This window comes from Eublepharis macularius, chromosome 2 (assembly GCF_028583425.1).
Source record: "Eublepharis macularius isolate TG4126 chromosome 2, MPM_Emac_v1.0, whole genome shotgun sequence".
Lineage (NCBI taxonomy): Eukaryota > Metazoa > Chordata > Lepidosauria > Squamata > Eublepharidae > Eublepharis > Eublepharis macularius.
The window spans coordinates 210,773,701-210,917,879 of NC_072791.1; the positions used below are offsets into that span (position 1 = coordinate 210,773,701).

Here is a 144,179-nt window from a genome sequence, read left to right on the forward strand (position 1 = left end):
CTAACAAAATTAGTGTCAGGGTATGAGGTTTTGTGAGCCACAGCTCACTTCTTCAGATACAGGTAGAATGTGAGTCTATCTTTCCTTATATCTTCGAGAGCGGAGTGATTACAGAAGACGAATGATAATAGCCGGTGAATGGCAATGGCAGGCATGATTGAATAGGGTAGCGTATGCAGAGGGGTAGTGGATGTGGAGAAAACAGCATTTGTAATAATCCAGAAAACCTTTGTCTTGATTCAGTCCAGGTGGATGCATTGTCTTCAGCTTCGATATCAGTTGCAATTCAGTAGTCTCTCTGAATTGCAGCTGGTTTCTAGTGGATGGTTTCTAGTAGATTCCAATTGGTTTCTAGTGAATGCTAGGATATGATTTTCTTTCTTTCTGGGCACTGTTAATAGAAAGGACCAGTGGGGACCTGTGAGAATCATGGCTGGGGGAGGGGGTCCCACCCTTGTCCCTGATCATGGCCCCCTCCAATCAGCTCAGCAACTCAGACTTGGAACCCTCCGGAAGAGCTTGAAGAGTCAAAGCCATTGACTCGGGTAAACTGGCGGGACCAGGGACATTGTACAAGTACTGGCTGACGATATGCCACAGTCTTCCTAGTTGGGAGTTTGCCTCGTTGCCTGCCAATCACTAGCGATCAGTGGGAGGTGGCAAAACTCTTGGCGATTGCTCGACATTGGTAGGCAACCCAGGAAGGTAGCACTGGGCAAGCTCCTGGCAGGACACAATGACGTCATTTCCCGAAGTCCCGTCATTGTGTCGGCCATGGGCATGCTCCTGCGCTTCACTGTGCCCAACTAGTTCACTTCCTGGAAGTGATGTCATTGTGCTTGCTGGGAGCACACGTGCACGAGAAGATGCCTCCTGGTAAGTCCTGGGTCCCCCACCTCCCACCAGGAAGGTATAGGGACCTGGGAACCCTAACGCGGCAGTAGCATTAGAGCCACCCCGCTGGAGACTACAAGGGAATCCTCACCACCAGACCCTCGGGTAGCCAACTTGCTTCTGTAGTGTTGGGTTTGTAGCAAGTGTTTCCATTTCAGTCATGAAAGAGTTAAACTATTTATGTTACTTAGTTAGTAAACTTATTTGCATGTAACCACTTAGGCCTCGAATTTGGATAGCTGCCATAGAAATGGGAGTCTCTAAGCATGATGAAGTAGAATTAGGATTTTCTATTGGGCAACCTCAGGGTTGCCAGCTCCAAGTTAGGAAATTCCTGGAGATCTGGGGGGTGAAACCTGGAGAAAGTGGGGTTTGGGGAGGGAAAGGACCTTGGCATAGCATAATTCCACAGAGACCACCCCCAAAAGTAGCCATTTTCTCCAGGTGAACTGATCTCTGTGGCCTGGAGACCAGTTGTAATTCCGGGAGATCTCCAGCCACTACCTGGAGGCTGGCAACCCTAGGCAACCTGTTTATTGGGGGGAGGGGCAATTAAGTGATGCTACATACTGAAGTTTTATTGCTCTTTCTCCCACTTGCTTTCTCAGTCGCTTTCTTAGTCTCTCTCACTCACTTTTCTAGCAAGATGTAGTCAGTTTAGCGATTTATCTTTCTCCAATGTAATCCTTTTTTTTTATTCTTTAGTATTCTTACAGAGCTACACTGGAGTGTGTGTCTGTTCTCATTCACTCCAATGCACAATCTTTGCATTAACTCTGCTAATTTCCAGCATGTAGCCTCTATTCCTCATTTGCGAGAATGACGGTGGCAGAAAGCCTGGGGCCAAGGTGACCCAAAGGAAGCCAAATGCCTGACTGGCTATGTGAAATACCACTGCAGAGCAGTGCAGTGAGAGAGAGCCTTCTTTTCAGGATCCTAGCCAAAGCACAGGGCAACCTCAGAACTTCGGGCCAAGCTACAAGTGACGAATGACACTTGAACGGCAAGTGTATTTCTCCCTGTTCACTTGCCCTCCACTTAATCCACTTGCCATTCAAGTGTCATTCGTCACTTGTAGCTTAGCCCTTCAACACCTGCCAGCAAATGCAGCTGAGCCAGCCTATTTAGGCTGAGACTTGAGGAGGCTCCCTTGCTGGATCAACCAGTCTACTAGGCGTAAGCCCTGAGCGCCAGCCTATACTCCCAAGTCTCCAGGACCTAATCTAGGGGGAGACCTTACCAGGCCTACTGCAGAGTGCAGGGCACCCTCCCGGTCCAGTTGTCTACAGCTTCATCACAGCAGCTGTCCCCCCCTTCCCCCCACCTGGCCACCTGCATCTTTGGCACAGTGGTGGTGGTTCCCTGCAGCCCAGCATCTACTTTGGCACTCCCTCCCCAGCTTGCCTGCCTCCCACCCTCTGCACCCCAGCTTGTCTGCCACCTCCTCCTCAGTTCTGCTGGTTGTCCCAGCCACAGTTCTGTCACTGGGCTGCCTGGAGATGGCTGCATTGTCTGCTCAAGTTTGCAGAAGTCTCTGTTTTCTGGCAGTGAGGCCCCCATCCATGGATTTATGTATCTACAGATGAGGCCATGCTTGGCTGTTAGATTATATGATGCTGCATTGCTATCAACCTTCTTATGCTCTTGTTGATGGTATCCTAATATTTTTCTAGAAGACATTACAGTAAGAGACCTTAGGATTGTAAAGATAGAAATGAACATCATAAGGGCCAAATCACAAAGAAGGAGTTTAATCTTTATTGGGATATTTGTTAGTTAATGTAGCAAAGTTGCGCAGTCAGAAAAGCGTGGAATCACTTATGGTGAAATATTCTTCAAGCCAGGATATTGCAATAGATAAAACTTATTTTTATTAAATCTGATGCATATTCACTTGCATTTTTGTAGCAGAAGAAAAACAGAAACCTCATCTAAATAACACTGCCCCCTGTTACAAGTGGCCAGCTAATCCAGATGTGTGTGTATGGGGGGGAGTATGAGAGCATGGGTGTGTCTCCGGCATACTTGCACAGGAGACCTTGGCAAAAGCATCTTGCCTCTTTGCAAGACTATGAAGAGAGAGAGTGCAAAGGCACAGAAAAGAGGAGTCAGATAGAAATTTCTAGTTCAGACAAAGAGAGGCATTGCACATACACAAAGTCTTGTTCTACTGGAAAAGAAACAAAAATGGTGCCTTCAAGTGTCCAGGCATACTGAATCACCTCTATTTTAACAGCCTTCTAAAGAAACATGGCCATGTCCACTCCAAACGTAACGAAGGATTCTTACATCAGGTTGGAAAGAAACAATAGTTTTAAGCAAACTGAAGGTGCCAATATGACCTCTAAGACTGACTCAAAAATGCTCTTGTATATATACCATTCGTGTACCAACTCCTGGCTGTGAAATTATGTAATCTTCTCTTAGGATTCTCCCCCCAAACTCCTCAACTGTAGGATTCTTTTCCCTGGAGATTCAGCAACACTGAGCCTCTGCATGTCTGGTAGTTCTAAGTGGCTTTAATTCAGACTGAATTTTGCTGGCTGAGGATAAGTTAGGATAAATAACGTATTAATAACCTACCTATGTCTTTGAGTGGGGCAGGTGATATTTCCTGGGACTAGTTTTTGTTTCAATTGATTTCAAATAATTACAAAGGACGTAAACTCTGTAATGAGTATACTGTCTCTGGAGTACCTTTTTAAGTACTTAGAATATGGAGGCTTCCCCCCCACCCCCAATACTGATCTGCCACCTTATTCTCTAAGATTTATAGATCTACGTTTCAGTTTAAGCTGTTGTACGGCTCCTGCTAACGACCTCCAATCACACTGGATACATGAGAAGGAGAATGGCATTCTTAACCAATGTGCCACTCAACTCGATTGCTAAATAAGGACTCAGGGTGTTGTGGTCATGTAAAGAAGGCTAATAAATCCGCATGGGAATAGAGGTGTGCTAAGAAATTAAGGATAACATCTGCGGTTATGTTCTGTAGACACAATAAAAGGTATAAAGCATTTCAAAGTGTTTCATACATTTATTTTGATATTTGGATAATGGATAAGTGGATATTTACAGTAACGTGACATGTGCATTTTTCTGTGTCCTGATTCGGACAGGAGCTAAACATTGAATGGAAATACACATTATGAATTACCTGGGGATGCTCAAATGCAGGATTTTATGTGCGGTCCCCAATTCACATGCAGGCTGTTCTCGCTCAGCGTACGTGAATACCGCTTTCACGGGAGCTCCTTTTGTGTTACTGCATCTGCAAGCGATTCCGGAGGGCAAAGTGCCAATTCTGCTGTTTTTGCTGTGGGAACAAGTACTGTAGGCTCCTTTGCCTAGCCAAGTAGCATTTCTTTAAGGTGTTAGAAAGTGTCAAGATCAGGATTTCAATGAATGGATGTGGGAAGTGGGAGAAACTGGGATACTTTTAGCAGTTGAGGAGGAACTGATATCGAACGTGTGAATGTACTCAAGGAGAACAAACTGCTTGTGTGAGCATGGGAAATTGGAGGGGGGAAATGAGGTTCACTTGAACATCCATAGGTACTTGGTAATGTGTATTTCCACCCATTCACTCCCCTTCCTCCTTTTCTCTGAGAACAAAGAGGAGCAAAGACTAATGTGCCCTGGTTTCCTCTTCTCCAGAAGTAGTGTGGGGCCATGGCTCAGGGGTAGAACATTGGCTTGGCATGCAGGAAGTTCCTGGATTGATCCCCAACAACATCAGTTAAAAGAATCAGATTATAGGTGATGTCAGTCTATGGAAAGCAGGATACTCTGGTTTCATCTCCCACCCCTTGCAGCAAGAAATCAAAGGTCTCTTGAGTCAAAGGTTCTTTATTGAGAGCTTATATATTCAGAAAATACAAGTGTCCATAGATTATCCAAAGGCTAAGGCAAGCTTCTGGCTGTACATAGATGTCTTGTTGAGAATGACATGTTAGGGGCTTGCTACAGTATATCAAACCCTCTAAACTAGCCCCCACCCTCAGTGTCTACCCAGCTGGTACAGAAGGTGGGAAAGTGAAAGGAGCTGTCCCAAGGCCGCTGTGGTGAGCCATCTCAGATAAGGCTGTCTCGGGAACCAAGCTGCTCCTGCTAACACACACAGAGGAAATATTACTGGAAAAGTACAGCAAGCAAAGACAATATGGAAGGACTGTGGGCAGCAGACATGACACTTGATGTCAAGATTGTTACCTGAGAGCCAATCTGAGCAGACAATTCTGACCTTGATGGACCAATGATGTGATTCACTATAAGGCAGCTTCATGTCTTCCTGTAAAAGTGATCATCCGCTAGGTAAGAGAGAATGCCAACATAACCTCAACTTTTTCAGCCTCACACCTGATTGCTGGCCATTTCCACACAGCTTACCTTGTTCCAGAAAACAGCGAAATCTCGTGCAAAATCTCGCGAGAAGACGCTGTTATTGTGTCTTCTCATGCAATAACAGCATCTTCTCGCAAGATTTTGTGAGAGATTTCGCTGTTTTCCAGAACAAGGTAAGCCATGCGGAAACGGCCACTGTTGCTCTCAGTAAACTCTCACAATTCACTTTGCATAATGGAATCTCTTGAAAATCTGGGGTTTTCTATCTCTGGTGAAGACAAATGCAAATCCAAAAGAGATTGTGAGCACACAGTGTTAAGTGCAACAGCAGTATATCTACTATTCAACACTGTAATATGTAAAGGAAGATCACTCGGGATGTACACACGCTTTTCCAATTGGGGTGTGTGTGTGTGTGAGAACAAAGTATGTCATGTTTGAATACATAATTGCTGAAACAGATTGTAGGATAAGTAGAAATGGTTTTTGTACTAAAAGTTATGTTAATTATATTAAGAGATAAGTTATATTAAGATATAAGTTGAAATATTGTAGTAATAATGAAACGAGTCTTTCCTTTTTGATCATTATTTTTTATTACTGAATGTTGAGAAGGAGGAGGTATGCATTAAGTATGTGTAGTTTAGAGGGATAATATATAGTAATCAGATTTAATAAAGGTTGTAATCTCCATTGCTATATCAACAAACATTGAAAAAGACTTAGTTTTTGTGCACTCTATTCTAACAACTCTTGTAGCGAACAGTTGTAAAATCTTCTTGACCTTATTATTTCCTCCTCTCTCCTTTTTTCTTTCTGTATCCTTTCTTATTTTGATAAAATAAAAAAAAACAAAGTATGTCCATTATTGCCATTACTTGTTTTCGTTATCAAATTTGTTATTTTGATTGTTTTCAATGGAAATCATCTTTTGGGTTGTAACATTTCCAACCTTGCAAACAGAATGAAATTCTCAGAGATTCTCCCCCTTACCCAAGGGATCCTCCCTGTCTAAATAGCAGAGAGGGTGCCCATTTTATAGACAGTTAAAATCCTTGCTTGCAGACACAGACATCTGGAAACCCAATAAGAATAAAAGTCACATGTCATTAAAAGGATTCTCATCTGTGGGACCACTTTTTCATGTCTAAGCAGGGTGGCGGTGTCTACTTTTTACCAAAAATGGAGGATGTCGGTGAGGGGACTAAATCCCGGCTCTTCCATACTTAAGTTAACACAGTGAGGTCTGCTGCTTGAAACATTTTTCGATGAATCAGGCTCCAGTACTGAAAGCTAGGAGAAAAATTCTGAAAGAAATGAAGCTCAGAGGAAAGAATGAAATTGGCAACCGTTCCCCTCAATTATGTGGTCAATTTTTGTTTAAAAAATAGACCACCCACTTTCTTGACATGAATGGGAGGTCGCCAGTCATCATTAACAGCTGCTGGGTGGGGGTTATGGGAAGGGAAAGGGTTAATCACCCCCTCCCCCAGGTTGCTCGCCTTGGCTGCCTTTAAGATCTATTAAAGACATCAAGGGATCTCTGATCCATGCTCATCACTGATCTTATGTTTTATCTGCTTAGACACTAGTTTGTCCATCTCTTCCTTGTATTACAGACTGCAGAATACACACACATTAAGACTACAAAGCAAATGCTGCCTATCTCTCTGGCATTTCTCTCCCTGCCTGCATGTGCCCGCAAAGTATCTGTTTCTGTGCCTATCAGGTGCAGCCCAAGACAGAACAGACCTGCAAGCAAACAAGAGTTTATATAAAATCATATCAAAGTCCTCCCCCTCCCAAACCAGCAACTAGTATAAATGTCACTTTGTAAAGACACAGCTCTTCGGTTGCAAGATCTGTTTGTAACGGTGGTGGTTGGTAAATGCCCCTTTCATGTACATATCTACTGAAACACCTTCCCTTTACTCTCAGTCTCTCTCTCTGACTTTCCTGAACCTAAGCCAGACAGCCACAGGTCATCATAATACCAGTTCCAAATGCTTTTGAATATTTCAACTGTCAGTTCAGATTAGTTGTAACAATATAGAAGAACTGGGTGTTTTCAGTTCAGGATATGATAAGTCAATTTTTGAAATTCAATGATAGAGGCTTTTGGGGAAGCTGGATAAAAGAACCCTTCAAAAGCGTCCATAGAATTCCAGCATTCCCTGGAATGGACCAGAAGCAAGGGCACCCCAAGATAAAGGGTGGGTTTATTTATAATCTAGACTGCCACTCATATTCTGGACACTTGCCGTTATTCTAGATAATTTGGAAACAATTTTTTTAAAAAAACCAAAATATGAATGGGTTCTTAAGCTCTCTGGAAATATATAGCATCTGGGTGTGCATTCCTATTCAGAAACCATTCCCTCTTCAAGTGCTGAACTACAGCTCACTGAAATATTAAATCAAGCTAATTGTTTGTTAAACATTCCAGGAAGGAGAAAAGGAAAGCAAACCGTGAGGCACTGAAGCTACACGAATTCTAATTGTCTAAAGAATTACCAAAGGATTTTATTTTTAAATATACATGTATTATGCTGGAATTAGCATCTTGCAGAGTGCTTAATCTTCACATTTTGCTCTACCGAGTGAAAAGTCTCCCCAAGGCCTGCCAGCTAAACTCTTTTCCCTGTGAAGTGTTGTGCATGAAAAACATTTTATATGCATTGTGTGTCGACTGCAGATCTCTCCACAAAAAAATTGGGAACAGGTCTAGGGGAAGTTGCTGTCAATAATTTCTTAGTTACCTTTGAGTGATTGCTTTGCATTTGTGAGTCCCGCTGCTGTCGTTATCAATAAGCTAGAGCTGATTTGAGGAGGCTTTTGATGGAAATTAGGAAAGTTTTTGAAAAGAAAAACAACAATGCTGAGTTGTTAAATTAAGCAACAAAATCTTCCTGGGAATTTACAAGCGTGAGATTGATATTGTGCTTCTTCACAACAAAAGTTTTAGATATCAGCAGGGCTTTTTTCAGGGGGAATGCAGTGGAATGGAGTTCTGGAACCTCTTGAAAATGGTCACATGGTCGGTGACCCCGCCCCCTGATCTCCAGACAGAGGGGAGTTTAGATTGCCCTCCGCGCCGCTCAGCGACGCGGAGAGCAATCTAAACTCCCCTCTGTCTGGAAATCAGGGGGTGGGGCCACCAGCCATGTGACCATTTTCTCTGAGGGCAGCCCACTGAGTTCCACAACCTCTTTTCCCAGAAAAAAAGCCCTGGATATCAGGTTACATTTCTTTTGCAATTCTGCATATAAGCTGGCATCCAATGGTGCATTTGGGTCTCGAATGCCACGATTTTTCTTCAAAAGTCCGAAAATCATCTCATTCATGTTTAAAAACATGGAGTAATGCCTTTATGAAAATCTGTTTTTGAAAAAACTCATTACAGTTGTTGAGTTTGTAATATATACATTTTCAATTTACTCAGCTTCATATACTTTTTCTCTGAGTGCGAGATCTTGCTTTAAAGTGAAATGTGGTTATCCTAACCAGATTCACTCAGAATCCTTCTCATCTACTCACTCGGGCTTTCCTCCCGGAAAGGTGGTCTTCGCACTGTCCATTGCTGAATTTGGACTTCTTGATTGTACTCCGAGTTCCAGTCAACAACTGCAGCTTTGGGAAGCTATGTGTCTTTTGGCAACGCCTCTTGAGAGAGCCTATGGTGCTGGAGATATCTAGAAGGAATAATTTACATTCCTCTGCACAGATTGCCTGGAGACGCTAATATTGCTTTGAGACAGAATTAGAAAACCTTGAGGGAGAGGGCAATGAGGCACAACTGCAAAGTCAGCCACCCGCTATAAGTGGTACGGCAGTTGGCGTTCTTCCTTTCAGCAAGTGGACACAACCACACACACGTCACACAAAACCCCACATCTCAGACGGATAACACAGAAAAACAATTGCTCTCTTCTTGCTCCCTATGTTCTGTTTTATATCCTCTGGTCTCAAAAAACCCCGTTTTCTTTGTCTCTTCCTCGCCGATTATCTTCCCTGCCCTTTCTCCTACAATCTACTTTCCCTGACTCTTCATAATTAGCAATCTGACCTAAGTGGAGAAGAGTCCGCTTCTGTAAGCACTCTACTTACTTTTTCTCACCCCTTTAGCGATGGTCCTTTTGGGAGGATATGTTTCTCTCGCCTTACGTATGACACGAAAGTCAGCATGTGATGAAAATTTTAAATGACCGCAATAATACTGTTTGACTTCACTGGGCATTCTTTTCATTGCTGCCTCACAATTCGATGATAGATTAGCTTCATGCTTTATTGACCTTTTTGACGGGTTGTAAACAACTTTTAACTATGGAAAGGTGGGCAGAGAATTTTAATTCAAGAAATAAAATGGGGAGAAATGCAACAACCACATGGAACTATAGCTATGAATGTCCCTCGCCTACAGACCGTAAGTGTGTACTCTTTGTTATTGTGGTTCTTAGGCTGGTTTATCAACTGGCCCCAAACAAAAACTTTGGCTCTTTGGCTTTGTTACCTTGCTTGGAATTTATAGGCGAAGCTTTTCACAGCATGCAGAAGTGCATTTTTGCCTCCTGTCAAAGACACAGGAGCAAGAGAGAGGAAAAACTTGGCAAGCCTACCCGTGGGACAGTTCATTTCCCCAGAGGAGTCACATCGTGGTTCTATTGGCAAGGCTTTATGAAAAAAAGTATGCTGCTCCTTATCCTTCATCCAAGGTAGTTTATATAATCAAACCAATACAAACTGAACACATGCCACCCATGGTGTCCACTGACACCTTTCCTGGCACCCACCAGGTGTTTTAATTCTGATATCCTTTCAATCAATGTAATTGAAATTTTAATAATATGTTTTTACAAAGTACAGTTCCTTTCCCACCCATGCAAAGAGACTTGCAGAAAGCTCAATATTCAGGAATCTGAGTGGTACCTAGATGCTGAACACAAAAGGAGTCAGCAGCTACAGAGAATCAGAATCCTCCATTGTCTCTGCTCTCCGTTCCAAGCACACTTCATCCAGTCTTTCTGTCCAGAACAAGAAGGAAATCAGCGCTGGAACGGTGGTCATATTGTAATATTGATTATGTCAAAGGCGGACGAGAAATGTTGTGGATATACATCTGCCAACGTTCACTTAGGTCAAACATGAAATGGAGCTGTTAGGAAAACAGTCGCTCTCTTTTTCCCCCCGGCCAAAAGTGGAATAAATGCCAGCTCCCTTAACACCAATCAAGATTTCTCCTACAGGCCGACACACATGCCAGCGTCTAAATTTGCAGCTGTTCACCTTATTAGCTTTGCATAGTGAACTATTCAGTGTGAAATTTTCAATGGCGTCAAGTTTCGTTTAGGGATTAGAAATAGTGGTTAGTGAGTCTGATGAGGAATGGGAAGACCTGGGTTCAAATCCCCACAGAGGGCCAAGCTACACATGACGAATGACACTTGAACGGCAAGTGGATTGAGTGGAGGGCAAGTGAACAGGGAGAAATACACTTGCCGTTCAAGTGTCATTTGTCATGTGTAGCTTGGCCCTCAGACATGAAGTTTCCCTTGGACCAATTCTTTTTTTCTCAGCATAACCTTCTTCACAGGGTGGTTTTGAGGTCGAAATAGAGTGTGCTTCTCTGAGGGCCTTGGAGGAAGACCAGGATAAACCATGTGATCGATAAAATACCTTTAGCGCAAATCTCCACAAAATGTTATATTTTCCTACATTTATATTCTGCTTTTCTTCTGTCATGGAGCTCAAGTCAAAAGGTTTCCCATAAAAGTAACGTAAATTACTTTTAGTGCAGATATACTCAAAGAGAGCTAAAGGTAAGGGGGGAAACCCAGGGTGGTGTTATTTTTAAACATTCACTGTTTGGCCTGCATCAGTACGGACAGCCTGTATCATACTCCTCTAAAGACATATTAAAAATATTACCTGGAAGCAGTTGTGGAAGAGCTTGACCCTCAGGGAGGCTGAAAATAACCGCAAAGCCACAGATGTGTGCACCAGTCCGAGTAATTTTCTTTTACATGTAAGCAGTAAAAAAAAAGACCTATGGGAATGCAAGTGTGCACAAGTAATTTTTCTTAAGAGTTCAATTTGGTGAACACAGTTCTTTAAAGAATAAAGATGCCCAGAGTCTCTCTACACAAGGTATCTTACACGGGAACGCTCAAGTGTAAGATCTTACACTTGTTCTCCCGTTGTGGCTTCACATGAACTGCTAGGGAGACAAAGTACACTTGAATATAAGACCACACAGAAAGTAAGGGCCAAGCTACACATGACGAATGACACTTGAACGGCAAGTGGATTGAGTGGAGGGCAAGTGAACAGAGAGAAATACACTTGCCATTCAAGTGTCATTCGTCATGTGTAGCTTGGCCCTAAGTCGCTTGCGTATCCCCGTGTAAAATATTTTGTGTAGAGAGAGACTCTTAGACATCAAAGGAAGTAAATACCTTTGGAAGGCTTGCTAAAACACAACCTCATGGTGCATTTCCTACTACCTGCTCAGGCAGGTTGCAGAGCAATTGAAGATAAAGCTCCCCTTTCAGAAGAGTATAGTGTTTCTCAGACTGGGGCCTAGGGATCCCTGCACGGTCTTTAATGGTACTCCAAGGACTCTGGAAGTCCTTTGCAAAGACAGACAGTGAGCTTCTTTCATGCTGATCCAAGAATAGGTTTCCCCCTCTTTTCAAAGTTTAGGAGCCCACAGAGCTGCTGTCCATGCAGTCACTGGTTTCTGAGAGCTCAAACCTTGGGAGGTATACATTGGTTAGCTGGCACCAAGGCAGTACAGTCCTACTGCTAGTGTTGCCAGCTCCCAAGCGGCAAAATTCCTGGAGATTTGGCTGGTGGAGCCTGGGAAGAGTGGGATTTAGAGAGGGGAGGGACCTCAGCCAGATATAACGCTACAGACTCCACCTTCCAAGGTAGCAATTTTATCTAGGAAAATTGATCTCTGTCATTGGAATTGTATTTCCGGGGAATCTCCGGAATGGCACAAACACCTGTCATTGTTCTGGATGATGCTAAACGTAACCCATGTCCACATTTGATAATGGAAATTTGATTTATTGGATAACTTAACATAATTTATCTTATTTACATGATATATTTTGCAGGATCGTAGTTACAAAACTGCCAGTTTTAACTAAGATTCTTCATAATTATGAAAGGCAGATTTGCACAGTGTCAGCACAGCAATAATAGAACAGGATCATCCCTTCCCAGCTCGACCCTTCATAATGAGCAGATCTTCACACTATTCCCCATGCCACAGATTTCCCCGCAGACCGAGAGGGATGCTGCTCAGAGCCCGTACACTTTGGTCTTGCTCCTCAGCCCCTTCGCAGCAGTTTGATCTGCAACAATTAGCAGGCGATGATGTTGACTCCCTGCTATTAAATGCTTCATGCTGATTTCAGCATAAGAAGACTCTGTTAAAGGGGAAGGAGCAGGCCCTTGTTTCAGGCTAACTCCTGTTCCTGACAAGAGCCAAGCCTGGGCTGTTTCCACACTACTCACCTTCATCCGGAATGCTGCAGAACATCACGAAAAAACCGCAGAAGATAGCATCTTCTTGCACATGTTTTGCTTGCCTTGCGTGAGAAGATGCTATCTTCCGCTTTTTTTTCATGACGTTCCGCAGCGTTCCGGATGAAGGTGAGTAGTGTGGAAATGGCCCTGGTTGTCCCCACCCAAGATAGGCGTCAACTAGCTTAGCATAATTCCTGAAAGGTCTCTTATTTTTCTCATTTAGATCTGAAGTTTACATAGTTGCGTTTCACCTTTTACTTCCTGCCTGTCGTGGCCCCATGACACTGTTGTTTCTTTTTCTCATAAATGCTACATAAATGTGTCTCCATAGTGGAGATCCACTCATGACATCCAAAGAAGTTTACAAAAACCTACGTGGGAATAAAGATGTGTTTTGCTGCAATGGATGAATATGGCTGTCTCCGTAGAAGTAAACTGGGTCAGTGGATCTGGCCACTCTCTGTCAAACCGATACAGAATCATACAGTTTCTTTTGATACACTCTCGGCGCTTATTGGAAAATAAATAAAACCAATAGAACAAAGACAACACCGGTCTCAAGTGCTCATCCCATTCAAAATAACCTGAACCTGGCATAGCTTCCCCTGGAACATCCCACTGTTCAGGGAAGTGGAGGAAACCTCGTAGCAGCAGAGAGTGAACTACGACAGAGCTCCAAATAGTCCCATAATTTCAACTGCTGAGAAAATGCTGCTCTGCTTGCAGGAATTACTGCCAGTCATATTCCTGTGCCATGTTTTCCAGTGGGTGGTGGGTAGGGTTGCCAGTCCTGTGCCAGAAAATGCCAGGATATTTTGGGGGTAGTGCCTGGGGAGGGTGGAGTTTCAGGAGATGTGACATCATATCTTCCATGACACTCTAGGAATTTCCTCCAATGTCTACAGTAGAGGCTTTGGGAAATTCGTAGAGCATCATGGAAAATGTGATGTCCTTACAGGTGATACTCTAGGAATCCCTCCAATCTCTATGGTCTTTACCCATAGAGATTGGGAAAATTCCTAGAGTGTCACCATTGATGCTATTCCCCCTATTTTTTCTCCTGCTCCTGAGGGCACAGGATTAAGTGTGGGGACAGGGAATTGCCTGGTGTCAGGAGTCAAGTGGCAAACCTAGTGGTGGGTGTCATTCGTGATGTCTTCATGCATGGTGAACAGCACACAGATTGGGTACAATGCCATACGCAAATGGCACAAACCACCTGTCATTGTTCTAGATTATACTAAACGTAGCCCACATCCATATTTGATAATGGAAATTTGATTTATTGGATCACTTAACATAATTTATCTTATTTGCATGATATATTTTGCAGGATCGTAGTTACAAAACTGCCAGTTTTAACTAATACTCTTCATCATTATGAACAGCAGATTTGCACAATAACATTACAGCAACAATAGAACAGGATTATCTCTTCCCAGCTTGACCCCCATTATCAGATAACAGCCTCAGGCTGTAAGACAATGGCCTGCGATAGCTCATCAGGGACAGCCATTTCACACGCTGAACATATCAAGTGCTAATTGCCACAATGATCTCCAGGGAGAGAAACTTAACTGCTGCAATCCAAACACCAGCAGTAACATAATATTTATTAGGATCAGTTAAAGGTCACACAGGAGTGAGCTAGTCATTTTTCCAGTTTGGTAGATTGCTCCCTCAGGCTGGAATAAGGGGGAGAAAATGTAAGGGGCATGGTGGAAGCCCTGTTCAGTCTTAAGATTGTGACTGTGGATGCTCTTTGCAAACCAACCGCATTCAATTGTGCCCCCTGCAAGCGAATTCGTTGGAGCAACAAAGCAACAGAACTGGTTAGAAGAACAAGCTCGGGCTTCAAGTGAGAAACTCTTTTCCAGCACTGGTAGCTCACCATTGTCAATCTATTTGGTAGGAGATGGATACTGTAGGAAAAATTTGAAATGTGGCTGATTTAAAAAACCCACAAAAATATTCCTCCGAAATATGAAAGAAGTCGTGAAGAACTGATGAGCATGATTCGAGTTCTGTAGCACCTTAAAAACCATCAAGATTTCCAGAGTATAAGCTTTCATGAGTCAAAAATTCCTTCGTTGGCTACCCATCTGAAACTATGAAGATTTGATGTTAGCAAAGAAGGGCTAAACTAGCTGTAACCCCAGAAGCCCTACGAATGGCTACCCAGCAACTTCTTTAGCTGCGAGGGTTTCAAAAGTGGATTTGGGCCCCCATATGGGTGTGTGTCGAGCCCCATGGTGCAGAGTGGTAAGCTGCAGTACTGTAGCCCAAGCTCCGCTCAGGATCTGAGTTCGATTCTGGCGAAAGGTGGTTTCAAATAGCCAGCTCGATGTTGACTCAGCCTTCCATCCTTCCAAAGCCGGTAAAATGAGTACCCAGTTTCCTGGGCGTAAAGTGTAGATGACTGGGGAAGGCAATGGCAAATCACCCCGTAACAAAAGGCTGCCAAGAAAACACTGTGATTTGATGTCCCCACATGGGTCAGTAATGACTCGGTGTTTGCACAGGGGACGACCTTTACCTTTATGGGTGTGTGGCTAGCTCTTTCCCCCTACAAACCCACGAAGGCTTACTTCCCTTCCTCCCCCTAAAGGCTTCAAGGTGCTCTGCTTTGTATAGTTTCCCCCATGTAACAGATGAAAACTGCAAGAAGGCAATTCAAGTTGTGAAAATGGTGCAGAGGGGAATTATATCAATCAAGCCCCCATGCAGCTGCACTTTCAAGATTAAAAAGTAAGTCTGTGTGGAGACCCACAGCTTAGGAGAAGCCTTAGGATATCCCTCACCCCCAGGCCTGAGCAGACTGTCATATTACCTAGCCCCTGCCCTGACTGTACCCCGAAAGGTACAGTATTTTATCTGTTGCTTTTATGATTGATTTTAAGTTGTATTTTAATCAATGTTGTACCCTGCCCTGAGCCCACTTCCGGGGCGGGCGGGTTAAAAATTAATTAATTAATTAAATAAGATACCCACTACATTTTTCCAGACATGTATGTGAATTGCTAGATGGACTGATTGATTTCTCCTTTGATATTCTGTCACTGGAGGAAGGGAACTTACAGCAACAAATCTACTAATAATCTGAAGCTGCAGCACCAATATCAAACAAGTTAGCAAGTCATCCCTACAGCTTTTGGAAATGTTTTTGCCAGGTTTCTGAAAGCCACTAAAACTAAACCACCAGAAACAGCAAATTCCACGTAATAACAATAACAACATTCAATTTACATACCACCTTTAAGGACAACTTAACGCCCACACAGAATGGTTTACGAAGTGTGCTATTATTATCCCCACAACAATCACCCTGTGAGGTGGGTGGGGTTGAGAGAGCTCCGAGAAGCTGTGACTGACCCAAAATCACCCAGCTGGCTTCAAGCGGAGGAGAGGGGAATCCAACCCGGCTCTCCAGATTAGAGTCCTACTGCTCTTAACCACTACTCCAAACTGGCTCTCACACCAAACTGCCGAAAGGTCCCTGCTCCCCTTATGCTGGCTAACAGTACACTTACCAGCTGGGCCATTCAGAACACGGCATTGTCTGCTGACCTGGACTCACAATACAGGACAAAGGCATGAATACGGACCCATATATCTCAATTGTTTTGGCTTTTAACATCAGCATTTTGAATCAGGCTAGGAAATTACCCAGGAATCAGTGGAACCACTTTAGAAACTGTGCATTGTGATCCTAAGTCCCAGCACTCAGCAGCTGTTAATGCTTCCAAACACACTTCCCAAGGCTGCCTCATGCCAAGGTATCCCAATGGGAAGTCATCAGAGCATGTACGGCTAGGCCAGCTAGGACTCCTGGTATAGCTACAGACCACCCAGACTTGAACCCTGTTCCCCACTGCCACTCAACAGGGGGGGGGGGAATTGGGGGGAGAGGAATTTGATGGTGAGCAAAACTGGAAGTGACATCACCATATTGTGGCAATGTTCTCGTATTTATTCACTCAAAAGTTATCCATAGAGTTTTGGTTGAATCCTAGAACATTTTCCCCGATACAATGAAGTTGCTTTCAGTTTCATGCCGGAAGTGACAGCATGCATTGATGTGATGCCGAATCCCTTCACCCACCAGGGTGCCAGCATCAGTTGTCAACCCTACGTATAGCACTGGCGTAACTACAGCCAGTGCAGCTACCCCCTGCTCTCTGTTTTTCAGAACGTTTCCGTTTTCTAGTACTTGTGTCCATTTTGTTTTGTTTTCTGGCATTCCTTTAAAAAAAAAAATCATTGTGCATGAACACACACTCAAGTGCTTTATCGCCCTCCCTCCCCAATGTAGAAGTCCCAAAGGCATGACTGGAGGATACAAGAAGGACCTTGGTAAGCTCTGCCAGGCTGAAATGGGTTGGCAGCTGGATGCCATGAACAATGGTGTGAGCTTTGTGATAGAAGGATGGGGAGAAATGAACCCAAAGAAACAAACAGGAGATAAATGTCTTTGCAAAGAAGAGAGGCTGATTGACTCCAATATACACAGATGAAGATTAAGGGGCACCCCACCTGATCTAGTGCACAGTCCACCACAAGTTATTCTTTTCCAACTGTTAAATCATTATTATTATTATTTATTACATTCCTAACTCGCCCTTCCCACAAGCGGGCTCAGGGCGGGGTACAGCAGCCACAAAAATATAATACAAATATTAAAACAATTGATAAAACATGCAGTTAAAAAGTATTGCTAACAAGCATCATCCACTCTCTTTGAAGCACAGGAGACACTGGCAAATAATATGATATCTTATGATATCATATTACATGCCTTCTTACGACATGTACTTTAAAAAAAAATAGCAATGATATTGATTTTCATATGTAGGCTAGTAATGATGTCTGTTACTATTTTTAGCAGTTATATGTACCGGCAGTATTATAGCAAAGAGAAGCTTTTAAATGATTTTTTTTTAAAAAAAATCTCTATTATCTCTGCAAAATATTGAACACCAAATGAAGATTTTATTGTGTTGTCTCTTGTACTTATCAATTTGTATAACTCTTTCTCAACGGGTGAATGGTTGGTCCTTTCAGACAGTGACAAATTCATTTTTCTGCTTTCTTCCAGTTTCTTTAAAACAGATTTTTAAAATATTTGATAACTGGGTAAGTTTTAAAGATTATCTTGAGTCTCTATGGATAACCATTTTCCTGGACACCTGCACCTGATGTGGAAAAATCCCATCTTACTGCTTTGGATGACAATACAGGCAACCAAACTATTGTGAGAAGCACCAGATCTATTCCTAAACCATTTTTAACACATCCACTGGATTTAGCGGTTCAGTACAGCATTCTTATAAAGGGAACCGGGGTGGAGTAAAACAGATTTTTTTTATAAAGGAAGCAAGATCATAGTTGGTGTATGGAAAAATGTTTGTCCCCCTCCCATACTGCCTTGTTTATTGGATGTATTATACTTTTATTTCACTGTTTTTCTCATTGTATGATTCGACTTTCTTGCATAGTTTGTTCCATATTATATTGTCTTTATTACAATGTCTTCTAATTCTGTAATACACTGTGACGCCCTGACTTGGATGACTTGAAGTGATTCCGCACACGTTGGATAATGCACTTCCAATCCTCTTTATAGATCATTTGGAATGGATTTTTTTGTGTGCGGAACAAAAAATCCACCTCAAGCGATTGATAAAGTGCATTGAAAGTGCATTATCCAACGTGTGCGGAATCAGCCCCAGTCTAGCCCAATCTCCTCAGATCTCGGAAGCTAAGCAAGATTGACCCTGGTTAATACTTGGATGGGAGACCACCGAGGAACTCCAAGGTCACTATGCAAAGGCTGACAATGGCACACCACCTCTGTTCTTCACTTGCCTTGGAAACCCTACAGGGTCACCATAAGTTGGCTGCAACTTGACAGCACTTTCCTCCAATGCATCTTGTGTCTCAGCAAGAAAGGCTATGATGAAGTCCAAGCAATCGTCGCCTGTCACCCTGTTTGGAAGCGAAGAGGGAAAGCTGGAAGTGAAGAAAGATGAATAAGAGACTGAAGGCTGCAATTAAATTTGAGATGATAAAGACAAATGCTGCCCTTCCCTGACAGATAGCTAATTTGCTTTTATAAACTGGGGGGGAGTCTCCAGTTTCCCTTGGGAAAATAATCTAGGTGTCTTGCTGTCTGTCTTCTTTGTAAATCAGGCTTAGTAGGTCAGCCCACAATACAGTAAACTGGATTAAAGGAAGAGCTTTTTAGTTTTCAGATTGTGCTTTACTGTAGATTCCATCTTCGTTTAGAACAGATGGAAGAATCTTGGACTAGGGAACAAGAGAGAGAGACTTGGTGGCGAAAGCTGGGTGGGCTTATCCATATACGTCTGTTTTTATTTTTAAACACTCCACACTCTCTCTTTGCTGGATCAACACTTTCTTCTTGCAAAGGAAGGAAATAGAGGAGGAGAAAAGGAGGGAGGTGGGGGACAAGATGTGGAGGAAAGTGGGGGGAGAGGGGAAGGACTGGGTGGACGGAAAGTGGTGATCACTTCTCCACCCAGAAAGCCCGGGTGGAAAAAAAAAAAAAGAAATTCCATCTGGAAATGTAATCCCCTCCATAACGACACACAGGCATGGAAAGCAAGATTTACAACTCCACCAGAAGTGTAATTCTCTCCAGAAAAGAGTGTCTGTCAATTCTGCCTTGAATGACACAGAAGGACCCAAACCCAGCTTTGTCATCCCGCCTCCCCCCTTCCTCCTTAACCATTACAAAAATGCACAGGAGGCTTTTTAAAAAAAGGGCACTGAAGTCCCCTTGAATGACGACGCTCGGGCCCCTGATATTCCATTTATAGCCTGGCTGAGAATGACATCCCCCTTGACCGGCAAACTGTCCAATCCAGCTGCATGTGTCAAGATTGTATTAGGCACTAAGTGAAATATATATAATGCCCTTATGGTGTTTAAGACGCTGGGTCCACCTCCAAGGCATCGGGCCGTGTCGTCTTGAGCACTCACTGCTCCTCAGCCAGGAATCTCTGATCAAGGTTTTTTGGGGGGACCTTTTAACTTTAAACATTTAACATGGCACCAAAGAAGGACGTTAAGAAAGCTGCACCCGCAGCAGCGGCACCAGCGCCAGCCCCGGCACCAGCCCCAGAACCAGCAAAACCCAAAGAACCAGCAATTGATCTCTCCAGCATCAAGGTAAACAGATGAACTTATGCAGTCACTGAAAAAAAAAACCCTTCCCTCAAGCTGGAAAGCACAGCAAGGTTTCGTTATTCAAGCGTGGAAGACTGTTTTCGGCTGAGCTTCTTTTTGGCTTGAGGACATTCCTGAAACTAAGCTAGAAATGAATTGGCATGAATCTTCAGAAATGCTGAAAGCTTCCAATTTGAACAGGCACAGCCAAATGCTTTAAAAAACAATAGCCAATCCTTGCCGTTACCAAAAGTTTCCATGAAAACTAATCTTGCTCCTAACCTATTTCAATTTCGCCTGGCCCTCACAATTAAGTCTGTATATGATCAGATATTGAGATAAAATACTTTACAATGCTATACTTTTTAAAAAAAGAATTAACCCACGAGTCTTTCTAAAGCACAGTTTTATAAGGATCATTTTGCAAATTTAATTCTGAATTTATTATACGTATGTTTGTAAGCAGCAAATTATCCAGTCCTTTTGGACATATTGCTATGCTTATTGTCTAAGCAAGAAAAAAGTATCAATGCTTTCTGCCTTCCTCTGTACTTTAAAATTAGAGCAAACTTGCATGATTACTAGATGAAAAGAGAAAAAGAGGAACATTTCAGTGACTGCAATCTTTCATCTTTGTGGCTCATGACTTGCAAGTTGTTAAATAGCTAACTTCTTCACTAATAATAAAGAACCTTGAGTGTTTTCCCTTTTGACTTTCCAAAAGTAAACTGTGCCATGCATGGAATGAATTATTGTTGAGCATTTTGCCCTAAGCCCAGTTTGCAAAGAAGGCATCTGTCCACTGTCAGAGGGTGAAGGAAAGACGAAGCCGGAGAGATTTCCCAAGCGTCCGTCTCTAACTAGTATGTCTTTCCCCACCTACCTAGCAGTATGATATATCATCAGAGTACCAATTTAGGATACCCTACCTAAGAAATCCAACCTAATATGGAGAACCAAACAGTAAGAAATATTGTAAGGGTAGCAAGAATTCTGATCGTTCCTCATCTGAACCACAAGATCCAGATAAGGAATTCTCCTCAGTTTAATTGGGTGTGTGTAGTTCAAATCCATCCGCTACTAATTTTGTCACTGCAAGCTGGTTTTCACTAAAAGGTTGTGTGATGTATTTAAATTTGTAAACCGAGGAACGGCAGGAGGCAGAGTAAAATCTAATGGGGGGATAGATTTGTGCCCATCTGAACAAGAGCCGCATCTGAGGGGACAAATAAAAAGGGAAGGGTTTTTAAAAAGAAAAATGTTCGGAAAGGAATGCAGCTAAGACGACATCCCCAAGGAGGTTGTATCTGTGGTGAAGCAATTAGATGAGGTGGGGCAGTTCATGAAGAAGAATTCAGGCTGCTAAAATAATTTGTGCTAGCTAGATGGCGGCATGGGTCCAATTCATTAAGAGAAAACAGAATTTTCAACTCTAGTGGCTCAAGCTAATTTATCCTCACATAAACATAGCAAGTGGTATATACATCACCTGAAAAATGGAAAGTCGTGGTTTCAACCATAGCAGCAACCTTGCATGACCCTCTTTAGACTTTCTTAACCTAAGACTGGCACACTAGAGACTTGCGGAGATCTACTGCGACAGAACCCAGGACACCATAATCTGTAGAAAGCCAGCGTGGCATAGTGGTTAGAGTGCTGGACTAGGATCTTGGAGACCCAGGTTTGAATCTCCGCTCTGTCATGGAAGCTTGCTGGGTGTCCTTGGGCTAATCACTCCCTCTCAGCCTAACCTACCTCACAGGGACCAATTCCACATGGCTTACCTGAAGCCGGAACGTTGCGGGACGTTGCGGAACATGCCAGCAAAAACGCGAAAGATCGAGTTTTCTCGCGCAAAACTCGCCAGGGTTGTTGTGAGGATAAAATGGAGAACTGTGAGTGTCCCCATAAAAGGGAGAAAGGTGGGGTATAAATAAAGCAAATACATAAGATATCCAGTTAAACTTTCAGAGAGAGAAAGAAAAGAAATGTTTTCTTTTTAATGTGACTGGGGTATGCTAGGAGAGACTCATCAAATTATTTAAAAAATAAATTTCATAATATGCTGCAGTGCCTAACAATACCTAAGCATTTATAAAGTGCTTCAGGAGTATTCAAAGTGCTTCACTGGCACATTCTCAGCAAAATAAAACAAAAACCAAGTGGCACCTTAGAGACTAATGTTATGTATTTCAGTATGAGCTTTATTAGATCATAGCCCGCTTTGTCAGAAGATGCGACAAAGCAGACTGTAATGCGTGAAAGCTCATATTGAAATCAATGTTGCTAGTCTTTAAGAAGCCATTAGATTTTTGTTTTATTTTGATATGGCACACCCTGATGCCACTTTTAAGGGTGCTATCCTATGCACACTTACTTTAGAGTAAGCCTCATTGAATAAAGTGGGATTCGCTCATGCATAGGACTGCATTGTGAAGCAAAGGAAAGGATATGTGTAAACGGTCTTCAATCAAACAAGGCTAAAGAAATTACTTTGCATTACTGATTGTAGTTCTATCCAAACCTGGAGACAAAACGGTTAACTCCTACATTATCACCCTCTACAACATTCCTCTGAGTTTCTTTCACTCAGACATTACTTATATGGCCCTGTTCTCTCACATCTAAGACTACTTTACCTCACAATACCCCAGTGAGGTAGATGGGTATTCTTATCCTGGTAAGTGAGGCTCAACTTGGCCAAGGTCACCTACAGAGAAGGTTGCCGTTCTAAGGATTAAAGCGAAGAATCTCGTGTCCAAGTCCAAGAACCCTCTCAATGAATAAAATGCCAGGCACTGCAGTCATTCGCATTTCTGAGGACACTTTTGTAAGTAAGACGTTCAGCTTAGATTCTAAATATGAGGAGCCACGTTATGGAGACCATTCCACTGGTGCCAAAAGGAACTGGCTTTAGGGCACCCAGAATACGTCTTAAGTGAGTGACAACATTTTTTGTCTCTCGCTGTTTTGGGCTCAGTAATAGGATCTTTAGTCAGCAGAGACTGGGAAGATCTTTACTTGAGATCCAAGGAAGAAACAAAGATGGTAAAAATGAACTAGTTGGCCATGAAGTTAGTTCCAGATGGGCAGCCATGTTGACCTGCAGGAGGACCTTAAAGACCACCACAGAGTTCCCCAGGTATAAGCTTTTGAGAGTCCAAGCTCCCTTTGTCAGATGCGTACAGTACCCCGTCATCAGACAACGGTGGCCCATCTTGCCATAGTCTGCAGGTTTCCTTAGTGGGGGCTTTCCATCCTCATGTTATTCAGTTCAGAAAAACAGATATTTCCTCTCATGCTGCAAATCACCATTTGGGAGCCCATGATTCTGAAATATGCAATACAATTATTTAGTTTTTGCAAGGACAGGGGCTGCCAGGGGTTGGCAGTCAGGAAGCAGGCGAGGGGGACAGATGGTCAAGTGAGTGCTCAGCATGCTTGTGAGAGATGAATGGCTCCAACTGAGGTGCTCGGCCACTCTCAGATGGCCCACAGGAGCAGGTGGCACAGCAGTCCCCCTTGCGTCAACAGATCCCTTAGGGATTGGCATCCTGACCCTCTGAGGAGCTAGGAATGCAGCCCACAGAAAAACAGCCGGGAGCCCCCTCCGTCATCAAGCTGTCATGTGACACAGCAGTAAAGAGCCACAACCTCCTTGCTAGAGTCCTCAGCCAACGAGCTCTTGTGCCTTACACGATTTCTGACAGTAAGCAAGACTTTATCCTGCTGTTCCCAAGCTCCCAAGTCCTTTCCTAGGTGCATTGACCCTAAATCTGCCTTGATGCTTTATAACTTCTACTCATAAAGGCCGGACATGAAGGAAGGGAAACAAGGCTGGTCAATCAATCAATCAATCAATCAATCAATCAATCAATCAATCAATCAATCAATCAATCATCTTTATTAAAATAGTTCTAGACCAGCATAAAATGTAACATTCAGGAGCTCAAAGATAAAAAATATCATAGTACACAAAAGTAAGAAATACAATGTCAGAATTTCATCAAGTATTTTTATACCTTCTAAAACTGGTGAATTTTATAAGATGCCACCAAAAACCTGTAACCATTGGGTTTTCATCCATTAACAACATTCTGGTATACGCTAATTCCGAACGACCACGTTACCTTCTAATTATAGGGAAGATAAAACAAGGCCGGTCAAGAAACAAGCAAGAGATCCTACCAGCAGTTGGAAGAGACAGATAAGAAAATAAAGAAACTAGCAGATAGGATTGACAAACGTCCTTTTAAAACTGACACCCTTTATGGTAAAGCATCACTACTTATCATGTAATACCACATGTCAGACACTGGCCATTTCCACACACGTTGAATAATGTACTTTCAATGCACAATGCACTTTCAATGCACTTTCACAATCCTTTAGAAGTGGATTTTTTGTTCCACACATGGAAAATAAGTTTCAGATGTTCACTAAAGAGTATTGAAAGTGGATTATCCAACGTGTGTGGAAGCAGCCACCCTTGAAACACCCCAGTGTGTCCTTTGGCCATTTATCAGTCTTGAGGTACTTGGGTCAGAGTATGTGGATAGGTGAGAAACAGTCAGTAACTATCCATCTGGCCCCATTGGCTCAGGGCCTCTTGAGTGGTACAGAAAAGAAAAAGGTGAACTCAGCATGAAACAAGGACATTATGACATCCACGGGTCTGATCCTTGGATGCTGAAACCATTTTAGAGATTAATTTGACCATTTAAAAATGGCACTTGAAAAGGCACGGGAAGGAGAGGGAACACTGCCTCGTCCCACCATGCTGTGGGAACTGATCAAGACCTCAGGGCATTTTTAATGGCCAAAATTGATCTTTAAAATGGCACCAGCATCCACAGGTCAGACCCATGGATGCCATAATGTCTGGTTTGGCCCTCTGCTTCTGGCATTAGAACAGACTAGCTGAAGAGTCTATTGGAAGAAGGTGCTTTAAGCCGGAGGAAGGTTTTAAGCTTGGCTGAATGGAATGGTAGGCTGTGCTTCCTACTCCTCTCCCATCCCTGTATGATGATGGCTGCAATTTTTCCTCCTCAATATGCTATTTGTTTGCTCTCTTCTTTCTTCGGGCTCAATGGGGCGAATGGTTGCTATTTGCTCAGTGCAGAAACCAATCACCCACCCTTGACAATTTTAGTAGCAGGATCAAAAATGGGGGGTGAGGGTGGGGGGCACTCTAGGACTGTTCCCCAACCTCTTTGGTAAAGACCATAAAGACTGAGGAAATTCCAAGAGCACCATCCATAAGTGCTGTGGCAACCAGCGACCCTCCACCCAGAAGTAACTTCACTTCTTCCATGACATTCTAGAAATTCCCCAGTCTCAATAGTAAAGATCATAGAGATTGAAGGAATTCCTAGAGCAGCATGGAGGGCATGATATAACCCCCTGAAACTCCACAATCCCTAGGCACTGCTCCCCACCCCTCGCCCAATCTCCCATCTTTAAAGGGGAGGCGGCGGCAGCAGCAGCACGGCTGCCATCCCAGAGGAACGGATGAGAAAGTAGGCAGAAGCGGCAACTGTACTATCACCAGTGGGAGGGGATGAGAAGCCCAGAGCGGTGCTGTAGCCATCCAGTAAGAAATGTGGAGGGACTTCGGCAGCCCAATGATGCCAACCCCAATGCTGGCCATATCCCCCACTAAAAATCTATTAAATTTCCAACAATCAAATTCATATTTAGGGTATGTCATCTGATGTTCGTAGCATGTCTGTATGGCATTACGTGCACACATTCCAAAGCAAATGGGCCTCACCCACAGACATTCCTTATGTCCTGCAGACCAAACATATGATCACGACCTACTGGTCATTATGCGTATCACAGTTCATACAAATGGTTCTATTGGTGTTGTTGTGGACTCCTCAAGTCTTGAAGAAGCCCCAGAGCGGGGGGCCAAGGGAAAACACACTGCTGGAGGGGGCACCTCACCTCCCAGTGTAATGAGCCACCATCAGTCCCTTTGAACTAATACTTAACTCAGAGCAAAGCTATAAATGACTTTCTTCACGTGGAGAACACTAGATTTTTCTCGCAAGGCTACCTGGGAAGTGAAGTCCGAGTGGCCCTTCCCCTCTCTGTTAGAATCGCTGCCTGAAGAGCCAAAAGAGGGCTTTGTTTGGGGGTGGGCAGCTGCTACTTTCTCCCAGGGCGTCCTGTGGACTGCCTGCTCCCAGGGAGCTGCTCTGGAAGTGGCAGCGTCGGTGAAGCTTCAGCCACAGCGACAGTGGAAGGATCTGCAGCAGATCCAAACGAAGCCCTCTTGTGGCTCTTCAGGCAGCAATTCTAACAGAGGGGAAGGACTACTTGGACTTCACTTCCCAGGTAACCTTGCAAGAAAAATCTAGTGTTCTCCACGTGAAGAAAGTCACTTGTAGTCATACTCTTAGAGACAAAGGAATAATTTCCCGCCCTTCTGGGTGTTAATCAAAAAACCAGCCCTGCAAAGTAGGATGTCTGCAGACGGGTTCCACAAACCCAATTATTTGGTAGCTGAAGCCAAACAAGCCAAATTACTGGATTCAGATTGAAACCCCTGAACTCAAATCACACCACAGAAGTCTAATTAATAAAATGTATTAAGGAACTGTTAAAAGATTACAAGTATAGAAACTGTGCAAGACAGGGGAAAAAATAATAAAGCTAAATACCGGCTCTAAAATACTGTACAGGCTAATGCTACCTTGTCAGGGCAAACCACAAAAGTCCAACAGAACTCTAACATTCAAGAACAAAAGGCTTAGAGCTGACATCTAAACCCATGGCTACATTCAAGGCTCAAGATGGCTTATAAGCAGCAGTGAACCACAAACAGACCAGAACAAAAAAGAAGACCCTTGCTTTATGCCCAGCTGCCCACAGCAGGCCCTGATGCTGCCTGACCAATCACAAACGTTACTAGTACATGGGACTAGTCTCGCTGCAACTGAAACGTGTTTGCAATCAGAGCAACTTGCCCCTACTAGGTTCCTTGCACTAATGAGATGGAATGCAAGTGGAGAGGCTCCCTCTTGGCCTATGGTCTTGAAACTCTGTCATCCCCATAATTTCATCTGCACCCGTGTGCCTTAGTTCCATCTCTTTATCTCTCCGAGAATTGTTGACTTAGGGCTTCCGTAAGTTTCCAGAGGTTTCTCTTCTGTGGCCTGACTAGGGTAGCCAGCTCCAAGTTGGGAAATTCCTGGAGACCTGGGGGGCGTGAAACCTGGAGAAAGTGGGGTTTGGGGAGGGAAAGGACCTTGGCATGGCATAATTCCATAGAGTCCACCCCCCAAAGTAGCCATTTTCAACAGGTGAACTGATCTCTGTGGGAGACCAGTTGCAATTCCGGGAGATCTCCTGCCGCTACCTGGAGGCTGGCAACCCTAGGCCTGACTAGGCCCCAAAGCCTGAACCAAAGTTTTAAAAAGCCAAGAGATGGACTAGTAAAGGCCAATTTCTTTGCAGGTGGGAGTGAGTTAGGGTGGCCAGGTACCTCTCCCCTCCTGGCAGGGTGTGGAGGGACCTGGCACTTACCTCATGCTGGCTGCATGTCTCCCGTCGAACGTGTACGAAGGGCAATAATAATAACATCAATTTATATACCGCCCTTCAGGATGACTTAACACCCACTCAGAGCGGTTTACAAAGCATGCTATTATTATCCTCACAACAACAAACACCCTGTGAGGTGGGTGGGACTGAAAGAGCTCCTAGAAGCTGTGACTGACCCAAGGTCACCCAGGTGACTTCAAGTGGAGGAGTGGGGAATCAAACCCGGTTCTCCAGATTTGACTCTTAACCACTACACCAAACTGGCTCTATTGCACATACACTCTTGGTGCATGTGCAATAACATCATTTCTGGTGGTGATGCTATTGCACCGGATGTGTGAGCACTCTTGCACTCTGCATGGGGCTGATTCAGCCCATTTGGGGCCAAAATTGGCCCCAAATGAAGAGCAGGAGCATTCACGCAGCCAGCACAATGAAGGCACTCCCGGAAATGATGTTGTTGTGCCGCTCAGGAGTACATGCACCATACATATTTCCGGGGTGCCTGCCGGTGACGGGCGACCTCCAGAGGGCTTGCTTCCTCCCACCAATCACTGGCAGATCAGCGGGAAAGGAGTCAAACCCTCAGACGTTTTCCCGCCACAGGTGGACACCTGGGAACCCTAGGCTTAAAAGAAGAGCGTGCATTTCTAACTGATAGCAAAATAAATACTTGAATGTGTGTGTGTGTGTATTCAAGAGTAGGGGGGGGAGTAAGAATAATGGTGCAAAAAAGAAGCCAAATCCAAAAAATATTAAAGTAATTGGAGGGATTAAATGCTCACTTACATCACTTGACCGCAGAAACCAGACCTTCAAAATGTAGACAGCAGTTTACGAGAAGGTACAGAATGTTCAAACATAAATCTTCTTGACTGTAACAACTGTGGACTTGCATGTGAGAAAAGCCATCACTGCAGATAGCTTCTGAAATGTCACATGATAAGAAAGCATGCAGTCCCTGATGCAGAAGTTGACATGGACACGGAGGCTGGTTTTCCGCACAAGCTTGTATGCAGTGCTCATGTTCTAAGCTCTGACATCTCTGATCATCTATTTGCATTTATTTACTTTATTTATAGCCAACCTCTCTCCTCAATAGCAGTAGAAAAGAGCAAGAGTCCAGGAGCAACTGTAAGAGTAACAAAATTTGTGGTAGGGTAGGAGCTTTTGTGAGTCACAGCTCACTTCTTCAGATACCTGATCCATCTTGATCTGTCTCCTCAATGTACACCCAAAGTGACTCACATCATTCTCCTCCCCGCCATTTTATCTTCACCTCAATCCTGCAAGCTAGGTTAAGGTGAGAGGGTGTGACTGGTTCACGGTCACTCGACAAACTTCCATGGAAAAGTGGGGATTTGAAACTGGGCCTCCCACATCCTAGTTTGACACTCTAACCACTAGGAAACGCTGGCTGTAGTGTGTGAGGGGGCTGATTCCAGGTGCCTCATATCTTTCCCCTAAACAATCATTAACTTAAAAAAAGCAATTGGCTGGACAGCATAACGTCACTTCCAGGAAAAATTCAGACGTGATGTCATGCTGTTCTAGGAATCAACAGAAACTCTATGGTAAAACCAGAGATTCCAGTGATTCTGAGAGCAGCACGACATCACTTCCAGGCTTTTCTTGGATGTGATGTAATCTTGTTGTCCCCTCCCATGTCCCCACCCACCCCAACCTGTAGGAGGCCGTGCCTGGCAACCATACAGGAAGCAGCAATAAATTATTCTGCAGAGGAGATACTTACACACTGCTACATACTGGCACCTGAATTGTACCTAAGGCCAGTTCACAAGCCATTGAATGGCAGAAGATATCGAGGGATAAACACACATGTGTCGATTAGTCCCAAGTTACTGAAAAAGTGAGTGGTGCCCACATCTTTCCTTGATGCGTTTGCCAGAAACTGGATGCTTTACATTAGCGATCTAAGAATGAATGCCCTGACCTGTCCCAGCCTAGCACAATCTCAGCAGACCTTGGAAGCTAAGAAGGGTCGGTCTTGATTAGAACTTGGATAGGAGACAACCAAGGAAGCCCGGCATCACTATGCAGAGGCAAGTAATGGCACATCACCTCTGTGCGTTTCTTGTCTTGAAAACCCACCCGGGTTGGCTGCCACTTGATGGCAAAATGAAACAGGACTGAATAAATGCAATTCTGCCCTGCCCTTCCCATCCCACACACACCTCCTCCATCACTAATGCGGTTGGTTTATGGAATGCGGATTGTGCACATTTCACACACATATTGGATATCCTCTGTAGGACTAATATAACTGCCCTCCTGTCAAGATCATTCTGCAGACTTTTATATTTGTTTTTAAATCCTTCAGCAGCCGTGGGATTCTCTGCTCTGCACCCCCAATGCTGGAATGTTCATCTGACCCTATTTTTTAAAGCATTCCTTGGGAAGCTGTTAAAAAAAACCTGGCACATGGCTGATCTTTCCTTAAGCCTCACCCTTCTCCTCCCCCATCAAAGTGTTCTGTTTCATCCATTATACAGAGAGGAGACTGTGCAAACATAGGCGATTGCAGGGCTATCGGTCTAAGCTAAAATATGGTTGAAGAGCACGTTTGGATGGTAGGATTGCCAGCTAGTCTCCCACCTGGTGTGGGGGGCGGGGACATGAGAGCTTTATCATGTCAACAGTATAACATCATTTTGGGAACGAACCTAGAAGCGTCATTATGCTTCACCGGAAATTATTATTTGCAGATGTAATGGCACTTTTTTTTTTTTGCGTTTTCTCCAAGGGGCAGTGGGAGTTGCCAGTGCGAGGTCTCCTGCTACAGTGGAAGACCCAGCAACCCTAATGAATGGGGATACACTGAGATTTTGCCAGGGCAGAGGTGCATCAATGCTAGGGGATGGAGCAGCTTCACAGGTGAAGCTCAAACAGTTGCCAGCCTCCACCTCTGCCTTGGGCCATACGGCACCACCCAGCAACCTCCCTTGGTCATCATGAGGACAGACTGTGGCACCAAAGCAAAAGGATAAGATGCCGAGAAGTAGGAGAGGACCAAAGTAGGAGAGGAGTGGTTAGCCTAATAAACACTATGCAACACGAAAGCCTACATGGGCTGTTTCTACGCAGGGATATTTCCATGAGCGGAACACAGCATGCCCTGCTTTTCTAGGAACTTCCACACAACATCCTGCTCTTTCCAAGCATGACTTGTGGCCTCCTAAGGCTTTCTCTTTTTAAGCCAGAGTGAAGGGCGGGGGGGAGAACCTTCTTTGTTATGACTTCCAAGGGAAATGGCACATAGATTGTAGGCAGATTCTTTTTGTGAAATTCTGCCCATAGCTAATCTGTGAAGGGGGGGGGGCAAAGATTAACACTGCTTTTGAAACGGCAGCAATAAACTCCACCATTCCCCCCTCTTAGCTCTTTAATAGGACTCCTCCCTCCCTTTAACAATTGACCCACAACTTAGCTGTTGGGATGGGGGGCGGGTCTGTTCTGCTCTGGAAAGATTCTCATCCAATCAGCACCTCTGCATCAATACGACAAGTGGGGTGGGGGAGATGCCAGCAGCAAGTGGTGCAGGGATGGGCCACATGGGTCCATCCCTCCACCCACCTCACTGGTAATTCCACAGCAGGGACAGCATTTCCCACCCCATTTTGACACAGTGCATAACAGATCTGCCTTCGAGTAAGAGCTAAACTACCAGAGACCAATTACACAAGGACGCTCACATGAAGGGAGTCGCAATGTGAGCCAGGAAGCTGAGTTTTAAAAGACAGATCAGAAGGTTTTGTCAAATTCCCCTCTCTACAGAGCCTGCAAAGATCACTCCTCAGAGGGGTTGTTAATTTCCTCTTTGCCTCCTGAAGCCTTTGTCAGTTTCACCTCCCCTTCTAGGAAGTGAAGAAGAAATAAACAAAACCTTTGAGGAGTGATCTTTGCTGGCTCTGTAGAGAGGGGAAACTGACAGAGCCTTCCAATCTCTTTAAAACTCAGCTTCCCAGCTAACATTGCGACTCCCTTCACGTGCACATCCTCGTGTAATTCGTCTCTTGTAGTTTAGCTCTAAGACACATTGTACCAAGTGTGAACATTTATTTATTGCATTATAGTCTACTTTCCTTGTTGAGATTCAAGATAGGATTAACACTTTTTATTCTGTTATAGTATTTTGTTTACTGTTTGTCCCATCCTTCCCGCAATGAGCTTAGGGGGGGGGTCGCAGACATGGCTCTCTCTTCCTCATTTTGTCCTCACATCAGATTGAGGGAAGGACATGAGCACAAGTTCATCCAGTGTGCCAGTTGTGGCAATGGGTTTAAATAACCAGAAAACTGACCACAAACTGGTCATATAGGATTGACGTGGAGTACACTAGTAACAGCCGCGTGGGGAAAAAAGAGGACAGCCTTTATTGCTACAGTTCCCAAGTGTTCAGTGAGAACTGACTCAGAAGTGCATAAACGGGTGAATTTGCATGAATGCATGCAACGTTGCCAAGGACCCCCGGTCTGTGACACTGCCTGCAATCACCAATTGCAAATGACTATTTGGGGATACAGGGAAGGAGCTTGGGATTCTCACGCCTGCAAATGTGGTACGCTTCTATCATTAGTTCTCATTCTGTAGATGCTTTGCACAACTTTTTTTATTTTAAAAAATACTGTAATGCCTACTGCATGATACCTGGTAAGGTCTGCTGCATCATGCTGCAACTGAGTAACAACCATATCTATGCATGCCATTACATAAATACATGATTGCAGAGCTTGACTGTTTTCTTCAATGGTTGTTGCAATTACTACTCGAGCAGGTCATCGCTGAACCGACATTGCAATGGGCATAAGGAGAGAAGGTAAGCAGATAAAATGCATTGACAGAAAACCCTGATAGGTGGGAGGAACCTCTGTGTGTGGCAAACTAGCAAAAGCATCTCGAGCCCCAGCGATACCAAGGCAAGACAGCAGATATTATAGCACAATCGGGAATATACTAACCAACTATTCTTTTAGTGCTAAGCCTGTATTTGAAATAGGACAGCTTAACTTCTACAAGGGCTAACATTCCCTCTTCACCAGTGTGGGTATTTACAGGAGAGAAGGTGAATTCTTTTGATCATTTTCTGCCTTGCGCCGGAAATGTGAACTGTTGTTACTCACCAAGATGGCTTTAGTATGGTTGTTGTGGGTTTTCCGGGCTGTATTGCCGTGGTCTTGGCATTGTAGAGCCTTCGACAATACATGGCTTTAGTACTTTGTGGGTTCAGAACCACCTTTGCCCAGGGCTGTTGCTGGCCCCTTTATCCAACATGAGACAGAATGAAAAGACAGAATCTATAGAGATGTAAAGGGTCCAAGTAGACTTTCAGACTAACTCCTCAATCCTGAGAGGCCACCTTTTGCCTAAATTTGCACTATATATTACTTAAAAAGAGAACCCTTTGCAGATATCTTTCTAGAATATTGCTTTGTCCAGCAGGCTCTTGGAACTCTGAGATAGGGGAGTGGACACACCAGAAAATGGATGCTGTGGAAGGCACAGCCAATCACAAAGTTGCTACAATGGTAGGGGTAGGGGGTAGGAAATCAGCTCTTTGCCTTGGGGAAAAGATGCTATTTGGATTCAGCTTTCTAAGAAAGGTTCACACCCTCCATAGCTGCAGGGAGGGATTACCAAGGCCAGAGGCTTTGGCCAAGACGTGGCCGTTATGTGCCTGCCCAGAATGAAGATAGCCCCTTCCTATGGCGTGGCCCAAAAGTCCCTGTTTTCCCCTTTGGATTTTATCCCCCAAGCTCAAGCAAGTAGGCGACAGGAAACATTTACAGGGTGGCCCAAGGATGCCACACTGCAGGTTGCTGGCCTGGGGGACGGCATTCTTTAGGGCAGAAAAGCCGAGCAGCAGCTGCGTTTCTGGTCTTTGGCTTCTAAATGCAATGTAAGGAAGTGCTTAGAGAGGCACAGGAATCCCTCTCCGATTAAGTGATTCTAAGAAAAGATTGAACAGGCATCTTGTCAGGGAAGATTTGGCCACATGGGGCTCCTACTTCAGGTTGCCGCTGTTTCCTGGCTCTAAAAGCTGATTGAATTCAGCAGACTTGCGTTTGAATAAACAGGCAAAGGATTGGACTACATAGATAGCAATTTATAGATGTGTGTGCATGTAATATTGTCATGCTCCTAAACTGGGGTACAGCACTATCAAGGAAATGCACAGGTGTTATAAAGTGCTACACAAGCAATGTTGACACCCTAGATCTAAGCCAAGTCAACAGAAAGAGATTTCAAGACAATGTAAATATTATGAGGGCCATCTTTTCCCCTTCTATAGATATATTCCCCAGGAAGAGAGGGAGGGAGCAAGAGAGAGAGAACTCAGTTTAAAAGTACCGTTCTACCTGGAATGTCGTTGCGGGATCAGTAATGCATCGATTCCACGCAAGTGGAGTGGTCTCCTCTTGAGGGTGCTAGAGAAGATATTGGCTCCACTCCTGTAGCTGCGTGTTTGTAGAATTATTTAGATGTTAACATAATGGTAGTCATAACATGACTGCAAGTGCTGTATCGTCTGTCTCCCACATGGGCCGGTCGGATTGTACAGTACATATTTGTGCTGCATGTTTGTGGGGTCGGCGGTTCTGCTTTGGGGCCAGCTGGACCAGGGGTTGTCTCAGCTACATAGAAGAAATTGCTGTCAGTAGCCATGTTACCATTTGAGTCAGCCATGTATTTCTTGAGTGAGCAGATGGCCATGTGTGTGTGTCTTTAATCCTACAATTGCTTATGCACAAATGCACAATATGACTGACACATGTTGGGTCACAGGTACACAAATGGACTCACCATCAGATGTACACAGGGCTTTTTTTCAGCTGGAACGCAATGGAATGGAGTTCCGGAACCTCTTGAAAATGGTCACATGGCTGGTGGCCCCGCCCCCTGATCTCCAGACAGAGGCGAGTTTAGATTGCCCTCCACGCCGCCAAGTGGAGCGGAGGGCAATCTAAACTCCCCTTTGTCTGGAGATCAGGGGGCGGGGCCACCAGCCATGTGACCATTTTTTCCGAGGGCAAACCACTGAGTTCCACCACCTCTTTTCCCAGAAAAAAAGCCCTGGATGTACATTGTGGAAACTCACCTTTGAAAGTGCTTGTTTGCTTGGTGCCAGAAAAGAGGAAAAGGAGCTTCCGATTTCTCTCCTGTGACATTTTCACCAAGAGAAATTGAAGCAGGGGGGTCACCCCTTTCTCTGGCTGCATGTGTCCTTCCTGGGCCATATGGCGACTTTGTGACCTTACTGGCAGTGTAAACCCTTGGTGGCATTCCCAAGTAGAACAGGCTACTGTGACAGATCTTGCTACTTTCAATGTGTACCAAATATAGGCACCAGTGACAGATACTTTTACCTCAGCAGTTACAGTTGAAGATGAGACTGCCTGAAGGGCTTGTCTGGATCAGGGCTAAGAACCTTGACAGCAGAGTTGAATGTTCTCGCCAAGACTGAAAGTTTAACTTGCCTGATAATGTAACAGAAGAAGCAAGACTTCGAAGCAGGGACAGTGATATATATTTAGAAACAGACTAAAAAGGCATGTAATATGTAAGAAGATATCAAACTTCAAGCATCTTCCTTGAAGATATATATTTGGCTCTTGCACTGCATACAGACTGGAGCATTTTTTTTTTAAATCTTGCTTTCTTTTAAGTAACAAGTAGGCACAAGCTCTAATCCTGCTAATGCCTCAGCTTGTCCACTGGGAGGCACATCAGAACCATCGGATCTTTGGAGTTCTCTCAAATATTTCTGCATTATTTTATACCTTGTGAAATGTAAAAAGAGAATGAACATTCTTGAGTTTTCTTCTGAGCCACTTACTGAAGTTATCCGCTGACATTTATTTATTTATAGTGAGCTATTTATATTTATAATGTAATTATATTGCATTAAATATAAAACCTGCCCTTGTTACTTCCATTTATGAAGGACTGGACTGTCTACACAATTTTAGGAGGTTTATCATTGTAGTTGGGTGCAGCTACAAGTTGCTTACCAGGACTCAGGTTTTTACGGTTGCCCAACACCAAGTAGGACCTGGAGATCTTCTGGAATTATGTCTTCTCTCCAGACTATAGAGATCAGTTCCCCGGGAGAGAATGGCAATTTTGGAGGGCAGACTCTGGGCCAAGCTACAAGTGATGAATTACACTTGAATGGCAAGTGAAAAAACTCGCATGTTCTTCCATGTTCACTTGCGCTCCACTTGCACTCCACTCGATCACTACATGCAAGTGGAATGCAAGTGGATCGAGTGGAGTGCAAGTGGAGCGCAAATGAACAGGGAGGAATACATGTGAGTCTGTTCACTTGCCATTCAAGTTTAATTCATCACTTGTAGCTTGGCCCTGAGTAGCATAACATCCCTTCCCCAAAGTCCACCCTCCCCAGGTTCTGCCCCCAAATCTCCAGGAACTTTTCAACTTGGCAACCCCATTTGTCATTTAGTTCAGCCCCTGCTGAACACATTTGTACATACTTGATAAAGAGCCAAGCTACAAGTGACTTTTTTCACATGGAGAACACTTGATCGTTTTTGCAAGTTTTCCTGGGAACTGAAGTCTGAGTGTCCTTCCCCTCTCTGTTACAATCACTGCCTGAAGAGCCAGAGAAAGCTGGCGGCAGCAGCAGCTTTTGCAAATCATTCCTCCAGTCACAAGCCTGCTGGACAAGAAGGCTCTCAACAATCTTTGGGGGCGGGCAGCTGCAACTTTCTCCCTGAGCGTCTTGCTTGGCTTCACCGACATGTCGGCTTTCTCCAGAGCAGCTCCCTGGGAGCAGGACGCCCAGGGAGAAAGTAGCAGCTGCCTGTCCCAAACGATCGTTGAGAGCAGGCTTGTGACTGGAGGAATGATTTGCAAAAGCTGCTGCTGCCGCTGGCCTTCTCTGGCTCTTCAGGCAACGATTCTAACATTGAGGGGAAGGACACTCGAACTTCAGTTCCCAGGAAAACTTATAATCAAGTGTTCTCCACGTGAAAAAAGTCACTTGTAGCTTGGCTCAAAGTCGATGGTTCTCAGAACTAGGCCAACCAGCCAAGGGTGGGATTGCTATGTATTCCGGGGACTCTCCGAGAATGTAGGAAAACGTAGCTTGTAAAAATAGAAGGAACAGAATGTTGAATGAGTTAAAGAATTGGGGAGTCAAGGAAATCAGCTTGCTACCATCACTGAGAATTTAGAAAATCCTGGAAGGGATATTTTTAGGAGTTAGGGAGAGATCCCCAAATTTCTTCCTCCTTCCCACAATTTTTCATGGTTCCCCAAACTTCTTGGGTCATAATCGGAACATTTCAGTCAAAATACTTAAGAAATGCTTAAGGAAAAATTGACAGACAACAGGCAACAGTGTCCTATAAACATCTCATTTATCTTGTGAGACTTACTCCTGTGTATAGTCCCTCTGAAACCAGTGGAGAAAATTAGACGCAGATAACATGGGCTTTCAATGGAATTTATGCTATTAGTTCTGAATCTGGTTAATGCAGTAGTTTGGACACTTCTGCATCCAAACAAATATGTCAGGATTTTGAGCCTACCCCCCACTTCCTCTAATTGTATTCCCATGATATTTTCCCCATGTAGAAAACATAGACCCAGGCTTTTAAGAATTATTCATGCTGTTGAAACAAATATACAATGGATTTTAAAGCAAAGGTAGTTCATGGTTTCCAAGAGACTTTAGTTCAGAATCTGGATTCTTATCATTAACTAAGAGTCTCTCTACACGAGATGCATTCGGCGCATGTTCATCAAGTGTAGGGAGATGCAATGTTAGTTGGGAAGAGTAGTTTAAAAAGACAGAGCTGGCAGAGATTGCTCCTCAGAGGGTCGCTCCTCAGAGGGTTTGTTAATTTCATCTTCACTTTCCCAAAGGTTCTGTCAATTTCACCTTCCCAGCTGACATAGCTTCTCTTGACACATGTTCTTCACGTGTCAGATGTCTTGTGTAGAAAAACTCTAAGAATAGTCACCACACTTTCATGCTAGTCAACAGGGCTATACTGAGGACAGGACTTTTTTCAGGGGGTATGTGCCAGTATTGAGTACTAGCCCTTCTTTATGGAGTACCAGTACCTCTTGAGCATTCAGGACTTAGGCTGAGAGGGGAGAACACCTCTTGTTTTTGAAGAAAAGCACTGACTGAAGATAAGTTGGTGCGAAGGATCCCTCTCTTTTCCATGAACGAAGATCTAACTATCCTTGCAAGAGTGGGTGGGGCTAACACATCTGCAGTTAAGACTCGCTTGTGTATCATGGAATCCGATCTACTACTGGAAGAAATGTCAGCATTCCAGCTTCATTCATGGTAGAGATCAAAGGGGTGCTTGACAGGGAATCAGTCTCCTTGCAGTCAGGAGGGCTTAAGAGATGTCATTTGATCCATTTTTTAAAACTTGGATCTATCCCTATCAGGTAGAAAGTGAGAGGCGAGGGCATTCCAGTTTTTACAGCAAAGAGCTTGATGAACATTCCCCTGCCTAGAGTTTACCTCCTTGCTGTCCCTCCCCTAGACCCAGAAGCCTTTCTTTATAACTGACCTCCTGTACTGGAAGTAAAATCAGCAAGGAAAAGGCGCTTGGGGAGGAGGAGACAATGGGAAGCAAGCAGCAAGCCTTCACCCACTCCCCTTTTCCTCCCTGAAAATCATAACTCCCTTTTAGATATGATCAGGCAACCCTACGTTTAAACAAACAGGTCTGTCTCTGTTACAGCTAGCTTGGCTTCTGGGTAAATGAGGACCTCTTTCAGAAAAGCAGAATTCCTGTTTATCGTCATGTCTTCTGTACAGTCCCACATGGGAACTCCGCATATGCAGGCCGGCCTGCACATGCGAAGTTCCCATTTGTGCCTGCACAGAAGAACACTTGATGAACAATAGTTACAGGTAGATGCAACCCTGTTTTCCTCTTGCCAGTATGACAGAAAAGGAGTTCCCCTTCTCTGTGCCTTCTGCCACAGGACACATTTGACAAATTATTGGGGGTGCATTAGGATAGGGAAATGGCCCTGGAAAGTGCCTTCCCTCCCAAAAGTATAGACGAGAGGAAGCCTGCCTGCACACCTCAGATGGGCTGGGCATTTCCTTGTGTGGATGGACTGGGTGCTGCCTCCCCATGTAGGTCTTTCTTATCCCTGGGCTGGACTGGCTCAGTTGGGGTAGAAGCTACTGGCCCACCACGTAGGGCTGCCAGCCAAATTTGGAAGCCTTTTGGATGAGGTGGCTGCTGATATCACTTCCATCAAAAACCAGAAGTGATGCCATGACATCAGGGGCTGCTCTAGGATGTGTATGAACTAGAGAGTTTTTTTGCAAATCCTCCTCAGTCTCCACTTCCAGTTTTTAACTTAAGTGACATCAGGGCACCTGTACCATACCGGCAAGCAACAGAGCAGGGTGTCAGGACAGGAGATCTCCTACTACCAGCAGGAAGCTGATAAGCCTACCACCAGGAGAAGTCCGGATGTCCATAATAGCCCATTTGTCCCAGCATATTATTTTCTCTGTCTGTGCTTTGTGCACAGAATTGGCTTGAAATGAGAAACTCCCAAGAGCATTTCCTGCTCTCCTCAGTTCTAGAATGGACATTTGAATAGACACAAGTTCTTTTCTCGTAAGCGCAGCATGGCAGTCAACAGGCACAGCTTCCCTTAGCATCCTATGAAAAGCTTTGGTTGTGGACTTCAGCTTGTTGTGTAGCTATTGAAGGCACAGGGCTTCTGTCTATTAAAAAAAGGAGGCAGCTTTGATTGGACATTACAAAAACCACATCATCCTCATCAGTTATTTACATATGTTCCAAAACACAAGGAGGGACTATAATATCTGAAGTGATCTTAAGAGATTCGGGTTCCAACCTAGGGATGTGCACTGAAAAACAATCAGTATTTTTCAGATTCTGGCAGATTCAGAGCCAAGCTACAAGTGACAAATTACACGTGTAATTACAAGCGTAATTCGTTACTTGTAGCTTGGCTCTCAGTTTCAATATTCCCAATATTCAGGTCCAAAAATATCAGAATAGTAATCGGATTCAGGTTTTCGGAATTCTGGATATATTCAACCCCATAATTCCCTTTGGGAAAATTTTTCGGGAGCCATTATTCAAGTAAATTATGTCACGTTTGCAGGCATTTCGTCCTGCCTGTCCACTAAAGATCCCCCATGTTTCAAGTCAACTGGGTCAAGAGGATCTGTTCTATGGGCTTCCTGAGAAGGTGTCCCCAGACGCTATTATTTCATGTGGGAGAATGCTGTCTCCAGGCCAAAGACAGAAGCCTTAAAAAAGAGCTTTGGCCAAACACGCAAGAGCAACCACACTGACCAAGCGCCCCAATGCAAACAGAACCAACAAAGCCCAACAGAACCAACACCAAACTAGAGAATCCCAACACCCAAATTGGTAAGCCAGTAGTACCAAGGCAGCCAACCAGACCTGGCAATAGCATACGGTAGCAAGAACTAACACAAATACATACAGTAATGCTTCCTCCCTTCCCCCTCATCCTGCAGTCTGGGAAACCTGCAAACAAGAGAAGGAGGCTGCTGCAATCTTTAAAATGCAATTCCCAGATTTTCCCGAATATATCTGGATTATTCGAGAATGTAAATTACCTGTTTATCCAAATATATCTGAATAGACAGGTATATCCAAATACACTTGAATAATATTTTAAAAGCCTTTCCTCCTCCAGGTATATTTTTAAACAGCATATATAAAATTGCACATCCCTATTCCTATTATTACAGAGGGTGTAAAAGGATAAAAGGCCGCCATTTTGATTGTGTATCTTTATTTCTTTTCTCATCTCTTCACAGCAGGATAAAGTGGGACTACTGTCTCCCCATCACCACTCAATAAGACTACCAAAGGTGTACCTGTGAGGGGTCCCTTTACCATTACTAAGCACTGACGCCCCTGAGATGCCATTAGATTCAGTCCTAAATAATGTGGGGAAACAGTTGGCCTTTCTCCTGCGTGGGAAGAAGTAAGCCAACTGTTTGTTTTTGGTTTGTGGTATATACAAGAGATAAAATCAATACGAAAGCTAGGATTGGGGTGGAACGAAGACAAGTATGTGAACAGAGGAAGTGTTCCACAAGAGCAGGCCACAAACTCTGTCCCTTCCACTGATCTTCGCCCTGGCTCCCAACCACTACTGGACTTGGACTCATAACAGAACCACCACTTTATGGAGAACTGAACAGTTACATTTGACCTTGGAAGGCAGGAAGTTTGTCAAAGGTGGCTTTTGTCTTTATTTTCTGTTCCAATGACAGTTCAGTGGGTGGAGTAGCGGAGAAAGAGAAATAGGTGCCAAAAATAGGTGGCAAAGCCAATTGTTCCTTCAGTGTCTCCCACTTGGACTGTGGTGGACTGCACATAATAAAGAAGGCTCAAAAGGCAAAGGACTCTGTAGAGATGCTGATTTTCTCCACTTACTAGAGGCATGCTTCTCTCCTAGGACTATAGAATAATACAGTCCAGATAACGCTGACTACTTTCCTTATCACAGACTAGCCAGAGCACCATCTTCTTTAAAGAAAACTGGTGCAGCTCTACAACATTACTATCAGCACACCCTTTCTATTCATTTTCAGAGGAATTTAACCTAGTAGATGAATCACCTAAAAAAACAGTACCACTTTTCCTGTTAAGGAGGAAGTGTAGCCTGCACCACAAAGACTAGGAAATGTCCTGTGCTAAGCATATGGGACTCAGGGTGGAAATACACATTACTACCTAGGGACCCTCAAGTGCAGGATTGTATGTGTAGTCCTCCATTCACGTGCAGGCTGTTCTTGCTCGGCACATGAGAATGCCACTTTCATGAGAGCTCCTGTTGCGTGATTGCATCTGCAAGTGATTCCAGAGGGCAAAGCACCAATTCAGCTCTGCTTTCACTGTGAGAACAAGTACTGTAGGCTCCTTTGACTAGGCAATTTGCATTTCTTTAAGGTGTGAGAAGCTGTCAAGATCTGCATTTCAATGAATGGATGTGGGGGAAACTGGGATACTTAGCAGTTAAGGAGGAACTAATATTGAATGTGTGAATGTATTCAGGTGGAACAAATTGAAGTGTGACTGTGCAAGCGAGTACGTGGAAAGTTGGAGGGGGGGACACGTGAAATGGGGTTCACTTGGGGGTCCCTAGGTACTTAGAAATGTGCATTTCCACCCAAAGAGTTGGCATTTTGCTTCGTTTTCCTGGGTTGGGTGAGGGGAAGCCTTACAGTTTATACATTGACAGTGCAATCCTAAGCAGAGTTACTCCAGTCTAAACCCATTGATATCAGAAGTAACTCTACCAAGGATTGCACTGTTAGTTAAAATATTCATGCCTTGTTTTCCCCTTCTGGTTCAGTGCAGTTTATGATTCATATAATAGCATTGTCCACAGAGCGAAAGAATAACAAGCACAGAGCTAATATTAGTCCCTGCTAGTGACTTGCATTTACCAATACATACCCCTTCTTCTTCTAAGCTCATAATCTTTCCTAATCCCTACAATGATAAGCATTTCTTTTGAACATGCTTTTGTTCTGTCGAGAATTCACCATGCCCTGAAGAATGACAGGAAGTTGGAGGACCCCCAAAAGTGATAAAGATCAGTTTAAAAGTAAGACTCACAGCACAGATCAGAGCAGACTTACTGAGAAGTAACTCTCATTGCATTCAATGGGGTTTACTTCCAGGTAAGTGTGCACAGGATTGCGCTTTCAGTTTCTGGCCTCGATAGCCCGGAAGGGTGCCAACAACGCTAAGACAAATATGTCCTGTCCCTTTAACAGAGGCTTAATGCGCAGGAATAGGGAGCTGAAGTTTTCCATAGCTTGGACATAGGTAACATCACCTGGTAATTAACATCCTATAAAGCCTCTGATAAAGAGACAGGATACTTTTTGTTTAGGCTGCCTAGTGGCCCCCAATGCACCAGGGAGGAGGTTGCAGTGAAAACAGGAGAGGTGTTGGGTCATGCCGAAGTTCAGAGAGCTCTCCACCTTCTGCTTTGTATACCAGTGAACCATTTTCATCATGCCTTAATCCTCCATCACAAAAAAAATGATTTGTTTCGCTTAGGCATCTGCAGGTATAATCCACCTCCAAATACTCCTTGTCTTGTGTTATTTTATAGCAGTATTTGCAGAATGTTATTAACATTTTTAAAAATGTATTATATATGTTTCCTACCTTTCTTCCATGATGGTACTCAAAAGAGTGTACTGAGGGACTCCCAGATGTCTCCCATCCAGGCAGACCAGACACAGCCTGACTCGCCCATGGCCAATGACAAAGAGGCAATCTCTGCTCTACCTGTTGAGCTGCAGTCCAAGATATCGGTCATGAGATAGTTCTTATTAATCTTGTTTATCATCTGCCTCTCTCACTGGGACTCAAAGCAGATAAGAAATATGGTAACAACTATCCAGTCCATGGCCATTTTCACACTGCTTACCTTCTCTTGGAATTACCCAGAACATCACGCAAAAAACGCAGAAGATCGCATTTCCTCGTGTGAGATTTGCGCAACATCGCACAAATCTTGCGCAAAAAAATGCAATCTTCCACGTTTTTTGTGCGATGTTCCGGGTCGTTCCAAGAGAAGGTAAGCAGTGTGAAAACGGCCAACAATGAGTGAATTACAAAGTATGGTTTTTAAAAAAAAATTGAAACAAAGATTTCTAGTAAAACAAAATAATGTAGTAGGCCTGTCTAGAGTACAGGTATGAGAAAGACTATTTAATCAATCAGCAAACTATGATAAAAGTCATTCAAGCTAACATAGCGAACAGTGCAATCCTAAATTGTTATTCCAGTCGAAGCCCATTGAAATCTAAATAACTTTGCATAGGATTGCACTGAAAGAGACTTAAGAAAACAAAATAGTGCAGCAGGCTCAGACTGACGGGCTACAAAACAAATACACACACACACACACATTTACATAACCTTAATAAAAGGAATATTTTGAGGGCTATTTGGAACTTTTCACTGTAGTTCATGGAATCCTGGTTGGGAAACACTGGCCGTTTCCAGACGGCCCCCCGCCTCGCGAAACGTCGCGCGTCGTCGCGCGTCGTTGCGCAGAAAACGCGAAATATCACGTTTTCTCGCGCGAGTTTTGCGCGACGTCGCGCAAAACTCGCGCGAGAAAACGCGATATTTCGCGTTTTCTGCGCAACGACGCGCGACGACGCGCGACGTTTCGCGAGGCGGGGGGCCGTCTGGAAACGGCCACTGTTTTATAAGAACACCACATTCTCTTGTACACATTCTAAGAAAGAAAGAAACATGGAGCTGGTGGGGTTTTTTTGGAGCCTTCACTCAATAAATGTAACACACTGGCTCATCTATAGTTGCCCCTTTCCCCCCAAACAGGGCCCAATCCATCTAATTAATACATAATTCAAAGACTGATAATCTCTTCCACAGTTGGAAGTATAGTAAAGACACACCGGTGTTTTTGAACAAAGTATACTTCTATCATTCCATAGAACGCTGCCTGATTGAAAGGGTTTCTGTATTTTGTAACCTATCCTGAGTCTCAGTGACAAAGGTGGTTCTAAATCGAGCAAGAAGTAAAGAAGGAAATAGCTAAATAAATAAAACAGTAGCAGGTTTGACCTTCAGGGTAGCTAAAGAAAAAAAAATCCTTCTAAGTAGAACTTTGGTGAATGCACCCGCCAAAACATCAGAAAGCGATGATTATTATCCGGTATATATATTTGTAGTCAATTTGACTGTAACTTCAAACAGCAGAGCTAATTCAAAAAGTTTAAATATTTCTTTTAAGAAATAAAAGAGAACTTTTTTAATGTCATGAAAAGCTGTGCTTTAACATAACAATTGCTGATTCCGCACACGTTGAATAATGCATTTTCAATGCACTTTATCAATCGTTTGAGGTGGATTTTTTGTTCCGCACACAAAAAAATCCATTCCAAATGATCTATAAAGTGGATTGGAAGTGCATTATCCAATGTGTGCGGAATCACTCAGTGCTGAAACAATGGTTTGCATCCAAAGACCTGTAAATAGAGCTCTGCTCATGTACAGGGTCTTTCTCACATAAGCCTTTTTTGTTGTTGTTGCCCTTTGCACTTCCTGGAAAGCTGGAAACAAATGTGGGGCACAGGAATCTGCAGAAAGAAGGAAAAATCAGCAGAAATGCTCCCCTTCCTCATGAGCTGAAGTGCCCTTCTGCCCACAAAATGGGAATGGTGACTCTAAAGCATTACTTTCAAACAATGGCCATTTTCACACTACTTACCTTCATCCAGAACACTGTGGAATGTCGTGGAAAAAATGCGGAAGATAGCGTTTTCTCATGCAAGTTTTGCGTAATGTCACGCAGAATTCGCACGAGAAAACGCTATCTTCCACATTTTTTCCACGACATTCCACGGCGTTCCGGATGAAGGTAAGTAGTGTGGAAACGGCCAATCTTTGGACTTTAAAAAATCTGGACATGTTACTACCTAAAATCCATTGAATTTGAAGCTTGCTGTGCATATTGATTCTATTTCCTGTGAGGAAAGTAGGGACTCAGAATTGAGCAAAACCAGCAGGGTGCTTCAAAAAATTGTGAGGGGGAGAATGATTTTCAAATCCTATTACAGTGCCTAACATTTCCTTTCTAGGAGTCTGTAGGATCTCAGGGACTTGAGAAGACTTTCCTCTTTCCCCCTTTTCCTCTTTAGATGATTCTTATCTGCCCTCCAGTCCCACACTCTTGGAGCCTATTCAGTTCTTATCTGCTATTTTACATAATTTACAGAATCTTTACATGTCAGGGCCTGGGGAGGATCCGAAGTAGACAGAGATCCAACTTTGTTTGGGGGTAGCCTGGCTTTGTGGCTTTCATGCACCATTTAGAAGGGATTATGGTCACCTTGTGAAACGTTTTCCTGTGACATCCAACTGCAGAACGATATTACCAATTATCGATTTCAGCAAACACACAAACAATCTGTGTACAGTTGATTTTCATATGCATGTGTGTTGAGTAATTCCCATGTTATATTCAGTACATGTACTGCTAAATGTGTGGTTTAAACTGGAGATGGGTACGAACAGCATTATGAACGTAAAAACACCCACGAACAGCCTGTTCAGCTGTTCGTAAACAAGCTGTTCGTGAAGACCCATTCTAAACAAACAGGTGATCCTTGCAAGCCTCGTTCATCGCTGTTCATTTCTGTTCGTCAAGCCAGACAGTCTGGCACCTGCAATCAATTCCCATGGCAACTCAGGCAGGGATTGTCTGAACTCTGTCTGAACTCCTGCTGTTGCCCTGGAAACTCCAATCTAAGCCCAATTTAGCTTGATAGGCAGGTCTTCCTTAGACTGGAGCTCCAAATTTGTTATAAGAGGAAAAGACCAGGGGGGGAAGGGGCCTCCCAACTCTGGCTTTCAGGGAGAGACAACTGCTGTTAGAGAGACAGGGTGAGTGCACTGGAGTTTGAATTTTCTTTGTGTGTGGTGGGATAGGGATCTACCCCTTCAGGTTCCAGGGCTGCTACCAGGCTCTGGGGCCAAGCTATTATTTATTATTGGTACATTTCCTGCTGCCTGCTCAGGTAGGGTTTCTGGGAGTGGTGCAGTAGGGATCTTGATGGCTGAGAGCCTGCTGGCCCTCACGAACAATGAACATGTTTGTAATAGGATCATGTTCATCAGTGTTCATTGTTAGTTGTTCATGGATGGCAACGAACAATGAACACCATGTTCATTTTTTTCCTGTTCGTGCCCATTTCTAGTTTAAACTCCACGTTTATCCAGGTACTGGTCCTCAGTTTCACCTGAAGAGTGCATGCACAGTACAACAAATGTAGTGTGAAAACAAATGTACTCACATGAAGGCTGTACAAGCATTCACTGCAACTTGTGAACAGGGTGAAAGTCACAGTGCAAAATATAGGTACAGCTATTGTAAGAGAGCATAGGAAGGCTGGCCAGGGGGCATTCCTCACTGACAGTAACAGACCCCAAACTACAAGTCTGAGTCTGCAGTCCTGCATCCAATTGCATGTGCTGAGATCCATTCTCTTTAGTGGGATGAAGGGCAAGATGGCAGCCCACAAACCAGTTGAGTCAAGGTATTGAATTTTTAAAATGCATTCCTCACTTCGGTGTCCAAGGAGCTAAAATAAATTACTTTGGTTCCAATTCCCTAGTTGAACTGGTGACCAAACTGAGCTGATTTACTGGCATAAAGTAAGTTAGGATTAGGCATCTTAAGTCTGTTGGCTAGCAAATGTCATTCTCTTGCATCAAACCGAAGCAAAACTTTCAGAGATCCACATGGTGCTCCACTCTCCCTCAAGCTGCCATGAGAATCCCTTAAACAGGCATCCTCCTTAAAAGCAAAGCCACAAGAGAGACTAGATAAGGAATATTCCATCTTTATGTCGCAGTCCTAAAAGTGCTGACGAGATTCAAATGCAGGGAAGCAGCAACGAGGTCCCTGCCTCTTTCTGGCCTCCTAAAAATAGCCCCCGCAAGAGGTCCCGTCAAGAAGCAGATCCCTCTTTGCCTTTGCCCTAAGAAAGCTAAAAAACCCTCCAAGGGGGAGTGGCCACTTCTGGCTGACACTTAATCCGGCCCGTGAGGTCACTGCCTCTGCTTAAATAAGAAGGCGGCGGGGCCAAAAAGTCAGGACCACTCTCAGGGATTCCGACAGCTCGCGGCTAATTCCGCCAACCTTGCTGCTGCTGCATCTCTTCCCTTCCAACTCTCTGAATCATGGTGGGTCCACAAGACAATTTGAGTTCTCTGTAGTGAGCCAGTGGGGTAGCCTAACATGTGTGGCTTCCAGCTGTTTTTGTGTTTTGTTGAAGACAGTCAGGAAAACCAATTTCATGGGCAGTGTAGTGTCTTTCCAAAGTAGGGAGGAAATGTCTGTGTCTATAATGGCTGATCTTTAAGCGTAATTGGGAAGCTGGCTGAAATATTTGGGCAATTTTGTTGGGCAGTGGCTTGCACATTTTCCGTAAGGTCTGGTAGTCAGTAGTAGCACTCATCGTCATTGTCGTAGAAGTATATTATTAGTATTTACTAAAATGTGTGCACTTGAATACAAATGCACAGCAAACTGGTAATGAAAAGAACACTTTTATAATAAAGAGCTACAAGACTGCACTAGATCTTGCTGATATACAGATTGTATGCCATTATGTTTCCAATTATCTTAAGGTTCTGTTTGTAACACAGTGACAAAAAGATAGTCCCACTCCCCCTTTTGAAGTATTTGACTTGTTAAGACTACAGGTCACAGTGCTCTAGTTTCCATGACCCCTGTTCTGTCTGTAAAAATATTTAATAGTGCCCTTTAAATTGTATCAAGCACCCTTGTTTAAATAGTTAGTTACTAAGAACTGACATTCATGGCCTAATTAGCTCAGGTAATAGGCATAAGTTGTAAGGTGTAACAACTTTTTTTCTGTCAATGCATTTTTTCCCAACAATACTAGTTGTCTTTTTTCCCCTTTTCTCTCTCTCTTTTGCCAACTGCAGTCTTTCAGCGCTGATCAGGTTGCTGGTAAGTGAAATATGAATTCAACTCCCTAAGTATTAATGTGTGATTCACTGCAAAGTCCATCGACGGTGGTTGCTCATTCGTTTAAGTAGGAATCGCCCCATTAGCAATCTGATGACATCTAAACAATTCTTGAGGGGAAAAAAGAGGCTTGCATATCTGATTTTGCATCTTGGGAAGAAGTCTTAAGGGACATACTGGATGCTTTAAATTCCAACAAGTCTCTTTTGTAAAAGGGTGTTTTCTTTGTGATTAATTTCTCTCTCACAGATCGAGTTCTCCAAGGATCAACAGGATGGTAAGTGTTATGGGATAGCCAGTAAGCTCACACAAAGGCATTTTCATGCAAGGTGCCACTGGAATAGGTACACTGGTATAAAATGTAAAATATCACTGACTCAAATTGAACCAGATGGAATTAATAATAATAATAACAATAGTAATAACAATAGTAATAATAATAGCATATACCGCTCTTCTAGACAGATTAGTGCTGCACCCAGAGCAGTGAACAAGTTAGTGTTATTATTATGGAAGGGTACTAGCTAGAAACTGGATTGCCCAGGTGCTTCTTGAGGTAGAAAATGTTTACCCAGAATGCTGCCTTCTGTTTCAGACACATGTATCCTCCAACTGCAGGAAGGCAGTGGGTGGTGAACAGGGGTTTAACTTAAAAACAGAGATTCTTAAAAAAAAGATGCCTATAAGTAGATGAAAGATTCTGGAATGCCCAGTGACTATATATACAGCATTCCATTCAGGCGAGAATCAAGTTTTTACTGATATAAAAGAAAGGCTCGGGGTATTAACCAAGAATATAATTTAGATAACGATCCCCCTTTGGTAATATATTACTTGGATAAGTATTAAGCAATTAAAATACTCCATAATATTATGGTCAGTGCAGTAACAAAACTTTATTTGAATTGACTAGTAAGTTAATAGAAAAAAACAGTGGGATCCTAACAGGGCCATCCAGAGTTACTTCCTGCTAAGTCCGCTGAAATCACCTTTGTATGGCCTTGTAAGCTTTCCCTGGCAGAGTGCAGGATGGCATATCCCAAAGCCACAGTACTGCAACACTACATCCTGTGACAGGATGGTTGTGTCACTCCAGGATAAATATCCAACAGAAAGGTACCCCAAAACTTCAGGCAGTTTTAGAATCTACCCCAAGGTCATATTCGAAGCATGTATTTGGCAAAGACATCACTTGTGATTTGGTGTCTTGGTGAGGTTATACTGAACACCTAAATCTAAAAATTAAAAATCTAAAAAATCTACAGAATACCCAATCTAAAAACTGTAGAGTCACCAAAATCTGATCTGCAGCATTCACTGGTTCATGCCCCACAAGGAAGAAGATATTTCTTGGCGTTAGATTCATATTCTTTGCCAGTACATCTGAACATTAACATTGACTACTGTCATGTGTACCTCACCGCAAAGAAAAATCAAGGAATAACCAGTGTTTTGGAACCATTCCTTGATTTCATATACCATGGTCTTTGTGATGTTGATACTGGCTTTGTGCATTATCCACACCTGTAATTCAGGAGAACATCTACATTGATAAGAAAATGTGTTATTAAAATACCCACAGTCTTGGCAGAAAAAAAAATCTAGGTTTGACTTGAAATCATGGTCATTTCTTTGAAGGAGCTATCGCACCTGAAATTCTTTGAAGAACTGATAAAGAATCTTTACCAGTAAGGCCAAGTATCATAGGCGAAGCAATATACTCATTAATAAAATTCTTTCATATAAGTAGGCGTTGTGGGGTGGGGGGGGGGAGAAAAGACTTAGGGCAGATCTTATTTCATAATCGGATGCTGTTCCCCGGTGCAGATATCTAACAATAACTGCTTATGCTCTGCCCAGCATAAGAAGAGAACTTATCAGAATTCCATTCTTGGTTCTACATGGGCCAGTTCAGATAGCATCTAAGAGCAAAGTGACTGGCCTGTGTGTGGATAACAGCAGCACAACAGGGCCATCCATACGCAAAGTAGGACACGTACATACTTGGTGGATTCCCCAGTGGTATGCAGAAAAATGCATGCCTGTAAATTAACCCAAAGAAAAAATTGCTATAGACTAGGCTGATGAGGACTGAAAGAGGACCGAAAGGAACAGACGAGTGACAGTAAAGGAGGAAAGCAAGTGTGTGTGTGTTGTGGGGGGGGGGGAATCAGCTTGTCCAAGTCTTTACAGCAATAGTTCCCCCACTGGAGTCAGGCAAACCCCTGCTTAGCTTCCAAGCTCTGATGAGATCAGACTGACCTGGGCTATTAGGGATGCTAAAAAGCTTTGTGTGTGTGACAATTTCAGTGTTAACTTATGTGACTTCTAGCTTATTATTTCTGGAAGGGCAGGAAAGATTTCACCAAAGTAGAGGAAGAAAGGGGCCGTTTCCACACTACTCACCTTCAATCGGAATGCCGTGGAACTTTGCAAACAAAACCCGGAAATAGTGTTTTCTCATGCAAGTTTTGTGCAATGTTGTGCAAAACTCGCGCGAGAAAACGCTATCTTCTGGGTTTTGTTCGCAACATTCTGCGGCGTTCCGATTGGAGTAGTGTGGAAACTGCCAGGGTTTGAGATTTATTGTCTTAGAGAATCCTAGAGGAGGCAATTTGTGGTAGAATTTTTAATTCCCCACCCCCAATTCCTTGCATGTCCCCAGCTCTAGCTAATTCAAAAGATCTTTATTAGATCCGATGAGATTCGTTTTATTGTATATGGCCATTGGCCTTCACGATATCAAAACACTCTCGAATGTCCGTATAATACATAATCAAAATGATCAGGTAATCAAACACTTCAAAACTACATAAAATGCCCTACTAAAAAAACCTTTAAAATTAATAAAACCTAAAAGCAATCACAGTGAATCAATGGCTGATTCCTTTGCTCTGACCTTCCTAGCAGCTAAAACAAAAAGCGCCAGTCTTAGAAAGATCTTTATCTGTATGAGCTCCTGAAGAACAGCATCAGTTACATTATCTTCATGTAGAGCAGAGAAGAGACATTCCCTGGCCTTGGGAAAACTATTGCAAACATTTCCACCTGTTGGGAAACTGTGCAAATTATAGTGTGATCAAAACCAAGTTTGAGAGACAGGAGAATATGCTGAGGTATAATTTACTCTGCCTTGTTATAGCAGTTAAATGTATACAAGAATTAATCCACTGAGCCAGTATTATTTGGGGACACATGATTATCCATTTCCCACTGGTGGAACTTTCCCCTAGTAAGAGGCGTCACAATAGCTAAAAGATGGGGATTTTTTTTAAATTCACTTCTCTGAAAGTGGATATTCATAATCAATGATGTAGCTGCAATAAGGAATAATTTTTGTAAAAATTCAAGAAAGGTGGCTATGTTCATCTGTCGCAGCAATGGATCTCAATGAGAACTTTACAGGCTAAAAATGGTAAATCAGAACTGACTTCCTCAGATGTATAAGAGTGTCCCATCAAACCACCTAAATCTATACATACAAACAACAGAGAGGCAGATATAGGGACACGTTACACAAAGAGAGGCCAGTTTGAAAGAGAGACTAATTTTAAAAGGGACAAGGAAATGGGGTTAAGGTTTTTCCAGTGTGTGACTGAGCGGGGTAGTTGAACAGCCGCTGAGGAAATATCAAATGTGATCCTCGCTGCTTGCAGCCCTCCAAGGCTACAACTTTTATGAGCCATAAGAGGAGAGGACTCGCAGCCAAAGTGTCTTGCAGGCCTCCCCAATTCAGATAGTGAGGGGATTAATAGCAGATAGATTGGGTTACCGTCCCTCAACCACACGCCCAACACAGCAATTTTGAAGAGTGCAGAGGACCGCCTCCAGGCAGTATAAGGATGGCTGGAGAGCACACCAAAATAGCACAGCTTCCATTGCTCCTGTGAAAAATGAATGAAGGCTCATCATTTAACACTCGGGTTTACAGAATCCCATCTGTGTCCTAAAATAGAGTATTTCTTTTTTACCTACGCAGCAAAAATCGATGGTTTGAGGATGTGTGTGAGGTAGCTTCCGGGGCAGGGGGAGGGGGACCGGTGTACAGGAAGTTGCAGACTGGTCCACATTACATCAAAATACATTAGGAGCAATTCTGCCTACTTGAGTGGGAAATGTTGGTAAAATGTTGACTGCCCCACAGAGAACCACCTATAATGTTTACTGGATGTAATGTTTACATTTGTGTGTGTGTAAAGTGCCATCAAGTCACAACTGACTTACGGCAATTCCAAACAAGGCGCTTTCTAGGCAAATGAGAAGCAGAGGTGGTCTGCCATTGCCTTCCTCTGCAGAGTGTTCCTTGGTGGTCTCCCACCTAAGTACTGACCCTGCTTAGTTTCTGAGATCTGACGAGATCAAGCAATACCACGTTGCCTTCCCTCCCAACTTCAAATTTATATAATGCTTTAAATATTCAATGTGCCCCCCACCATCATCCTTCCATGCTCCTGTACGATAGGTCAGTACTAGTTGTTTATTTTATTGCCATCATCATTTGTGGAAAGTGCCCTCAAGTCATAGCTGAACTGCTGGGGTTTTCAAGGCAACAGACTCACAGGTGGTTTGCTATTGCCTACCTCTGCAATCCTAGTCTTCAATGGAGGTGTCCCATCCAATTAGTAACCAAGGCCAACTCTGCTTAGCTTCCTTGATGAAATCAGCTTGCCTGGGCTATCCAAATCAGGGTATTGCCTTAGTTAATATCCCACTTTTCTCATCAATGGGAATCCAAAGAGACTTAAAACATTCTCCCCTTCTCCATTTTATCCTCACAACAACCCTGGGAGGTAGGTTAGGCTGAGAGAGACAAGGTCATCCAGCAAGTTTCCATGCCAAACTGCTGATTTGAACCAGGGTCTCCCAGATATTAGTCTGGCACTCTAACCACTACACAAAACTGCCTATGTTCTTTATATTACAAATGGAGAACGTGGCTTAGCTAAGGCCACTTTGTGAGTTCATGGCAGAGGCAAGATTTGAACCTGGGACTTTCCAGATGACCACTTATTCCCAAAGCTCCGGGGCAGTATTAGCTTTCTCATCTGTAATGTTTGAAGACATTAATGTTAATGAATTTTTAAGCGCAGCGGTTTGGTTTTGAAATATCTTTGTGGTAAGGAAACAAAGGAGTAGTTTTAGAAGAGAGTTAGTCTGGATTCAGTTTGACATTTTTAAAGGTGTTGTTATTTTGAAAAACTTAAATCCGTAATGGCAAACCTGAGCTGCCCTCCCTTTGCTGAGTTAAACTAGAGATTTTAGAAAACTTCCAAGTCAAATAAACTACCCCAAGATAGCTCCTTATAGAAGCCTTCTCCTTTGGGCATGCTGCATTTCACAGAGCTATCCATGATCCACCACGAGCTTTACCATAGGCCCTGTTCAAGGACAAGGCTCTGGAAAAGTTTTGTCCAGATATGCCATTTCCTGTGGCTGTCTTCAGAAGTGTACCAACAAACAGTCCCTAAGTCTCAGACCAATAATGCCTTAGGGTAGAAATACACGTTATGAAGTACCTAGGGATGCTCAAGTGAACCTCATTTCACATGCCCCCCCTCCGACTTCCCATGCACTTGCTTGCACAGTCACACTGCAATTTGTCCCATGTGAATACATTCACACATTCGATATCAGTTCCTCCTCAACTGCTAAACGTATCCCAAGCTCCCTTGCTTTAACAATGTGGTTTGAAATTGATGCAAACTGTTGCATTACATTTCTAAAAAGAAATAGCTCTGGCTATGCCTTTCTTTGCTACTCCTGTAGTTAATCTTTGACAAGGAAATTCTCTGTTTACAACTGCCAAATTCCCAGTTCCCCCCACCTCCCACATCCATTCATTGACATTGATCTTGACACTTTCTCACACCTTAAAGAAATGCAAATTAGCAAGTCAGGAGCCTACAATACTTGCTCCACAGTGTCCATCCCTGAGACTTCTTGCTGTGAAAACAGAGCCGAATTGGCGCTCTGCCCTCCCGACTCACTTGCACATGCAACCACACAAAAGGAGTGCGAGTGAAAGTGGCATGCACGTGTGTCGAGCAAGAGATAGCCTACACGTGAATTGAGGACCACACATAAAATCCTACACTTGAGCATCCCTAGATACTTCGCAGTGTGTATTTCCAGTCTTACTTCAGAGGTTTGTTTGAGAACAGTCTGGTAAACTTCACTCAGCACTTTCCCACAAAAAGCACTGAATAAATTCCAAATAACTTGGACCGTATATGTTAAGTTTCCATACGCAAAAAGAGAGTAACTTAACTACCACATATATAGCTGAACACTTACTGGGAAATTAAAACTCTTCTAGATCATATTTATCTTAAAAACTGGGTCCTTCTAAGTCCTCCCTAAATACAGATGTTGGTGGTTGTTCAGGGCAGGGGAAGGAAACTAATGCAGATATATTTGAGACTATGGGTCAAAATCTTGGCTGCGAAGAATCCTGGCCCACCATCATGGATATTAACTGGTTTATGAGGTAAATTTTCTGACTTCAGTAACTCTGGTGTTCCTTTCTTGCAGACTTCAAGGAGGCCTTCCTCCTCTTCGACAGGACCGGTGAAGGCAAAATCACCCTCAGTCAGGTCGGAGATGTCATCCGTGCCCTGGGACAGAACCCCACTAATGCTGAAGTCAAGAAGATCTTGGGCAACCCCAGCAATGAGGGTAATGCGGCAGCCCTAATCTTGTCTTTCTTTCACCTGCCTAACGTTTATTCCAAAGTCACCTTTGCATGGGTCTTAAACTCTAGTGAAGATTTATCTTCAGGGATGAGTGAACAAATTGGCCTTTGATACAGGTGCTTAATAGATGTTAAAAGTCAGCAGGGGACGGGATTATTTTGAGATGTGCTGGACATGCTAAAGTCTTAGGGCCAAACTACAAGTGACAAATGACACAGGTTGGACACTTGTCAGCTTCCCTCAAGTTTTGATGGGAAATGTAGGCAGCTTGGTGGAATGTTGGACAAGTGACAGTTGAAAAGTCCATTGGGCCGCAGTCGAAGAGCCAAGCTGTAAGGCCAGGATGCCTACATTTCCCATCAAAACTTGAGGGAAGCTGACAAGTGTCCAACCTGTGTCATTTGTCACTTGTAGCTTGGCCCTTAGATTGGAACCGTAAGACACTTACTTGGGAGCAAGGGCCTGTGAAACAGTCAGGTATACTTCTGATGGAAATACATTTTATGCTACAAAATAAGAGAATTTTGGGGTAGTATAGCTTTTTGTACGTGTATTTTCCTTTGTTCCTCACAACTTAGCATTTAAAAATAGTATTTTATGGTGGGTGATTATAGTCCAGAGTCTGTAAAATAGCTGATTCCCCCCTCCTAAGCTCCATGGGTTTGTAACAAGGAGAGAGGATTTTACATGAATTACCTATTAAATATTGTGTATATATTTTGTTCTAAACAATAAAAAGTCTACAAAACAAAAAAAGAACAGGAATACAAATTACACTAAAGGAAAATTAAGGTGCCCATTACAAAGATTGTCTAGAGTACAATATTTTTTATTCCCAATTACTTCAGTGGCAATGATTTAAGCAGGCACTTAGCTCTTCCACTGAATCCAAAAGAACTTAAAAGTGCTTAACTTTGTTCAATTGTGCAGAGTAAATGAAACTGATTATATTCAACCTCACTTCAGAACCTTACTTGATAGCAAGCTTTAGTTATCGACTATATTGTAAGAAAAGCCAATCTACTTTTGTGATTAAAAAAGGGAAATCCCAGAAACCATAAATACAAAAAACAAAACCTCTAGTAAAAACACAAACACTAATAACTTAAAATACCAAAAAGTATAGAGTCCCATAGACAACCCTATGGATTTCTGTTATCCATGCAACATGTTTCCGTCAAACAAAAGTCCTCTTTGCTAGTCATAAATCCATGGTCTGCTTGGATCTGTGCGACAGGATCATCAAATTAAGAGTTCTGTGAAAGTCATCTCACTTTATTGAGTGTAGCATTACCTCTTTCATCTTAATATAGCATCCCCTGGGGACAAATACTTCAGCAAATACTTCAAGCCTACCAGCTTGAGTGCTTTGGCATTAGTATTTCAAAAGGAAAGGGCATTCGTATTTCAAAAGAAAACCCCGTTGTTCTTGTAACTTTATGGGCAATTTTGGGTCCTTGATTATCCCACCAAACGATGTTTGAAAAACTGAGTCAATTTTGAGAAATAATTATGCCAGAGTTTTAATTTACATCTATTTGGAGTCTACATAATAGTTTTCAAAATGGTGGTGATATTTAATGACACCATGTCCTTTATGGTTCTATGCTGACGGGACAGTGTATTGCTTTTTGGTTGAATAGAATATCGCTGGCATTGCTGTTGACCTCTACCACTTAATTCTATATTTCAGAAGTAGTAATATCCATGAATTTAGGGACTGGGTAACCCAAATCTTTAAAAAATAGTAACAATGCGCCATCTCCACATGGTCTTAATTTGACTTCTGTTTCTTCTTTCTTTATTCCCTTAATGTTTTTATGATGTATTGTAGTAATGTTTTTAGTTTAAATATATAAAATTTATTGTTGTTTTTAATTGTTTTGCAAACTGCTTTGGGCTTTGTTCGAGGGAGAAGCAGTATAAAAATTTAATAAACCAACAAATAAATAAACATATTGCACAAGCAAGTGGTTCAAGAGCAAGAAGAAAATACGGTTGTGATAAAGAGTCTAGTCCAAACTGCAGCACAATATATTGAAAGAATTCCTTAAAACATCAGCAACATACCCAGTAAAGATTCTTATTATGTTGTTACAGAGATGAATGCTAAAAAAATTGGGTTTGACGAGTTCCTGCCCATGATGCAGGCAGCTGCCAACAACAAAGACCAGGGAAGCTTTGAAGACTTTGTTGAAGGTCTGCGTGTCTTTGACAAGGAGGGCAACGGAACAGTGATGGGTGCTGAACTCCGTCACGTACTGGCCACTCTGGGTAAGAGATGTCAGAGGCTCTAAGGGGATACCCAAACTCCAAACAGAGACCAATTCCGCACACGTTGGATAATGCACTTCCAATCCTCTTTAGTTGGAACTGAATTTTTCTAGTGTGAAACAAAAAATCCACTTCCAAACGATAGCTAAAGTGCATTATCCAACGTGTGCGGAATCAGCCAATGGTACACTGGCTTTATAGCAGATAAGAGAGAGCGAAGAGGATACTTGCTCCGATTATACCCCTAGCAAGAGAACAGCTTGTGAATACATGCTTACTTACACCCACAGTGTTCCTGAGCTAATGGGAATAGTTCACAGGCAGAACGCTTGAGTGGCTCTTGGATTTAACTGTGCCTCTTTGGGGAATTAAGGCCCTGTTTTGGTGCATGGCACCCATGGCTTTGATCCAGTCTTCACTCATTTCCAGCTGCAAATGCCACATTTGAGGCAGTTATTTGAACGCCAATGGCATTTGCATCTGTCGGGAGTGAGTATGCTACTCTGGCTATATTCTGAAATAAAGCCAATCTGCCCAGAATTCTGCATTTTCTAGGCACCTTGGGCTGGAAAGCAACACAGATGTCTTCATCACTACAAGTGTCACGCCATCATGGGATGAAAGTTGCTGCATGAACCACAGTTCGGTGACTGCTTTGGCTCTGCCGAGGTGGTTGCGTTCACAGAAAATTTGTCCTGAGAGGGACCCAGCCTAGCATGGAGATGCTGTTAATACACTGAAGTTCGTTGGCCATACAAACAAGGGCGTAAGATAATGCCACAAGCATCCTGAGGCACAACTGATATGCAAACAAAATAGTACGGCAACTACCTTCCACACAACGGATTTTTATCACTCCAAGATGGGTAGCCGTGTTAGTCTGTCTGTAGCAGTAGAAAAGAGCAAGAGTCCAGTAGCACTTTCAAGACTAGCAAAATTTGTAGTAGGGTAGGAGCTTTCGTGAGTCACAGCTCACTTCTTCAGATACAGACAAAACCAATCTGCTTGGAGCAGGGCTTTTTTTCTGGGAAAAGAGGTGGTGGAACTCAGTGGGTTACCACCATAGGGGGCAACTCCTGGTGGGAGGTGGTGCCCCTGGTACCACATGCGCACACACAAAGTGCGCGCACGCTTCCAGAACTGCGCAATGACATCACTTTGGGTCAGCTGGAACCAGGGGGGGGGAGTTTTTTAAAGTTTAAATCGCCCTCAGCAAAATGGTCACATGGCCAGTGGCCCCGCCCCCTGATCTCCAGTCAGAGGGGGGTTTAGATCGCCCTCCGCATGGAGGGCGATCTAAACTACCCTCTGTCTGGAGATCAGGGGGCGGGGCCACTGGCCATGTGACAATTTTCAAGAGGTGCTGGAACTCCGTTCCACCGCGTTCTGGCTGAAAAAAAGCCCTAGCTTGGAGTTCTACATTTTCTAGGCATCCTGGGCTAGATGCTATTGAACTCTTGCTCTTTGGGAACTAATAACACCACCACTACAAATGTCCAATTTGTGTGTGGGGGGAAAGCTATCTAAAGAATACATGTACGATTCATTCATCCCACGAGTCAGTCTTTCCATTGTTACTGGCAAGATGTGGGATGCAGCCATAGGAAAACAGCAACTGATTCACTGCAGTATGGTAATGAATCAGACATGAAACGATCTAGGGAACCCAACAATTACGTGGCAGCGATTCAGTACATCCTTTCACACAGCTTGTCTGCTCCAAGGTGTTCCTATTACAGAATGAGAGGAAATCATCGGAACTGTGAAATGGTTTAAATGAAAGGAACTAACAATGAGGTTACCTGCACTATTACTGCAACATGTGAAAAGTTTATGAATGGAGAGTAACCCTTCTCTCCTTGCAATTTAGGTGAGAAGATGAAGGAAGAAGATGTAGAAGAACTGTTGAAAGGGCAGGAAGACTCCAACGGCTGCATCAATTATGAGGGTGAGTGCCTCTGTTCAGGCAGATTTTTTTCCCCACTTCAGGCGCCTCCTCGCTTGTGTCCAGTGATCTCTTTATGGCAAAGGATGCTGACACCAGCCCCGACTGATTTTGTAGTGCATCTTACGTTACAAAGATGACTTCTCAGGAGCAAACGCCATCACTAGTTTGGATCCTGTGCCCTTATAGCACAGCTGAGTTCCATAAACGGCAACTTTCTTTCCTACCCCACCGCCAGAAAGTGTGCCATGTGGGTTCTCCAGGAATATCTTGGGGGATGAGGGAGCTGCCTTACACTGAATCAGACCCTTGGTCCATCAGGTCAGTACTGTCTACTGGCCAGGCAGTAGCTCTCCAGGGTCTCAGGTGAGATCTCTCACACCACCTACCAGCTCTCCTTAACTGGAAATCCAGGGGATTGAACCTAGGACCTTCTGTATACCAAACAGATGCACTACAGCCCTTCAAGCCATGGGCCAAAGTGTGGGGCTGCAGGAGAGGGAAGAATGAACAACAATCACCCTCCCCTTCTTCCAAAAGCACAACAGGAGCATAGGATCCAAACCACTGAACCATGGAAAAGCCATAGAACATGACAGTGCCGATTCCGCACACGTTGGATAATGCACTTCCAATCTTCTTTAGAGATCATTTGGAACTGAATTTTTCAAGTGTGAAACAAAAAAATCCACTTCCAAACGATAGCTAAAGTGCATTGAAAGTGCATTATCCAACACGTGCAGAAACGCTTGTTTAGGCGCAAACGGGGTTAGAGCTTCCAGAAGGCTCAAATTCCAAGCACCGTGTTCTGATTGTGTTTTTATGCTACCCTTCTAAAGCACCTGAATTTGTGTTAAACAATGACAGCTATAATTGTATCCAGCATGCAGACAAGTATGTGACACACTCCAACTTTTGTGTCTGCAACCCACGTGCATGCTGGTTACAAGGGAAAGGGATGAAACATGCATCACAGGGGCTTCCCTTTGACAACAGGGAAACAGCCCGCCACAATGGCTGTATCAATAGCCAGTGTTTAGGAGCTTTACGGATTTGATGAAGAAACCAAAGAATGGCAGACGGCCCTTCACGCTGAGAAGCAGCAAGCATCGATCCAAAGGCAATTCCATAGCGGTGGGCTTCCAGAGCGGAAGGGTAGCATGGGTGGTCAAAAGGGTGGAAATTGTATTTATTATGGCTGATTATTGTATTGTTAGTAAGTTGTTCAAATTGTTGATTGTATAAATGTTTGGAAAATTAAATTAAAAGTATTTTTAAAAAGGGTGGAAGAGATACCAGGGAAGTGAACCTGGTCTGATACTGATTTTGACGTAAAGGACTTGGAACGAAGAGAGGTTGAGGTGGAAGGACAGCAAACGAATTGCATGAAGAAAGGCAAGCTAGGACGTAAGACAGCCCTTCCCAGCTGTGAACACATTTTGGCCAGAGCCCAAAATAGTGGCTACTGTCACCCCAGGCTGAGCATCAGAGAAACAGGATTCCAGAACAAACTCAAAGCTGAGCAAAGAAAGAGAAAAATTGAAAACGCCATGCTTTAGATGTGATTATCTTCTTATTCCATCTTGTACTGGCAAGGGCTTGGTTCTTAGTACTATCTTAACGGGATGGACTAATTCTTCAACAGGACTTGGCTAAATTTAAAGGTGAATGCTGAGATTCTGCAACCAGCTAACTCTGTGTAGTGAATCCCCTTGCAATCTGGAAAAAGTGCTTTGGGTTTTAAAGAATCGTTATATATAAAAACCTCAACACTTCAATTTCATCCCCTTTAACACTCTATTGATTGTGTATTTATTCCACAGCATTTGTGAGGCACATCATGTCTATCTAAATGGACTCCTCAAGACACACAGTTTGGTAAGTTCTCCTCCTGTCTCCAAAATCTTAATGACCAGCTTTTATCTGCCTGCTGTTAGTAACAGCACGGAACTCTCATGAAGGTCGTCTTTATCAGTTGTTCTTGTTTGGTGATGGATCCAGGGCTTTTTTTCAGCAGGAACGCGGTGGAACGGAGTCCCGGCACCTCTTGAAAATGGTCACATGGCCAGCGGCCCCGCCCCCTGATCGCCAGACAGAGGGGAGTTTAGATTCTAAACTCCCCTCTGTCTGGAGATCGGGGGGCAGGGCCACCGGCCATGCGACCATTTTCACCAAGGGCAATTTAAACTTTTAAAAACTCCCCCCTTGTTCCAGCTGACCCAAAGCAACATCATTGTGCGGTCTTGAGTTCCACCACTGAGTTCCACCACCTCTTTTCCCAGAAAAAAAGCCCTGGATAGATCTGTCGTGGTTTTAATACAAGAGGATTGCGAACAAGATGATTCGGCATCAGCATATATGGCCATGGAAGAACCTAGTTAATTTGGCTAAAAACCCTGTGAGAGCTTTGAAAGAAGGGCATAATACAAGCACGTAACAAACACAACAGAGAGCCGATACAGTACAGTGGATGGAGTGCTGGACTAGGATCTGGGAAACTCAGATTTGAATGCCCACTTTGCCGTGGAAGCTTGCTGAGTAACCATGTTCCAATCACACACTCACTGCCTAATCTACCTCACAGGGTTGTTGTTATGAAGATAAATGGAGGAGATAAGAACGATGTAAATCGCTTTGGGGCTCTGTGTGGGATAAGTAAATAAGTAAATAAGGCATAATTCAGCAAATCAGTGCGATTGATAGCATAGGGAGAAGTAAGCACTTGCTTCACTTTTTTGCTTTGAAATCAATGGAATGTAAAAAAAATGCAATGAATTGTGTCCTTTTTTTTGAGACACTGATTTTATCATCCTATCTCATGTGGCTATTAAGACACTCACAAACAATATTATATGATATCATTTCACTCTGATGGCCGAGTTTCACTTTTTGTCTTTGCTGCTCTGAAGTTTACACAAAATGATGCATTTCCCAGAATGCATGGCACCTGACAAGCCTCAGTGACAGGCCAGCCAGACCTTACTGTAATGTAAACATCTTAAATGCTTGGAGTCACACTTCTGTTATGGGATCAAGACCTCTCTGGGAAATAACACATTCAAGGTTAAAATATTGGTTGCGAAGTGAAATTTTTAAAAAAAATGTTTACAGTTGAAAGGAACCTTCTTGAGTCACTGCAAGACTGATCTGACCTGTAGTTCAATCTCTACAGTTAAGGAGAAAGAATCTGCCCACTGAGGCAGCTTTGTCTTTTGTGTGGGTGTTCAGCTTCAATAACGCTCACGTAGGATTTTAGGAGAGGGGTCCTCAGAAAAATCCCTTATTGGTTAACCACAAGAAGGCTAACACGAAGGATACTTCTCTGGCTTGCAAATGCAAAATGAGATCACCAGTTGGAACCATTTGCCTGGCTATATTCTTTCATTACCAATGAATATATTTTCTTAAAAATTCTGCTACCATAAGTTACAAGGTTTATTTTTTGCTTTGTGACAGAGCAAGATCAGCAGATACGTGGTATTTGTGGATCTACAAATTTCCTGCTCTGCCCAGAACCACCACTCTGGAATCTAAAAGAGACTGTATTATGGGCCTCCAAGCATCACCCCCCCACACACACACTTTTCAAAGCCATCCACATGAGACGCCTACCAAATCTCAACATTTTTTACACTTCACGGAGAAAACGTTTGCTGAGCCAAGTGAGAAAGACTACTCTGCCACAGCTGTCAGGCCCGATCATCTTTTTTTCCCATGTTGTCCACCATGAATGTTCTTGGGGGGAAAACCAATGAATGTCCTTGGGGGGGAAAAGAAAATCTGAGAATAAATCCCTGTGGTCAGTGAATGGCTGGACAATCTTTTTTTACACTAATCTGTTCAAATCCCAATTAAAACATCACTGAAGTCTTAATTTATTTTTTCTGTATGTTGTGTTCCATATAATAAAGTTTTGTGGCAAAAGGGGATATTCTCTAGGGGCCAGTCTGTTTAATCAAAGTGGGACTTTTAATATTTTAGTCTGAGAAGGCGTGGTTGCAAATTTTCCTATGGCAGATGTTGAATTCATACTGAATTTTTTAAGATGCAGAAGCCAGGAATTACTTTGATCTCTCTATAAATTCTACACTAGTCATTATAGGCAGCTAATGGACAAGTAAGTAAATGCTTTGTTTTCCACACATGTGGCATGGCCAAAATGATGGGTGGGAAGGCAAATTTATGCTGATACCTTGTCCAAAATGCTCCTTTTGGGGGCAGTCAAATCAGCATGGTCAAGATTAAGGTTATGGTCATCAAAGCCATACCATTAAAGAAAAGGAAAGGATTATTTTAGAAATTGAATGGAAAAGGATTTATCAAATAATTCATCTTATCTAAATTAGAATTCCTTTCCAGAAGTGACATTTTGGATTTTGAGCCCGGCTGAAACATTTTGCATACACCCAAGTATTTTGTGTCATCACCTGGGGGTAGAAAAATCATCACTCAGATTCAGGTTTGGCAAAACCTTAAGCCCAGCAAAAGGTTTTTTAAATTGACTATTGCAAATCGAGGTTGAACTTTTGCTTTAACGTTGCTTATGACCAGCTGATGAACGGGCCATGACATCCTAGGATAAAAATCAGACACCACCATTTATTTCTATCTTGGGGGGGGGGGGGCGCAAAATGTTCGTAGCCTGTACTAAGCTCCTGCTTTAATCTTGCTCTTTGATGCCTGATGCTGAAGCAATTAAACAACATGCAAGGTACACAGTTATTGGCATACCTTTGGTCTCTCAAGCGTAACTCTCTTTCCCCCACTGGGGACGCATAAAACTGTTTTAATCCCCTAGCCAAGTGCCAGCTTGTTCTGTAACTGTCTGGCTTAACCTTATTAAGTTTCTATGTATGTAATGGCAATAACTCAACTGCTAGCAGGTGCAAAGGGTGAGGTGGGGTTGAGGCAGTGAGAATAATCCCGACAGGCTCGCTAGTGGGAGAAGGAACCAGGGTCTGGTTTCCATGTCTTCCCCCACCCAAAGAAACCCATTCTCCTATTTAAAGCTCCAGTATGTATGTCCAAATTAATCTCTGTATGAGTTTCCACAGGCAATGTCAGCTGTAAGTTCATACATAACATTCCCTAAGTAGAAACTACTGTCATGTGTGCTTGAGGACAGAAAAGAGACAATTTCCCTATTGGTCTCCAACATGCTGTATGCTGTGAAATGAACTTATTATTTCAAGTGAATTATGATGGTAAGAATGCTTGCCTGCTTCTCATTGGCAACATAGACTAGACAGACAAAATTAAAACTCCTTCCATTATTACTGAATTTGACTTGTATTCAATACTTCCTCCACAGGAAATGAGGTTTTCCCTCCTGATTTTTGATTCACGACAATCAAAGTAGTTTGGGCCGAGATACAGTGGATTTACAGTTTTACATATATTATTCAGATAACTATACTCCGCTTTTCTTCTGAACGAGGACACAAATCGGCCTACAATGTCATTCTCCCCTCTTCTGTTATTTATCCTCACACTTACATGAGACCTTGTGAGGTACTATAGGCAGAGAAAAAATGAAGGTTGAATCTCGTCAGCTTTGCCACTGGTAAAAGGAACTACCCCTCCAGTTGACCTCTGGAAAGTCTATGTTGGTAACTGTGTGGACAAAAAAAAACATGGGATGGTGGCTACAGGAAAGAATTGGATCTGAAAAGATCGAGCGGGGGGGGAAAAGGTAGGATCCAGCTCAGCAGTGAACGGCCTAAATCTATGCAGCTTGCTGAATTGCTGGGCAGGGGGACTGGGCTCTTGCCAAATCATACTTTCCACTCTCTACACTGCACATTTTATTTATTTATTTAAAACATTTATTAGCCTTCTTTCTACCATGCAAGAACTCAGGGTTGCTCACAACAGAAATAAATTAATAGTAAAATGAATAAAACAAAGGTTAAAAGCACAGGTTAGGGCTGCCGATATAGTTAATTAAAAACAGTCCTAAATAAAAAATGCCTTCAGCTTCCCCTTCAAGAATGGCTGTGAGGGAGCCAGGTACACCTCCCTGGAGATGCTGTTCCATGAATAGTTCCACATCTCCAGCCCTAAATGTTTGTATATGTATTCTTTTACTGCCATCTTGTGGTTCTGGGCATCAACGGGTCACAAAGGCTGCATTTAGGGTTACGCTAGCTGTGATCAAAGCTTCCATGACCGTTTTTTAATGTTCACCTGGGACTGCTTTGTTGAGCAGTGCAATGGCAGTAGAGATGCATTTCCCTGATCTAAATCAACCACCCTCTAATCTGCAATTATCGTTGGCATTACAGAGGAATGATCAAACTGAAGCACGGGAATGGAACTCCCCCAGAAGCAAAGTGAAGAGGACCAGCGTCACACCAAAGAATCACACTCATTCTACCGAAACCAAACCGAAGCAGGAGGCATTGTTGCAACTTAGTCCAACAGAACCAGTGTCATTCACATCAGCCAGGCACAGGGTTCAGCCAGTGGGGAACACCACAGAACAGAAACTAGCAGTACCCAGACACAAGAACAAGGCATTCCCTTGCTTCAGTTTGCTTCCGTTGGGCTAAGTTGCAACAGTGCCCCTTGCTTCAATTTGCTATGAGTGGAATGGGTGTGATTCTCTGATGTGATGTTGGTCCTCTTGCTATACTTTGGTTCTTGGGGGATTTCATTCCTATGCTGAAGCATCAGTATCAGTATAAAAAGGGATAAATTAAAAATAGTACCTTCTACTGTCCTGCTCTTTCATTTGCAAAGAATAAAGCATTCCACAATACTACGATTGCTTGCATTTTTCAAAACCAGGAGGTTTATGCTCTCCCCCGAAAGCCCTGAGCCCATTGCTTGTCTACCAAGGCTCACGAGGGTTTGGGCTGTTCATCTTAAACTGCTCAAACTAGATCTAAAAATTGACACAGTGCAAAGATTCCACTATCCTGGCTTTGTGCCTTTCCCGTTCCTGTTGCCGATGGGAATCACTGTTGTTGGTTTTTTTGTTCTGACAAGCTGATCACTAAAGATATATTTCAGAGTTTTCCTGCATTGAAATGTGAAGTCTGGGGTGGATTTTAAGCAAATAAATATATCCTTTTGGTTATTCAAAGTATGGCCACACTCTGCTACTCAAACTGGAATGGTTGTTTCCACCTACACATTCCTTATAATGCTTTCTCAGTGGTTTAGCCTTCTCGCAGTGCGGCTCCCAATCCCCTGGCAGCCATCTCTTACACAATCCATTGAAACTTCCCAACATTCTTGTAGTTGGATGATAAATTCTGTACTACTCTCTGTACGTTAAATTCTGTACATACCATCTCCCCAAATCTGTATGAAAGCCCATGTTTCCTCATTAGTCCATGGTAGGGGTTTTTTTACCTTTCTATTGAAGCATGCTCTATTCAAATGGATGAGTACTACTAATTCTTTTTTTCTTTTTCCTTTTTTCTTTTTAGGCGGAGCTGTAAAGGTGGAGCAAGGACCCAAGAGGATCCCCCTGCCCGACAAGAGGCCGGCTAACAGATTATGCTTGTTTCATGTGCACGACACTTCATCAGGGGCCAGAAATCAGTCTACTGGAAACAATAAATATTTCTACAAATAAAGCATAACATATCGCTAATAAACTTATATAAATTACAGAATATCAACAAATGCGGCACACTAAACGCTTACCCAATTCAGTTTAAGACAAAATTTAAAAGCATCAGTTTGGTGTACATGAAGACAATGGCTTGACATAAGTATTAGCCCCACAGGAAACAATTTATAAGACGTGCAGTACCATCAAGCTGAAACATTTAAAGAGACAGACCAACTACAATGATATACAAAAAACACTTTGCAGACAACAAATCATATTTAAATCATTATTTAAGCCCTCAGAGTGTAAACTATTCAGAAAATAAATCCAATAAACCTCCTGTAATAAGTCTCTCTGGATCTAAGTTACAGGACCCTTATCTGCTACGTACAATACGGTATACTGGAAATCTGTTTCTTTATGATGTTCTTTTATAAAATGGTCGACTAATGGAGCTTCCAAGGTTTGGTTCCAAATTCTTGATACATACGCCAATATCCATGTTCTTACTGGGCGTATGGTATTCCCTACATACAATTTATGACATGCACACCTAATTGAATACACCACCTTGGCAGTTTGACATACGGAGAAGTATTGTAATTTGTCAGTAGATCTATGTGCCAATGCAACTTCTCCACCAGGTATAACCATTGAACAGGCTTTGCATAGTGACCCCTAGGTTTATTACTAGCATCTCGGGGGATTCTCTGATCAGTGTGTATTAAGATATCCCTTATACTCATCCTTCTAAGTCCCACAGTGGGCAGTCTCTCACATCCTGGAATTTCAGATAACAAATGTCAATGTTTATAAATAACTCCTTTGATGTCCCGTGCCATTGGGGTATAATCAAGGGCCCACTTTATTCCTCATCTATTGTAATGTTCCTTTGGGACAAACAAATTGGCTCTAAGTTTTAATCTGGCTTGTGTCATAGAAAGATATAAAACGTGGGCTGGATATCCTCTATCCTGAAAGGCTTTTTGAAAAGTTCTACTTTCCCTATTGTAATCAGATTCTAAGGTGGAATTCCCTTTCAATCTAAATAGTTGACCATATGGAATGTTGTCTCTTATATATCCTGGATGGTATGACTGGTATTTTAAGTAGAAAACCCTATCAGTGGGTTTTTTAAAAAAGTCTAACTCCCACTCTAATGAGACTGTCTCTATATACTACTATGTCCAAAAAACCTATACATTTTAGGTCTGCCTATAAAGAAAATTTAGTATTCTCATCAAGTACATTGATCCATTTGCCAAATGCTTCTAGTAATTGGGGACCCTTGAGTACAATGAACAAATCATCTATAAAGCACTGATAAATACATATATTATCATAAAAAGGATTATTGCTGCAGTCATGAATAAATTTATTCTCAAGGTTGGCACTTAAGGTACTATCACCAAAAACTTTTTAAACTTAACCTGTCTAATGACATTGAAGAGGTCAATACAGGTATGTAATGACTTATAGACTGGGGTGGACACAAAATCTAAACCCCTATTAAGAATATTCATTTTCAGAATTATCAGGTTACGGGAGCAGAGACAAAAACTAAATTTTTTGTCTCCCTCTTTTGAAGGGGTGGTCTGTACCTCTCCTTAAAAAAGACCTACGGGAGTCTGTATTGATGGATTTACTGAGAAGATTTTTAGTACTAGTCCCCTCGTCACCAGAAGCGTCAATATCTGATGGTTCAGTAGTATCCAGATTGGTGTAGTGGTTAAGAGGGTGGGACTCTAATCTGGAGAACCGGGTTTGATTCCCCACTCCTCCACTTGAGGCCAGCTAGGTGACCTTGGGTGTCACAGCTTCTAGAAGCTCTCTCAGCCCCACCCACCTCACAGGGTGATTGTTGTGGGGATAACATACTTTGTAAACTGCTCTGAGTGGGTGTTAAGTCATCCTGAAGGGTGGTATATAAATCGAATGTTGTTGTTATTATTATTGGACAGACGCTCAAGTGGTTTAGCCCACAAGATTCTTTTCTGTGTTACATTGTCTGTTCGGTCCCACCAAGAATAAATCTTACCGGTGGCAAAGTCTCGTTCGTCTTTCTTAAATGTCTTAATTTTAATCTCTCTGGTCTTCTGTTCAAATTCTTTTAACTTCCCTATCTAGATCTTTCAGTTTATTTATTGTCATAAAAGTTCCAAAGTATCCCAATTCTCCTTATGTTTCTGTGGGGTGCTAATATCTCCCAAAATTGATTTAACAGTAGAAAATATCTTATTCTTTTCATCATCTGTATAAGCAAAGATAGATTGAAAAGTGGCCATGGCCTCCTAAAAAGTACCAGATTTACTGTGACCTCCTCCAGTGTGGTATTTACCACCGAGTTGTTTGGCTTGGACTCTGGAGGTGCCTCTTGTTTTGTTAACCAGTACTTTTTAGGAGGCTATGGCTTTGGAATTTTTACGATGCAAGCTAAACAAATTACAACTGCATGCAGCCGCTTTAATTGAATACTACAATGTCTAACATATCCCAATAGGCTTAAGGTTAAATAAACCATTGGGTATGTTTTCTGACTATGATTTTTGAACTAAATGGGCTGCCATCTTATATAAATGTTCATTGGATCTTACGGTGCTGTTAGTGGAAACTTGCCAACAGGAATCTGAAAATGTCAGGAAGGAGATAGAGAGAGTGATTGATACTCTTAAGGGTACAATGACTAATACAGAATTCAACAATAAACAATATTTTGGCATTAATGAGTCCACTTTTGAATGTCTAATGCATTTAAATAGGTATTACAATAACTTACAAAAATCCTTTGTGTTTTAATGAATAATGGCTGTTTTACAATTCTAAGCCTTTGAATTTTTTTAAAAAATCATTGATCTTTTTTTTTTTTGCAAGAATGATCTGCTTAGCCTCACACCGATGGCCATGGTGCTAAACAGAAGTTTCTCCTTCTGCAATCTACCCTTAAGAAAATAGTGGAATCAACGCAGTAATACTCCAGCCAGATAGTCCAGAAGAATATCATGGTACTGAAGGCTGCCGAGAGGATCAACACCATTCCTGTCAGCTAACAATATACAACATTTAACAAGGTGAACAAGACAGCTTCTGTGCCTGAGCCAGGTTTGCATCCACACTGAAAAGGGTGTAGATACTTGGTTTCATCCAGAAATGCCTAGATTTGTCCACTACTCTCTCCAAATTTGTCCCCCTAAATGGGAGATCCCCGTAAAAAGGAGCGCCGTAGTGCCGAGTGATAAGCTGCAGTACTGCAGCCCAAGCTCTGCCCACGACCTGAGTTCGATTCTGACTGAAACCAGGTTCCAGTGGCCTGCTCAAGGTTGACTCAGCCTTCCATCTTTCTGAGGTCGGTAAAATGAGTATCCAGTTTCCTGGAGGTAAAGTGTAGATGACTGGGGAAGGCAATGGCAAACCACCCTGTAACAAAAAGTCTGCCAAGAAAATGTTGTAATGCAACATCCCATCAGTCAGTAATGACTCAGTGCTTGCACAGGGGACTACCTTTACCTTTAAATGGGAGATCGGGTGCTGGCTTGTAAATATTTAGGCAGTGTGGCGAGGTTATTAAGCTGCTGGCCTAGAATCTGAGATACCCAAGTTCAAATCCCAACTCTGTCATAAAGCTCATGGTGTAATCTTGGGACACTTGTTCTGTTACCTACAACAGGTTTGTTGTGAGGATAAAAAGTATACCCATATGTTTCTATGCACAATTCAAAGTGCTGGTTCTTACCTTTAAGGCCCTAAAAGCCTTGGGACCAGGGTGCCTGAGGGACCATCGCCTCCCATACTATCCAGCTTAGTCAATATCTGTCCCCCAAGCCTTGCTCTCTGTGCCCCTGCCTTCAGAGGTGAGGCAGGTGATGACTACCAGCAGGGCATTTTCTGTGGTGGCACCTCACCTCTGGAACACCCTCCCCCTTGAGGCTTGCCTGGTACCTACTTTCCTTTCTTTTAGATGCCAGGCCAAAACACTTCATCTGCCCAGGCTTTTAATCAGAGGTTTCATCTTATCAGCTTTGCTTCTGTTTTATGGATAGTTTTTATGCTGCTGATGTTCAATGGCTTGTTTTTAATGGCTTGTTTTTATATTGTTACGTTACTTTAATTGTAAGCAGCCTTGAGCAGGACTCTGAAGAGGCAGCATATAAATATTCTAAATAAATAAATATGAGAACAATGTACATTGGTTTTGAGCTCCCTGAAGGAAAGACTAAAATGTACGAAGTAGGTTCAGAGAGGTGCTATTGAAAGATAGTTTCTCCGAGCGGAGTATTACAGCAGTTTCCATAACAACTTCTTGGCTTGAAGACTGTGCAAAACAATGGTTAGTTACATTATTTTGCATTTAAATAATAATTCAAAAAATGTACATACCCACCGAATGTGTAGCTTATTTGTGGGTTTATAGCTAAAGGTGCAAGCACCAAGTCATTACTGACCCATGGGGGGACTTCGCATCACAACATTTTCTTGGCAGACTTTTTTGTGGGGTGATTTGCCATTGTCTTCCCCAATCATCGATACTTTACCCCCAGGAAACTGGGTACTCATTTTACCGACCTCGGAAGGATGGAAGGCTGAGTCAACCTTGAGCCGGCTACCTGAACCCAGCTTCCGCCAGGATCGAACTCAGGTCATGAGCAGAGCTTGGGCTGCAGTACTGCAGCTTACCACTCTGCGCCTCGGGGCTCTATTTGTGGGTTTCTAGTTGTTTAGAAATTCAAAACTGGCCTCCAAGTACATGAGATATTAACATGTATTCATTTCATTAGTCATGATGACTACCATTTATTAAAGATGACAGGAAAACTCGGGCTAAATTTCTTCTTCAGCACAGCACCTCAGTTCAAAAACAAAATCTGTTTTAAAAAACTTGGCCTTCTATATGATACTGGACTAATAATGGTGGTTTTTATGTATAAAGGCTTAGGAGCTGCCAAACCATGGGACTGTTCTCTTTAAAAGACAACAGTAGTTTGTAGGCAATTGCAATTAGAAATGCCAAAATTAGAAAAAATTATCCTCAGGGAAAGTTTCATTCCAGGCACTTCAAAATCATTTCCAGCCATAAAAAGTCCTCTGCAATGCACAGGCTGCGTATATATGAATGGACTAAGTTTCTTTTGGTAGCTCCATTATTCTGCTGATTAGCAACAGCAAAGATGAATAACAAAAATTCATTTGGAAAGACATGGACTGGCTTTTCATGCACTAGAAAATCACTACAACAAAACTGTATAATTTTTAGTTTAATATTTCTCCTTCGAATAGGAGTCTCCTTATAAGGATTTCTATTTGCAACATATTATCTAGGGCTGCATGGTGAAGTTCTATGAAGACCTAAATTGTTCTGCATGAAAATCACTGGGCAATGACTAAAGGCCCTTCAAAACCTTGTAGATATGTCTATATTCAAACTGGGGAGACGTTAGAGTGAAAAAGATCTCACTAATTATTTCTATGTTATTAAACACAAAAAAACAAGACCAAAAGAGAAAAGGACAATTTTATGAAGTCTAGTTAGACACAGATCCACCGAAAAGCATGCAACCACAGGTGGTCGTTGCATGAGAAATACTCCTTTATATAATTAAAATGTCATGTTAGAAAAGATATTTTGAGGTTTTGTGACCCCTAATGAACTATCCGGTGATGCTGGCAATTCTCCAGTAAAGGCTGTGAACCGATATTCTGGGTGAAGGTCCTTTTTCATGTCAGCTAGCTCTGCTTCTAATTCCTCAACCTGGAGGGGAAACCATTAAGACACAAATGAAACTGTAACAATCGTTATATTAACGTGACAGCAGAAAAGGCAAGATTTCCCTCTTTACCCAAAATCAACAGCTACTTTTCTATTTGTAAAAACGGATGCATAAACTGAATGGTCGCCACAATGGTTTCGAAGCAAAATCCGAAACCATCTTCAGCTGTTTCTACATGGGAATTTTTTTTCTGTGCTAACAGCAAGAAGTCCCTGCAGTTAAAAAGAGTTTCCAGGCGGCATCATGCCCAATTTGTGCATGACTCCTCCAGTTCCTGTAGCTTACCCTTTACTCCAGAGAAAAATATAAACCTCACTTGCTCTGGAGTAAAGAGCAAATTTTAACACGGCTGTAGGTGGAGCATAAATCCACCTTTTGTCATTTGTTTACAAAGCTGTACTGTAGCTATACGGGGGAGAAAAGGAAGAAAACGAACAGTGCAATCCTAAGCAGAGTTCCTCCATTCTAAGTCCATTGATTTCAATGAGCATAGACTGGAGGAACTCTTCTTAAGTTTGCACTATAACTCCTTTACAGTGCAATACTAACAGCATTTTCCTGGGAGTAGCCCAGAAGAACCTGCTCTTGTTAGAACTCAGAAGCTAAGCAGGGTCAGCCTTGGTTAGTAATCGGATGAGAGACCTCCAACAAAGACCTAGGTTGCAGAGGCAGTCAATGGCTTCCCAACTCTGTTAGTCTCTTTATTGATTAATTCAATTTTTAGCCTACCCTCCACACAAATGGGCTCAGGGCAGGGTGCAACAACAAGCTCGGTACACAATAAAACATATATATACACTTAAAATCCAAAAGCCCCCAAATGCATATAGAGCAACAACTCATATGGCGGCCTCCTCCAATTTCCCCAATCAAATATAAACAAAAAAGGTGGGTAGGGGCCACAGTTAATAATATTTCAGTGACTGTGCTTTGGGGGGGGGGCAGATGATTCTGTTGCCCCCCTGACGGGAGACCGGTAGGGACACTCCTACCATCAAAACCTGGCTTCAACTGTATGCCTGGTGGAACATCTCTGTATTACAGGCCCTCTGAAAAGATATGAGGTTTTGGCGGGCCCAGATGTCCTGCGACAGAGAGTTCCACCAGGTTGGAACCAGGACTGAAAAAGCCCTGGCCCTGGTTGAGACCAGCCATGCCTCCCTGGGGCCAGGGACAACCAGTAGGTTCTTATTTGCTTAGATTAGTGCTCTCTGGGGTGCATACGGAGAGAGGAGGTCCCGCAGGTATGTTGGTCCCAGTCTGTTTAGGGCTTTAAAAGTTAAAACCAAGACCTTGAATTGGAAACCAGTTGGATCCATTAGTGTCTGCGGGCGAACATAAATTAGCTCGCCGCCTATGCAGGAGGGGGCTGGTGCTCCCAAATGAGCCTTCAGGACAAAGTGGTCTGACCAGAGCATCGCTTCCACGGTATCAAGGTCCACCTGTGTCCCCACCCCAAAGATCAAATCTAGCATGTGGCCTGCTTGGTGCATGGGAACTTAAACAACTTGAGAGAGTCCCAGTGCTGCCATGGATGACACCAGGTCCAAAGCCTGTACAGAGGTGGCATCATCGACATGGATGCTGAAGTCATCCAGGACCAATAACGTGGAGTACTCCAAGGCCCATCCCACCACCACCTCCAACAGTCTTGGCAGGGTAGCTGCTGGAGCGCTAGGCAGTCGGCACACCAGACAGATAGCCAAACTCTCCTCAGTATCCCACATCTGGCCAACACAAATAATGCCAGTAATCTTTGGGTGAGGGGCCTGAAGGAGAAAGACTCTCAAATGAGTATCGCCGCCACCACCTCCGACCATCCATCCGGGACTGGTGAAGGACCAAGAACCCCGGTGGCGCCAGTTCTTTCAAGGCGACTGTTTTGCTGTCTCTCACCCAGGTCTCAGTCACTCATACCAGGTCTGCATTTTTTGCTGCAATATAATCTTGCAGAGTTTTGGTCTCGTTATTTATGGACCTGGCATTACACAACAGCAGTGCCGGAGGGAGGCATTTCATCCTCCTAGCCCCACAACCAGCATGCCTTGGGATGGGGCACAAGTTGGAAGGACACCGAGCCCTACCACATCTCTGTGGCCTTCCTTTCCAACCCCACTGCCATACCTCCCTTGACCCCAGAGCACTGGGATCCCCAGCCCCATCCCAGTCTCCACTGTCACACTCCTGGACCTCTCCCCCATCCTCAACTACCAGGCAAAATTTCCAATACAGCCCCAACTAATTATAACATAACACAGCAAGCCATGAAAACCCCACCAGGGGTCGCCATAAGTCAACTATGACTTGAGGGCCGGATTTCATTTTTCAAACCCCATTGAATGAACCTAAGTAGGATTCTGACTAGACCTGAACAGCACTGCTGCCTTAAATTGTTAAAAGCATCTGCTCCCTGAGAGTAAAAAGGAACTTTTCACTTTATTTCAAAGGAAAGAGAAGTAACCTACCATTTTAATGTCTTGCTTTGCTCTTTCCATATCTTCATGGGGTATCTCTGTTAATTTTTTCTTTTTTTCTTTCATTATCTGTATGTGCTGCTTGATACGGTTTTCCACTTCTCTGTATTTGGCAGCCCTGAAAAACAAAGGAAAATATAATTATTTTCCAAATCTTCCATGCCTCCATATCTTCTTAAGATACTTGCTGCATTGATAGCATACACTATCACAGCGATTAAATAGAAATTTCACTTGTGCAAACGCACTGGCATTTCAACGGTGCTTTCAACATTCTGATGCCTATGGCACAGTTCACACATAACAAACAAGCCAGGGTTTGTCATTACAGTACAGGAATGAGTACTGGAAAACACCTGGCTCACTCACTGCCCCCTTCTCTCCTTCCCTCTTACCCTTTAACAGCTCAGAAGTAAAACACCTCCAGCGGTGGGGCAAACCATCATTTGCCATTAACCGTGGCTTGTTCTCTTGCCACCAAACTGGGATTCTAAACCACAGCAGCTGAACAAGCTATGTTTTACCCCTGAAAGTAGAAGTGCTTAATTTCTGAGCAGCATGTAAAGAGAGGAGAGGTGCGAAGGAGAGAGCCCAAAACGGCCAAGGTTTGTTCACATAATAGAAAACGTGGTTTGTTGTTAATCATGCCTGCCTACGTAGTTCAGGAAAGGAGTTTTCAAAATCTGCAGAACCAAAGTTCAGTGTTGAAATAAAATACTGGCCCTTTGAATATGCTAGGTCAGATCTACAAAGTTAGACATGCTTAAGATCTATTGATTTCAATGAGTTCTCCTAACATGTCTGGATCAGAGCCTCTGATTTTTTTAATAAAAATCCTTCACTGTGAATATTAAGAGGGATTCATGAAGCACTGCCGCTGGGCGCTATCCATTTACTTGAATGGGCTTCCGTAAGACTCATGTGCCGTTTTTATTTATTTAATTAAAACATTTACATCCCATCATCCATTTTGTATTTTTTTAAAAAAAAATTGCATTCCTTCTTTTACTCAGTTTGAGGGCCAGGCTACAAGTGACAAATGACACAGGTTGGACACTTGTCAGCTTCCCTCAAGTTTTGATGGGAAATGTAGGCGTCCTGGTTTTACAGTTTGGCTCTCCGACTGCTGTCCAATGGACTTTTCAACTGTCACTTGTCCAACATTCCGCCAAGCTGCCTACATTTCCCATCAAAACTTGAGGGAAACTTACAAGTGTCCAACCTGTGTCATTCGTCACTTGTAGCCTGGCCGTAAGACAGCACAACTTTAAGCACATGAATGTTATACAGCAGGTGCAGGAGGGTGAAAGGTATTTTAAAGTAAATTGCTTTTGTAATATGACAAGAAGTTTTAGTCAGCCCATGAAGTGAAAGACTTCCCTGTTTGACTACAATGTATTTAATGTTTTTGTCCTGCTTCTAAAAGCTCCTAAAGCAGATTAATTATAACCAGTAAAAGGCAGTATCTCTTTTGCAAACACTGGAGATCTTCAGAAGAGTATTGTATGTAGCAGAAGATAGTGTTTAAATGTCTGGGCCATCTCCCTCAATGTCTTTTATTTCCAAATATAAATTTTTGAGAATGATGAGGTACACAGGAAAGCATGCAAGTAAATTTATTAGGCCATTAACAATCTACTCCCCCACCCCTAGGATCAGTAACAAAGCAAATAATAATAATAATAAATCAGTAAAGGATTTACAACAAGAACCACCAATAAAGCCCTCTCAAAAAAGGACAGCTTTATATGCCTTCCTAAAGACCGACCAAGTTCTAATCTTTATTAGCAGACTATTTCATAAGTTTGAGGCCATTGTAGAAAAGAGCAGGCTGAGGCTGTTCTAACCATCATAACGTGCAACACACACACACATACACACACACACACAAAGGCTGCTGATCAGAGAAGCATAGTTGGTGGTAGGATTCATCAGTAGGGAGAGGGAGTTCCTAAATTATGTGGGTCCCAAGTCATAAAAGTCTTTAGGAAACAGCTCCTTGAACTAAGCCCAGGTAATCAATAAATCTGTCTTGAAATCAGAGCATCATGTAAATTAGCCTGCTTCTGCCAAAAGGTGAGCTCTATCACCTTAATTTTCCAAGTTGTCTTCAAGGGCAGACCCATATAGAGTGTACAGCAGTAGTCAAGCTCTGAAGTTTCAGTAACATAGAGCAGAACCACAAGTGACAAAAGGCACAGATTGGACAGTTGTCTGCTTCCCTCAAGTTTTGATGGGAAATGTAGGCATCCTGGTCTCACAGCTTCGCTCTCTGACTGTTCAATGGACTTTCAACTGTCACTTGTCCAACATTCTGCCAAGCTGCCTACATTTCCCATTAAAACTTGAGGGAAGCAGACAAGTGTCCAATCTGTGCCTTTTGTCACTTGTGGTTCTGCTCATAGATCAGCATAGCCTGGATAGTTGACAGCAAATGTTCTACTACATACCATTGGCAAAAGGCTATTTTTTGCCTGTTCTCCATCAACAAGGAGGGAATCAACAAAAAACCCAACCCCTTCATTCCGTTAATGAAAGAAATGCCATCCAAAGCTGACAATACATTCCGTTTGAGAACACAAGCCAGTATCACTTCCATCCGATTTGGATTCAGCTTTAGTCTGTTTCCCTCACCACTTGACCAGTCATCAAGTACATTCCTCTTCTCTAGGAGGTGAGTTCAGAGTTGGAAGTGGGAGTCATAGCAGGGAAGAGGTTACCGGGACCGCAGTGCATTAATTCCCCTTCTCCACTACCACAGCCTTTTTCAGACCGCAGTGATCTAGATGGAGCTGGATGCAGAGCAGAGTTGAAAACAGGATTGCACTTACCTTTAATTGTTGTTCACTGAGGTCTTCTGTGCAGGCACACATACCCTCTCTCCTTCCCTGCTGTGTGCTCTTAACTACTTACCTGGAGAGTCTGGAGGCTAAGGAGAAACTGAGGGTCGGGGGCATCGCTCCTCCAAGAGAGCGGGTTGTTTTGGCAGGAAACAAGCTGCGCATGCGCTCTCGGAAGGGGTAAGACGCTTCCTAGAGGAATTTTCAGCTCTAGAACCTACTGATCAGCAGGCCTGCTCATGCGCAGTCCCATGCAGGACTGCACAGAAGACCGAAGATGAACTGTCTCTCCCCTTCCTTTTTAGCATGCTGCACAGACTTAATGGGAAAGCTGGCAAATAAGCCAATGTGATGTGGTGGTTGGGCTGTTTGCTTTAGATGAGAGGCCTGTCTTTAGATTCCTGAATACCTGTGAAGCTCTCATTGGGTGCCACTGAACCAGACACTTAGAGCGGAACCACAAGTGACAAAAGGCACAGGCTGGACACTTGTCAGCTTCCCTCAAGTTTTGATGGGAAATGTAGGCATCCTGGTCTTGCAGCTTGGCTCTCCGTCTGCTGTCCAATGGACTTTTCAACTGTCACTTGTCCAACATTCCGCCAAGCTGCCTACATTTCCCATCAAAACTTGAGGGAAGCTGACAAGTGTCCAACCTGTGCCTGTTGTCACTTGTGGTTCCGCTCTCAGCCTAAGCTATGTCAGGGAGTAGCTGTAAGGAAAAAATAGCACAATCCTTGTGCATCGCCATGAATGCCTTGCAAGATAAGTGCAACACAAATCTAATACATGTAAACAGAGGGATCTCCTAGGTTACTTTTTTCTAGGATCTGAGAAGGCAAGGAGTATCTGTCTCTGTACTCAGCAAAGATGTAGTATGGTTAATTCCTCTAGCCTGATCGTAATGACTGCTGTTTGTCCAGGCCAGAGTATTTGTGCAGAACGTTCTATGGTAGTTCAATAGCACTGGGCTTGTTTGGCTAGCTATATATGGAACTTTCTTCCCTCCCACAAACCCTCACAGAAGATTTCACAGTTTCTCTTGGACAATTAGCACATCCGGCTGATTTTCTGATAGTCAACCCCAAACTGCTGTGTCTTTGATAAAATCCAGTTGCACCACACTTTTATAACAGCTGTTTATAGTATAAAAACAGACAATATATTGATACAAGGAATGTCACCTGCTTCTCCTACAGTCCCCTTTCTTTTCTTTAGGTTAAACATGTCTGTTTCTTCCAACATTTTACTGGCATCTATACATTGGATTAAAATTCAGGGTTATAGTGTGGACACTGTTAAACTCATTTGCTATGGTAACAGAGATCTGAGTACCAAATTAAAGTGAATATGTACATCTACCAGTAAAACATAAAGATGACCTGGGGGGAGGGGGGAATTTGACAGTAAAGATGGGTAGTTGAAAGGTTGAGCTGAAATGTGTGGGAACTGGAATCCAGCTGAAAGGCTGAGCTGAAATGAGTGGGAACTGGAATCCAGCTGAAAGGTTGAGCTGGAATGAGTGGGCACTGGAATCCAGCTGAAAGGTTGATCTGGAATGAGTGGGAACTGGAATCCAGCTGAAAGGTTGATCTGAAATGAGCGGGAACTGGAATCCAGCTGAAAGGTTGATCTGGAATGAGTGGGAACTGGAATCCAGCTGAAAGGTTGAGCTGAAATGAGCGTGAACTGGAATCCAGCTGAAAGGTTGAGCTGAAATGAGCAGGAACTGGAATCCAGCTGAAAGGTTGAGCTGAAATGAGTGGGAACTGGAATCCAGCTGAAAGGTTGAGCCGAAATGAGTGAACTGGAATCCAGATCCCTTAAGTGAAAATATTTGCATGAATGAATATTTATGGTTTAAAAACAGGCCTGGGTGCAGCAGGCTGTATGATGTGAGTGTGCAAGAGGTGGGAAAGAAGGAACCTTTGAACTGTCCTTTGAAATGTACCTACCTAATTAAAATGTGATGCACCTGAGTTCAGAGACATCTCAAAGAAACATCAAACACAACAGGAGCCAAAAGAGAGGATGCAACATGGGAGACCGAGGTGCAGTAACCCATTACCAAGGCATTTTTAAGTGTAAACCCAGTATTCTTCTAGGTTTGCTCTTACCTCACATCCTCGAGGGTTTTCATTGTGCTCATATTCAGCATCTCCATTGCGTCTTGTTTGTTCTGCACTTCCCAGCCTTCTAGCTTGCTGTGATAATTGCTATTGTCATCAGTAGCATAAGGTGCATTCTGTGAAACCTAGAGAAATGTAGCATAGTATAGCATTAGTATGCCCTAGAGAAAACAACAAATGTCTGCAGTGGCTAAGACTGCAAAGACTCTGCATAGCACAGGCCCCCTCTCCAGATGCATATTAAATCTGGCAATTTAAAGTCCTATTGAGGTTCTCTGTTTTCTCATCATTATCTAATAGAGATCTAGTGTCAGGTGCGAAACTCATTATACAGGACGTCTCATTCAGCTGATAACAGTTGTGAACTCCCTGTATCATAATGTATCTTTTACCTGTGTACTAAACAATGAAGGAAAAATATTATGCCATGAGAGTGAACACCCTACTAAAGACACGGGATCTTCAGATACGACCACAGTCTGCCCCTTCTGGTGGGGAGTGCAATTTTGACAGACAGCGTAACCAGTCAGAGACCTAAGGAATTTATGGAGACATCATCGGTCAGCTGTCTGTCTTCCTTTGCCTCTTCCGTCAAGGCCTCAGTGAGAAGACAGCAGATACACAGCACCAATGCCAACAGCAGCATTCACGTGTTGCTAGTTCAAATCCCAAAATGAGGGCTCAAAGCATTCATGCTGGTAACTAATTTCTTCTTCTCCATTCCAACACCCTCAAGCCACACCCATTTCTAATCCAGCTAAGGAATTACCCAGCACCATATGCCTCTGATCACCAAACCATGGCCGTTACCACACTGCTTACTGGCCACGGAACATCGCACCAAGCTCCTGGCAGGACAGTGTCTTCCTGGCGTGATTTCACGCGAAATCACGCCAGGAAGACACTGTCGTTCCAGGAGCTTGGCGCGATGTTCCGTGGCCGGTAAGCAGTGTGGAAATGGCCCATGTCTTCTGGGTATGCTACCCTCTGCCTCATACAAAGATTCATTTTTCTTTATGAATTAAATAAAATACTAAGAATGCAAAAAGGATCCTTCAAACATTTAGCTGAATGCACAACATGGTTCTGCCATCCTGTGTAAGAATACCTACATTATAATGTTTTGGAAATTTACATTTTCTTCATAATGACAATTAATAAGGCTACACTGATATTGAAAAAGGCTTGATATGAATTTTTTCTTTGAAAAATGGGTGTGAGTTCATATGCTTGGGATGGATGAGGGAAAATGGCAGCACTGGAACACAGAGGTCTCTTTAAGAATTGAACATGGCAGTGGCTTGGGGGGGGGCGGACATTAATGCTTCCTGGTCCCCCTGCCTGTTCCATCTAGTTCAAGACCCACAGACCATCACTGGAGATATGCAAGCTATTGCAAACTCAAAAACACTTTCTCACCAAGGCTTCCATAAAGATTTAAAAAGTGCCAGTGTGACAAACATATATAACTAACATTATAAAGTGATGCGTGTGCCCGTGAACCTGGATTCTTGTTGAGTTCACACACATGATGCATCACTCATTTGACCTGTGGACGCCATCACCATTTTAAACCCCAACGAGGCAATTTTAAAATTCCAAGACGTCCCAGAAGTGACGTCATCACATGGTCCTGGGAGCGCACACACTGCGCGCGTGCATGGTGACAGGGGTGCCACCTCCTGCCGGGAGTTGGCCCAGGTGAGAGTTCCCCCACTTTTTTCCCTCAGAAAAGAAGCCCTGCTCCCAGGGCTGGCATCAGTGTCCCGTGAATACTTTGGGGAGACCCGACCTCCTAGGGCCTCGCAACTCCCCTGGTCCGTGCTCAGTTTGCCCCTTACCAAGGCATGTGTATTGTGCATAGACCAAACTCCCTAACTGTCCCTATCTAGAAAAAGTGCACTCTGTACAAAAGGAAAATACTTAACCATGTCTAAGGCTTTATGGAATATAAGGCAAAGGTTATAATTCAAACCACAAAAGAACAGCTTAACTCTACAGACTTATAGAACAAAGGCTAAGACAAGACAAAATGATATAATTTCCCCTCCCACCTCCCTAATCAAGAGCTCTCGGACTACAATGCCAACAACAGGGGACTCTTACAAGCCTCTCTGCTAATCAGCGAATGCTTTTTGCCAACCCCTTTTATAGTCTAAAGTCAGAGGATTTCATCAAGCAAGGCTGTTATCAATTCGTTCATTTTGTTCTTTTTAAAAGTACTATTGGACCCGTAAATTAAAACATCTTCTACAAATTACAGAAAAAAATTTCACACGCCGCCAGCCCAGGCTCATCTTGTATATTATCCAAAGAGGTAAGCAAAATAGAAAAAGAGTCCAGTAGCACCTTTAAGACTAACCAACTTTACTGTAGCATAAGCTTTCAAGAACCACAGTTCTCTTCGTCAGATGCATGGAGAAGAAACTGGTCAGCTATATAGGTGGAGAAGGGAGGGGGGAGTAGATGCAATCAGTAGCTTCTGATAATGGGATCAGTTTGCTTCTGATAATGAAATCAGTTACTTCTGATAATGAGATAACCATTCATAGTCCCTATTCAATCCAAGCCTGACTGAATCAAATTTACATATGTCAATTTGTAAATATGTAAATGTGCACATATGTAAATATGTAAATTTACAAATGTAAATTTATGAAGCAGTGTCAACCTCTGAAAGAAGCCAGCAACCTAGTGTTAAACTGAATGTTTTGTGCCTCACACCAGTGAAGTTCCTGTACAAAAACCTTTGTTTCTTCAGTTCAAACACCTGCCTACCTGCCTTCTGCCTTTACGTACTGTAAATAAACCTTCAGTTGCATTTTGAACCTCCCCAAGCCTTGTGTGCCAGTTTCGGCTAAAGGGAAGGGCAAACCCCTGATCTGTTCCCTACTAAGACTTGGCTGGGTAACCATTTTTAATCATCCTTAAGAGTGGAACAAGAAGGAAAGTTGAAGCTGAACATCAACCACGCTACCAGAGGCTTCCCAGCCCAGTATACAGCTTCATAGGCTTAAAGAGGAGAAGTTTTACCTCAGGGTAGGGGAAGGTCAGCCTAAGCCTGAGTTCGACGCGGGTTTGTGGCACATGCATACCAAGGTCTTGTGGGTGTCCCTTAAGACTGCTGTTGTGGTGTTTTAGATGACTGATAGGCTGCTTTGTTTTCTTGGTGCGGCCTTAGATTTCAAGAGTGTATTTAAGGCAGCTGTTTATGGAACGCTTCTCATGTTTTAATGTACTTTTACTGCTTTTACTCAGGGAGGAAAAGCGGCATGGTATAGCTTGATCTCATCAGATCTTTGAAGCTAAGCAGGGTTGGTACTTGGATGGGGGAGCACCAAGGAAGACTCTGCAGAGGAAGGCAGTGACAATCCATCTCTGCTTCTCCCTTGCCTAGAAAGCCCCTTGCTGGGGTCGCCATAAGTCAGTTGTGACTTGTCAGCACATACATGCACACGCACACTCTGTTTTTACTCAAGTCGATCATTTCACATTTTACAAATTTTATTATTGGTTTTAGTTTGATTGGACATGTGTTTTAAAAATACACGCATGTATCTATATGTATTCTAGGGAGGGGTCCCAGATGCTCCACTAATGAGTTAGGGACCATAGACTTCACCCACAGACTTCACCACTATGTTACCTTGCATCCTATCTATTGCTTTAAATATGTGCTCCTATGTCAGCCCTAGAACTGAGTATGTTCTGTTTCAGCATTTCTTCAACTCTGTATTGGATTCTTGCTAATATTATGTCTTTGTAAACTTACGTTTATTTACTGTATGGCATTGTTTATGAAATTGTCCTTGATACTGACTATATTGCTCTCACACTGTGTAATCTCTTGAGTCTCAGAGCCAAACTACAAGTGACGCCTGACACTAGTTGGACACATATTAACAAGCAGGGACCATCTCTTTTGATTGTATTGCTGGCTTCTTACAGAACTCAGAATTATTAAGCACTCAAGCAAGGACATATTAATGATAAAAATTCAGTAAGTAGCCATGGATAGAGGCTAAGCTTGAATCCCGAGAAACGTCTGTCTCCCAGCTTCTGCAATGATAGCAGAGATAGGCTGTTTGCACACGGCTTACCTTCTTCCGAAAAATTCTGAAAAAGAGCATCTTTGCGCGTGAAATCATGCCAGAAAGATGCTATTGCGCAAAATTGCACGAAAAGACGCTGTTATTGCGGAAGACAGTGTCTTCTCACGCGATTTTGTGCAATAACAGCATGCAAAGACACTATTTTTTGGAAGTTTTTGGAAGAAAGTAAGCTGTGTGGAAACAGCCACAGTTGACAGCTTTTTCATGTTTCTCTCACCAGCAAAACATGTCAGCTATGAGGCAGTGTGGTATAGTGATTTCAGTGTCAGGCTGGTCTTGAGGTTCACCAGGTGACCTTGGGGCACTCACATGCTCTGTCTTCTTAACCTACTTCACAGTGTTGTTGTAAGGATAAGATGCAGGAGGAAAGATCTATGTTTACTGCCCTGAGTTCGAGGAATGGTAGGATAAAAATATGGTTATCTAAAACTAAAATGCTTTTAAAATTCTACATAAAAATGGAAAACCTCAAGATTCTTTGCCATTATGCCAGACTACAAACATGGTCCAGGAACCACAGATGGGCAAAAGGCTTCTCGGAGGCAGGAATTCCAGAGGAGAAATTGACAGGCCAGAAAAGGCTTATTTGCCCCTTCTCTGATACAAATCCCCTCCTCCTGGTACTTCTTTCCAAAAAAGATGTAGCTGTGCTTTAGTACACAACGGCTGCCTCCATGCAGAACTTTTAAGCTGGTTTTATGACCAAATAGGTGAAGGGTTTTTGGACTGCCTATGAGATATTGCTGCCCAATCTTGCTCCAATTGTCCTTTCCTATCCTCGGTATGTTCTTCTCCATGACCAACAATCTACCCACTGTACCACCCTAGATCTTTCTGGGAAGATCATAGTCAAAGCAAATTTACCCACTATGTAGACAGGAAGGTGCAGATTTTCAACCCTCCCTGCCTATACTGAGGCTATTTTCCTTTCCTACCCTCTCACACCCGCTATTCCTTTCATCACCATTTGCACTTTTTATCAATGGTTGCTATATTGCTATAATAAAAAGATGGGCATGAGATTACCAAGGAAAACGTGGAGTATACCCCAGTGTGGACATGCCATTGCCACTGTGAATGCTTGCACAATGGGAAATTGTCTCATTGTGGACACAGACATGGTAACCTGCAGTTCCTCCTATTAATTTAGTGCATTGTTACCCTATCTTTCCCCCAAGGAGCTCAAGACAGTGTATGTGGGTCTCCCTTCCCCATTTTATCCTTACAACATCCCTGAGAGGTAAGTAAGATGGAAACTGGCTCAAGTTCATCTAACAAACTTCATGAGAGAATAAGGATTTAAAGGTCTCCAGATCCTAAACGCCTCTAACCACTATGCCGCACAAGCTCTTCAGTGGCTGATTCTATAACTGCAGCTACAATCACTATTAGAATGAATATAGGGTGCATATGTACTCCAAATCTGGCCGAGGTTCTACTGACCTGAATGCTGCACACTGAGACAATATTGATCATACGAGTAGACGCTTCAGCTTACAGCTGGATAACACTGATCTGGTATGCGATGGTTGGTGCTTCCACATGCTGGTGAAAGTCAGAGCCAAGCTACAAGTGATGCTTTACACAGGTTGGGCACTTGTCAGCTTCCCTCAAGTTTTGATGGGAAATGTAGGCGTCCTGGTTTTACAGCTTGGCTCTCCATTACAGCTGCAAGACCAGGATGCCTACATTTCCCATCAAAACTTGAGGGAAGCTGACAAGTGTCCAACCTGTGTCAGGCGTCACTTGTAGCTTGGCTCTCAGTCAGAGCCTGAACATGCACTGGTGCTCTGCCTGTACTCTGACCTTGGCATCTGTGTTCAGTTGGAGCCAGTAACAGCCCTTTCCACTCTAGACCAGAACAGAGTTCCCAGCAACACCTGGAAATTTTAAAGCTTTTCTTAAGGGGTGGAAAAGATGATTTAGTACCAAGCGGGGGCAAAGCGCTCCTCTTCACTTGCCTAAAGCACGTTCCTGTTTAGCTGAAGAGTTGTAAGTCCCTGCTTGCAGGGAGAGCAAACTATAAATTAAATTTAAAACATAAAAAATATGTATGCCACAGCAGCTAAATCAGACTATTAGGATAGGACAACAAGACACAAAAAGTGAGTGGTAGTGACTAGTTAGCCCAAGACCACATGGCACATCAGCGTCAAAGATGAGAAGCAACCCTTTTGGACAGCTGCTGTAGCATTTACGTACCGTGTCTCCTTTTCCTGATGGAGTAGTGTACAGTACTTCCTTCCTCTCTCTCATCAACTTGGCCTGTCTCCTCCATTTCTGAAGCACTTCTTTATCTCTAGAAAATAATCCGCATGGTTTCGGGAAAACGTTTTTAAAAGTCCGCACAGCCCTCAAATTATGGAGGGCACTAAGTAAATGTTAAATGTTAAATGGTAGTAGCGGCAGTAATTAAAGCATAAACAGTATTGATTCCATTGACAATCTGTGAAATGTGGCAGCAGTGTGTGCCTTTATTTAAATCTAATAATTTACAAGGAATTTAGGGATATGTGGAGGTTTGGGGGGGGAGAGATTGGGGCAGTTGATCCTTTTTATCTTGTCGGTATCAACATTAGAGAACTAACATGATGTAGTGATTACAGTTTTGATCTAGAATTTGGGAGGCCTGCGTTGAAATCCGCACTCTGTCATGCACCTGGCTGGGTGACCACGAATCAGCCATGCACTCTCAGCCTAATCTACCATGCAGAATTGTTAAGAGGATAAAATGGAAGAATGGAACATGATGTACACTGTCCTGAGCATGATGTACACTGCCCTGAGCTCCTTGGGAGAAGGATGGAATAAATACACACAAGGGTCGTTTTCACACTGCTTACCAGCCACGGAACATTGTGCCAAGCTCCAGGAATGACTGAGAGCTTAGCACGATGTTCCGTGGCCGGTAAGCAGTGTGAAAACGGCCCAGGTAAATAGAAAATGATTATTTCTTCACTAAGCCATGCTAATGAGTGTATATCACTCGCTGTTACCACTATTATCCGAGTCAATCAATCAGACTCAATGACTGTACAATCCTATGTGGAGTTACTCCAGTTATAGGGTTTGCAAAGAGTTGCAATTCTTTGTTTTTAACAAATGGAAACGCGTCGTGCTAACCAGGGCTTTTTTTCTGGGAAAAGAGGTGGTAGAACTCAGTGGGTTGCCAGCATGGGGGCAACTCCTGGCGGGAGGTGGTGCCCCTGGTACCACATGCGCATGCGCAAAGTGCGTGCATGTTCCCGGGATCATGCAATGACATCACTTTGGGTCAGATGGAACAATGGGGGAGTTTTTAAGTTTAAATCACCCTTGGCAAAAATGATCACATGGCCGGTGGCCCCGCCCCCTGATCTCCAGACAGAGGGGAGTTTAGATCACCCTCTGCGCTGCTGCGCAGAGGGCAATCTAAACTCCCCTCTGTCTGGAGATCAGGGGGTGGGGCCACCAGCCATGTGACCATTTTCAAGAGGTGCCAGAACTCCGTTCCACCACGTTCCAGCTGAAAAAAAGCCCTGGTGCTAAGTATTGTATCAAGTGTCTCTACACTATGAACAACTGTTTCTTATGATGCTGCTTTACACTGAATCAGACCGTTGATCCATCTAGCCCATCATACCTCTTACTAGAAGTGGCTCAGCAAGGCCTCAGGCAGAGGCTTTTTCCCAGCCCTCCTGCCTCAGTTCTTTTTCAGTGAGGACTGAACTGGGGGGCACATGGAATGTACAGGCAGAAGCACACAGGAACAAAGCAGACTTGAATCTTTATCTGCAGATTGCCTCCTGTGTGTGCTGGCCTGTTAAGACCTCACTGCACTTTGTTTCCGACGACATCCCTTCTCTCTAGGCTACTCCTTCTCCCACCTCCCATTGTACCTCATTTCCATGCTCAATAGACAAATGGGAGAAATGCAACTGGAAGGACATTTTGGAAAAGAAGGAGAGTGGCAAGCAGGGAAGGATCTGCCTTCTCCTCCTCCTCGCTTGCTGCACACACGTTCACAACCGCACACAAACACACTGCTTCAAAGGCAGGAGTCTTTCACCATCACCTGCCATTCTGCCCTCAGTTGCAGATCCGGCAGAGCTCGGCACGGCAGTGTCCAAAGAAATTGGCAAAAACCAAGTAAACCAAACCCCCCGTTGATACTTGCTTTCTCCGCTGTTCAATTAAGGCCTGTTTCTCCTTTATTTCTTTGAGTGCTGCCAATCGACACTCTTCAGCCCTCTTAGTCTGAACTAGCAGATCATAGGATGAAATGGCAGGAAACAGATTCTTTTTGCCCCTTTGGAAATAAGCACGGGGGTACAGTCAATTAAAATTTTGCACTGTAGAATAAAGTGAAGCAAACATTTAACAGCAACGTTGGGCAGCGAAGGCAGAAAGGTCTCCCCCCCCCGCCCCCTTTCCAAGACACTCCAGCTCTATAAAATAAAGCCCTCTATTTCAGAATATGTGCTGCTCTGGTCCGTTCTCATATTTGAGTATGACAGCTGAGCAATATCAGAAGCACTGATGGAAACATTTTGTATATGGCTGTTTAGATTTGGTGTTGCTTGAAAAATATAAATAATTTAGATTTATACCTTCCGTGTCCCCTGAGCCCCTCCCCCCACACCAGGAAGCTTTTTGACGTTAGTTTGGTCACATCTGAACAAACCATATGTATCACCGGGGTGATTTATTTATTTATTTGACTTATATCTCATCCTCCCCACGAATGGGCTCAGGGCAGCTAAACATTTTTTTTTAAAAAAATAATCAAACAGATTTAACTGTAACTCTTCATGCAGTTATGGCTCAATGCACGTGCAGGATTGAGCTACAGCAAGATTTCTATAAAAAACATCATCAAGTTACTTTAACAGGAAAAGAACAAGAAAAAAAACTATAAAGTCCACAGCACTAAAGTAAGCTGTGAATAACAGTGCCAACTAAGTAGAGTAACACATTTCTAAGTCCATTGACTTCAATGGATTTAGAAGGGTGTAATTTTACATAGGATAACACTGTAAATCCCATAGGGAACTAGGGCTGTTGTGACTAATTCCACAGGTTTCAGTGGGACTTAACCATGAGTAACTTGAATTAGACTGGAGCCAACTTCTCCACCTCCCATATATTTTGGCAGCCCATATATTTTGCACTGGAACAAACTGGAATGAAAAGAAGTTCAGGCTAGGATTGAGACAGTATTCATTATTAAGGAGTTGAGCTGGTGGAAATCCCTGCTTAATGCTTCCATAATCAGTTCTTGAGCATTTAGAAAAGACAGCTGTGATTACTAAGAGCCAGCATGGGTTCCTGAAGAACAAATAATGTCAGACTAACCTTATCCCCTTTTTTGAGAGTTACTACTTCGTTGGATCAGGGGAATGCTGTGGGAATAATTTATCTTTATTTCAGTAAGGTTTTTTGATAAGGTTCCACATGATATTCTTGTTGGTAAAATGTGGTTATGATCTTACTGCTGTTAAGTGGATTTGTAACTGGTTGACAGATCATACCCAAAGAGAGCTTGTAAACGGTTCCTCATCCCCTTGGAAAGGAGTGACAAGTGGAGTGCCTTAGGGATCTGTCCTGGATCCTGTGTTGTTCAACATCTTTATAAATGACTTGGATGAAAGAAGGAATAGAGGGGATGCTCATTTACATTTGCAGATGAAACTAAATTGGGAGGAGTTAAAATACAGTAGAAGACAGAATCAAGATTCAAGATGATCTTGACAGGCTGGAAAACGGGGCTAAAACAAAGTGAAATTCAACAGAGATAAATGTAAAGTTTTGCATTTAGGTAGGAAAAATCAAAGGCATAATATAGGATGGAGGAGACTTGTCTTGCCAGTAGTACGTGTGAAAAAGGTCTAGGAGTCGTAGTAGATAATACACTGAAAATGAGTCAGCCGTGTGATGCAGTAGTTAAAAAGGCAAATGCAATTTTAAGCTGTATCAACAGAAGTATAGTGTCCAGATCATGCAAAGTGATGGTTATCACTTTACTCTGCTCTGGTTTGACCTCACTTGGATTACTGTGTTCAGTTTTGGGCACCACAGATTAAGAAAGATGTTGACAAGCTGGAACATGTCCAAAGGAGGGCAACAAAGATGGAGAGAGGGTCTGGAGACCAAGTCCCGTGAGGAAAAGTTGAAGGAGCTGGATATGTTTAGCCTGGAAAGGAGGTGACTGAGGGCCAAGCTACAAGTGACAAATGACACTTGAACGGCAAGTGTATTTCTCCCTGTTCACTTGCCCTCCACTCAGGGCCAAGCTACACATGACGAATGACACTTGAACGGCAAGTGTATTTCTCCCTGTTCACTTGCCCTCCACTCAATCCACTTGCTGTTCAAGTGTCATTTGTCATGTGTAGCTTGGCCCTATATCCACTGGCTGTTCAAGTGTCATTCGTCACTTGTCGCTTGGCCCTGAGAGGTGTTATGATAGCTCTCTTCAAGTATTTGAAGGACTGTCACATACAGGATGGAGCAGAGTTGTTTTCTGTTGTCCCAGAGGGTCAAACCAGAAACAACGGATTAAAATTAAAGCAAAAAAGTTTTTAGCTGAATATTAGGAAGAACTTCCTGACAGAGTGGTTCCTCAGTGGAAAAAGGTTCCTTAGGAGGTGGTAGGCTCTCCTTTCTTGTAGGAATGGCTAGATAGCCACCTGACAACAATGATGATTCTAGGACTCAATATGAACATACACAGATCAGGAGAAAGAGGACATGAAGGAATGAACCAGTGCTAGGCTTTCGTGGCCTTTTCTTAAATGACCAGGGTAATACTGATCACCACTTTGGGGTCAGGAAGGAATTTTCCTCCAGGCCAGATTGGCTGGGAATCCTGGAGGTTTTTTATTTTCCTCTGGACATAGAGCAAGGGTCAATGGGGGAGGTGAGGGCAGGGGGAGATAGCTGTGGATTTCCTGCATTGTGCAGGGTGTTGGGATTAGATGATCCTTGGGGTCCCTTTCAGCTGTATGTTTCTAATACCTATAATGTGCATTGGCTATGGGGAGAGCTTAGAAGGCAGCAGATTTCAGCTAAATATTAGAAGAAACTTCCTAACAGTAAGAGCTGCCCAGTGGTGAAACAGACTCTCTTGGGAGGCGTTGGACTCCCTTTCACTGAAGATCTTTAAGCAGAGGTTGGATGGCCATCTGTCAGGAATGCTGTGGTGTATTCCTGCACTGGAAGGGAGGTAGATTACATGAGCTCCAAGGTCCCTTACAGCCTTTAACACCAAAACCTCCTACACTACCATCAGTGCACTCCCTACAGCTGCTAACATGAATCAAATGCGAGGTAATTCATGCCAGTCTACTGCAACAAAAACAACAGTCTTGTGCCATTCTATTCAGCTTTTCTCCCTATCCAGTGTCTGCAATACAGTGGTTTTGTGTGTAGTCTCTTGTTCCAGAAGCAAGCAGCATGAAAGAGGCAGGCAGGACTATGACCTAATTTACTCCATATCCAGGCACATCAGCCCTCCTGTTCCTATTTAAGAATGTCATACATTCTTGAATATATGATTAGGGACAATTTTAAAACACAAAGAGAGGGTAGTACCCATATAATGCAGGACAGATGTGTGCTCAAGTGTCTGGAAAAAATGACAAGAGGTAAGGATGGATCCCACCACTTCACATAGCAAAGTTTATCTATTAATTAATTGAAATATTTATATACCTTTCCTTTTGGCTGAACTTTGAAGCCTTCCTCCAAATTAAGCAGCTCTTCCAGTGGAAAAAAGCCACTTAAGTGGAAGGAAGGCTCCTTACACAGGAGGAAGGAGGGTGGTTGGTTCCACTCTACTATGCAGGGACAGTCAAATAAGTAGAGGGGACAGGTGTGATTGCAATAAGCCATGCAAAGAGGTCAGTACAGGAGAAAGCAGTCCTTCAACCACAAGGTCCCAAGAAGTTTGGTTTTTAAAATATAAACCGCAGCAAGATTTGTATTAAGACAGCTTACTGTATCCCAGTTCTAAGGAACATAAAAAATGTCACCTGGATGAGGCAACAGACCATTTCCGAGAGAGGCTCTGTTTTGCCTTGGATTTCCTTGAGAACATGGAAGTCATAGAGTCATTGGATAACTTTTGATCAACCAGATACTCTTCTCTTTCATCTTGCATCATTTCTTCCCTCATCTTCTGAAATTGTATCATTTCCTCCTCGTTAGGCCATCCATCTGACAAATCCATGCTTGATTTCATGAGGTCTGTCAAGTTTAACTTTTCAATGGGAGGCATTTCTGTTGGAATCAAAAAGAGGTCACTAGAGTCATTTACAGAACCAATCAGGAAGGGAAGCTGGCAAAAACAACCAGGTCAGTCTCCCCTCTTCAAGTTTAGCATCAAGATAAATGTGACTTTACACTTGAAAGCCTGATTGGCTTTTCTTACTCTCTCCTCTTCATCACAAGTAAAGTGCAAACATAATCTGAAGAAGGACCAGTAGGGAAAGAAAATAATAGCAACATTCACAGAACTGGTGATATAAGGCAGAGAACAAAACATGACAAAAAAGAAAATCATACATGTTGCAGCTTTCTTTCTTTCTTCCACATGGATTATACCTGAGCCTAATTTTTCTACATCTCCTAGGGCTAGATCCAGACACCTTTTTCGCTGTCTTTCCCAAGTCCCTGTCCCACATGACTTTTGTCCATGAGTGTCCCGTGATCTTTTGGTTGTCAAAAGGGAGCACTCCTTTCTTTTTATCAGAAGAAAAACTGGCTGCATCCAACCCCTAGTTTCCTTCTATCCATGCTTTTATACTTCCACTTTTAACAAGCTTTAATAGGAAATATTGAGCCTTTGGAAAGCCTCATCCTCTTGCTGCCTATGAATTCCTCCAGCCTAGTGGCTGGGGATCCCAAGACTTAAGCCCTGTAAATCTCCCTCACTTCACCAGCTATCTTAAGACACTACCTTCTTGGTTCTATACATCTTTTCAAATTCTATTACCCTGCAGTCCTATAAACTTCCTATCCTAAATATTGCATCATGGTAAGCAAATGCAACGCCTACTGAAATATCTAGATAAAGAGCTATGATCTAAAGAGTTACTTTTCATCACACTGGAGGAAAAAATATAATACAGCATTTCTGAAGCCATGTCAACTAATTTGGTTTAATACAAGGTGGGAATGGCAGCTTAAGTCACAGGATCTTTCCTACCATCTGAGCATCTTCATTGCTTTAAAGCAGAAGTGGGCAGATGGTTGTAGGATTTTCTATCAATTTACCTATTACTGCTAGAAAGATATGCCTGTTCAAGGGAGAATATTCCTCAGAAAGGTCTGGGAGGAAAGTCTTTCATATTTTGGAATCTTAAATCACAGTACAGGCTAAATCCCATGATAAGCCTTTGCACTGGTATAAAACATGGTTTGATGGACAGGACTGGCTCCAGCTCTGCCTCTCCTGAGAAAAACCAATAAGAGCAGGTAGAATGCTGGGCCAGTGGTAGCTGGTGTCCATTGGAGGAGAGTGAGAGTGGGGCAGAAGGCTTTGAAGTGGCTAAGAGAAGACAGCAGAGTTATTGCTTGCTTTTACAAATCTGTTCTGTTACACTGAAATCTTCCCAGTTTAACCCCAGTCTGAGTTTAAAATGTCCACTCCTATGTTCCAGCTTGTAAAGTTTATTTTTATTTTGTTGAACCCTGGCTAGCTTGAAGTTGTTGGCTGAAGAAAATTAAAGCATGCTCACAAACCTCAGACACTCTGGCCATGACAAATGGGCCGATATAATTAATCTAAATGGTGGCAGCATATACAAGAGAAAGTAAACTCTACGTTCCCTTTCTCCAATAGCTCTGGGCAGTAGCTGAGTGACGGGAAGTAAACAGAGGGAAATGGCTTGACAGAGAGCAGAACCACAAGTGACAAAAGGCACAGATTGGACACTTGTCAGCTTCCCTCAAGTTTTGATGGGAAATGTAGGCAGCTTGGTGGAATGTTGGACAAGTGACAGTTGAAAAGTCCATTGGACAGCAGTCGGAGAGCCAAGCTGCAAGACCAGGATGCCTACATTTCCCATCAAAACTTGAGGGAAGCTGACAAGTGTCCAACCTGTGTCAGGCGTCACTTGTGGTTCTGCTCAGAGACTCTGAGAGTGGAGCCCCCTGTGTATTGTGTTGTGTGTGTGGTGACTACTGCCTGGGAAGCCCTCCCCTCCCCAGATCTGTGAAAGGAGGTTTAGGGTGGGTGGGTTTTCTGTACCATGCATCTGACGAAGAGAACTGTGATTCTCGAAAGCTTATGCTACAATAAAATTGGTTAGTCTTAAAGGTGCTACTGGACTCTTTTTGATTTTGCTACTACAGACTAACACGGCTAACTCCTCTGGACCTATGGTGGGTGGGTGGGTGATGTGGAAAGGTGATCTACCATATATGGGTTTAAAAGAAATGCAGGAAAGTGAACATCAGGGGTTTTTTACTGTATAGGTATATGCCTATAATAAGCATATAGAAACTGGAGTGCTATGTATTTGGTTGATTCCTGTTTCTAGATGCCATTTCCAATTTAGGGTGTTGGGTTTAATATCCAAGACTCAATTTAGATCTGGTCTACACATCCAGAACACTTAAGTTGCATGCTGATCTCTTTAGGATAGAATGGACTGCATCACTTAAGACTGCAGATAAAGGAATCGTATCATTGACTGCTTCCCTAAATTAAAAATGGCTCCAGGAACACATCCATGTAGGAATGTGCAATTTGGGTTCGAAATATAGCAAAAATACTGAATTTTACCTGATTTGGTGAAATTTGGTATTATTGAACTTAAATGAATTCAGTAATACTGAATTTAAGTTTACCGAATTTAAGTTTACCAAATTTATTTTTCCCGCTGTCCCTTTGTTAAGAAACAGCAAAGAAACATGGTTTCCTGCTTTTTTTACCAGATGGGAGGGGGGAGAGGGGGGAGAGGTGGATCAGAGGCGGAATCAGAGGCAGAAGGGGGAGGGAGTGTGAGTAACCAATCCTTGCAGCAGCTCTCCTTCTCTGGCCAATGAGATTCTCAAGAAGGAGAGTGCCTTTTTTAAACTGCTGCAAGGAGTTGAATTAGCAGGCTTGCCTCAGTCAGCCTCCATTTTGTTCTGGCCTGGAGATTCAGAGACACTGACTGCGACTGGCTCCTGGAGTAGATTCCTAGCTGCGGCCTGGTTTGAGAGTTGTAGACGCACTGGGTTTTTTTCTCTCTTTGGGAGGAAGGGGTTGTCCTGGTGTTTGGGAAGGATGAGGGGGGGAGAGAAACGTTTTTTTTCAGTTTGCATTTTAAAAACTGATTTTCTGCTGTGTGCATATGGGCTTTGGTTGGGCTTTTGTGTAGGGGTGCTATGATTTCTGGCTTTTGAAGTTCTTTATATTTACTGTTCATTTTGCTGTTTGTTCTTCAGGGGGGGCTTTTTCCCCTTTTGGACTTTCTTTACAGAAGTTTGGCTGGCATTTTTTGCTGGGTTCAGTTTTCTCTTGGTATAGAAGTTTGACTTGGTCAGGTGTTCAATTGTTATTGGTTGTTCTTTACCGGGGGAGGGGGGGTGTTGGCGTGCTTGGCTCAGTTTGTTAACTTAAACCAGTTGTGTGTGGGTGTGCTTTTTGGGTATCCTGAGTTTTGAAGCGTGAACTTTTAAAAAGTGTTTTTAAGATAGGCTAGTTGTAGGTTTTCCACATAGGGAATAATGGAGTTTGAGGTGTTTGGGGGCACCTTCCTTGAGGGGCCATAAAATGCCCCCCATAGTCCAATCTTCATGAAACTTGAGAGGGTCATTAGAGGACAGTTAGGAGCAGGTTGACTGCAAATCTGGTGAAATTCGGTCAAAAAATGACACCCCCCGGCCACCGGAAATTTCCAAATAGAATTTCCCGTAGGAAACAATGGCCACATTTTACCGAATTTGCTCTATATTACCGAACTGAACTGGAGAACGAATTCAGTATTCCCCAAATTCCATGTATGAGATGTATTCATGACCTGTATTTTTTTTTTTTTTTGGAAAAGCCCAGAAGGAAATTTTTAGTTAGTTATTTCATAATGTCTCTGCAATGAACAAACAGAACTTGAACAGCACGGATTATGAGGTTTCAAAATATCTTTTGCAATGGAATTTTGAAAGCAACACAAAATCCTGCTGCTTTATAAACAATTAAACAATTGAAGAGCCCTATCACATATTTCGATGTATGATTTATTTGCATATAAAAAACTGTATTTATAATTTCTAAACAATCGTAACAAAATACTAAAAAACACAATTTTCAGAAATATATTTACAATAATTTATAATGCAAATGTTACATATGTACAAATACATTTCTATTAGAGTAAATATATATAACATCCATTATAAATGTTTATGTCTTTTTATTATTTTATTCCAGAAATTGCTGATTATACATTATGGATGTCAATATATTATGAGCTTCAATGACATACAACAAAACAATTTTCTATTAGAGTTGTACATTGGCAATACATTTTTCAGTTAAAAGTATAACATTCTTTTATTTCTAGGCACTGTATCAAAACAGGTTATTTGATGATGAAAGCACCCATGCAAGAGTGCAGGAGTTCAGGAGTCCACTTACATTTGGAAATAAAAGAAAGATCATGACCCCAATCTAGAGCTATATTTGCTCTAATGCCACTGCATGAGTGGCCCTCCCTCCCTGATGGGAGGGAGGAGGAGGAGGGAACTCCATCCTCCCCCTTCCATCTGAAAAAGGCAGCGGGGGAAGTTCAAAGCAGCACCTTTCTTGATGTTTGCAAACAGCAAGAAAAGTTCTGGCAGTTCTACCCAAAGCTTCAGAAGCTTTCTGAAGCGGTTTAAATCCTGAATTCTGAAGCACCTTGCTGCTTTGTAATTCGGGTTTTTCCAGATCTTTTCCCACTTTGGTAAACCTGAAGCAGGAAACCTGAATCTTTTGGGGATGCACACCCCTAAATAACAACATTCGATCTATATACTGCCCTTCAGGACAACTTAACACCCTCTCAGTGCAGTTTACAAAGTATGCTATTATTATTCTCACACCCTGTGAGATGGGTGGGGCTGAGGGCCAAGCTACACATGACGAATAACACTTGAACGGCAAGTGGATTGAGTGGAGGGCAAGTGAACAGGGAGAAATACACTTGCTGTTCAAGTGTCATTCGTCATGTGTAGCTTGGCCCTGAGACAGCTCTGGAAGAGCTGTAACTGACCCAAGGTCACCCAGCTGGCTTCAAGTGGAGAAGTGGGGAATCAAATCCATTTCTCCAGATTAGAGTCCCACCGCTCTTAACTACTACACCAATCATAGATTGATACATTGGTTTCAGAATGCCTTGAACAAAATTAACTCATTATTTATAAGACAGAGAATTAATTTTTATCATACTTTTGAACATACATTTAGAACACCAGGCGAAAAGCACCCCTCTTTATCAGAACATTGGTAAAAACTCACATTATACAGCCTAAGAGGCAATGATGTTAGATGGTTGTGCACATCCTAAGCCTCTGCCTAAGATGCCTGCGTGATATTGTTGCCAAACAGGTTTCAAGTCATGTTTTGGGATACTGCAGTGATACTGGATTCTGGTATAGACAAACATCAGTAACGCACATAATAGGAGTGCATCCCATTTCAGAATAAAAAATAATTTGAGTACAGACTTCAGTTCCTTTTTAAAAATTCCAGTGACACTAGAAAGGCCACAATGCACACAGCCCTTTGTACCACTATGCTTGCAACATGGAAAACTGCTTTTCCTCAGCAATTTAACAATGCAGTTTGACTGTGCCCAGCAAATATATATCAAGAAGTACAAAGAACTAGTTTAGTCTGGAAAAGTCCTTGTTTTGATCATTCCCCCCAAACATTTATACTGTATGTCTGAATTATATTTTCTTATACTATATTGTAGAAAAACTTAAATTAGTACAAATACAAAAGAATTAAAATGAAAATGTTGTCCTTGTCTAACACTAATGGCTCCTACTGAACTCACTAATGAAGCTCATCTGTTTCCACAAATCGTTGAAAGCTTTCCTACGGTCTGGTGGTCTGTCACATTTTCTCTTATATTCTCTGACAATAGCCTTTGCTTCTTGTTGCAGCGGAGAAGACAATTCTGTGAAATATAGAATTTCAAAGGAAGTGCATGCTTTATAAAGAACTGAATTGATATGGGCTAAAGGTTTGCAAAACACATTATAAAGAATTCCTTGTCCGGTCAATGGTCTGTTCTTGCAGTGGTTAACAAAATACCTGAATCCAGAGCTGATATTTGTGCGCTCTCTCTGTATATATTCTTGAGAGATATGTTAATGTGTAGAAATCACAAGCACATTTGGTCATTCAAAAAAGCATCACATAAGATAGTGAAACACTGATGGTTTAAAGCATGAATCAAAGACGTGGTATATAAGAAGGAGTTCAATGGATTCTATTTTTTGCTTTCTCAGTAAATCTTCTAATTTACCTACAATAACTTGTCTATTCTGCTGGACATGAAAAGGTTATACAAGTATTAAAAACACCATTTGATATGGAAGGCGCACAAACTTTACCAAAAGACAGAGTCTGTGTCCTGAACAGATTTTTTTCAATCTGTCGATATGGTTAATGCACCATGTGATATAATCCAAGAAGCAGCCATTTTTTAAATTTGAAACAGCCCCATATTGTCAGTATTTCATTTAGTGATCTATAGATGCGCACTTCCTTATTTCTGCAAGCATATGCAAATTTAAACATCAGTATTCAACATTCTTGCCATAGAAAATAGAGGTGCGGTTCCTTTACATGCTCGAAAATTGTATGTATGATCCGATTCATACACAATAGTGCTGTTCTGGGTTTTTGGTTGTCCAGGAGAGAAAAATCTGGCAGCTAGGTTTTGTAAAGTAATGCAGTTCCTGGAGAACCTACTATTTCTCAAATTGGCTTTTATACCACCATTAACGGGTTCGTTGCACGAGTTCAAAATTTCTCCTGTCCCCTTGACAATATTTTGCAAAGCAAATACATCCTAACTCCTGACATCAACCTCTTTTTTTGTGTAGGAAAACAAGGGCTTTCTCCTCCATACATGAAAATCCACATTCAAGCCAGAAATCAATCTTACGAAGTCATTTCTGACTGAATAGGAATACTCTATTGGGGAGGGGATGTGGCTTTGTGGAATAGCCTCTGCTTAGCATGCATGAGGTCCCAGGTTCGATCCCTGGCATCTCCAGTTAAAAGGACCAGGCAGTGGGTGGTGTGAAAGACCTCAGCCTGAGACCTGGGAGAGCCACTGCCAGTCTGAGTAGACAATACTGACCTTGATGGATCAATAGTCTGATTTAGTTTAAGGTAGCTTCATGTGTATTCATCCTCTAAATATTAGCTTTTGACTACAGTGTACGGTTAAGAGCCAAAAGCACCAATTCAGAAAAAGATCATTCTCTGGATCAGGAAGCGCTGCTACAAATGAGATGCAGAGTTTTTTTTCGGGGAAAAGAGGTGGAACTCAGGACCACACAATGATGTCGCTTTGGGTCAGCTGGAACAAGGGGGGAGTTTTTTAAAGTTTAAATCGGCCTTGGTGAAAATGGTCACATGGCTGGTGGCCCCGCCCCCTGATCTCCAGAGGGGGCAATCTAAACTCCCTTGTCTGGAGATCAGGGGGAGGGGCCACCGGCCATGTGGCCATTTTCAAGAGGTGCCGGAACTCCGTTCCAGCTGAAAAAAAGCCCTGGAGATGCATATCCAAATGTAGATGTCTTCCTTCTTGAACTGCATTGCTTTCATTGAGATGCACATCTTCATCCATGTCTTGAATGCATAACTCTTGGAGACTAGAGCAAGACTGAATGCAATCTTTGGTTTCCCTTTTTAAAGGCACTATTACAAGTCTTGGCACTGCCCATTCACAGCAATGCTTTCCTTCTTTATCAGTCGAGCCTAGGTGCTAACAGAGAAGAGCCAGGAGATAAAAGCGCGCTGAAACTTTGAATGAAATATCACTCATAGGAGAATCACCTAGCCTTTAAAAATCACATTATCACTTTAAATTCCTCTTCAGATTCACGCAGTTCTCTTATCCACTGCTGTTTTAGAAAGTTCCATCTCTTCTCTTTTCCTCATAGGTGCTTCTAGTTATTCCTTTGTTTTCAGCAATCTCCAGCAATTAAATTATCCTGAATGTTGACATCTTAATCTCTATCTAGTCACCACTTCTTCTACATCATATCAGAGCCTCTTTTTCACATGGAACAACGCAGCAGTTACTTATGGTTAGCTCAGATCAGAACTAGGTTGTGTGAGACTTACAGCTTGAACTGAAATCATGAGACAAAATAGATCTGACAAATCATAAAGACTGGTGTGACGGACAGGCCCTGTTTGAGTGACAGGTCTTGAATAGAAGGTTGAGAGAGAGTGGCAGTGAAGAGCAGTTAAGACCGTTTAGAATAGTTAGTTGGGAGTTTTGGCAGTTAAGAGAGACTCTGGGAGAGTGAAGGGCTAGCAGATGTGTTTAGAGAGTTCACTGAGGAGGATTAGTTAATGAGGTATCTGGAACGTTTAATTGTTTAAGGCTGTGCAGGAGGAAGATAAAATGTGCTTCAGTAAAGTTAATCTATTCTGTTAACCATCTGAGTCCGGTCTGATAATTCCTGCCTATCTTATACGCCCTGAGGAGAACCACCTCTCAGCCTGTCAGACTAAGAGCGGGACCACAAGTGACGCCTGACACAGGTTGGACACTAGTCAGCTTCCCTCAAGTTTTGATGGGAAATGTAGGCATCCTGGTCTTGCAGCTTGGCTCTCTGACTGCTGTCCAATGGACTTTTCAACTGTCACTTGTCCAACTTTCCGCCAAGCTGCCTACATTTCCCATCAAAACTTGAGGGAAGCTGGCAAGTGTCCAACCTGTATAATGAGGGAAACCCCAGGAACCTCACATCTGACAATAAATATATCAAACAACTTTAATCACAGATATCCATCTCATTCTATAAGAATACAAATTCAGTTCATACAAAAATACAAATTCAATTCATGTGATATTATTCAATTCATACAATATTACCTAGAGCCCACACTATATATGAATACAGCTAAAGTCCATACAATAGGACTAGGCTCGAGACCCGTGTAAGTCCAGTGTATAAATATCAATAAGTAGCTAATGCGCCAATAGCGAGTCCCAAGTAGCTGTAATTCCTGTGTAGATTTCAAAGCGACTGATGCCACGCTACATATGCAGGAGCCCCGATCGGGACTCCCAACGAATGGTGCGTAAATTTCAAAGCGGCTGAATCCGCGCTGAAGGTGCCAGAGCCCCCTCTGGGTCTCCCGGCAGATGGCAACAATTGGTGCATAAGTTTCAAAGCGGCTGAATCCGCGCTGAAGGTGCCAGAGCCCCCTCTGGGTCTCCCGGCAGATGGCAACGAGCCCGCCAGCTACAAATGCTCGTTTCGGAAACCCTTCTTCTTGGCCACCTTATAATCCTGTAAATATTATATTTCAATATTTTCATTCAAACAGCCGCATTTGTTCCATGTTATGGACAAGAAATCAATCTAATATACTTACATAACAGTCAGAAGCTCAGTTTTCCGGTGGGTCAGTCTGTGCCGACACTTTCACTCTGTAATCAACACTAATTACAAGCAGGTGTTTGTCTATAGTGCCATATCCTTTAAATACCCCTACGGAACATCTCTTAAAGTGACAGTATCCATATTCAGTTCTAATATGAAAGGAGTCGATACAAAAAGACAAATAGACAAATTACAGGAACACTGTAAAATTGATCTCACTGTTCAATCCATTAGGTATCAAACAATTCATTCTATGAATCCATTGGGCTTCCATCTGCAATAATCTGGTGTTACTTACTTTGTCAACTTGGACCACCTCCAAGAGTGAATAACGAAGTTCCCTCTCACTATTATGATGTTTCATGAAGTGATCCACCAATGGGGCTTCTAAATTTTTTGTACAGATCCTAGACAAATGTTCTCTAATTCTTACCCTCACTGGTCGTGTAGTGCAGCCCACATAAATCAAAGGGCAGGGACACTGGATGATGTATACCACCTGTGGCGTGGAGCATGTAGAGAAAGACTTAGAGTAAAGTGGTCTGCCTGATTCGGGATGGAGAATTGAAGTTAAAGGGATGCTCAGGGGGCACACATTACAGTGGCCACAATTATGATGTCCAATTGGTAATGAGGACGGAGCCGTGACTTCCCTGAAGTCTGGATGCACTAGAACGTCCCGCAGACTTCTGGTTCTTCTAAATCCAATTTTTAAAGGTAAGTCACATCCCGGGATCTCCTTAAGAACATGCCAATACTTCTTGACAATACTGGCTATATTGCCAGATAAATGAGAAAATTCCAGTCCCCACGTCAAACCTTTATTCCCTTGACTCCCCAAATCATGTGGGTGCAACAGATCTTGTCGTCGCTTAGCTATGGCACGATTCAAAGCATTTCCTACTACTTCTTCCGGATAACCCCTATTCCTGAAAGCTCTGTACATGTTCTGTGCCTCCCATCTAAAATCAAAGTCATTTGTGGAGTTCCGTTTCAAGCGGAGGAATTGCCCGTAGGGAATATTATTTTTAAGATTGCGTCTATGAAACGATGCATAATTTAAATAGGCAGATCGATCAGTTGGTTTCTTATACGGTCTGACTCCCATCCTGGTGTCCGATGTTTTATATACTACTACATCCAAAAATGCTACACATTGATCATGCCCTTGATGGGTAAACTTGATATTCTGATCTAGTTGGTTCAACCAGTTCACGAAGCCATTGACTTGGTCCCGCCCCTTTATAATGAGGAAAACATCATCAATAAATCTTTTCATAAAGATAATGTTTTCAAAAAAAGGGTTGCTATTCCTATTCAGTATGAGACATTGGGTCAGTATGAGACAGAGCTTTCAGGAATAGGGGTTATCCGGAAGAAGAAGGGTTTCCGAAACGAGCATTTGTAGCTGGCGGGCTAGTTGCCATCTGCCGGGAGACCCAGAGGGGGCTCTGGCACCTTCAGCGCGGATTCAGCCGCTTTGAAACTTATGCACCAATTGTTGCCATCTGCCGGGAGACCCAGAGGGGGCTCTGGCACCTTCAGCGCGGATTCAGCCGCTTTGAAATTTACGCACCATTCGTTGGGAGTCCCGATCGGGGCTCCTGCATATGTAGCGTGGCATCAGTCGCTTTGAAATCTACACAGGAATTACAGCTACTTGGGACTCGCTATTGGCGCATTAGCTACTTATTGATATTTATACACTGGACTTACACGGGTCTCAAGCCTAGTCCTATTGTATGGACTTTAGCTGTATTCATATATAGTGTGGGCTCTAGGTAATATTGTATGAATTGAATAATATCACATGAATTGAATTTGTATTTTTGTATGAACTGAATTTGTATTCTTATAGAATGAGATGGATATCTGTGATTAAAGTTGTTTGATATATTTATTGTCAGATGTGAGGTTCCTGGGGTTTCCCTCATTATACAGCTTTGATTGGAACCTGTCCCGTCTTATATGAAAGTGTCCAACCTGTGTCAGGCGTCAATTGTGGTCCCGCTCTCAGTGGCAGAGAGTGAGGAGGTGCTGGTGCAATAAAGTGACATTCTAGTTCCAGTTTGTGTCTGTGAGAGCTGAGGAGGATACTATTCTGTCCAGAGAGTGACCCCGCTTCCAGCCAGAGTTATAGCCTCATGAGGAGAGGTCTACAACACGCCAACTGAGCTGGAGTGTAAGCAGTCCCTATTTCTATTCCCTGTCAGAAGGGTCCCTCGACCAGTGAATACTTCACAGGTGGTGACAGGAGCTGTGAGATCCCAAATCAGAACCGCCTTAAGCTAGCAGAATCCATCACAAGGGGTGGCATCGAAGGGTGTCAGCCAGAGAAGACAGGGGGATCCGTCACAACTGGAACTGCTGAACTCGTATCGGCCTACAGCTCTATCTCATACCAGATTTTTTATGCAATCCCCCTGCTTGTACCTGAAAGGAAAATGGCTGTATGACTCTGGCTTCCAGCACTTCTTTAAATGTTGAAACACAGTGACTTGGATCCAGTGATGCACAGGCAGAAACATAAATGGACTTAGTATAGTATCACTTGCACGGGATCTTGTGCAACACAGACATTTCCTCACTATATATTACAGAGCCCAGAAATTGGTGCACAAGATCTTATACAAGCGGAAACACAAGTGGGGATACAACGAGCTTGACTTCATGCAAGTGGCTACTGCAGTCTTTTTCTTTCATTTCTGCTTGCACAACAGCTTATGTGTGTATTCAACTGGAATTTCTGCACTGGATCCCACTCCGTTTTTTATGGTAGAGGAACAGCCTCATTACATTTTTAGAAAACAGCTATTTATAGGTAGTATATCATGGCTAAAGACATGATGATAAACAGAAACTGAGGGCCAAGCTACAAGTAACGAATGACACTTGAATGGCAAGTGTATTTCTCCCTGTTCACTTGCCCTCCACTTGCGCTCCACTCGATCCACTTGCTGTTCAAGTGTCATTCGTCACTTGTAGCTTGGCCCTGATTCACAATGGCTGTGGCAGATGACTATGCTCTCAAACACTTCCAAGAAAATGCTGACACCTGTTTTATATGCTTAAAAGCCAAAAAAGACCGGATGTGCAGAGGTTCGGCAGAAAGCAGCAGGTGACAGGTCGTGTCAGGGCCAAGCTACCAGTGATGAATGACACTTGCCTGGCAAGTGAACAGACTCTCGTGTATTCCTCCCTGTTCACTTGCGCTCCACTTGATCAAGTGGAGCGCAAGTGAATGGCAAATGAACAGGAAGGAATACATGTGAGTCTGTTCACCTGCCAGGCAAGTGTCATTTGTCACTTGTAGCTTGGCCCTCAGTTCATATTGTCAAGCTAACATTAAACTAACAGCGCTATCTCTATGCAGAGTTACGAGTTCTAAGTTCATTGATCTCTTTACCCTGCACAGGATTACACTGTTAATTGTTCTGCATCCTTGAAACCTAGATGGCACAGAGGAGGCTGATGTGGAGAGTATAGACCATTGGGATACATTTCCATATAAGAAAGAATACCAACATGAGTACCCCCAAAATTTAGTACATGGATCATTAATTACCTTTATTAAACATGAAGTCTATATTAAGAAGGAATACTATTAAATATTAAGATTATATTCTATATTCCTAAATATGAAAACTCTTAGATGGACAAACTACTGATATTAACAACGCAATCTTAAGCAATTATATCTTTCTCAGCCCACTTACTTCCATGGACTTGGAAGGGTGTAACTTTGCTTAGTACCATACAGTAAAACTTACCGCCTCATGCCCTAAAACAGAAATAAGGACTAACACTCCTGATGCCTAAACTATATGTAGAATTTAGTATGAACAATTCTATCCCATGTAATCAATAACTAACTACTATTCAAACACATATATTAAAAATCCTTGTACCTGGAGTAATAAGATCGGAGTCATCAAGATTCTGCTTACTGTACTTTCGAAGGAAGCATAAAATAACTGGAAGGCCCTTCTGTACCACTTCAGGCGGTGGATACTCCAGAGGACAATGTCTGAGATTCAGGGCTGTAAGTGAAGTTAAATCACCTGGGGGGGAAACAAGGACAAAGTTGAACTGGAGAGTTTTTTTAAGAAAGAGCACTCTCCAGATTCTGTCCTGAACCACTAAGTGTGTGAAAAAAGCAGGGATTTGGACAAATTCAAGAAATCATAGGCCAAAACGGATCTGACAAGATGCCAAGCAAAACCATCTAGTTTTCAGGCCTTATTATTAAGCAGAGACACCTGCGTCCAGTGCCCCAATCAGCAGACCTCTTCCTACCCAGCACTGCTGCACTCAGCCTCCATTGCTACTTCTACCTTCTATCCCAAGTATTCCCACTGTTCATTTCTCCTAACCCCACCCTCCCAACCTCCAGTTAACCTACTGCTTCTTTCCTCTTTCCCTTAGTCCAACACATAAGAGAGCCAGTTTGGTGTAGTGGTTAAGAGTGTGGGACTCTAATCTGGAGAACCGGGTTTGATTCCCCTCTCCTCCACTTGGAGCCAGCTGGGTGACCTTGGGTCAGTCAATTAAGAGCAGCAGGACTCTAATCTGGAGAGCCGGATTTGATTCCCCACTCCTCCACTTGAAGCCAGCTGGGTGATCTTGGGTCAGGCACAGCTTGTAGGAGCTCTTTCAGCCCCACCCAAATCATAGGGTGTTTGTTGTGGGGATAATAATGACATACTTTGTAAACTTCTCTGAGTGGGTGTTAAGTCATCCTGGAGTGTGCTATATAAATCCAATGTTTGTTGTTGTTTTTATTATTATCATCATCATCAATGGCAACCCCCTATCAAGGAGCTTCACGGGCTGTGCTTCAACTGCTGTTGTCCACTGTTCCCAGGCTCTGCTTTCTTTTCCTATGAAAACTCCAGATCTCCGCATGTCTTTGGGTAGGGAATGTAGAAAGGAGGGGACACGGGCAAACCTTGAATGGCTCCTTTCTTGATTGCCTGGATAGACCAACTTGAAACCCCAAGAGCCGCACAGAACTTCTGAGCACCCATTTCATAGATCTCTTAAATTCTTTCAGACAGCACAAAACAGATGCAAATTCACAAAGGGCAGAACTGAAAGCTGTTTGACAGTTCTGTACTGTTTGAAAAACACTTGCATCTTTAAATTACAGTGGGATAGGTACCCTGAATTTTCCCAAAGAAGTGGCTAAAAGGTTCGTGCTATTGCATATTCTGCACAGAAGCTTGCAAAAACTGTGGAATTATCCCTGGTCAGCCCTGTGTGAATCATAAGAGCAGATGATAGAGGCTAGTTTTGTATAGACTAAAAACTGTACTTTTGCCACTGAGCCGACATGATCACACAGAGCGAAGGAAATATACTGGCTCTCTTAATGCTAGGATGCAGTTAATCATGGCTTTGCAAAATGAGAGGCACCGTAAAGAGTGGCTTCTGTAAACTGTATAAACTTGTGATTTTAAGAAGTTTTTATTCCATTTTCCACCCTCCTTCCCTCACCGCCCAAGTGGTTGTAACAAAGCTACTACTAAAGCTGTTCTGTTGTATGCCCACAACAGACACGTAGACTCCTCTGAAGTCTCAGCAGAAAGGTGGTTAGATCTGGGCAAAACAACACAGCAACCGAGGTAATTTCCAGCAGAACCTAACAAGGGGGTTTTCTACAGTGGGTTTTTTCATTGGTTTTGGACCCATACTGCTTGGATTTATTCCTGATTTCTGCATACATTTTTTTGCCTTTGTTTTTCATTTTGGATTTTTTTTGTTTTTTCTCCAGTTTTTTAAAAACCGCTTTTACTCCAGTCTTTTTTTTTTTAAAGCCGATTCTGAATTGCTTTTCCTCCTCGTGCCTAACATTTCTTTTGGTTTTGTTCGTCCTGCTCACTCCCACCCACTTCCAACCCACTTTTTGATGATTGGACATTTGTTATCGTCAAACCCCTCCCCCTCCAGGTTTTGTATTCAATCTTTTTTTTGAACAATCATCACTTTCATATCACTATATGGACATACCATTGTAACAACAGATGCAGCAGGTTCTCTGAATTCAGTTTTCATTTTCTTTTTAAAAAAGTAAATCTCCAGCCCGTTCCCTTTAAGAGATACGCATTTTCCTTTTATCTCCATATCAGAAGGGGCTAGAGACTTACTTTTTAATATATAAAGGAAAGCAGGAATTCATAGAATCTTCTTCATCTATTATTACAACAGTATATCAACATATCAATGAGAGTGGGGGGGTTTAAAATTGCAAAAGCTCTGGTGGCCCAAGGGAGGGTTCTGGCCACTTCTGGCCCCTGAAGAAGTGGCATGGTTTAAAAGGGACACAGCTTTTGCTGCTCCAGGCTCCATCTTCTTAGGAGTTGGTTTGCCCCGCTGGTGCCAACCTCCACCTCCTTGTTCTAGGTTGGCCCAGGCAAGGCACTCCAGTTTGGATCATGGAGGAGAGGACTTGGGGATGGGTGAGGGAACTGCTTTCCTTTTAGGTTTCCCCAAGCAAAGACAGGCACAGTGTGCTCATTTTTGATCTTTTTACAAAAATCAGCCCTTACATCAATATGCCAATATAAGCAAAAGCAAAAAATTAAAAAGGGTGTGCACGCTGTGACACCACTAATGTTGCCACAAATGGTGATGACAGCACCCTCCCTTGAAAATCATGATTATTTAAGGCATGTGACAAAGAAAGGAAACCTACTTCAAAACTGTAAAAATGAAAGAGAGGGAATGTGTGGAAAAACTGTACTCAAACCAATTCCAATGCTTGTGAATTGACTGCTAAGAAAATAAGGAATTAGTCAAAAGGTACGGAAAAGCCCAAGAAAAGCACTAGCACAGTGGAGACCTTTCATACCAGTAACATCATCATCATCAATAGTAATAATAATATTCCACCCTCCCCACAAGTGGTCTCAAGGCGGGTCACAACAGAAGATAAAATATATAAAGATAAAATCACAATCAATTAACAGCTTCTAATAAAACACCTGCTCACCGTATAAAAACCATATAGCATCTGACAGAGGTGGAGGTGCGGCTTAACCATGCGTGGTCGCTCATATATGAGGAGTAGATGGTCAACACCCTCTACAGACATAGAGGAGACCGGGAGAGAGGCTCATTTGGTGGAAACCCTGATGGCCTCAACCATATGCCTGGCAGAACATCCTAACTGGTAGTTTAGGAATTAAGTACTTGACTACTTGATGCAGAAGGCCCCTAAAGCATGGTGCTCAGGCTAGGCAAGCACACCCTCACTGAAGACTCACATATGCTTACAACTATGAACAATGTTGTTCCTTGAATTCCAGAAATGAATCTGAGGAGCCGAAATGCAGAGCTCTAGAAATTTAGCCTTACAGAACTCTGAAACCAATATTAAAAAATCCAGCTTCTCAATAATGACCTCAAGTCCCTTGATGCTCTGGGCTTCTTTTCTCTGGATTCTGTCATATCTAGTACGGGAAGAGGAGAAGCCCCCATTTCCTTCTCTATTGTTTTGATCTTTAAAAAAGTGTCCTCGTCACATTCGGGCTTGGGTGTCACCAATATGCAGATGACACCCAACTTTATCTGCTGATGGATGGCCGACCCGGATAGGGCCCGGATGTCCTGGAGCGGGTTTTTGAGGCTGTGGCTGGATGGTTGAGACAAAGTCGACTGAAACTCAGATCTCGGCAGTTGCCAGGTCCTCTTTTTACTACCTCCATCAGGCCAGGCAGCTTGCCCCCTATCTGTCATCTCGTGACTTGACTACAGTGGTCCAAGCAATGGTCACCTCTAGACTGGACTACTATAACGCACTCTACGCTGGGCTTCCCTTGAGCCTGATCCGGTGGTTACAACTGGTGCAGAATGCTGCGGTGCGAGTTATTACCAGAACACCAATACAGGAACATATAACACCGGTACTGTGCCAGCTACACTGGCTACCGGTGGAGTACCGAATCAGGTTCAAGGTTTTGGTACTAACCTATAAAGCCCTAAGTGGACTGGGACCGTCGTACTTGTGGGACTGCCTCTCCCCATATGAGCCCCAGAGAACTCTTCACTCGAGCAACAAACATCTGTTAAAGATCCCTGGCCCTAGGGATCTTTAGCATCGACCAGGGCCAGGGCGTTTTCGGCCTTGGCCCCAACCTGGTGGAACGCTCTGTCTTGCAAGACCAGGGCCCTGCAGGACTTGTCATCATTTCGCCGGGCCTGCAAGATGGAGCTGTTCCACCAGGCATATGGGCGATGCTGGGCGGTGCCCCTCCCCCCAGTGGGGGGAGGTGAGTTTCTGTGCCCTCCCGTCCAAAGTCATCTCACATCTTTATATGATCGTCTATAGATGGTGATAGGTGAATGTATAATGTGCTGCTATGTTTGTAATTTTGATAGTTGTATTTACATGGTGCTAATATGTTTTAAATGAATGATATGTATTATTTATATTTTAATGGCTATTGCTGGTGAATTGTGTAGAGTGTTTTAAATTGTTGTGATCCACCCTGAGCCCACTTGGTTAGGGAGGGCGGACTATAAATTTAAGTAAATAAATAAATAAATTCTGAAGAACTTTTACTGATTTATTAGACCTAATCCCGATATTGCTAATCTTAACCTTCTTGTCTGTTGTTAATACATTTTTATTCAACATCATGGCACACGGCACAAAAGAGGTAGATGGACTGTATTATGATGAAACCTATTGCAAGTTACTTATTATTTATAGAGTGTGGGTACAGTAAGGGCTAATTATTAAAAACTGTCAGATTTTTTTAAAGCATGCATTACCGAAGAAAAAGTACTTACCAAACTCAACAGGCAATCTTTTAATAGGATTTCCTTCTAACAGCAGAGTTTTCAGTTGCCTTTGCAAAAGAAAAGGGAAAAATGACAATAACAAATATTTAAACAAAAATGAATTATATAACCATTGTTATTTTTAATTATATAATTTTGTTTCGCGACTTTTCCCGTTATAGGAATAATATTTCAAAGAGGCAGATATATGCAGCCAGAATCTGAAAGGGATCTAATTAATGAATTAGGAATCCCCAAAAGAAATAATGTCATTCTTATCAAGCTGCACAGCTTTGCCATCTTCATAGGATGGGTACAGAATGGACACCGTAGGTGCTGCTAACAGTGTAATTTTTCTGCCGTGTACAGTAACTTGAGGACTTTAGCCTCTGCTGGTACAAGTCTATCCCACGCTCCTACACATCACTGCAATGCACATCTTTTATGGATCAGGGCAGTAGACCCTTTACGCTGGCCTTTCTGCTTTGGAATACACTGTATCTAACCATCACTTTATTGCAGGAATGCCCAACCTTTTGAACTTGCAGGCACCTTTGGAATTCAGACGCAAGATGGTGGTAGGAACTACAAAACAGATGCTGAGGGCAGAGCCAACCGTAAAATGGCTACCATGAGAAGTAGAGCCAACTACTAATGGTCAGGGAGTGAGGTGATGTGTAACTCTAATAATAACTCTTCAACATTTCAGGCAGAAGCTCTGTTTATTTCGATGCCTTCTAAAAATGAAGGCATGGTACTGCGGTAGCAGCTGCCGCCAAAAGCACCTTTTAAAAAATCTGCACAGCCAATCAGATCGCTCTCTCTTACTTCAAACTCCTTATTGAAATCCATCTTTTCTGTTAAGACTCTGGGACAACCCATTAGGTACCCACTTCTACTGAAATGGTTTAAGTACGTATTACTGAAATGAAACAAATGGACCTTTTTTGTATTCTGTGAAGCAGCATGCACGTTGATGGCACAAAATAAATTAAAAAATCTCTTGGGGAAAACCTGCTTATATATATGTAGTTGCTTAAACTACTGCACGTGCCTATAATATGAAATCAGTGTATTTGCATCAGTGTATGCATGACCGTTATTTCATAAATCGGACTGGAAAGACCTGCGTTCAAATTCTCACTTTGTCATGAACTTCGCAGCCTTGGACCACTCACCATTCTCTCAGCCTAACCTAGCTCACATAGTTCTTGTAAGGATAAAATGAGGCTGTAGGATGAAAACACACATGCCACCTAGGTGGAGAGGCAGGATAAAAAGGTGAGCAACACAATACATTGAGTTTTTCCTTCATGGCAATACACAACTTGCATGCTGACTTAAAGGCTACCTCTGACAGGTGGAGCCACATTTATTTATTCACGTCTGCCCTATTCATAAATAAAGTGATGGATGGGGTAACCCATCGGCTCCTAACATCTCAGCCTGGCACGATTGATTGTGGGACCTGTTTTTCATGGGAAACATTTCATACAAGCTCAAATCAACAGATTCGACCGACCCACAATCTAGCTTTTGGGAAGACTGGTAACTAGTTATAGACTATTTGACATCTTGTGGAGTGAACTCGAACTCTTTTGACCCCTTTACCCTCTAAAGAACATCTGGCACTGCAGACAAATTACCTTTTTCATGTATTATACAAAACACCCATCTATTGTGTTATGCAACTTACCTGAATTGGTACTTGTTTCGTTTTTAGTTGTGTTTGGTGTCATAAAAATTGTAAAAAAATGTTCCAAAAATAATTTTTTTTAAAAAAAAAGTGATGGATGGGGAGGGTGTTCCCTATATGCTGATTCATGATGGTATTTCAGTTATCTGTAGAACTTGTGTAACTTGCTTTTCTCCTTACAAGAAAGGAGTGCTGCGTATCAGCTGTGGAACATCAGGGGGGAGGATTCTAGATAGTTTTGGTGTTCAGAGTTGTTTATCCTAAGTGTTGGCTAAGGGGCCAGGTGTTGGGAATGAGTGGGATGCAGGCCTACAGGCCAGCTGTACTAAATCAAATCATTAAGCTTAGCAATAAAAGGCCAAGGTTGGAAAACCAAGGTGGGAACTTCAACATAGGCATATCAGATGCTGTGTGCTTGATTGATGGCCTGGGGTCTCTCTTGCTGTTCAACTCAGGGCTCCTAGCAGCTGAAGGCGAGAATTCTTGTAAGGTACAAATGCTTTCCTGTTTGCCTGTATATATTGTTTGAATAAAGCATTTTGCTTTCCTTATCCACTGGCGTGCTTATTGCCTCCAAACCTAAAAGAACCGCTGCATTTGGCAGAACATCCCCGGTCCTAGGGAGGCTCGCCTGGTCATGAGCAGAGCTAGGGCCTTTTCAGTCCTGGCCCTGGCCTGGTGGAACTCTCTGTCTGATGAAAATGATCCTTCTGCCAGGCCTGTAAGACAGAGATATTCCTCCAGGCATATGGCGTAGGCTAGGCTGGGCCCCTGCTGGCCATACTTGACTTGACTTGAAAAGATCTGTCCACCACCCTATATATATATAGATATAGATATGGATATGGATATATGGGCCATGTCGGAAATGAATTAACTCTTCCATTGCCATCTGAGAATTGTTTATTGTATGTAGTGTTTTAAATTTTATTGTAATGTTTTATCTGCTTTTATGTGTTTTTATGTAAATTAAAATGTTGTGCTCCACCCTGAGTCCACTTGGTAGGGAGGGCGGACTAAAAATCTAATCTAATAAATAAATAATAAGTATCAAGGGCTTTTCTTTTGGCTAGGTTAAATGCTTTTCCCTCCACAGTTTTTCAGGACAGATTCCGAGCAGTAGCTTATTCAGATAGATTGTGTATTTGTGGATCAGGTGCAATTGAAACATTGGCTCATATTTTCTCTGAGTATGTACTGGTGCCCCTTTGAAAGATCTCTGGATTGCTTCAAGTCCTTCTTCTACTTCCCCAGCTTTTTTGCTAGCTGATACTGATTTTGGCACCTGCCCTCTGGAATGAATTGCCCCCAGAGATAGGTATGGTCCCTGACCTACACACCTTTCGCTGTGCCCTTAAGACGTTATTGTTCCAACAAGCGGGGCTGGCCTAAATGTGTTTTAAGTGAATTGTCCTGTTTTTAGTTAAATTATTTAATATGTTTATATTTTATATTCTTATTGTTTTATATTTGTATGTTTTACTTTTGCTGTACATCGCCCTGAGTCCTTCGGGAGATGGGCGGTATAAAAATTCAATTAAAGTAAAGTAAAGGTATAATGCTAGTTTTGGCAAAATCTCTGGCTGCTGTAATTTCAAGGTGATGGTGGAATTAGAGGGTGATATTAGTGTGATTTATGTTGTCCAAGACCATTGGGTCAGTGGACTATTTGAAATGAAGAATTTCTTAATCGTACTTCACTTTCTAAGCCAGTAAGAACAACATTTACTAATTTCACAACGAATATTTATTATGCAATAGACAGAATAAGAGTAAAATTATTTTTGAAGTAGAAACATAGCAGAAGACTTACTTGTGGCATCCAATTCCAGGGGGAAGCTCTTTAATTCTATTATATCGCAGATCCAGCCAAACAAGATTTGGCAGGTGCTGAAAAAAATCCTCAGGAATCACAGACAGGGCATTTCCTTCCAGATGCAGATGCTGAGAGAAAAATATATTTTAAAAATACAGCAATTTTAGACTGCTTAGCAGAGACGGGCACGGACCGGGAAAAGACCACGGGCCAAAAGTTCATGGAGTTTCATGGACCAGATGGACCACGAACTTCCACAAACTGGGTCTGTGAGGCCACTGCTTGCAAGCGGTGCAGGGAGTGCTTTAATGCCCCTCCCTGCTCCAGCTGACTGGCGGGGTTTAAATTATGATTATTATTTTTTACATTTCTAACTTGCCCTTCTCACAAGCAGGCTCAGGGCGAAGTACAGCAGTTATAAAAATATAATACAAATATTAAAACAATTCATAAAACAACAGTTCATCATAAAATCAACCAACAGATAATAACTGTCCCAAGATGGGGCCAATTTCAGATTCCTGCCCATCAACATACAGGGGAGGGAAGTGGACAGATAATGTACTGCAACCCATACATGGGTCAGCAAACGAATGGGCACTACACAGCCCCGTGCTGTACCCATATATTGGGCAGCCGGCCGGTGGACACTGTGTAACCCCACACTTAGTGGGAGGCTGGTGGGAGGCTCAGTGAGGATCTCCTGTTACCACTTGCATGTGGTGCTGGAAGTGCTTTAAACCCCCCTTGGCTCCAGCTGAAGGCAGAGAAGTCCCTGACTGGACTTCTCTGGAGCAAGGGGGGGTTTAAAGTGCTCCCTGCGTCGCTTGTAAGAGGTGCTGGGAACGCTTTAAACTTCAAAAAAAAAACCCACAGACAGACCAATGGAACACAGACTGGCAAAAAGGTCATGGGTCTGTGGAAACCGGGCGTCCCTACAACCCACTGGTTTGCGAACAACAAACTGAGCCGGTCAGTGTGATTTTTTGGTCCATTTTCTGGTCCATGCCCACCTCTACTGCTTAGTGTACAATCCATGCATTATGTATAAAACTAATATGTAAAATTTTATCTAACAATCATGTAATTTTGCAGGATTGTATATAGAATTACTGAAATGTAAAATGCACATTTACTTTGCTTAATCTATTATGAACTTTAAGAAAGTGGAGAAGACAATTTTTTTAAAAAAAATTAACCTACTATTCCACTATTCTCTAAAGATTATACATTTTAATAATTTGTGCAATATCTGAGAAACTTACTTTAAGGTTTAATAAGTTATATATATCATCAGTTAGATGCTGCAGATCCTTTCTGCTCAAATCTAGAGAGACTGACGAATTAGGCAAGTCCTCAAGAGTCTTGCTGATACATCTCGAGGAGGCAGAGGCAGAAGCAGAACCGCTCTTCCCCATTTTTTGTTCATTCTGAAGGTTATCACCATCAGCACAAGTTTCTGTGGAAGACCACTTTTCCTCCATTTGATGAGAATGTACTTGGGCTAAACCAAAAAATTCAAGTTCATCATTCAAAGGTAAATAGTGTGAAAAATTGCAGTTATTTTTTTAAAGGAAAATACCAACACACACCCCGCACAGAATATGCTACAACAGGAGAGCGGACAAGGTAACTGGAAGTATAATTGCTGGTGAGGTGTCAGGTCTTGAGTTTGTGGTGGAAAATAAAAATAAATTTCATTATCTTGGGGCTGTTCCTAAAGACTCAGAAGCTGATGATGGTGAAGGACAAGTTTGTTAAACTAGTAAAGGTGTTTGTAATCACTACAGATGTCTGTATTCATGGCATGTCAAATTAGGACTCCATAGGGTGCAAAGTATTAAGAAGTTGTTAAAAGATTGTGGAATTTCCATATCTGTTTATAATAAGGCAAAAGAAAAATGTGACATACTTCTCAAAGCAAAGGGGACAGGCCCAAGCTACACAGGAAAGTCCACCACTCATGATGAGGAGTTTCTAGAGACTGTACACTCAGACCTTGTCAGTCCACTAGCACCATCTTTTGGCGGGAACAAGTATTTTGCAACTTTTATCAAAAACAAAACAAAATACAGCTTTGTATACCAGGGCCGATTCCAGACGGCCCTCTGCAATCCAAAACATTGCACGTTGTCGTGCGTCATCGCGTGGAAAACGCGAAATATCACGTTTTCTCGCGCGAGGTCACGCAAAACTTGCACGAGAAAACGTGATATTTCGCGTTTTCCACGCGATGACGCGTGACAACACGCAACGTTTCAGATTGCAGAGGGCCGTCTGGAATCGGCCCTGATGAGGAGGAAAGATGAAATACTTGAGAAATTCAAATGCTTTGCTTCCACAGTTAAGAACAAGTTTGGCAAAGCACCCCAGAGTCTACGTACTGATGGTGGTGGAGACTAGTATTGCAATGCAGAATTTAAAAGATTTTTGGAACTTGAAGGCATTGAGCATAAAGTAACTATGCTTCAATCACAACAAAATGGATGTTCTGAGAAATTGAACAGGTCTATACAGGATATACGCAGGTCTACATTCTGGACTGCCCAAGGGATTATGGGCTGAAGCTGTGAACACAGCTGTTTACCTACACAACAGAGTATCTTCAAAGGTAACCGGGTATCACTCTATTTGAAGCTTGGTTTGGCAAGAAGCCAGCTCTGAAGCACTTCAACACTTTTGGTTCCAAAGCCTATGCCTACATACCAAAGGAGAAAAGAGGAAAGCTTGATCCTCGAGCCTAAGTTGGACTAATCGTGGGATATTCTGTTGGTGGAAAAGGATACAGAATTTTCAATCCTCAAGAACACAGAGTCAAGGAACACAATGTGGTATATGTGGATGAGAACCATTTGCCACATGCTTCTAACACAACTGAATCCACAGTGACAACTGATCGAAAAAATGCAAACTGCTCCTGAAGAATTGGTCAATTGGTTACCAGCAGTGACACCCGAGGAACCAGCAAGTCTACTTTATCAAGAGACTACTCAAACAGAAGGGGAAGCAGGGGCTGGACCAGAGGAGACAGAAGCAGCAATCACTGTTAGATGATCAGAAAGAAGCAGTAAAGGAAACACACCAAAGAAATATGGATTTTGTGAAACTGTGTAACTTATAATAAAAGAACCCAAGAACTGGAAAGAAATATCTAAACTGCCAGCAGAAGAAAGAGACAAATGGATTGAAGCAATGGAAGGAGAACTGCAATCCATAAATGTAAAATAAATATGGACTCTTACAAAGTTACCTCCAGACAGAAAACCTGTTGGATGCAAATGGGTGTTCAAAATCAAATAGAACGCTGATGGGATGGTAGAGAAATAAAAGGCGTATCATTCAGATAATTACAGACTACCCCAGTGTGAGCCTAGTCTCAGACAGCTTTCAAATAGGAAATCACTTACTTCCACCTTCTATATATCAGAGACCACAGAGAGAAAAAGCAAGCACCTGGAGGCAGCAAGCAGACGAGGATTCACTTCAGCCAAAATTGCAGCCTCATAAAATATGTATAACTGTTTGTAAACATAAACATCGAACCCCATAATGGAACTCAACGTGGCGAGCTGCCTACCACCTACCAGAATGGAACACCTAAGACAAAAACTCCTGAGCACAAAAAGTGACTTATCTCAACAAGTTTCAGTGCCAGCTGCTCCTCAACTCACACAGGTATCTGAGTACTCCCCCTCCAAGCTCCCCAGTCACTATCCTCTTCAAAGCTGGCAGACCTAAGAAACATGAAAGATATCCCTACCCGTCCCCAACAAGAGAATCTCAGATATAAAACAGCCAATGACCACCAAGAATCCAACACAAGCAAGCACCTATCTTTGAAAGCTGTTTCTTCACAAAAACTGCTGCATCTGTTTAGGCATTGAGGGAGAGCTAAATAAGATATCACCTACAGACTGACGATTAAAGATTTTATCATGGAACCTGGGAGGCTGGAGCCACAAGCTGTATGACTCTGACTTTTTAACATCCTGAATTTCAATTCTCCATCTCCATCCATGGAGGGTTTTAGGGCCTTTGTTGTGCCCGTGACCAAAATCCACTCAAAGGGATTTTGTCCTCCTCCAAAGTAGTGGAGGACTAGTAAGTTTTATTACTGTCAACCTGAATCTCAATGTGCAAATTTTAGAGAACAGTTGTCCTTATAACATCCAGACTCTACTTTTAAGGGGTTCCTATTTTGGACCCCTGTTATGTATCAATGTATATTCCTCCTAAAGCTGCTGGTCCCCAGTTAGGGAGCTACCTTTAGAACTTCTTATTATCTGCACTGGAAATGCTGATCTCCCAACACTCTATTGATAAGATCATCTTATGTGGTGACTTTAATTTGTGAGAATAGGTCCAGGGGGAATGGATGTAAAAGCAGGCTTGAATGCCCAGGCTGCAGCGCACACCCACCTTTTAGACCGCTCTATGAAAGACAGGGTCATAAATAAGTATGGCTCAAAACTTCTGGAACTCCTTTCACTGCTCCATTTACATGTTCTTCATGGCACTTCTTTTGATTCATCCAGAGGGACTTTCACCTACTTGTCCACTCGCAAGGCCAGCACGATAGGCTATATAGCCATCTCTTCTACTCTAATGAATTCGGTGGCTAGATTTGAGGTTGTAGATTCTGCCTTGAATGCCCACTGTCCTTAGTGGTTATTATTCAACACCAACTAACTCCAGACCCAGGCTTTGCAGAAGGCAGTAAGTCCAGCCTTAGGAGACTTAGATGGTCTGGAAAATTATACAACATAACACTCTAGCCCATGCCCTTATAAGCCCAGAGCTGATCTCCCTGAGATCTGATCTGTTACATCACAGCACTGATGCCATAAAGACCTTTGCTGACATCAATATGCAACTTAAGTCATATTTTACTAATAAAAGGCCCATGAAAGCACATCCAGTCACAATGAACTGTTGGTACGCTCACGAGTGCAAAGAAGCAAAGGATAGATAACACTCAACCCTTCCCCTCTGGTCATTTTGCCTCCTCTCAGTGCCCTGATGGGGCCACAAAACAGAAAGTACATGATTTTTTTGGTGCAAACCGACTAAACAAAGAATAAACAAAGAAAAACTCATTAACCTTGGTCAAAGCAACATAACCACGGTTCACGCTCCTGTTGAATTGACAACTGCATGGGAGTATTCTGTGCCAGCACAGCTATTTATCAACGAAAGAGTTCGTAATTATTAACTTAAAAAACTGTAGAACCGGCACTAGAGTTTTGTTGGAAGGCAAGGCCAATTTTAAATATTTTGTATAGCTTTGTAGATATAGTATTTCCTTCTCAGATGGAAGGGTGGTTTATTATATTGGCATATGAATATTTACAAATTGTGATCTTTACACTTAGCACATTGCACTTTGAAAAATAAATTTATATGCTATAGAAATAAGAGTTGCTTTGTAGTTCATTTATCCCTACGTGTGGTTACCACTTCGTTTAGCTGTTTTTTACTGGGGATGCCTATTTTGCTTTGCAAACTGATTATGAGCATGATATGGGATGATATGATGAGTTTTGGGGTGACCTCATATAAAAATCCAAAGGATTCCTGAGGATCTGTGCCTTGAAACCAATTTTTTGAGGTGTGGAGGAGCCACAAACGGGTGGGTGGGTTTTTTTGTCAACTCTGTGGCTACAGGCATGGCATGAGATTGTATGGAGAATTTTGGGTGACCCAATATAAAAATCCAGAGAACTCATGAAGATCTGTGCTTTTGAAGCCCCATGGCGATGCCATAAAGCGGTGGGTACAACATTTTTTTAGTGCAATCTGTGGCAAATGACATGATGTGGGACTGTATGGTGAATTTGGGGTGACCTCATGTAAAAATCCAGGGTACCCATGAGGACCCATGTTTTCATATGACATTTTTGTGTCGTAGCGGCACCATAGAGTAGTGTGTGTATGATTGTTTCAGAGTTGTCCATAGACTAGGACATGCTCTATAAAATAAGGGCCTTTGTATGAATTCAAGAGGATGTTTAAAATCATATGGATCTGACTTTTATCCACTCCGCTTTTTGTATGACAATATATTCCAAAAGAACAGATGCACATTAGTCAATTTTAATTCTCTTCTGAAAGAGAAAAACTAGATCATCCCAAGGTAAGGAGGAATCTGTTGGACAAGATCCAAAGATAGATTATAGTAGTTTGAGACAACCACTTCCTGTCAAAATTGTTATGCCCCACCATCTGGCAGTTAATGGATGCGCAAAGCCCCTCTTTTAGAAGTCCCTCCCCGCATGTGCCAACCCAGCCCCGGCTGTAGCATAACTGGAAACTGGAACTTATTTAGTAGAAATGGTGGCCACATTCTGCTATTTTCATCCCACTTAGCCCCTGTGGAGTAACCAATAGGATCAGGTTCAGAATTCTGTGGAATATGAATTTTTTTCAGTCCAGCTGGGGTTGGCCTAGTGAGGTCATGTGACCCATCTACAAACTAGGCAGGACATCAGGGACCAACAGAAACCTGCAGCTATGTCCATGATACCACAGATTTCCTGAGGAAACTGCAGTCTATCTACTATCTCCCAGAAAATAGCATTCTAGCCACCATGGATGTTGAGTCCTTGGACACTAATATCCCCCCATCAGGATGAACTACAAACCATTATAAACATCATCCCTGGCAAGACCACAGCAGGTCTTTTCACTGAACTCTGAATGTTTGTTCTCACCCGTAACTACTTCAGTTTGGTGAGAACCTCTATCTTCAAATCAATGGCACAGCAATGGGCAGCCACATGGTTCCACACTGTCAACATTTTTATAGCGGACCTAGAACAGCATTTTCTGAACTCCTACCCATTGGCACTCTCCCCTACTTGATGATATTGATGATATTGATGATATTTTTATTTTCTGGACCCATGGCAAAGCAGCCCTCGAGAGATTTCACCAAACTTCACAACTTCCACCCCACCATCCATTTAACTATGAATGACCTTGGGCGTCCCTTCCAGCTCTATGATTCTAAACTCGGAATGGTTTCCAAGACTCTCTTTCAAAAGCCTATTGTCCTTTTTTTTCAAAATCAATTATCTGCCTTCTTTTAGGTAAGAGGGATTATATGACTTCTTTCAACGTTACCATGAAATGACACTTTAACTCTGTTGTAAAACCGCTTCTTCCAGTTGTTTTTTTTATATATATATATATTTATTCTTTTTAACATCTAAAACAATAAACTACAAAAAACTACAATAGTACAAGGGAAGGGAAAGAAGGGAGAATAAGAAGAGGGGGAAGGGGGGGTGGAAAAAAGGGGAAGGCAACTTACAAACACTAAACACTACACTTCAATGCTTTCCCTTCATACTGCCGTAATTAAAAAATAGCTTAATAAAGTAATGATGGAATGGTTGATCTTACAAAATACAAATTACAATTCAAATTAAATCTTTTTCCCCCCTCTGGGCCTCGGACGCAGTTCTCTCTAAGCAGCTACAGCCGCAGCGCTCGTTGCCTCCCCCTTCCCTTCAGGCTTCAAATCTTCTTCTTTTTGCTTGATGTCTGGCCCAAATTCTGGATTTTTGTCCACAAAATCCCTTAGCTGATCTTCCGAATTAATCTTGTAAGCTTGATCTTTATAACTAAACCCGATTCCTTCCGGAAATAGCCATTTGTACTTTATGTCACGTTCCCTCAAAAGAGCAGCCAGCTTTTTATACTTAAATCTTCTCTTCCGAACTAAAAATGGAACGTCCTTCAGTATCTTGACTTTATTTCCCAGAAAGTCCAACTCCGCATTATATGAGTTATATAGGATATTGTCCCGGACCCTCCTGAATGAGAACTCAATAACGATCTCGCGAGGCAGCTGCCGCTTCATTGCATATTTTGAAGATGCCCCATGGACTCCCAAAATGGCGCTTTTTACTTCTTCTTTAGTTGCCCTCGCGGGTGACGCTAAAAGTTCCGAGGCAAGATCCCACAAATCCTCGTTTTCCTCCTCTTTAACATTCTGGAGACGCAAAATGGTCTGTGTTCGTTCCACTTGCAGCCCAATCAGCTGATTTTCCACCAACTTTAGCTCCTTGTTCGTTGCTCTCATAAGTGACGCATTTTCCTGAGCAGACTTCTCTGCCCCCCCCACTACTTCCTTGATGGCTTTCACATCGCTCTCAATTAAGCCCACCCTTTGATCTGTTTCATTCAGCTTGTCAACAAAGGGTTTTATGGCTTCAGTAACCGATCTTTTCACCAGTTCCTCGAGCGACTCACCTCTTCCCTGCAGGGCAGCCGAAACTGACTTGCCCAAAGCAGGACTCTGTTTTTTTGCTGCCATTTTAGGGGGGGGGGGGACCGCCAATCTTCCGAGACTCTGCGACGGGGGAAAAATCCGAATCTTCTAAGCTTCAGATCCCACCACTCCTTCACATGCGCTTGTAGTAACAGAAGGGATTCGCTTACTTACAGGCTTCCGCCTAATCCTGTTCTTTGCCGTTTTCCATGGCCCGGCAGCACACAAGGCGCCACGCACGTCTGCCGGCCTCCATAGGGACAAACGGGCAATTTACCCCCTGCCTCGATCTGCCAGAGGGCTCTTCCCGTCGCGTCCCGGACCCAGACTCCCTCCCTGGGAGCCCTGGGGGCTAACCTTTGCAGATCAGCCGCCCGGTCAGGGTGCTCGGCCGCTTCTTCTCGGACCTGCTGAGAGGAGCGTCCGACATGGCCGCGAAAACGAAAACGAATCCGCTTCTTCCAGTTGTTAAGGGGCTGGTTAATAAACAACAAACCATTTTCCTAAACCGGTGATGCTAAGTGTCTCCACTGGAAAGCTCTCCCTCTCTTCAAGTATGAAGATCAACTGTGATTCTTCTCTGCTTATTGACATGACTATACAATCTTCTTGCACAAAGTGACAGAAGTGTGATACCCCCCCCCATGTCAAACAAGCCCCAATGCTTCAACTGGTTTAGCTGCTCATTATGATCAAACGGACTCGGATCTACTCTGCTTTTTAAGCAGGTTACCATTCTCTGAGCAGTCCCACATGCTAACCAGACTCAAAGCACCGTATTTGACCTTGAAAAATAATGACCCAGTTCCGGCTATGGTGGCAGTGCTGAAAGACTTTTTTCCCTCTCGTATTTCTGCTCAAAACGATGCCTTTTGGTACTTCGTAAGGAAGTACAATGGATTTTTAAGCTTGATACCTTGAAACCTAAGGGGCTGAACACTGATCTAGACTTGCCTTGCTTCCTATAATGCCTTTCCATTATTGGTGGTGCAGATGACTTATTTCCTCAAATATTAATTGTGCTACCCATGAATTTGTCATTGTTCTTTGTTTCTTTAAATAAAATGCTGTAGAACAATATTTAATCCACCCCTTTTTGTAAGCACGCTGCTGAAATAAGCCGATTTGATTGGTTTGACTAGCCTTTGAGCTGTGGTTGTGATTTTGAAGCTGTGGTGCATCCTTTTTGAATTGCTTTGTATTGGGTAAATGTAATGTTTTCATTCTGCTTTATTTATGAGACTTGTCAGATGGTATATTTGTTTTATGGTTTGTAATTTACAGATGTGACAAATACGCTCCTGAAGAGGTCGTGGACGAAACGGCGGTTCATACCGGTGCTGCGTGTCGGGCATTGCCGCATTTACAATTTGTTTTGAAGTAAACCTTTTCATCGTCCCACAGTGGACGGGATTCGGGATACCTGACCCGAGAGTCTGCACCCTCGGCATCTATGGACACTGTACATTGTTTAACTGACTTACCAATTCATGCATTCGTATCTTATGCACCTGTATTTTTGAATTGATGTATATAAATATTGTGTTTTTCCACACTATTGATGTTGTTATAAATACGTTTACTTTTGAGCCACCCACTCCTGTGGTTTCCACCTTCTTTTTGGATTATTCCTATTGAAGCAGAGGACTCATCCTCTTTCAAGCCAATTAATTCCTCTTGAACCACACATTATAACTGAAAAGAGGACTGTTAATTATATTCAATCTGCTGATCAAACTTCAAGCTGATTAGCCATGAAAATTCAATTCTGGAATTTAGCTGGATGAATTTAGCTTGATAAGGTAAGGGGATAGATTGGAGGAGGAACAAAGAGGTGTGGCTGAAGCTACCCAAAAATGAACCTGAATGGGAAAGAATGCAGGGAGCCTCACAAAGGAGGGGATCAATAACATGGAGAAGGTGGACTACCACAGCTGCTAGCAGCAAACTTGCCCTCCAAGGGATACTTGTTAAAGGTTTTAAAGTGTATTCATTCCAATTACAAGGCCTTGAAAGAGTCCCATGTTATTTTTCATCACTATCTCCCCACATCTGGAGTGGGTAATTAGCACCCCTGCTGCCTATCTTGGAGGAGGGAGAGTTCTTATCAGATGAGGAAGAAGAAATCTCGATGCCAGAACAATTGGCACACCTCTTTAATCCAGAGAACTATCAGTACTTACTGATTAAAACACTCCAGAACCACACTTGGTGGGGGAAACAAAGAATTCTTTCCCAGGGAAGCCTTCCCAGAAAAGGTCTTCCCCTTCCCAGAGTATTTTGAGAGACATTTTACGGCTGAGTCAGCCAATTGCCAATCCCCAAGTTCTGTTTAAAAACTACTCTTTACATTCCTTTGCAAATGAGATGCTGCAGGTGCTCATAGCTGATGCTTCAATGGCTGCTCTACAGTCATTTGGTCTCTTATCAGAAGACAGCCAGGGCTCAGTCTGGGACAACTTAGGCAAAAAAGGAGAGGCTGTGTTGAAGAGAGCTCATGAGGCCATAGCAACGGCCATTGAAACTGCAACCATATCCTCCATCATCTCCAAAGCGTCTATAGTGCGGATTAGAAAGCAAACTTACTCCAGACATTAATAAATGCCTCCTCAAAGGAGCAAACAGGATCTTGAAGTACCTTTACAGCAGATGCCACACTGGGCACACTTCCCTTTTCAAGTGCTATAGCCTTGGCAGCAGTGACATGAAGACTCCTTTGGCTGAGAGCATGGCCAACAGACCTACATTCCAAGAACATCATCCTGGCCTACGCCTTCCAGGGGGGACAAACTGTTTGGGGGTGTTCCTGTAAAGAATTTTTATCAAGACTCGGGATAAAAAGAAAGCATTATCACAGACAAGACTCTCAGAGAGACAATCCTTTGGCTCAAAGCCATTTTCTTCACAGCACATACTACCAAGATAGCCTTGGTAGTATCTACCTACCAAAAGAATCCCCAAATCCCCTCAGAATCAGGTTGTAAACCTCTGTTCTCCAATACCATGATTAACCCCTCTCCTATTTTTTATATGTAATTTCCCCTCTTTCAGAATCCTGGTATTTCTTTAAATGGTTTTCAGTCCACCATTCCATTCAATTTGCCATGGATAGATATGCTGTTAGAAAAGGGAAAGTCCTTTAATGCTGAAGATTCCTCTTGTACACCTACAACATCCTGCAGTAATGTGAAGCAAAAGCCAGGTTGACAGTACCAAGATACTTGGGAAAAAAACTTGTGAATGGCTTTCTAATGATGCAGCAAATGACATGAATGTTCCTCTTCCAAACACATCAAGAGACAAGGATGCACATGAAGCTTTTGTCCAATATGACTTCTCAAAATGGAAGAAGGCACTCCTTAAACTGGAAGATTTCACAGCTGATAGAATTCTAACTTGCACCAGGCAGCTGCCTAAGCTATATCTTCTGCTAAGAGGATAACAAGGGGTGTGGCTTTGGAGCCGCCAAATATGGACGCTGACTGAGAAGGCTCCATCTACCTCAGCCCCAAATCACTTCAGCATCACAAGCAAAAAATAAAATCTTACATTTAATAGGGGAAAACCTAACCCAGGTAAGAAGAAAAACCCGGGAAAGGCAGTTAAAAACCTGCAGGGGTTTTTTCCATCGCAAAATCAAAACCGGGTCTCCAGAATCCTCCGTCCCTGCAACTTACAAAATGGCAGAGGCACAACTAACCCCTAAGGGAACGCAGCCCTTATCAGCAGAGCAGCTCAACTTGAAATTAACAAAACTGGAACAAAACATACTAAATCAGTTCTTACAATTAAACCTCTAACTGATCAGCTGGAAGACTTATGTCTCGATCTACATAGAGTGAGCCTGAACGGAAGCAGAAATAGAAACTAGTATTGAAACTAACAATGAAGTTAAAAAGCTCACTCTGACCACTGAGACTCTGCAAGACAGAGTACTTAAATTGGAGCTAAATGCTAGGCAACGACATGTTAAACTAAGAGGCATAGAAGAGGAATTCACACAAAATGTGGACTTAATTGCTTACATAACCTCGTGGCTGGCAAGACAATTCAGATTGGAAGATGGCATCACTCCAATTATCACTAAGGCATATCGTATTGGAGCCAGAAGGCAAAAGATCACAGGACTTCCCAAGGGACATTTTAATTATCAGATCAATGGACCAGAAAAAGAATTTTAGAAGCAGCTAGAAAAAATGGAGCGATCCTCCATGAAGGCAAACCCATCTATGTCTTCACAGACCTCCTCAGTGAAATTCTTGAAAAGAGGAAAACTGTGAAAGCAGTAACTGAAGCTCTCAGACGAGCCAACATCAAATGGTATAACCTCGTTAACCTCTCAGTCCAACATCAAGGGAAGCACTTTACAGCAACTGATGAAGAATCGGGTCTGAAGCTGCTACAAGAACTGAGTATAGAAACTGCAATGGACTTTGAAAGATCATCAAACAAATGGAAACTTCCAAACGCGCTGTCTCCATCTCCAGCAAAAGGGAGTAAAATCCCTGTGCATCCCAATTAGGTTTTGCTCAGTTATATTCTCTCTATTAACAAATTATATATATTTAACTTCAGCATGGGATTTGAGGAAGGGGTGGATGTGACTTTCTGAGTGTTGCTCCCTGTATATTTTGTTTAGCAACACCAAGAAATTGGCTGAGGCCAATACTGCTGTGTCTTTTTTGCATGGCAGTTTTAGTTTACTATTTAATTCTGTTATTGCACCTTCCCTTTATAAATAATTAATAAGGAGTTAACTGCATTAAGGGTAGGGGGTGGGCTTTAATACAAATATTTGATTAAAGGGACAGAATTTCATTATTAATTAGGGGAAGGGGTGGATTACAGTTTAAATTAACAGCAAGAGGTTGCAAACAAGAAGCGAACAGTAAGGGGAGGGAGAAGAGAGGGAACTAAGGGAGGGTAACAGGTGGGAAAGGAGGGGAATTTAATAATAGTTAGAAATATTAATTAAATTTGAAGATGCAAATGTATTGTTCCATTTAATTCTATCAAATAGTTCTCACTTTCCATTGTTGATAATAACTTCTATTTATAGCTGTTTATTTCAGATTGCTTGTGTTTATACCATCTTCTATTATCACATTGAGCTGTTAATACTAGTTCTTAAGATATTATAACTACTTTGTTAATTACAAAAGTATAAAACTTAATTCTCAAAAAAAGTTACGTAGGTCTGACTAGTTTTACTATAACTGAACTTAATTCTAGCAAATTGATTATACTATTGTTAGTTATATAGTTAGTAATAGTTTATACAAACACTTGTTCTATTAAGCTTGTCTTTGTCTTTACTGTTTGCATTGTTATTTTAACGAGTTAATGTCTGTTCAAAGAGAGTTAGAACTGTTTTGTTTATAGGAAGTGTTAGTCAGTAATTCTCTCATTCTAGTTGATACTATATTTACAATTGTTATTTAGATTTGACATTCTTTTTAGCAGGAAAAAAATAATAGTGAAAAAATATAAATAAAATAAACAAGGGGAAAAATACATAAACAATTTTTTAAATCATTTTAAGCAATTGACCAGTTATATCAAGCTTCAATTAGTCCCATTCTTGCTATTACTCACTGTTGATTTCAATTGTCCAATCAATTAAATACTATAATTCAATCTAATTTACATAATGTCATACTAACAAGTAAGTTAGCTCACCAAGGCCAATTTTACTAGGCTTTTGCTCAGTCTTTACACAGACAGAGAAAGTGAGCAGGGATTTACTTAAAACTCAGTGATCTCCAAAATTACAGTCCCTTAACATCTCTCTTTGTATTTCAATCTAATTTATAATCTATTCAGTTTCTTTGCTAAAACAAATACTATAAATCCACAATCCTTAACTAATTCTTAGTCAAATAATCATGAGCTCTAAAATAAAAATCACCTCTTACAATGTACTGACCACCTAGCGCACCAGTAGCTACCCTGCCGAGTTTGTTAGAGGCGGTATCAGGGTGGGCCTTGAAACATCCTAGACTGTTAGTCTTGGGTGATTTCAATGTCCATGTTGACGATCTCACCTCTTCTCAGGCTACAGACCTGGTGTCATCCATGGCAGCACTGGGACTCTCCCAATTTGTTTCTGCTCCTACACATCAAGCAGGCCACACGCTGAATTTGATCTTTGGGGTGGGGGTTCAGTTGAACATAGATGCCACTACAGTGGTGCCATGGTCAGACCACCATGTCCTGAAGGCTGATCTGGGAGTGCCAGCCCCCTCCTGCATAGGTGGTGAGTTGATTTATGCTCGCCCACAGAGACTCATGGATCCAATTGGCTTCCAGAATGCTCTGTGGGATCCAATGCCCCCTGGCGGCTCATTAAGTGACTTGGTGGGAGACTGGCAGGACCATCTCTTGAAAACGATTGATGAGATCGCTTCCCATCGCCCTCTCTGTCCCCAAGTCAGACAGGCCCCCTGGTATATGGAGGAGCTACGTCTGATGAAGCGGGAACTGAGATGGCTAGAGAAAGTGTGGCAACAGACCCGTGGCATCTTATAGAGTATTTATGAAGGCCTATGAGGTGGCTATGAAGGCGACAAAGAGGGAATACTTTGCCGCCTCCATAGCATCTGCAAGCTCATGCCCTGCAAAATTGTTTCAGGTTGTTCGGTCCTTGGTCTCCCTCTCTCAGGGAGACTGCCAAAATAGAAATTCAGCTTTTAGCTGTGAGGCTTTTGGGAGCTTTTTTGCAGATAAAATCTTGTCTCTCCACCGCAATCTGCCAGCCATGGTTGATACAGTAAGAGAACTAGAGGCCCCTTTGCCATCTTGCGGCTCAACCTTAGATCACTTCAGTCTGGTCTCCCCGGATGAGGTGGACAGGATCCTGCGGCTGGTCAGGCCCACCATGTGCTCTCTGGATCCCTACCTGTTGTGGCTGGTGAAAGCCAGTGTTGACAGATTGGGGGCCCAACTGGAGAATATTATTAATACATCATTAAGCTCTGGGGTTTTTCCCAGGGCATTGAAGGAAGCCGTGGTGAGGCCTCTCTTTAAAAAGCCATCTTTGGACCCCGCCAACCCGTCCAGTTACCGCCCAGTATTGAACCTTCCATTCCTGGGAGATGTGATTGAGCGGGTGGTGATCGAGCAGCTGCAGGTTTTCCTGGAAGAGACTTCTGTCCTGGACCCATACCAGTCCGGCTTCTGTCCAGACCACAGGATGGAGACAGTGTTGGTTGCCCTCACGGATGATCTCCGCAGACACTTGGATCGAGGAGGATTGGTACTGCTGATATTGCTATATCTCTTAGTGGTGTTCAACACGGTTGACCACGAGTTGTTGGCCCACTGCCTTGACAATGTGGGGATTCGAGGGATGGCCTTGCAGTGGCTTGTCTCCTTTCTCCATGGTCGGGGACAGAGGGTAGAAGTAGGGGAGTGTCTGTGCACCAGTCATTGATGTGCAGTGTCCCGCAGGAGGCGATACTCTCTCCCCTGTTGTTCAACCTTTATATGTGCCCCCTCGCCCAGTTGGTGCGGAGTTTCAGACTGGGTTGTCACCAGTATGTGGATGACACCCAGTTATATCTGTTGATGGGCGGCCGACCTGAATCGGCCCCGGACGTCCTGTTGAGAGCCTTGGAGGCGGTATCTGGTTGGGTGAAGCAGAGTAGACTGAAGCTAAACACTGCAAAGACAGAGATCCTGTATTTGGGACATGGGCTGCAGAATATGAGGATTTGTCTTCCGGCTTTTGAGGGGGCCCCATCAGTGCTTGTCTCATCAGTCAGGAATCTTGGTGTGATCCTGGATTCCTACTTATCTATGCAGGCTCAGGTCACGTCTGTGGCCCAGACTGCTTTTTTCCAACTACGGCATGCTAGGCAACTTGCCCCCTATCTTTCAGTCCAGGACCTACCCACAGTGATCCATACAACAGTCACCTCTAGGCTATATTACTGTAACTCCCTCTATGCAGGGCTACCCTTGGGTCTGACCTGGAAACTACAGTGGGTCCAGAATGCTGCTGCTTGGGTCCTGATAGACATTCCATTCAGGTTACATATTACACAAGTTTTGCACTAGCTTCACTGGCTTCCCGTGGAGATCCAGGTTCATTTCAAGGTGTTGACCTTTAAAGCCCTAAACAGGCTGGGACCAGCACACCTAAGGGACCATCTCTCCCCGTATGTACCCAAGAGAGCACTTCGTTCAGCACGCAAGAACTTGCAGGTCATCCCTGGCTCCAGGGAGGCTTGTTTGGTGTCAATCAGGGCCAAAGCTTTTTCCGTCCTGGTCCCAACCTGGTGGAACTCTCTTTCTGAAGACACTTGGGCTCGCCAAGATCTGGTATCATTTCGGCAGGCCTGCAAAACAGAGATGTTCCACCAGGCATATGGTTGAGGCCAGTATTAGGACCATCATTGAGCCTCCTGTCATCTTCTCCTAGCCAATGACATCCCATCCATCTGGGAGTCCCCCTCTTTGTATTTGAGGGCAGGAATGTGCAATAGGCCACCTGAGTTATGATTTTATGATATGATTTTAATTGTATTTAGATAATTATGTTTTTTATGAATGATGTACCCCGTCCTCAGCCTGCTTGCAGGGAGGGAGGGCTAAATACCAAATAAAGTAAAGTAAGTAAAAGTAAAGGGAAACCCAATTAAATGAAAACGTATTCTCTTTTCTGGCCAAAACAAATTCTCATACTATCACCTTACAAGAAACCCACTTTAGACCAAACTACAACAACAACCTGAAAGCAAACTGGATTCAAGCTCAATTCCATGCTACAGGAACATCAAAATCCAGAAGTGTTACAATACTTATCTCAAAAAACAAAGATCCTCAAGGTAGATACCTCTTAATTACTGGTATGTTAGAAGGCCACATCTACACAATAGCTTCTCTCTATACCCCAAATGTTAATCAGTTAGACTTCATAGAAGATACTCTAAACAAACTAACACATTTTCAAGAAGGAGATTTGATTATTGGAGCAGATCTAAACTATATCATTAACCATAAGATTGATAAATCTAATTTCAGTAATTAAAAAATCAAAAGAAAAAACACATAACGAGGTTGGCATCTATAATTAAAATAACCACCTAACGGATATCTGGAGACACCTACATTACAATGAAAAGAACGACACATACTTTTCATCATGATATAATGTCTACACTAAGATAGACTTCATATTAATCTCAGATTCTCTAGTCAAAAAATCAATTAGCTCTGAAATAGATGTCCTTTCGATTTCTGATCACTCTCCAGTCAACCTCATGATGCGTACTGATGTACAAGACAGAGAAACAAAAAAACTGGAGCTTACTTAAATTTCTGATTTCTACGCAAAACACTTCTAAAGAAAGAGAAAGAGCGATAGAAGCAGCAATTAATAATAACACAATGAATTATATCAAACCACATATTCTCTGGGATACTCTTAAAGCTGTCACCAGAGGAAATAGCCTTTTCTGCACAATTAAATGAACAGAGGAAAGCCCCAAAACAAGAACTAATCAACAAAAAAGACGGGGAGCAAAAAATATACCATAAGTAATTAATGCAATGTAAGTTATTGGAAACTAGAAATTAACAAAATCCAGAAAGACTTGTTATATATTAAGCAAAAACACTAGTTTAACTCTCCCAAGGCACTGTGCCTCATTTTACACAGGGTCAAAAAGAAGCGCTTAATAAATTATGTTAACATTATGATAAAAATAAAAAATTGCATTCAAGATCAACTGAAATTGTTAAGGTCTTTCAAGACTGTAGTTCAAAACACCAGGATCAATGGAACATCTCTCAATTTTGGCAATCTCTTAAAACCACCAAAAAACTAGAAGACAAGCCTCGTATACTTTTAGATAGTAATATAATGCAGCAAGAAGTTTTAGATGCCATAAAACAACTGAAAAACAACAAATCTCCTGGCCCAGATGGATTCCCATCCAAATTTTACAAGAAATTTGCAGCCTTACTAGTAAAACCACTTGCAGAAGCCTGTAATATGATACTAGAAACAGGGTGAATCCCTCCATCATGGACAATGGCAACAATCATTTTAATTACAAAATCAGGGAAAGATTCTATAAACCCTGTATCATATAGGCCCATCTCCCTGTTAAATCAGGACTACGAGATATTCACATCAATTCTAACTAAACGCATAAACTTTATCTCTGAGTACATTCACACAGATCAATCTGGATCATGACATAACCAACAATACCTATAAAATGTTATTTATTATCAAACTGTAAGTTGAACAAAATAGAAGCAGCGTTCCTCTCTCTTGACACTGAAAAGGCATTTGATTTGCTTGAACCAACCTACTTATATTTGATTCTGCAATATATGGGTTTCGGTAACAAATTCCTTAACACGATTAATTCAATTTATTCTTACTCCACTGCAAACATTAAAATAAATGGCCAGTTATCAGACCCAATACATATCAAAAGAGGAACCAGGCAAGGCTACCTTCTTTCCCCCACTTTATTCGCAATAGCCATTGAACATCTGAACATAGCACTTAAGACATAATCAACTGATAAAAGACATCACCATTGACACAAAATTTTTTAAAGTAAGCATGTATGCTGATAATATGCTAATATATTTAAGAGATCCATTCTCATCCTTTCGACACTCGCAACAACTCCTTCTCGAATTTGGAACAATTGGTTAACATGCTACGATCTATGTAATTTTTCACAAGGGGAGACAAAAATGCATTCTAGAGAGGAAAGAGAAAGGCTTTACAGTGGTTTGCATATATGCAACTATCAGAAAGGTTTAAAAATGATCTTAAAATGTATGGTACAGAAGAAACTACTAGTACATTTGAAAAATAGTTATGTAAAAAAGAAGATCATTTAATATCTAGAATGTATGAATTTATGCTAAAAATTGAAATAGAACAAGTGAAGGACTGTATGGTTAAATGGACTAAACATTTTGGATATAATATCCATATGGAGCAATGGGAGAAAATGTGGAAGGGGAAGCACATTTGGTATGACAGCAAATGTTGCCAGTTAAGAAAGGCTATCCAAAGATCTGGCAGGAATTTTAGGTCCTCTAGAAACTGGGAGTTTGAGATTTTTACACCATTTAGAAATTTAATAAAATTAAAAAAAAATCCAAACAGCTGTATACTGTAGTGGAAAATGCCAGAAGACCATTGTGATAATGAAGAGATAGGTGGTGAGCCACGCAGCCCTTCTCCATGTGAATAGCAGCCTCAGGGCAGCAGGGAGTTAACCTTTACACAGCACTGCAAATTGCAAGCACCTGGTGATGGGAAGGGTGGCTTGATAAGGGTGAGAAAATTCTGAGAGAGGGGGACTGACTTTTCAGAAGATTAGCCCAGCTGTTGATTGGCCAGGCTTCTTAGAAGGACTGGCGTGGCTGCCTGGAAGACTGCCTGGCTCTTGAAACACCCTGGTGTGAAGGACTGCTTGCTGAAACTCCTTATAAAGGTTACTGATATGGTGGGTGGAGGATTGTTATTATTCTTTTTGCTGAATAAAGCTGCATCCTTTTGTTCACAAATATTGCTTGTTGGAATCCTTTTGAACCATTGACAATACATTTGGTGTAGTCGGCAGGATTCCAGAAGCAATACGGGGACAGAAGAATGTAGAGGATATGCAATGCTGTATCCCAGGATCGTCTTGTACAAGTGCATGGGCACCAGCTGCGCACATATTGAACCAGGGGTAGCCCCGCCAACAAAATCTTGTAGCAAATATTGTAGCAAATATTTTATAACCACAGTTGAGCAGGGAGATAGGTCTGTAATTCTTGATCTCCTTCGCGTCTGCTCCTTCTTTGTGTATTAATGAAATTGTTGCCTCCATCCAAAAATACCCAAAAATTCTTACTACACCCCTCAGTCCACTCTCCCTCACTGGAATCCCATGAATCTGCAGAATCTCAGTCTCTAGAAGACCTGAGCGCTCTGACTATATGGGGGTATTTTTTCTTTCTGTTTTGATTTACTTTAGCAATGCGAACAGCTATAGTCCAAGCCTGTTCCTCCGCAGCATTCCTGCCCTCTCTTGCATTTTTAAAAAGCTTGTTGCAAAATTCCCTGCTGCTCCTTTAAGGCACTTATCTCTTCTGCCTGCTCTTGCACTTGCTTCCAGGCAGATTCTAACATCTCCCACACTCCTTTAAGTGTGGTTAAAAGTCGCCAGTCTATTTTACCACATTCTTCTATATCTCCTCCATTTCCTCTCCCCACTCCTATTTTCTTCAAGCACTTAGCTACAGCCCTGGGTGTGGGGCCTCCAGCCTTCTCTAACTGTTATGCAGTGAATACATATCTTCCATTCTCCAGTGGTCCTAGGAGTGGGGCAGTCCTTACTTTTGGGACATACAAGAGCAGTGTACCCCAGGGTGGGTAGTCCGGCTTCCAGTCCTAGAGGGTGTGTAGTAGTACCCTCCTGTTAAAGGTTGTCTCTGGAGAAGACAATTTATCTATCCTATAAGTCTTGATGAGAGACTATACTGATTTCCACATGACCACCTTATCAATCATTTCTAATGACTAAAGGATTTATAGGCTGCCTGTGTCACTGTTTCCCTTAGTGAGTGCACCCTGACATCTATGGGCATCTCCAGACTTTTGGCTTGACATGCCAGAATTATGTGCCCTCTGCTTTACCTACTTAGCCAAGAAAAGGACACTCTGGGTCCCAAGAAGGACCTCCTGCAAACACACAACTAGCGTCCCAGACTTTTGAAACACTGTTTAGTCCTGCCCAAGTGGAATCTCACATCTCTACATATATCAAGGTAGTGAGATTTATTAATTTATTATTTATTTTCTTCCCATGCTTTGGATTAGAGTAGAAGGAGGGAAGTACTTTCTCTCCTGTCCTATGAAAACCTGAAGTTCACCTTTGGAAAAAAGTTGTCTTTGTTCATAATTTGCTCTACCATCTTGGAGGAAAGGGCATGGCTCTCTATCTGCTGCTAGTGCCTGCCATTCTGACACTTGTCTAGCTGATTTTATTCTCATCTGAAAGATGGCTTTAAAGGTCAGTTCCTTTAGGGGACATAAGGTCATAGACTCAAGGCATCTTTTGTATAATGTTCTCAATACCAGATTAAGATTTCACGTGGGGAAAAACCAGCAAATCCTTGGAAGATTCTACAATGAGATCTCCTTTTAGAATCCATTGCTATGAAAGTGATATATAATGTCCCTTCCTAGAACCCCTAATTGTTGGGATGGTCACTACCTGTTGGTATTTTTTCTTCAACCCCTCTTGAAGAAAGGATAGTAACTCCCTAAATAGCCCCAAAAGATTACATGCACTCTTCTGGGAACTTGGTAGGAATTTTTATAGACTCTGTGGAACTCTTCCTAGAGGCTAGCATAGTACCAATCATGCCTTCTGTTTAGTCCAGCTCTATTAGCTGTTTATGTTCTACCTCGTCTTTCTGGACCTGAAGGTTGCTATTAGCATCACTTCTGCACTTTACTGTGTGATCTTCTGAACAGCTCTGTGCAATAGCTGTACTGTGGAAGACATATAGGACATGTGAAGGCAGCTTGCTGCTCACATCATCTATCCCTATGGTTTGAGGGTTTCTTCTCCTTGCACCTTGTTGAAAACTGTACTAAACCAGTTGGAGAATCTCTCTGGATAGCATCCATTCTGCTTGGTTCATCACTCTCTGGCTTAGCCAGTCTGCCTCAGTGTTGTCCTCTGTATAAAAATATAGTGACCTGTGTGAAGATTCTGAGATTCCACCATACCATGTCTAATGGCAACGAGTTCCAAAAGATTCACCCTGTTGATCATTTGTCCTTCAGCCAGATAACTATGCCATTCTTCCTTGGGTGTGGGATCCCCATCCCCAAAAACATGTCCATGGTCATCACTGTTCTCTCTGGTTCCTTGTGTGGGACACCATCATGGGACTGAATGAGGTACAGCCACTGGTTGTTTTTGAGGATCTCTGGCAATTCAACTATCTTGGACCTCTTGTGACCTAACACCCCATGATATGGAAACAGGCACTTCTGAAGTGCGTAGATCAAAATGTTGTTTGGATATGGAAAAGGAGCCACTCTCCATGGCAATGCTATCAGTGATACTAGGATTCTGATGAACACCATTGGCGGCATTTTCAGCTCAAAGGAAAGTGCCCAATGTTGGAAGTGCCCCTGAGAGATCGATGGAAGCCAGACAATCTCCCTTCTGAATGGCAGTCATGACAAATTTTAGCCTTTCCGTTCCAACATTCTTGTTCATCTTCGTCCTTCTGTGCAGCCCCACATTGGGACTGCACATGCACAGGCTGGCCACAGAGATTTTTCTAACTTTAAATCTGTTAAAGGGGATGCTTGCCCATTCTGCGCCTGCGCAGTAGCATTCCTGCCAAAACAACGGTTGCTAGGGTGTTACCGGAACTGCTTTAATTGAATGGGGAAATTAGCTAGTAGTCCAGAACTGAAATAAGCGGGGATCTAACCAACTATACCAAGGTCCTTTCTTCAGAAACTCACATGATAAAGAGGCAGACTACAGATATTCAATCAATAAGGTGTATTTACTAATAGTGTGGCGTATGCCTGAGCTTACACACACATACAAGGTTATATACGAGAGCTAGGAAATACAGAGCAGGAAAAATACAGAGACGGTCGCATTAGCAGGAACCCATGATGAAAGGCTATACTTACACTCCTGAAGTGGATTGGAGCTCTTAGCAGCGAGTAGGTCTAGTGCCCGCACTAGCCCCACAAAGAGACGGCAAGGGGGTTGGGATAGGAATGGTGCGCGCCCTCTGGTTTGAGGGGCTCGCTTATATACGTTCAAAATACTCGGGGCTGGTGCCCCTTTCAGTGGTTCTCATGGCTTACATCAAAGGATTTGCAGGCTATCAGAACAGCTTTGATCAGGCAATGCTTTGAAATCTGATTGATCTTATGACACCTTTGAGAAGGGAGGATAGGGGAAGAAGGGGAGATCCGATGGGTCTGCAGTAAACAGAACTCTTCCTGGTGCCATCAAGTCCGGGGAGCAAAGGTCCCTTTGATGTGCGTATGTTGATTGCTTCAGCTGACCAGTGCTCCATCTCCATTTGGGCTAGGTGTCAGGATATGCAGAGTAGGACAGAGTTCTTTCGCTGCATACGTGGTCAGCTCGCCTTACTGAAATGGCTTCCTAACGCACGCCGTTCTTCTGGGTCTCCTGTCTGCCTGAGAACGTGGCTGCTGGCTGGGCAAGGCTTGGACTTGTTAGCAGGCTGCCCCATATCGCGGGCTAGCTTGGTGACCGGTCCGAGGGAGGCTCCCGGCGGGAGTTGGCCAGGGGGCACCTGGTCAGGCTCGCAGGGAGGTTTTCCGGAGCTGGAATCTGATTGCTAACAGCGAGGCTAGTGCCCATGTGAGGCAGCCCTCATGGAGGCAGGGGAGCAGGAATAGTTCGCTGCAACTGACGAGCTGGCAGGAGCGAGTAGGCATGGAATTGACATGTGTGACAGAGTCCATGTATGCAGGAATAACAGGCATGAGCTAAACGATCCAAACGAGAGTCTCTAGTGTATTAATGCACTAAACCTGTACACCATAGGCACTAAGGTATACGTGTAGTACAATGCACATGTGCATGACAGTCTTCGGGAAGCAGTAAGCAGGAAGCTCAACTATAGTTCATAAACGCTGGAGGGGGGGGCTACCTGGCAACAATTGCGAGCATCCCCGACATTTCCTCAGTTCTTCTTACGCCGCCATCGAGAGAAGTTCCTTTCTAGTCATCACCTACTTGGTACAGTGAATTCTTATTAAAATGTCTCAGTCCTCACTTTTTAAATGCCAGCGCTGCGGCACCAAAATGACTCAATCTGATGGCCATGATGTCTGCCTTTTTTGTTTCAGCGAGGGCCATAACGTTCCCTGCTGCTCAATTTGCCAAGAGTTCACACCCAAGGCTAGGAATGATAGGGATGCCCACTTGAAAGTGTTCCTCTGGGAGTCAAACCTTTTACCTCCTAAGATGCAGCCAAGAAAGCAATTGGTGGAAAAAGCCCAATCTTCCAATCCTGTGCCTTCACCGGCGGCTTCATGATCTTTGGATCCGACAAAGCCCTCCTCGGTTTCAACCAAGTCCCCGTCCCAACCGTGGACAAGTGAATTGGGGTCTTGTGTGAAGAAGCGTGCATCTTCGGAGCCGACGTCTGCTATACCGAATTCTTCGGAGCCTCCACCAAAGTAGGCAAAGGCTAAGACTAAGCATAAGAAGCGCTCAGTGTCCCCCACCAAAAGCAATAGGGGTCAGTCCTCCCCACCGCCTACAATTCTGGAGGAGGAAGTCTTGGAGCTTCTTCATACGCCCTCCCCTCCTTGTACCCCAATCGTGAACATAGGGGATGAGGACTTCTCTACAGCTCCAGAATTGACAGAACCGATTCTCTCCTTAGAGCAATCCTTGCCTCCGGATCCCGCATTTCTTCGTATGCCGGTTCCACCTGGCCAGCCACCAGTTCCATCACAGCCAGTGCAGTGGCCCCAGCAGCCTGCTCTGGTGCTCCCTCCAACTCTCCCCCTGTCAGTCCATACCGAGGATAGGAAACTTGGCTTCTTGGCAGGACTTCGTCGTTTGGCTCCAATCCGCAACACCTACCCTGGTGCCACCGGCTCAACCTTCCACTTCATATGCGTCGGTTCCGCCTGCTGCTTCGGCTCCGACCACCTCCTATGTGCCGGTTCCGCCTATTGCTTCAGTTCCATCCACCTCAAATGCGGCAGTTCCGCCTGTTGCTTCGGTTCCAACCACGTTCTCGGTTCCGTACCATCCTCGCGACCCGTTGCCGGAATTTTCTGGCTCAGAGGAAGAGGACGATGACATCTATCATTCTGAGCCTTCAGACCTTGCATCTGACCTGTCACCTGAAGAGTCAGTGGGTGATACTCGATCTTCCTCCCCCAACGACAATTACCGTTTGTTCACTGAGCAAATGAGTCAAATGGCTACGGCTTTGGAGCTAGACATATCTACCTCTACCACTAAACCGTAAAGTAAAGTATTGGAAGCAATGTATTCAGGATCGCCTGCTTCCATAGCTTTCCCATCAGTCGAGGACTTGCTGGATAATGCCCAATCTATTTGGCAATCTCCCTCGTCTGCCCCAGCCACTTCTCGGAAAATAGAGAAGTATTATAGGCTTAAGCAACAGGACTGCCCGTATCTATTTAGCCATCCCAAACCATCATTGGTGGCTGAAGAAGTGCAGTCATGCTACCGACAGATCTGCTCGTGTCCAGACGCAGGCAAAAATGGTAGATGTTATAGCGGATACTCTATGATGTGCTTGATTCATTTAATAATGTGTGTTCCTTCCAATCGGAGACATCTGAGGTGCATGTTGTGAAATGGCTGCTGTTTTGGAAAAAAGTGATTTGGAAACAACAATTTCGCAAAGAAGGGAAAGAAACCATAAAAGGGGAGAGTGGAATAGTATGCTTTTACACTACGCAAAGTATACTACTAACACATACATTTCTTCTAAATTCATTAAAAAAATAAAATGTGATCCTAATCAAATAGCTAACTCCACCACTGTTGTCAAATTTGATGTCATTTCCAGGTTCACAAAGGCACCCCTAAAGGATTTTTTTCCCCACCTTTATTATTTGGATCAATTGAGATCGCAAATGATTACATTAATAATGAACTGTTTCAATACGGCACATTATGGAAGCTGTCGTTTGAGGATTTAAAATTGATGTTGTGTTCCAGGTGCGCTGCTTGTGGAGCATGTTGCATTTGAACATGTGCTTAAACGACATCGTTGCTATGACTTACCACACAGCAGAAATTAAATGACTGTCTACCCAGTTGACATTATTGGGAGGTGCTAAACATAACCTGCAATTGAAACAGGCTGCATATGCGTCCTTGTCAGATTTTTTTTATTTGATGTGTTGTGATGCTTATCTTGCTCTTCATTTTCAGATTGGCGATGTCATGTCTCGCAACGCAAAGGAAAATGACATGGATGTTCAACAGGAGACAGGTAAATATTTTAAAGGAACTATTAACTGTGATTGCAAGAGGAGGACGTAGAGAAATCATCTCATAGAGCTGCTGTTGATATTTTACAATTTTACTCTTAGGACTTTCAGCAACAGACGGTCCTGAGCTTTTCTCGCCGGAATGGTGGGAGATTCATGGATTTTTTAATGTCATCCTACATCTCGAGATACAGTGGAGAAAGGAGATGGAGGAGCTGGGTCAGAGGCCAAAAGGTACCTGGAATGCTCTTGATACATTGCCATGCTACTGGCAATGCCACCTTTATCAATTTATATTCGACTTAATGAGATAAAAAGGCATCCAAAGGTCACATGGGTGAGGAGTTGTTGCAGGAAACATAGCCCGGCCTGCAGCTTAGCCTCATCTGTAATAGATAGAAGACAGTTTGCTACATAAAACCATTGTGGTGATGTTTGTACCCCAGGCAAGTGCGTGGTCTGGGGAAAACCTCTGCCCAATGAGCATTGTTGTTTTTGAAAAGGAAAATAAATTTCAATGCATAAGAAAATTAAGTATTATAAAAAGGGGACATTCAAACTATGTATCACATCAGGTTTTCATATGAAGTTTGACAACAACCAATTCTGTCTTTATATCCAACACTCACTGATGAAGAGAGATGGACAGCTGCGAAAGCACGGCTTAACTGCTACTGGTGCTGTGAAAGGCGCACCTAGGGTAAGATCAGGAATGGGAAAAATGAGCCCCAGTCTTGCAGTTCACGAGAAACAAAAACTCAAGGATCGAAGGAGAAATACTTTCACACCTTCAGGTTCACGAGCCAAGTTTGTGAAGGTGTTGTTGTGGCCCAAACATGAGTCCGTTGCTGTTGCGAGACAAAACTAACAATTCCGAAACAATATCCCTATGATATGGAAGGGTTTATTTTATAATGAGTGTAGTCATTGTATGGGTCGCTGTGTGGCTGTTTTCAAGATGATTTGACAAGTACTCTGAAAGCAGTATGATAACTTAATTCACAGGTTACTTGGATACTGATAATGGAGCATTGAAATTCGAGTTGAGTTCTTGGAGTCTACACACTTCCTGAAGAACATGGATGGTACCGATGTCGCACACAATTCGTGGAATTGGGGGCAATTTAATTAAGAGTCTCTCGGCCTTAGAGGTCTCCTTGTTACAACTGTGAATATGCCTTTTTTCTTTTGATTTGCTACAGCAAGCTAATTTAATTTACATTATGACGAGATATTGGTACAAATGATGTGAGAAAGGAATATTGATATATGTGTATTTTTTCTTCTGCTGTGTGCTGTGTACAAATTAAAGTTTGAATTTCTATTTTCGTCTGTATCAGATTACTATTTGTTCCTTGCTGGGTACAAAGCCTGTTGTACGAATAAATGCGAGTGGCTCTTAAAAGCTGGGGCGGTGGATGGCTGGTGTTGATGTGGGCTGGAAGGGATGGGGGGGCAGGTAGGGGGGTCTGGAAGGGGCTCACAGGCATGAGGGAACGTTGATGGAATGGCAGGTTGAGCGGCAAGGGGGTTAGGTGGAGGGCTGAGAGAAGGGAGGGGTCTGGAGTGGGATGGAAGGTTGGAGGTTTGGGGGGGGTGTTAGACAATGATAGAAGGGAGGGATCTGGGAACAGATCCAAGGTTGGCGGAGATTGGGGGGTTGGGGAGAGGTGAGAGGGCTCTGGGGAGGGATGACAAATAAGTGGCAAGGGGGGGTCTGCGAGGGAATGATAGGCGGGAAGAGTCCGGGGAGGGTAGCCAGATAAGGGGCGAGGTACTTCCTGTGAAAGATTGTAGGCTGGGGCTGACGTGCACCACCCATGTGAGTTCTGCGTTGGGCAACGCCTCACACTTCTCAATGTAACAGGTCCTCCAGGGCGTCGGAACGACGCATCCACCGACCGCTGATGTAGAGGCGTGAAAGGCAAGAATACAGATGGTGGAAAAAATGTTGTTAACACATAATGTGTGACTATCTGGAATTGCTGCCAAATGCCAGTGGCGAATGAGAGAAAAAAAAGTTTTCAGTCAGATGACTGGTGATTAGATCACTGATGTAAACACAGCGTTTCTTTGGAAGAAGTGTTCATTCAACTTTGGAACCGTTTGCTTTTCTGGGTCTTCAAATCGTCCACCAGCTGAACACATAGCGCATAAATAACGCATTGTTAGCGTTATCAATGTTTTTTGCAAAACACGTCTCTCACGCGAGTACTGCGATCCACGCATGCTGCAGCTTGCCATCTCTGCGTGAGTTTTGCGAAGCAGACCACGCGATGCAGACAAAACATGGCATATCTCAATCACTGCCTGTGTGGTCTGTTCGCAAAGTTCTGTATGACGAGCAAACTGTTGTTCAAAGCGCTGCTCCAACAAGTATAGAGCAATAAACTTTGCCGACTTGCACCCATCACAGCTCATCTCCTCGAAGTATGAATTGCCCGATCCAACTGTGACTCTGTTCTCACCGCTCTGTTTTGCGACATGAATGAATCCAAGGAAACACCACGAAAGTCGACGTAAGACACAGCAATTTCACAGGAACAATGGACACAAATTTGGTCCTCCCCTTTACTAAAATCATACGAAATCAATGTACGACTCCAAGCGTTTAAAATTCTTACAAGATGGTACAGCACTCCCAAAGAACTATCCAAAATTATTCCATCTTATTCCCCCCTATGCTGGAGAAAATGTGGAGAGATTGGCACTTATGCACACTGTTGGTGGCAGTGTGAAGTTATAAATAAATTTTGGGGTGATATCATAGAACAAATAAAAAATATAACATCATACAAAATTCTAGTGGATCCAAAATTGATATTCCTTGACCTCTGGCATGAAGTTCAAATCCCAAACATATATCAACAACTCATAACAAGTCTTTTAAATGCAGCAAAGTCATTAATAGCTTTTAATTGGAAAAATCACCTCCCTCCATCAATGTCACATTGATACTCTCGAGTTTGGGACCAATTAAATTACTGACAGGATTCAATCTTCCAATTCAATTAATGCAAAAACAATTTTTTATGAGAAATGGATGCCCTTTTTTGAGTTCAAAAGAATGATATGCAGCCTTCGAGTTCTTTATACTGTAATATCTTAGAACAGAAAAGATCAATGCTAAAGAACACTATTTAATGTCATGAAAATACTTTAAAAAATTGAACTCATTGTTATATAGCGTTTCACTTACAAAATTTAATGTTTTAAATATTTAAATGTTAGCCTCAAATTATGATAGCAACTTACCACCAAGCTTTAAAAAGGTCTCCCAATTTTATCAAGTTGAAAAGACACATTTTGGTTCCAGTGACTGTTGTGTTTTTTCTCAAAATTTCAAGAAATTCTTTGCTACCGAGATGATCTAGCTCTTTTCAGAAAAGGTTCCATCACTGTGCCAATCACTCATCCATGTTGATACACCAAGGAAACATTATCTATAGTCATGCCTAATTGTCCATGCCACTTTATTAAATTTTCCACACGCCACCTCTCCACGGGCGATGATCACAGACACGCATGATAGGTTCTCAAATATAACCCCCCACTTTTTTTGCCATTCTCTTGATGTGTTCCTCATATACTGTCCCTGCATCTTACATATTTGACACACATCAGAGATGCCAATTATTGATGGTTCCGGAGGGCGACTGAGTGTCTTCTGTCTTGAATAGAAGACAAATAACATGATGTTTACAACAAAACCATTTTTAATTCAACAGTGCCTCTTAAAGAAAAATTTTCATACAGACAGACTTCACACATTCTGCTGCAAAAAATTTTTTTTTCAACCATACAGACCACACCTGTATTCCAAAAGTACTCGAAGGTCCTGGCATGTTATCTTCTGGAGCATGGTAATGACTAGCACCACCACCACCCGCCCCTGGACTTCCATGAATGTTGTGTAACTCAAGACATAGCTGCTGGGGTTTTTTTTGCTTGGTGCAGAGGATGTGGTATTCTGCACATCTGCCCCAACAATTAACAATTATTCATATCCTGGAATACTGTAGGCAGGGTCGTGTTCAGCACACACTGAGGCAGCATCCATGTTTTCTTCCCCTTTCTCTTTGAGTTAATCAGAA

The 144,179-nt window shown here is 42.8% G+C and overlaps 2 protein-coding genes and 1 non-coding gene across 4 annotated transcripts; 2 read left to right on the forward strand and 1 right to left on the reverse strand.

The window, feature by feature from the left end:
* The first annotated feature begins 19,716 nt into the window (after positions 1–19,716).
* On the forward strand, positions 19,717–62,827 carry MYL1 (myosin light chain 1). Of its 2 annotated transcripts, none has more exons than XM_054971778.1 (7): positions 19,717–19,965; positions 48,358–48,385; positions 54,640–54,783; positions 56,901–57,074; positions 58,945–59,022; positions 60,843–60,897; positions 62,476–62,827. In XM_054971778.1, exons 1-6 carry the CDS (start codon positions 19,843–19,845, stop codon positions 60,869–60,871), a joined length of 576 nt encoding a protein of 191 aa, XP_054827753.1. In that variant the 5' UTR covers positions 19,717–19,842; the 3' UTR covers positions 60,872–60,897; positions 62,476–62,827. The 2 variants fall into 2 exon arrangements, with proteins under 2 accessions (XP_054827753.1, XP_054827754.1); XM_054971779.1 differs by lacking the exons at positions 19,717–19,965; positions 48,358–48,385 and adding exons at positions 47,191–47,297; positions 48,066–48,090.
* Positions 62,828–72,173: 9,346 nt separating this feature from the next.
* On the reverse strand, positions 72,174–115,269 carry LOC129325233 (leucine-rich repeat-containing protein 27-like). The gene is made up of 12 exons (XM_054972857.1): positions 115,051–115,269; positions 113,783–113,913; positions 110,283–110,341; positions 105,398–105,550; positions 97,907–98,029; positions 91,910–92,156; positions 88,054–88,185; positions 86,100–86,196; positions 81,657–81,659; positions 79,774–79,910; positions 74,811–74,937; positions 72,174–72,326 (listed from the first exon to the last, which is right to left on the reverse strand). The coding sequence occupies exons 1-12, from the start codon at positions 115,267–115,269 to the stop codon at positions 72,174–72,176; spliced, it is 1,581 nt and encodes a 526-aa protein (XP_054828832.1).
* Positions 99,065–99,136, forward strand: TRNAA-AGC (transfer RNA alanine (anticodon AGC)). Its single transcript has one exon. It is a non-coding gene; the product is annotated as a tRNA-Ala (tRNA).
* Positions 115,270–144,179: the final 28,910 nt, after the last annotated feature.

What these genes read in the sequence shown, in the direction of transcription:
- LOC129325233 (XM_054972857.1), bottom strand. Translation starts at nt 115,269, where the DNA reads ATGGAGGAAAAGTGGTCTTCCACAGAAACTTGTGCTGATGGTGATAAC. An exon ending in TGGTCTGTTGCCTCATCCAG is followed by an intron (nt 88,186 to 91,909) that starts GTGACATTTTTT and finishes TTATTTCCAAAG; the next exon opens with GGGCAAAAAGAATCTGTTTC. An exon ending in AAAACCCTCGAGGATGTGAG is followed by an intron (nt 74,938 to 79,773) that starts GTAAGAGCAAAC and finishes TTTGTTTTTCAG; the next exon opens with GGCTGCCAAATACAGAGAAG.
- MYL1 (XM_054971778.1), top strand. Translation starts at nt 19,843, where the DNA reads ATGGCACCAAAGAAGGACGTTAAGAAAGCTGCACCCGCAGCAGCGGCA. An exon ending in CTCCAAGGATCAACAGGATG is followed by an intron (nt 48,386 to 54,639) that starts GTAAGTGTTATG and finishes CCTTTCTTGCAG; the next exon opens with ACTTCAAGGAGGCCTTCCTC. An exon ending in GGGCAACCCCAGCAATGAGG is followed by an intron (nt 54,784 to 56,900) that starts GTAATGCGGCAG and finishes ATGTTGTTACAG; the next exon opens with AGATGAATGCTAAAAAAATT.